The sequence below is a fragment of the Mastigoproctus giganteus genome, chromosome 10 (genome assembly GCF_048544385.1).
Source record: "Mastigoproctus giganteus isolate SK-2022 chromosome 10, ASM4854438v1, whole genome shotgun sequence".
In the NCBI taxonomy this organism is placed as follows: domain Eukaryota; kingdom Metazoa; phylum Arthropoda; class Arachnida; order Uropygi; family Thelyphonidae; genus Mastigoproctus; species Mastigoproctus giganteus.
Genome location: NC_143584.1, coordinates 50,951,755 through 51,080,866, shown reverse-complemented (window position 1 = coordinate 51,080,866; position 129,112 = coordinate 50,951,755). Strand labels below are relative to the sequence as shown.

General features: G+C 37.6%; 1 protein-coding gene across 1 annotated transcript; it reads right to left on the bottom strand.

The window, feature by feature from the left end:
- Window positions 1-29,904: 29,904 nt before the first annotated feature.
- LOC150079032 (U11/U12 small nuclear ribonucleoprotein 35 kDa protein-like) lies at window positions 29,905-120,006 on the bottom strand. Its single transcript, XM_090382686.1, has 5 exons — window positions 119,860-120,006; window positions 107,797-107,928; window positions 87,889-87,987; window positions 60,622-60,835; window positions 29,905-30,368 (listed from the first exon to the last, which is right to left on the bottom strand). The coding sequence occupies exons 2-5, from the start codon at window positions 107,908-107,910 to the stop codon at window positions 29,959-29,961; spliced, it is 837 nt and encodes a 278-aa protein (XP_090238812.1). The 5' UTR covers window positions 107,911-107,928; window positions 119,860-120,006; the 3' UTR covers window positions 29,905-29,958.
- Window positions 120,007-129,112: the final 9,106 nt, after the last annotated feature.

Genomic DNA, 129,112 nt, shown 5'->3' with positions numbered 1-129,112 from the left:
AGACCCTAGATAACAGCCTAGCAGGAACAGGTCACTCAGACACCTACAAGGAACTCCAGAAAGCCGTAATTCTGTACATCTCATATCAAGGAACTATCTGGCTATCCTGTAGGATAGTCAGACAGTTCCTTGACCAACGGTAATAACAACTATCCTGTACATCTAGTGTCGAATTTAATTTTAATAACAAATTGTACGGGTTTTATTCAAGTATGGAATGCTCATATTTGATTAAGGGGCATGGTTCCTTAAAAAGTAAGTTGCATCAATTTGGTTTAGTGGACGATCCTTACTGCGTTTGTGGAAGGTTGGAAACATGGGATCATGTCTTTTAAGAATGCAATTTGTATGAGGAATTTAGATTAGACTTATTTAATTTGGTACCTATTTTTATTAGGGGTTCTGAATTAATTTGGCTGTCTAATGAAAGGAATTTCAACGATTTTGCAGGTTGACATTTAATAAAGGAGGTGTATACCTGTTGTTACTAATATCGAGTAAACACCTCTCTCCTCTGGACTGATAGGCGTTCTGTCTGGAGTTGGGGGAAAACATTCTTTTTATTTTTTTTTTCAGGCTTCGTGGAATGACCATGAAACGGGATTGTTGCACACTCACTAGTAAGGAGCATTCTCCTAGTTGGTGCACGATCCCCCCCCTCCCTTTTTTTTTACTGGTTCCTGGGTATAGGTATATTTGGGTCTAACGGCTCCTGAGATTTCTCCCATCTCCGCGTATGTACACTGTATCGGACAAGCCAGGGATATAAAAGCATATGGGTCATGTGGTACGTAGAAAGTTGCCTTTGTTCATTCGGCCTGTTAGGGCCAAATGAACAAAGTTGCTGTACCAACATTTTTCCTTTGTAATGTTGGTACAGCAACCCCCAGTGCGCAATCTCCAAGTCCAGGGGAAGGCATCCTGCCAGGACCTGGAGCGCATGGGTGCTCACAGTGCAGCGAGCTCTTGTCGTTATGAGTAATATCGATCGTTGTGTCATCTCCAGTTTTTTCTTGTTGACAGCTGTACTAGTCTTTGTGTACCACGCCCCAGCTGCATAGGCTAGTGCTGGGATAAAGAATTCCTTATAGAGGACGCCAAGGGTCCTCTTCTTCAGGCCCCAGTCTTTCCTAGTGAATCTGGCCAGTAGGCTCGCATATCTTCTTATTTTTGTTCTCAGGTAACAGAGATATGGCGTGAAGCTAAGGTTTCTGTGAAGTATCACTCCGGGGTATTTTATTTCTGTTAGCAACTTTATGGTTTTCCCATTTATCTTAATCTGTGGAGGTCTTCTAGGGTCAAGAAATCCTTTGAAAAGTATTGAACTTGTTTTATCTGAGGAGATAGTAAGGAGGTTTGCGCTACCCATTTTTGTAGGTCGCTAGTGGCCCGGTTTGTTATAGTCTCCAGTTGTGCCCGGCTGTAAGTCTGCAGCATCACAACCAGGTCATCCGCATACGCCTGGGTTTTAACATTTGGAATATCCATGTTAAGGAACTCGTCAAGGACCAGGTTCCACAAGATCGGCCCCAGGACAGATCCCTGCAGGCAGCCCCTGTGGACCGGCCTAGAAACAGAGGCGTATGGAGTGGTAACAGTGATTCACCTGTTTTCAAGATAGGATTTGAGGCATCGATATGTCTCCTGTGATATGAGCCTTCCAGAGCCTGGTCAGAACAGCAGGCCACCAAAGAGAATCAAAGGCTTCTGCGAAGTCAATCGATATTAGGAGGAAGTATTTTGTGTTGCAGTTTTTAGCTGTTTCAATAATATTTTCCAGAGCCTCTACAGCCGAGCGCTCCTTCCTAAAGCCATATTGATTAAGCGAATTGAGGTTTGTTTCTTGGAAGTGGTTCTCGATTCTCTGGTAGAGAAGGCGCTCGAAGAGCTTGCTGAAGATTGACAGCAAGGCGATTGGCCTATATGACCCTGGCATTCCCTGTGGTTTCGTCGGATTTATTAAGATAGGTTTTATTCGTGCCGTTTTCCACGAAGCCCACCGAGCGACATCGGTTGAGGAGTTCCAATATTGTGTTCAGTATAGTTTCTACCGCCATCTTGAGCATCTCGGGCTCAATTTGATCTATATACCAGGGGTCTTTCTATTTTTCATCCTCGCTGCCGCTATGCTGAGCTCCATTGGTGAGAAGGGCGGTTCAACAGCTGTGGTTGTGTATGAGTTATTGTCCTCACATTGTTTTCTTTGTTCTTGGGTTTGAGGCTCGGTTGCAGGAAGTAAGATATGGTCCTGACCTCTCTCGGTTGCCGTTACGACTTCCCCTCTGGGGAATTGTTTGTGGTGACCCGATACAACACTCCCCAGGGGTCACAATTTTCTTCTGTATTTACTAGGTTTCCCCATGAGGCTTTCTTTCTTTTCTTTATTTTAGCTGTGTAGTCAATTTCTGACTTCATGGCACTGTTGACCTCTGTCTGTTGCCAGGATCTACGCGCCCTCTGAAATGCCTTGCGGGCACTATTTATCCTTTTCTGGAGATTTGTGAGCTCTGGCGTTCACCAACGAACGGTTTTGAGGAAAGGCATCTCCTTCTTGATGGCTATATCTGCCGCTTCTGTGATTAGTTTTGTTAGCTCTCGCTAATTCCGGTCTAGGTTGAATTCATTGGGGTGGAAGTTTTCTGCTTTTTCCGTCAGCTGCTTAAAATGTTTCTAAGCCGCCTTTGTTATGGCGTATCTTGGTAATAGAAGTCGTGTGACATGTTGCGTTTGAAGTGATCTGTGGAGTTTGTAAGTTAACACTCTGAGATCTGAAGTGGTCCAGTGTTGTTGTACCTCCCAAGGAGAGAGGTGCCTTGCTATGGAATGACCTGCAAGGGTTAGGTCGATATTCGCTTCCCACATAGTGCTCGAGAAGATGTGGAGCTGGTTTGGTCTGTTTAGGATGGATAGGTCGCTGCTTGATATGTACTACTCTAGGTGCTGGTCTTTGTTTGTTCCTCTCCGTTCCGGTGTCTTGCTGTACCAGGCAGGTGATCTGCAGTTTGCATCAAGGCCTAATATAAGTTTGCGTTTGGTAGTTGTTACTGGAAATTCTGAAGATATTGTATTGTAGGGAGTATGTGTTCTTCCGGTCGGCCGTAGATGGACACTACGTAAAATTCCCATAGGGACGATGTTATATGGGCGTAGACTGCCCAGGTCGTGCATAACACTGTTATCTTAGTTACAGTGAGATCAGGATTGCAAACAGCGATGGCAGCCCACTGAGTTTCACCATCTACTTGGACAATTTTAAACTGTAGTGGGTACCCTATAACTTGATATTTATGTGTGTAGGGCTCTTGTAGAAGAAGTAGGTCTAACTTGTCTTCTTTAGCTTTCTTAACTAGGTGTGCTGCGACCGCCTTGGAGCGTTACGCATTGTGTTTTGCTATCTTGACCTTTGACATGTTGTAGTAGTTGTTATTACTCTCCATAATTGATTCTCAATTGTTGCGCACCCTTTGCTTTAATGTAGACTGGGCATTTACTGTCACTGATGGAATGATCTGATGGTAGCTTCATGGCCCTACAGTTTACACAAACGGCGATTTCCGCTTTTTTTAGGGCAATTATTATGTTCATGCCCAGTGTTGGCACAATGGCCACAAGTGCGTCGCAGATGTGAGTCGTGGGGCCAAAGCCTCAACACCGGAAGCATTTGGGAACAGCCACATGCTCTCTGAAGCGGTGGCTGCCTCAGTTTACATAGATTCTGGACTGTTCGCTCAGGGTTCTCCAAGCGGCTGGAGACAGTTCAATGATCCAGTTAGCAAAATTTCCATTTCTGGACTTTGTTTATACTTGTTGGAAGCAGACGGCAGTTTTTGGTATAGATCTCCTGCATACGTTCTTCCGTGGTCACGTCTTTGTCGATGTCTAATATTAGTATGCTTGGTCCTTTTTCTTTAGGCGGTTCAGCTACGAGGCCTAAGGAGGATATTTTAGGATTTTGTAGTTGTGGGCAGCCCAGGAGCGAGATTTCTGGCGCCCATCAGTCTTGCACACTTACTGGTGGGTGTGGGATCTAGGTGAAATATGCACCGCCAGAGTTAGTACACGTAGGCTCGGCTCCTCGTGCCAGAAACGGGCAAAGGTAGTATTTGCCCAGTGAACTATTATCTGGTGGCAGAGTAGCCTGTTTCACTTTACAACCCATTACACACACATGTACACACATTTACATTAACAGGCCATATATGAGAACATGGTATTATGCCTACATGCTAAATTAGTGGAGATGGACGTATGTCCGGGTGCCACCCTTCGACAGTTAAATACATACATACATAAATGATTCCCCCGTTTTAAAAGAAAATCTAACTCTAAGCAAAATTTCCTTCAGTTTGAACCCTTAATTTAACCGGTGACGTTCCAAGTGCCGCCATTCATCAGACACATACTTTATACTCTTGAGTCATTTTATCTATGTGATCTTGATGGAGGTCATTGTAGTGTCTACCATGCAGTATCTTCTTGCCCATCTTTCTAACTTTGTTTGTTCCGTCTAGGGTCTCCTTGCTTTGGTTGAATAGAGTATGCTGCTTATCTATCTTCCTTATGACCTGGTAGAGTGGCGATTTTTCTGGAAGTAATCCTTCAGGTTCTCTATAGCTTTCTTCTCTGGCTCGATGAGGTCTATCAAGCCCCTTCCTCTTTCTTTCCGAGCTATGGTCAGTCTTTCCACGGCCATGTTCGGGTGGTGTTGGCGGCTCTTAGTCATCATTTCCTTGTCTATCTCATGATTTTCTCCAGCTCAGTGTTAGTTGTAGAGTTGTTATGTCGAGGAACTTTCTGAGTATCCTAGAAGTGTTCAGGATCGCAGCTTTACGGAGTTTCATGTAGGCGTTCTCTGCGGGGCCTATTGCCGCCAGGTTCTTAATGAGGTTCATTAGCACCATCCCGGCTGTTAATACGTTGATTGGGATGGTCATTGCTTGTTTAATAATTATTATTATTAAATAATTATTAATATTATTATTATTGTACGGTGTAATAATTTTTTCGAAATATAAACCCTTTCTTTTTAACGAAAATGTGATCTATTCAATCGCACTTTTATGTATGAAATAGCAACTCCTACTTCTTTTCCTTTTTCTTTTTGTCACCCCTCTCCAATACAGGGCGTCTTCATTATTACAGATCAAGATTGATTGATTTAGACTGGCGTATTATGGCCACAGATACCGATGCGCCTAATAAATCCCTAAACAAACAAACTGATTTAGACGTTGATAATACATACAAAAAAAAATAAATAATAATAATAATAAAAAATAATAATAGTAATAATAAAATAAATAAATAAATAAAATAATAATAGTAATAATAAAATAATAATAGTAATAATAAAATAAATAAATAAATAAAATAATAATAGTAATAATAAAATAATAATAGTAATAATAAAATAATAATAGTAATAATAAAATAAATAAATAAATAAAATAATAATAATAAATAAATAAAATACAAAAAAATTCCAAAGACCAAAGGATTCAAAGATGATCCCTGAAGAGAATTCCTCTCCGTTATCAGTTTCATTATCATCAGCCATTTTCAATCAACTGCAGGATGAAGGCCTCTCTAGCAACTTTCCAGTTCTTCTGTTTTGAGCACTGGCCAACCATTTACTACCCACAAACTCATGAATTTCATCTATCCATCTCCGCCTTTGTCTTCCAGCTTTTCTTCTAGCTCCTCTTGGGTACCATTCTGTTATTTTCTTAGTCCATCTGTCATCATGTCTTCGAGCTATGTGTCCTGTCCAAGACCATTTTAGTTCTTTAGTTTTGATAAGAATGTCCTTTACTTGAGTTTGCTGCCTAATCCATGTGTTTCTCTTCTTATCTAACAGTCTGATTCCCAATATAATTCGTTCCATTCTTCGCTTTGTAGTTCTCAGCTTCTCTTCCACTCTTTTGGTGAGTGCCCAAGTTTCACTTCCATAAGTCATGGTGGGGAGTATACATTGGTTCATTATTTTACGTTTCAGACAAACTGGGATATTGCTCTTCACTATGTGACTATATTTCCTGAATGCTATCCATCCAAAATTTATTCTTCTCTTGACTTCCAGCCACTTATCATTATTACAGCTAATAACTTGTCCCAGATAAGTATATGACTCCACCTTTTCAATTACTGCTCCTTCAATCATTATTTCCCTATCTGTGGCATACTTGTTCATCATTACTTTTGTTTTAGCCATATTCATCTTAAGTCCAAAATCCTTACTAACTGTGCATAACTGATTAAGATTTTCCTCTAATTCTTTGGGATCGTGGCTTATGACCACAATGTCATCTGCAAATCGTAAATGGTTTAGGTACTCTCCGTTCTCATTGATTCCTTTCTGCGACCAGTCTAATCTTCTGAAAACTTCCTCAAGAGCAGCACTAAACAGCTTCGGTGATATTGAGGGTCTTTATCGAACTCCTTTCTCGATTTTAAATTTCCTACTGTCTTTGTCTAGTCTAATAAAGGAGGTAGCACTCTCATATATTTTCTTCAAAATCATAATATATGGGGTATCTATGCCTTGTCTTTCCAGTGCCCGAAACATTGCCTTATGCTGTATGGAGTCAAATGGCTTTTCATAATCCACAAATGCCAGGCATAATGGTGTTTTATATTCATTTGCTTTCTCCATTAGCTGTGATATTACGTGAAGGTGATCCATAGTTGAGAATCCTGTCCTAAAGCCAGCTTGCTCTTTCGGTTTATTCTCATCAAGTATTCTTTCTAATCTGTTAGTAATGACCCTTGTGAACAACTTGTAGATGTGGGATAACAAGCTAATTGGTCTATAATTTCCAATTTCTGATTTATCTCCTTTCTTATGCAGCAAAACTATGATTGCATTATTCCACTGCTTAGGCGTCACACCTTTTCTAATGCACTTTGTGAAGAGCCTTGCTAGTTTTTGTGTTATGTCTCTTCCTCCCAATTTTAACAACTCTACAGTAACTTCATCTTCCCCTGGGGCTTTCTGATTCTTCATTTTCTTCAATGCATGTTCTACCTAATCAGGAAGAATATCGGGTGTGTCTTATGTGTTGCTACTTTGCAATCCATCTTCCCCACTGCTGGCATCATTCCCTCGCTCCTTGTATAATTCTCTATAATTCTTCTGCTATTTGAATTATGCCTTCTCTGCTGTTTATAAGTACACCATCGCTATTCTTCAGTTTCAGTATCATTTGTCTTTCTGTATTTCTGCTCATGGCTGCTGATTTAAATCCTTTGTTTTCCCCTTAATGCTTGTTCTACTTTTCTTGTGTTAAATCTTCTTATGTCCTCTCTGAGTCTCTTTCTAATGGCTTTGCATAACTCAGTATACTCAGTTTTCTCCCTGTCAGTGTTTTTCTTTCTCTTCATTTGTCGTCTTCGGTTCATGATGACAAGTGTTTCTTGACTATTTTTTTTTTCTTCTTTGGATTTCTTTTTCCCTATAGGTTCCTTGGGCTTTATCACTTTCAGAAAGTTGTAATATTCCTCGTCGATATCTTGGTTCTGAGCAGTCTGCAGAAGCTCAAACTTGTTCTTAAGTTCCAGTACATACTGCTTTTTCTCCTCTTCTGTTATCTCAAATACCTTTGTATTATTTACTCTAGTCAGTTTTTTCCTTTCCTTTCCTACATCTATATCACGTGTACATCTTACCATTCTGTGATCACTTCCAACATTTACCTTATTCAGGACGGTAACATCATTCACAATATATCTTCTGTTAGTGAGGATGAAGTCGATTTCATTAGTTGTTAATCCATTTGGACTCTTCCATGTCCACTTTCTGTTCACCCTTTTCTTGAAAAAAATGTTCATTACTGACAGTCCTTGAGATTCTGCAAATTCCACAAGTCTTTCACCTCTTTTATTTCTTTCACCAATTCCGAAATTTCCTATAGTTCCTCTTTCTGCGCTGTTTTGCCTTTTTCCAACCTTAGCATTGACGTCTCCCATAATAATAATGTAGTGGGTTTTCTGCTCATCTAGAAGACTCTCAATTTCGGTGTACATTTCTTCAACCTCTTCATCATCATGGCTCGATGTTGGTGCATAAATCATTATAACCTTTAGCTTGTACCTCTTAGAAATCTTGAGTATTAGTCTTGACACCCTTGGTGATGTACTTTTGAATTCCAAAATGTTGTTTTTAAAATCTTTATGGACCAGAAAGCCAACTCCACCTTCACTCCTTTCACTGTTTCCATTGGTGTACAGCAGATTTCCACTTGATAAACTAATGATTCCTTTCTTCTTCTTGTTTCAGCCAAACCGATGATATTCCAATTCACATTTTCTAATTCCTTTTCCAGCTCTAATATTCTGTCTTCACCGATGAGTGATCTTACATTATAATAGGCCAAGTTCAGTTTCCGTGCATGGCAGCCTGGTCGTACTCAGAGATTCTTAGCACCATCTGCTTCCACTCTGATCCTCTCGCTGCCGTAAGAGGGAGAGTGAAAGCTGCTGGGGACTGAGGGCCATTTGTTTTCTCGTGCTGTCATATGCTGGAGGGTTTGGTCTTTTCCTCTTCACGCTGACCAGGCGTCTTGAAGAGAACCACTCTACACGTTCGTTGTCACCTAAGTGACGTAACAGGGCTTACCATCGAGAAGGTGTGCATGAGTGGATTTTAGGGAGGCAGGCCAACCGGACTTCTAAATCTTCTGTAATAGAGAGATATTGGATCCATCAGTGTTTTAGGCTGAGTGTCTGATAACACACAGGATACCTGTTCCTCTCTAAGCCCCGTTATTAGTTTACTAAATGAAATATTACTATTTGCTTGTTATGTTAATCATAGCGAAAACGTGAAATACGTGTTTTATTTCAATTGTGATTAAAATCGCATTATCAAATCGTGGTATCGGCATACTATGTCTTAGGTACAGTTGTTATGTTTCATTTATGACATCACAAGCGAGAATTACGTGTTGCATATCACCCGTCGTGATTACAAAACGTTGAATGAATTTTAAGTTGTAAGAATGTCCTGAGGTAGTGAAGCGAAAACAATTACAGTACTTTAATGTATTATTAATTAATCAATTAGTAATTAATTGGTGATAAGTTAATCAGTTATTTACTTTTCGCTTTTATTACGAACTTTTAAAGAAAAACATTCAATTAATTGAAGATACTACTTGAATTTCTTTACTTTTTTCTTTATTACTTCTCTCAAAACATTCAAGTAATATGCGCCTGAAATGTAACTTACTGCTTACGTTGCCTAACTTGTTTAACGGAAGGGTACTTGTCCAATTTTCTGCTAATTTATTTCATGTGTGGAAATACTTTCCACTAGTGATGATTAATTATATATGGGACAGCATGGCCTGACATGTTTTCCATTCGAGATATACAGAAATAGACATTACACATAAGCAGAAAGGTGGAGGGGCCAGAGAACTAGTAGCAGCTAATCACATTTTCAGATGGAAACTGCAAATTCTGAAAACAGTCTGAGTTCTTGTGTTAGTTTTAACGAAAGTTTAGATCATGCAAAAACTAGTTAAGGATTAAGAATTATCCCTGTGAACAATTTTAATTGATTAAACTGCAACTTCAAAATATATAAATAGAAAAAATCTTTACTTTCCACCAAATGAGGGAATTAATAACAATTGATTCTGGCTATATGTCGGGAATATATGTAACCCTCGTATAACACGGTTCCTACAAAATCTCGTGTATAATTTGGTTCCTAAAAAATCTCGTGTAATGCGAAACCGTGTTATACGGGACTAAGAACCAGTAAAAAAAAAGGGGGGGGGGGCGTTACGTTCCAAAGCTAACAAAAATACACCTTTTTTTAAAATAACTAGGGGAAACTTAATTTTTATAGTAGTAATAACTTAATATTTTAAGTTTATTTTTCTAACTGTGTTAGAGCAAAACCGTGTTGTAGAAGTACCATATTATACTGGGGTTGCCTGTATTAGTATCTTATGAACATTCATTAAATATAATACTTCTTTCTCCAAAAAGTTTTAGTTGTGTAAGATTAATTATATTTTATGTTGAAAGATAGATTGGCCAATAGATTATTTCTTTGGGCATTCCGTAATGTTAATTTATTTGAATATAATGAAGGACTGTTGTTTTTAATTGTAGAACAGCACTCCTGTGATCTTTAAAGCTATAATGCTATAGATAACAGTAGGTATGATGGTGGTTAGAGGTGAAACTACAAATTCTGGGCTCCTCCAAGAGACAGTCGAGCTGCACCCCCTTCCCCCTCCTGTGCTTTACAACAACTATACCGATGAACCCTGTGGAGCATCTTTGGGATGCTATGGAAAGGCCCGTTCGCGCTTTGGATCCTCCACCCAGGAATGTGACGGAAACGTCACATTCCGTCAACTGATAACAAGGGTTCACTCAGAAAAGACTTTCTCCTTTCACATGAGCCGACTGTTCTTAATAAACCCAGCTCATCTTATACCTTCAGCTCTCGAAATTGCGAATCAAATATAGACATCACTGTTACTTATTACACTGTTTCTTCAAACATTAATGACTGGACAGTAAATACTAACATTTGCTCAAGTGACCATCGTGTGATTACCTTCTCTGTGACTTGCTCTATACGAACATATAATCCTCCACTACAGGACCTTAGAAGATTTTCTTTGCGGCGCATCATCATGGTTTGATGACTCAATCAACACTGACTTCCCACTTGAAACCATAAACTTCATCCATCAGTTTACAGCTTCTGAACTAGCTTCCTTTGTTAATAATGCTCTTAGTCACGCCTGTTATAAAGCAGCCAAAAAGAAAATTCAGTCCTCCATGGTGGAATTGGGAACTTATTTTGCTTCGTCAGCAAGGGCATCGGGCTAGGCGTACTTACCAACGATATCGCAGGAGCTGGCCACCTCTTAACGTTGAAAGTCTTAAAACAGAGTATCAGATTCTCAAAAGACAATATGTCAAGACCATCACCAGCTGTAAAATAAAATCTTGGCAGAACTTGGTTACTTCTAGTGGCAATCGGGACTCATGGGGACCTTGTTAATCGCCTTACCAGGAACAAATCCTATTCTCCTGCTGTTTATTGTTCGGTATCTGCAAACGGCACCGAAACTGTCACCTGGAAGGACAACAACACTATCAACAACCATCAACACTATCTTGGACAATCTGCTTCCTTCTGATTACTCAGAGGATGACTTGCCTACTCATCAACAAATAAGACAGCTCAATAACTCCTACACTACTACTTCTAAATTTCAGCCATTTACTCAGCTGGAGGTGGACACAGCTGTCCTAAAAATTAACAAAACTGGTTGTCCAGGCCTCGACCTTCACAAAGATATCTTTATCCAACAATTCCACAAGCTCCGTCCAACGGTTCTTCCAACTCTATTCAACAAATGATTGAATGAAAGCACTTTCCCAGTTTTCTGGAAGACAGCTCTTCTTAAACTAATTCCTAAACCTTTAAACAACCCGAGTGGCAAATCCTTTCGTCCTATGCTCTGTTATCGCATTTGGCCAAAACACTTGAAAGATTCAGTGCTATAAGGCTCTTATCTTTTCACTAACACCTCTCTTGTATCGGATGATCAATATGGTTTCCGAACTGGACGAGGCACTGAAGAAGCAGTAGTTGAATTCCTTTCTCGAGTTAACCCTGCAAACTCTAAAAATGTTCTTTCTATTTTTGTTGATTTCTCTGCGGCCTTTGATCTGTTATGGTGGTCTAGTTTGTTTGCTCGCGTACGCGCTGACCACTGTCCTCTTCATAACCTTCTAAGAAGTTACTTTGAAAATCGTAGTTTATATTATTTCTAACTGCGTCTCCCGCTCTGTCACTAGGGCTGCCCCGGGGCTCTGTTCTTGGACCACTCATCTGGAACATCGTTCTTGACGAATGGCTCCTTAAAACTATTCCTTCTACTTCCAAATTGGCTTACGCAGACGATCTCACCCTGCTGATCCAGGGCAATTTCCGTGCCTCTCTAGAAAGTACTGCCAATTTAGTCATGTCGGATCTCTCTCTCAATGGTCCACCATAAATAAATTATCCATATTGTCCACGAAAACTAAAATGATGCTGGTTAAGGGTTCGCTTACTATTTCACAGCCTCCTGTTGTAAAACTTCAAAACAAATCACTGTCCATGAACTAAAATTTCTTGGTCTGACGTAAACGTAAGTCTTTTAGTAAATGTAAATGTTTAGTAAACTTACGTTTATTAAACACTTGGATCATTTCTCAGAGAAGGTCAAAACACTTACGTTCTCACTTCTGCATAGTCTTGGGGTTTTAATTCTCGCTTTCTACGGTTATATTACAAAGTTGTGTTTCTACCAATTTCTTCCTATGGCACGGCTGCCTGGTTCTGGCATGTTAAGAAAGTTTCAGTCCAGACTAAACTTCATAGAATTCAACATAAAATGCTTTTAGCAATGCGCAGGGCCTGTAGGACTGTGTCTACTCCTGCCTTGCAGTTCCTTAACAGCTGTCTGTCCCTCAATCTCATTCCTCGGTACCGAGGCCTGTGCTTCTACATTAGGCACGCTGTCCCTGTGACATTCCTGGTTATTACTATCAATGTCACTGTGGATCCCAAGGCAGAGAAAACATGCTGTTGGAATATTCTGATGCAACATTGGCAAGACAGATGGCCCGCTACCTCTAAGGGTCTTGTTACTTTAAAGTTCATCCCTAACGTCACCTTTACCACGTTAGAGTCCACTCAGAAATTGTTTCACCCTGGTCTGTACACTCTTTACTTACTGTACTTACTTTATTTACTTTGCTTTCCACCTTGCTGAATCACCTCAGTTCTTGTGGCGCCCCAGAAGACTGGGAACATATTTTATACCAGTGCCATCAATACCTAGATCGACAGAACCTTCTTCTCTACACTAGTGTTACCGTCTTCGGAAATGAGTCGGACTTCCTGAGCACGAGAGAAAATTTCCGGTCACTGCAAGAATTTGCTCATATTTTGATTTCCAGAGATGCCTTCTCACTCAACTACGAAATACCTCCTAGCTTACTAGTGAAGACTCCTGCTGGCACTGGCCTTTGGCCACTGCCGGATTAGAGTTAGAGTTTCTTGTCCAACCAGAACACAAAAGTATACCATTTAGTTCGCCATGAGTTATTGGCTGGTGCAGATCCGTATTCAGGCTCTGGAGGCTGAATACGCCTCTTGACCTGACACCATTAGACTTTTCTTGTGGAGCTACCTAAAGAACATCGTCTACGCAGAAAAAATTCTGCGATCTGCACCATTTCAGAGAGAGTTTCACAGCTGCAATAATAACTGCCGAAATGATTGAGCGCATATGGACAGAGATCGACTACTGCTTGGATCTTTGCGGAGCAACGAACGGTGCTCATATTGAAACATACTAAGGTATGAAGTAAAACTTGAGATATTCCTGTAGATATTAACAAATAAATCAATTGATTGATGTAAGTATTTGCGTTGTTATTTTATCATGAAATCACGGACATCTTTTTTGATGATGCTGTATATAATTTCGAGTTAGATGAATGGATTCTCGCGGGAAGCGGACTGCAAGAACAGTTCCTTACCATTAAGGAAGAAACCGTAAATTATAATTTACGGTTTCTTCCTTCTTTTTTTTTTTTTTTTTTTTACATTTACGAAAATCCAACAATTATTACATAACATTAATAACGTTCTTATTATATGGTTATAACATTGTTAAATACTGAAGGAAGATACATAAAAACATCGTAAGAAAACAATGTTAAAACATCGAATATAATAAATATGGATATTTTCAAAAGTCAATGTGAAACTATATTTTATAACATACTAGTTTTAAACTCGGAAAATGTATAACATTTAGGCCGGAAGCACAATAACTTGAAAGAATGGGCCGCACAAAGTGTATGCCAATGGCTTTCAATCAGCGGGTCTCGGATTGAAAACCCCTGGCAAACACACCATTCAAAGTCGATGTGCGACGATATTATCACGAAATGGAGCGTAACAATACCAACACCACAGAAGCTTACTCCACAAGATCACTCTGAATGGTAGTGTGACTATCTCATCAGACATCTCTGCAAAACATCAAACAGATTAGGCCACTGGTTGCTTTATCCTGATTTTGAAATATATATGAACACATTATGTACTCCATGGTCTAAGTTTTAGTATTAATGATAAACAATGCACGAAAGTAAGTTTATAACAGCATCAGCAAAAAAAAAAAAAAAAAATTTCCTTACTACCTGTCCATAAGAAATGGGTAATTTGAATTTATTCAGATTACACAACTCGATAAAACTACTTAATAAATTCACACTAGCTAATTCTACACCAGCTGAAAGTTTGTTCCAATAGGCCCACTGGCTGGAAGCAAATTTCGACACATCTATCCTGCAACCATCCATTCTCAGTTTCAATTTATGCTCCCTCTTGTTTCTAGTCTGAGTAAGGAAAGATTCTGATCAGCACTGAGCTTTCTCAATCTGTTCGCGGCTCTTGAACACCTCAATCAGATCTCACAGGTGATATGATTGAGATTATTCAGACGCTGGAATTTGCAATCATGGTAGGGCACCCTTTCCAAAGGATCCACGTGCTTCTTCAGAATTGTATGCCGTATTCAAGATGCTTCCTAACCATTGCATTGTACAACTGATAATTATCTCCTTATCCCCTCTGTTACAGTATAACACTGACAAAACCCCATAAGTTGTTCTGGCATTCTTGTATAACACTGACAAAACCCCATAAGTTGTTCTGGCAGCCTCTCTGCATTTCTCAGAGAACTTCATATCTGCCTGCACAATCCTTCTTTTTCATTTTCCACTAATTAAGAGGTCTTAACAAATGCACACAGGCAGGACATTTGTGTTGGGTACAAGTCAGAGGCGTAACAGTCCATACAAAAATATAGCTAGAAGTTTTTCTATAACTGAGGGTGAAGTTTTTAGTATTTTGCCCTGGGCACAAAAATACATAGTAAGTGGAATACTAGTGGTGCAATAACATCATACCATCAGATCTTTAAAATTATGGAGTGGGGAGTCGCTGATCAAAACCTGATTTAGGTAGTCTAGGGCCCGTGCATTTAATACGCAAAAACAACATAATCGAAGTATGTATTAATAACGAAATATTGCTTCTACTGACTTCAAACGGTTCGTTAAAACAAGCAATGATACAAAATTAGAAATTAAAATAAATGCGTAGAGTTCCACAAGTATCTGCCAACAACTCAAGTTCTCATGGCTTGAGTTTTGTTTAACTTCAGAAAACGCTCCATATTCAATATTCAGAAATACGCTCCAATTCTTCCTGTTTCAATATCTACGTCGATTAGCTCGGTAAACTTTAACGCTGCTGGTGACCGTTACAAGCACAATTTATTGGGTCATACCGACGATGGTAAAAAAAATGGTTAATCTATATTAAAAATGACATCGTTCATCCTCTTAAGCTTTCTAATTGTGCATGGCGCACACTGAATTATTCTTTACTGCTTTTATTTAAATAACAGTACAACTGAAATCACTTCGGCATATTGACTGTACGAGTTCCGCGAAACCCACGTGAAGGCGGATCTTAAACTAGTATTCCATATGCTTTCATTACAAGCTCTGCGCCTTTCCTTCTAAAGGGTGTGTCATTTCTAGACAGGATCGGTACATCGCACCGAAAACAGATACAGTAGACTCTCGATTTTCCGCGACAGACGGTTAAAAAAAAAAAAAAAAAAAAAAAATTCACGGATAATCGATTTCTCGTTTAATCCAAAAATATGGCAAGTCCTCGACATACGTAAGAGATACGTTCCAGAACCTCTACGTAAGTCGAGTTTTACATAAGTCAGGAATGAATAATAAAATATTGCTACTATATCCCTGATGTCAAAATTACAAAACCCACATATTCTCAGAAGAATGAAGAAAAAATAGTTATATATTTTTAATTAGTTCAATTAAAAACTATCTGGATAAAGCAGTGAAGTAGCCAGTGGCAGATAAGAAAACAAAAAAGGAATCAAAAACGCATGTTATTCTACTGTAAATACTATAAAACTTGGTTATTATAATTGACTGCATTGGTGCCCATCGCTTCACCGCTTCTGATATTCTGTCTTTCTCCTTTATGATTTCCTTTTCTTGATAGATTTACTAGTACCGTTGTCACTTATTCTCTTAGTTGGCACCATGATAACGGCCAAAATTAAATTTTCTGAAAAGAACTTCAGAGGGGTTAAGGCAAAACCCGCTATTAATCACCCCACGCGAGCTCACATTTTACTGGAGCACATTTCTGGAAGTCACTACCATAAAACAATTTTCACTTTCCGGGTTACAGTACTGGGCTTTTCTGTTAGTGCAATTCATTATAAACGGGTAGTAAACTTGATATTATTGCATTTGCGATACTACGGATAGCTGGAATTGTGGGTTTTTACGTTATGATGAAATGTGTGTCCCCTTCATTGAAATCTTGAGTCATATAAAAAAAAAAAAAAAAAAAATACAAATAACGTAACGTAAGTCGGGGGCTTACTGTATCAAAAAATGATCAGCAACCTAAGTAAAAAGTATGGCGATGGATAAAAAACTTACCACGCACTACTCGCGTGCCCAATGCGATGCTTCCCTTTATTTTTTACGATGTCGATTTTAAATTTAATAGCTTCTCTTTATTTTTTACAATGTCGCGTATGGTTTGGTCACCAACATTATAATGGTTCTTTAGAGATTTAATGTTTTCACACGTTTAAATAATTTCAAGTTTTTGTTTATGGAAGCATAACTTGCGTTTGCCCATCATTTTCGTGAAACAAAAAAAAAAAAAATTCCGATATCCCTGACATAAATTAATTAATGAAACAAAATTTGTCCTTTTGCGGTGCGACGGAACACAACAATCGACGCGACGCACTAAAACAAGCTAAACATTTGTCTTCTTTTTTTTTTGAGCGGCGGATGTGAAGACAGCGGGGGATTGCAAGATAATAGGTACACTAATCTCCCAATGACGACTTATAACGTCGCTTCTTGTCGCTTATTTACGACTCGCAAAACATCTGCTTATACCTATTCTAGTTACCACTTGAATTTTTTGATTTCTGGTTGATTTTTTATTTATTTTTAATTTGGAATCTTGAAGTGTCCCGGTTAATCCGATCCCGGTGTCGAGAGTCTGCTGCACAATATAATACAGATTTCTGTTAGCTCACTAAATCGGCTTTTTCTTGCAATCCAATAACGGTATTTGCAAGGTGTCAGCTTACCTCTCATACACTACACTTCGCATTCGAATGATGTGAGTTTTTTTTTTTTTTTTGTCAAATGCACCTTCCTATCCCATTGGCTGGCTTGTTTCCCCAATTTTCGGTTTTGATTGACCTATTATACTACTTCGACCTTCCATTGAGGTGTTTAAACCGCATAACTACAGAAGTGCCCGCCCAACTCAGTTCGAAAATGTGTTGTCAGCACTGGTGCAGAATAGTTTTGTCACTATAATGGTGTTGCTAATGGAAAATACATTGGAGAATGCTTGTTCTGATAAAGCGATTTTAAAGTAACATCGCCGTAGTCTAGTGGTCAGGCGCGCGAGTGTATAAGTACACGTGCCTTGAATGACCGGTGCTCAAGCCCGTGCCTGATGAATACGGTGCTGTTTCTTGTAATCTGTCTATCTTGTGAACTCCTCTGACCGTTTCGTCGTCCCGGAGTATAAACAGAAAATTTATTTTTATTTTATTTTATCATGTGACCGACACTAGCGCTGCCAGCGCTCATTCAGGTGCTCCTATCGCCTGACTGGTGAACTCTTCCACAAAAGCGCCTAGCTGCCTACTTCAAGATTCATCTCGTGTTTCTTTTCTTCAAATAATAAGATGCATCGACGATCAATTAAGTGGGAATTCTTTCTGTCTTATTAGGAGTAGGAAAAGTCTGTTAAAATATCTTAAATGCTCAGTTTTTATACAAAAATATATAAATAAATGCGATGACATAACATGAAGTTCAGAGAGAAGCTTGTGAGGGAGGTTAGGGTTCACTAATTTCTTTTTTTCTGCTACCTTTATTTTAGTTTTCAGAACAGTACACGTATTTCAATGCATCCATTAATCAAGTTTTTTGAAAGATCTTTCTGGTAGCGGTAAGATACGTTTCTCTACGGGGTATTTGATCAACAACGGATAACAATAAAATAATAAAGTTCAGTTATACACAGGTATCATATGCGACCAAAAAGTTGTATAACATATGCTAGATTTAATTATCTAAGAAATTAATAAAAAAAGTTTCGGTACTGCCACAGCAGGCAGAGAAGTTGATAAATTCACAGCAGATATACTGACGCAAACAGTCAACTTGAATAATCAGCAATTTTTGTAGCGGCGCACAGGCTGGTTTTTGCAATGTGTGTCCTCCCCTGTAAGTGCACATAACCTAAGGATCACAACCAGCACCATAAAACATTTTAGCCTACACTGATCGATTGTCAAAAAATAAGCGATAATTTAATTCATTGTAGAATATTACTCAATTATCTTCAGTATTTTAAAAATTACAGCTGAAATTGAGGTTTTCTTCATGAAAAGCCTTCATATTTAAGAATCTTAAAATCTCCGAGTAGCTTGGAAACTGAAAATAACTGAGCGCTGAGAAATATGCTAGAAATGCTGTCGCGCCGAGAGTAATCTTATCTGGTAGTCTTCAGTTCCTTATATGTGATGAGGCTCCAGAAGCCGTAACTACGACAACAAGGAACACGAAACGCAGAGCAACAATTCAAAGGCCTTCGTCATGTGCCTCGACTTGCGCAGATTGATGAGCAAGCACGTGAACCGCAGACACAAGAAGAACGGAAACTGCTTATTTCGTTGTAAACTCCTTGTATTGAGATTTTCGTCTGCAAGGGTTATATTTTCAAAAACACGATATCAGCTCATCTAAAAAAGTATATTTAGCACAAAAATAGTTTGCGAATGGCCACCTGAATGGAATAAGTACTGTACTGCACAATTGAATGCACAGGAAAAAATTGTGTATTTGGTGCTCTCTCGTTTTTTTTTTCTGATACAGTATATTATTTTCTCTTAAAATTGCAATTTGTTTTTGTATGAAACTCATTTAAAAGAATAAGCCATTTAAAACAATAAGCACAAATTTTAATGAAAATTTAAGATCAGCATCATATACATCGTTATATGTATTGGTATTGACTCAGGGGCACAACAAAGGGGTTTTGATCACCAAGATTATGCAGATTATTTATATTTGATCACCAGATTATGTGAAGGAGTTTGCGGTTTCTCCTCCCAATAATTTTTGCACATTAAAAATTTACTATCAACTTTCGAGTAATACGAGAAAAAAAAAATTGAAAAGTGGGAGAAAAAAAGAAGGGTGATGTAAAAGAGAGAAAGGGAGTCAGAAAATGTCAGAGAAACGGGTAACAACAACAAAAAAAAAAAAAAAACCGTTCTTCACAGTACCAAGTGAGAAAATGACATAAAAGCGGTAACAAAAAAAAAAAAAAAAACCTCATTCTTCACAGTACCAATTATATTAATGTACCTGGGGGGGGGGGGGGATTAAAAATTCCACAGGAAAATAATTATTGCTTTGACACCTATAATCAAAGTTCTTTGTATTTTAAAACTTTTATTTCGTTTTATTTATAATGTAGTTTTTATCATACATAACTTTTTTTTAATATAACAACATTTAATGATGCATTACAGCATCCATTTCCATGAGTCCGATGAACTGTTTTACAGGCGTCAAAATGACTTAGTCAGCTCTCTATATATAACTGTACAAAGCTCTTACTCCTCCATCCCTTTCTCCCATTTCAAGTAGTATCTGACGGTATGTTTCTCCCACGTATGTATTTCACGCGACTTCTCATTTCTCTTTCAATGCTGTTTATAGCAATATCTAAATAACGAAAATAAAACTGAAGCTACAGAATTCACGTTTTCTTGCTAACAACAGCGGCGAACTGCCAGTCCTGTAATATTTAGAAACAGATGGAATACTAGCTCCCTGACTTTGGCATCATAAGCTGCTGTCGGGCCCGATTTAGCCACGTAGGACGTGACTGTTCCGGATGCATCGACACTAGGAGGATGATACGTTCATGAGATCCGCTAGTCTGCCGATGCCGTCATTCATCCTACGATTTTCTTGTCAGGAAGATAAATCTCTCTTTGCAGATGACTCGACCTAAACAGGATACCTATGGTAGGGGGGGGACTCTTAACAGGGTTTTCAACCAGTGAAGGTGACTTACTAAAATGGGCACTATTCTTTATGTATCATTACGCATGTGAAATGGATGCTCTTGATGTTAACGATCCTCTGAAAACATAAGGCATTCATAAATTAGGAATATTTTAAAAATAATTAAATAAAACTCATAAAATATTAGTTATTACGGAGTGAATTATATTTAACACCTAAATAAATTTTCCAGGGGTTCACATCTGGTAAGTATGGGCATGGCATAACCAGGGTCCTTGAAAACATACGGCATTCACAAATTAGGAATATTTTAAAAAATAATTAAATAAAACTCATAAAATATTAGTTATTACAGAATAAATTATATTTAGCACCTAAATAAATTTTCCAGGGGCTCACATCTGGTGAGTATGGGCTTGGCACATCCAGGGTCCTGAGCTGTATATCATCATTCTTCTCTTTCTTGGTGATTCCCTTCTACTTCTGACCCTCAGGGTAACTTGGGAATTTTTTTTTTTGGCTGGTGCAGCATAACCCTCAGGCTTCCTTGCAATATGTAGCTAATAATAATAAAATAATAATAAACAAAGTTGTTTTTAAGGGTGAGCTGGTAGTCATAAGGGACCAGGGAAATGTTTAAGAACTAACGATAGCAGATTTTAGAGATTATCAAATCATGTGAGAATGCTTTAGTGCTGTTTGCAATATATTTGTTATCTTTATTGTCGGTTCTTTTATTTTCTGCAGCTGTTATTCCAAAATTAACAATAATCCAAAACGTTGGATTGACTTCATAAGCATCACAAGCATAAACATTTGCAATGTTTATGCTTGCATTAAGTGACCCACTTAACTCATACTGTGTATATCATGTGATATGCATTTTAATAGAGTTTTGGCTACTATCATATAGGAAATAGTACTAAATTTAGAGACAAATATAGCAAAAGTATGTACAACCTGCATGTTTTAACAGGAGAAGGCTCTTCTTGTGTAATGTGGTAGAACCCTATAAACACTCTGTTCTCAACTGAAATGTAAGTTGTAATAAAATAAGGTGAAAGGACATTCAATGAATTACTGTATCTACCTACTTATGAAGGAAATGAGATAGAGGCAAAAATCTGCTTTTATTTTTCAGTGTAACTTCCCTGAACTTCAATACACTTGTTTCATTTTGTTGGCAATGAGGAAATACCAGACAAATAAAATTCTTTGTCCTGTCCATCAAAGAAGGTAGAAACAAAGTGTAAAGTGTGTTAGTTGTCTGACATCAGGGGTTCCCCCCATTTCCCCGTTGTGTACTCCGTGTAGCACAGAACTCTGTGAAGGCCAGAGATTTAGAAAGAGTGTGTGGGGAGTGGACGGATGGGTAGTGTTGTGTACCGTTCTTCTTAGCAGTCGGGCCCCTGTTGGAACCCACCGTTACCGCACTTGACCCCGGGGAGGCAGGTCAGGTTTTTTGTACTCTGGAAGGCCCTGCCACCTAGTTTCCAAAGATTTCAGTGGCAAGGGCCTATGTAAAAAAAAAAAATAAAAAATAAAATAAAAATAAAAAATAAAATAAATAATAAATAAAATAAATAAAAATAAATAAAAAAGGGGGTTAACACTAGAATATAAAAGGCCAAGAGTAATGTAAGCATGGTTTAAATTTGGACGTTATTAATTTATAAGTTGTGTGGGGTATACACTGCGAGATAGACAGAGTAGGGAGGAGCTGAAGACTGGGGGGAAAAGGTATGGAGACGATAGAGAAGGCGACCCCAGAAAGTCAGGCCCAGGCCTCACCAGGCGGAAGAAGGAGGTACCAGGGGGAAGGAGACAGAAACCAATCTTCCCCCCCCACACCGGCTGGAGAGGAGAGTAAAAGAAAACCAGGCTAGAGTGCTCGGTTTGATCGCCAATGTGGCTTGTGGCAGAAAAGCTGCTGGTGTCTCCAGTGGGATCAGGTACTGGTTGATCTTGCCTGGAGATTCAGTTGCAGCTATCAGCTCGATACAACTTGGATGAAGGAAGTGAATTTCAGTTCAACTGAACTTCGATGAGGTCGGCAGTTGATGCTACTGGAGAAGGGTGCCCAGAATCTGCCTCAAGTTATTGCTCTTGGTGGTTTAGGCTCCTTAATGTTTTTCGTCTGTTGAAGACATCCTGTGCAAAAGTGGTGAAGTATTTATAATTGTCATGGTTATGAAATTAGTAATCTTTGTGATCAGAATATATCTCAAGTCTTCATAGTCAGGACAGCCTATATGGTGCCAAGATTTGTCACATCTAATTATTTCAGGTGATCCACGCTGCCACTGTGGCAGCGTGGATCACCTGTGATGCCCAGAGACGTTAATTTTTCTTGTATCGACCCGTGGCCTGTGAGGAGGTACATTATGTACAGGCCAGGGGAAAACCAGCTTTGGGCTTTTGGGAACATGAATGTTACTTCAGGGATGAATTTCTTTGTAATTGCTCCCTTAGTGGATGTCGTCCATCTGTCCTGCTAGGCTTGCTGCAGGTGAGCGAGAAGGTGCCTTTTCTCTTTCTTGCGATTAATTGCTGGGTTAGTGGTGAATCCAATGGTGGTAGTGGAGATTCCTTTGGACATATGATACATGTCACATCTAATTATTTCAAGATCTAGAGGGAGGACTCCAGCGAGGACTTGGAGAGCAGAAGTGCTCACCGTGCAGCAGGCTCTTGTGATGGTAAGTAGTATTGCTCTTTGAATGGCAGATAATTTCTTCTGATTTGTGACAATAGTTGCCCGATGATACCAGACCCCTGCAGCATATGAGATGGCTGGAATAAAGACTGCTTTGTAAAACAGGGCTAGGGTACATCGGTAGACCCCAGTCCCTGCGGGTGACCCTTGCCACCAATGCTGTGTAATTTCTTATTTTCTTTTGGATATAATGTAGATGTGGGAAGGACAGTTTCGAGTCCAGGATTACACCAAGGTACTTAAACTGGGTGCAGTGCTTGATGGTTGTGGCATTGATCATAATCTGTGGTGGTCTGGTTGAGCTTAGGTTCCCTTTCAGGAGAATGCTGGAGGTTTTCTCAGCCGAGATTGTCAAGTTGTGCTGAGTAGCCCACTCCTGGAAGAGCCAGAGTGCTTGGTTAGCAGAAATTTCAAGCTGGGCTCTTGAGCTGGCAGGCACAGAAAGGATCAAATCGTCTGCATAGGCTTGTGACTTAACATGCCCAAGATCTTGATTTAGGAACTCATCCAAGACCATGTTCCAGAAAGTTGGTCCTAGGACCGAGCCCTGTGGGCACAGCAGACTTCAGTTCATTATCATCAGCAAAGCAATGTCCACATGTTTTTCTTGAGGTGTCAAAACAGGAAATAGTCACTGGAGGCCAGATCTGGACTGTAACATGGATGGATAAGTTCTGTAAAGTCATAGTCTCTCTCTCTCTCTAAGCAGCAGCAACAACAACATGTGACCTGCACGTTGTTGTGAAGAAGCAGCACACCTGTGGAAAGTTTTCCATGGTGTTTTTCCTTTATGACATCCCTTAGGTTGTACAGTAGAAATGCGTATGACCCTGCAGTGACTGTCTGCTTGTATTCCAAGTTGTGAATGTACAAAATTCCCTCAACATCTCAAAAATTGGTAGCCACAACCTTTTCAGCTGAAGATTGTGTCCAGAATTTTTTGCATGGGGGGAAAACCGTTGTGCTTCCATTGCATTGTAGGAACATGATAAATCATGAATCATTGACACATGGCTATGGGAAGTACCTTAGATAGCTAATTTATTGAAGGTATACATTGTAGAAACATGATAAATCATGAATCATCGACATATCACTATGGGAAGTACCTTAGATAGCTAATTTATTGAAGGTCCCCTCGTAAATAAAACAGGTTAAAAGACAGATTTCCTTTGCTTATGCTATTCATACACAAATGGTGTTCTTTTGATATGTTATTGCTACTGCAGATCCTCACCAAACAAAATTGCTTAGACTACTAGCTGCAAGGAAGAAGTTAACTCAGGTACTCAGTTTCCCAGACATGTTTCCATGGCCGATAAGAGGAATGACAACAATTTATATAATCAGATACCAGAGAAATTATATAACACTGAAGTATCACAGAATTGAATTGAGAATATATTCAAATATAATTAAGCCCTTTGGAAAGCTTAATATGATGCAACCTGAAAATGTGCATGAGTTCATTATATAGGATGTACTCCTTCCAATCTTGCTTACATCTGAATAGAAATCTCAGTTGACACAACATGTGATCCTATGAAAAATTCTCATTCAACTTAATGAAATCAAGTCCAGAAGTGGGAGAAAACCAACCAAATGATCAGATCTGGAGTGTGCTCAAAAATCATAAATGACACTAATTAGTTGTGGTTCTTAAGGCCAAAGTCAAATATTGGGGAAAACCAATGCTTTAGGATAGCAAAGGTATGTACATTTTGTACAACCTTTGCTGTCCTAAAGCAAAGGTCCTAAACCTGCTGTGGATAAAAGCAGCAGCAAAGTTGCTGCTGCTTTTATCCACAGCAGCAACTTGCCCTTAATGCCACAGTATGCTCCAATTGTACACCAGTATCAAAACTTTCCTGATATCCAAGTACATATTAACATTATTTTTTGCATTCAGTTCCTTTGTGACCACATCATAGTATCCAAAAAAACTGATCAGACAAGATCTCCCCTTACAAACCCATGCTGTGTCTGAAATATAATTGCAGCTTTGTCTAGATGATCCTACATTACTTCTTTAACCAGTGATTCCATTATATTTACTGGAAGAGAAGTTAAACTAGCAGGTATGTATTACTTTTGTTACCCTTTGTGAACTGGGGATACATTTTCAAATCTCCAGCCCACGGGGACCTCCCCTGAATCCAAGGATGCTCTCATAATTATGGCTAAGTATTTGCTTACTTTCTTTGCTGCCTCCTTTAATATAACTGGATCGATCCCATCCACCCCCGGTGCTTTTCTTATGTCTAACTTCAACAATTTCAATTCCACTTTCCTCTCAGTTATTACAAAATCATTTAGCTTCCTGTTAGAGTTTGATAAACTTCCCTTCTCTCATGTGTGAATGTGGATGCAAAATACTCATTCAATTTGTCAGCAACCTGAGCAGGATCATCAATGGTCAACCCATGAATATCAGGTGGACCAACTTGATTTATTCCCTTCTTTCTAGTATTAAGTAAAGTCTTTGCATCCTTTGTTAAAGATTTCTCATAATCTGTCTTCGCTTGGCTAACCTCCTTTGTAACTCAATTAGACTAGTTTATACCTACCACAGGTTTCTGTGTCGCACAATAATTTATATGCATCCCATGCATTTTTATTTTCTTCCACAAGTCTCATCAGTTCATCTGACATCCATTTAGGCCTATACCTTGAACGAGTATTTCTCAGTTGGTATGAAAACCTGAGTGGCTTCTATAATTAATTCCTTGAACACTTCCCATTTAGAATTTCCATAGGTTCCTATAGATATGAGTTGCGACAGAAGTTCCTATAGATTACAGAATGGTGGTATGCAAATATGACTCTTATTCACAAACGGAGATCAAAGGGAACATAGAGACCCGCACACTTCACGTCTGTTATACGTAACATAATGTAGTCAGTGGTTAACACGTTGACTTATTTGGGTGAATGGGTCTCCGACGCCAATCTGAGTTAGACATGTTAAATTATTCAAAACCCAAATTATAATATAAATTCATCACCAAAACTCCTTGTTTATTTTATTGTTGTAAAAAAAAAAGCTTCTCGAATTACCTCGTAGATGGTGTAATAGAAAATTCCTCGCAGGTGCCAACTATGAATTAGCTCGAGACGTATTGTTACCTGTAGATTTTGCCATATATGAGTCAGCGCTGTGCGTAAATCCGTAGTAGTGATATAGACTGTACTGTGTATGTACGTTGTATTTAGTAATTTATTGCATGTTTCTAAAAAAAAAAAAAAAAAAAAAACATGGATAAGAAGAGACCACTAACTGAAGATGAGCTTGAGCTGTATGCTAATATGAGTGACTCAAAATTTGAAGAGATTTTTGATGAGCTGTATGGTTCTGGTTCCGACAGTGAAAATTATGAACCTTCTAATGATTTAAGTGAGGATAGTGAAGATGAAGCCAGCTCTCAGTGTGAAGATAATCCTAATTCTCCGCAGGCAAGTATGTCAAATAAAGATAACAATTTGTGGAATGAAATAGCACAAGATCCTCCACAATTTATTTTTGAATAGAACGTTGGTTTGAAAATGGACACAACAGAACTTAGTATACAAAAATTGGTAGAGCTATATTTTCCGAAGAATTCCTTACATTATTAGTGGAACAAACTAATTTATACACTAGGCAAGAAACTCTTATTTGGAGTTATACGAGTTAACTCTTATTTGGCAGTCAATGTGTTAAAGAAGTATGCAAGATCATCTTAACCCATACACAGTTGAAAGAAAACTTCAAATTTCTGTGTGTGAAAATTTGAAAAAAAAGCAGCAGTAAATAATTCACAAATTGTTAATTTTTTTATACCACTTATATTTGCAATCTTTTCTAAACACAACAGTGAAAAATCCATGTTCTATATATATAAAACATTTTTTAAAATTAAAACACCCTTTAGACCTGTTGATGAACAAATGCAATTTTAAAAATGCCACCCTTCAACTTACGGTCTGATTAGACCAGAGCATGTAAATAACAGAAGCAGTCAGTGAATGAAACATGAACCTTGCACAAACAGTTTGATTCCAGATGTTGCACCAGTGTCACAAAGACAGAGGGCATTACTGATTGGAGGAAAGTGCACAGCAGTAAAACAAATTTACTATCAATAACTCTACATGACAATCAACACATGTGCATATAATTAAGTTTATCGTAATCATGAATTTTCCCCTAATTGTATGATGATTAACAGACATTTTTGGTATTTTCTGAAGGGAATTCAGAAAAAAATATTTTCAACAACAGGCATTAAGTGTTTCCTCTGTGTGGACAGAGTAGATGAAGCATAAATTACTGAAATATTGTCAGGAGTGAAACAACCTCACATGACTAAGTCAGGGTTCACACCATAGAATTATATGAAAATCGTAGCATGGATTTGTAAAGGGGAGGGGGGGGGGGAGATCTGTTTGAGTAATCTGATTAGCTACTATGCTGCAGTAATAAAGGAACCGGATGCAAATAATAATTTTCACATCATATATTTAGATTTCAGTAAAGCTTTTGACTTTTCCACACAAAACACTGCTGTACATTTTGGAGCTGTTTGTTTGTTTGGGGATTTATTAAGTACATTGGCAATTATGGCCATGGTGCGGCACATTTTGGAGCAGAGTAGCATTAGTGACAAGTTGGTGCTATATGAGATAAATAAAGGGATGGTTTAAGTGGCAGAAGACAGAGGGTAGTTATAAATGGGCACTGCTCTTCTTGGACTAATATTATTAGTCGAGTCCCACATTGTTCAGTGCTGGGTCCCTTACTGTTTGAAGTATTTATTTATGATATTGATGAAGGCACATCAAGCTTGTTGTCTAAGTTTGCAGGATGTTTAATGAGAGGTGGTTTGCCACTTTTCAGCCTGATGAGCTGAAGTGGCTAACCACCTTGAGGTTTAACACTGGTTTTACTGCTACCCACATACTATATGTGGGCAGCAGTAAAACCAGAATAACATACCAATTAGATGGTATCACCTTGATCATATTCACGAAAGAAACCCAGGGGTAATTTTACAGTCTATGTGAAGTTGTCCGAGAAAAGCAGAAAGGCTGCTTGAACAACTCATTGGATTCTGTCAATGATGTACAGCCACTTTGCTAATAGGTATAAGAGGTGATTATCCCAATGTATAAAGAAATGGTTATGCAACATCTTGAGTATTGCATATTGGTCTGGAAGCCTCAATATAAGAAAGATGTGGATCTCCTGGAAAAGGTGCAGAGAAGAGCAATCAGATTAGTCAAGCACTCAAAGGGGTACTCCTACTACAAAAGATTCTGGTCTACAAATTGCAGCGATTGGAATCAAACATGGAGACCTGATTGAAGAACTTAAAGCTCTAAATAGATCCAGCAAAATTAACGATGATGGTATTCTAAATCTTTCTCAGACAATGCACATGGTTGGGGGACATACATTTAAAATGTAATTCATTAAAAATTTAAACAGTTGACTGTTTGAACAAACTTGGAAGTGGGAAGCTTGAATAAATTTAAGGAAGATTAGACATTAGAGAGGATGGACAGATGAGATGGGCAGTGTTTTTTTTTTTTTTTTTTGGCTGATGCTGATAAGCATACTTCCTTGCACCATTTGCCAGTAGTATCACTACTATTACTAATAATAATCTCACAATTTTTTTAGACATGAAATCATATTACGAGAGGCAGGGTAACGTTCTTTATTTCTATTGGATTTCATTTATTTTAGATGGGTCTTTATGTTATTAAAGAGTAACAGAGGGGTTTGCCTTTCAGCTGCAAAAAATTTACTCCAATAGTATGCAAAACTTGTTAAACACTGGGTGAAATGTATTTATGCGGGTGGACTTGCATGGTATTACTTTACAACCCCATCCATATAGTGTCACCTCTGGTTAGTGACAGATTTTCATCATTTTGAACATTTTAAAACTAGTGCTTCCATATATTCAGTGCTATCTCTAGCTATATAAAGCACATCTAGCCATCTTTCAAATTTTAAAAATTTTAATTTTTTAAAATTAAATTTTGGGCTTTTAAAAAAGAGGTTCTGTTCACAATCTACAGATTGTAAACATGTTCCAAAATCAATGAGTGACTAAGATTTATAATTAATAGGTGAACTGATATTATTCTTGCTGTATTTTTTCCAGCATAAAATTTTGCGAGAAGCAAAATTTTAAGTGGTTATGTGGCTTGAAGCAGCATTACTACACATGTACGTTCACAAAGAACATTAAATGTAAAACAAAATAAAGCATAGCTGAAAAGTCATTTTTCAAATGCAAATTAACTGACAAATACAATGTAGTGCCACTAAACTAAATTTTTTGTCTGTGGTTGAACTAATGTTACTTTACACTGGTACCATTCAGTATTTTTTTGTTGGGTCCATGTGAAATAGTGCAGTGAATACAGAATGCTCCCCAATAAAATGAAAGACTGAGTATGTCCAATTCAGAAAGTTAGTGCAAAAAAGCAGCTATCTGAGATGAACTTAACAGCTGTATAGAATGACTACGAACTGTGTGTGTCTGACAACTATAATGATACCAGAACAACTTCGGTCCATGTTGTTTTGCACTGACACTACAGTTGGGTGTGGCATTAGTGCTTGTGTTCACAGTGCAGGGTGTCCTCTCAATGAAGTGAAAACTTATTCAGGGTATTACCTACAATAATTAAGATCCAAGAAAAACTGAAAAGCTATCCATATCATTATATGATATTTAAGGTGGGGGAGAGTTATTTCAAGAATCCACGCCAATTCAATTTAGGAACTGAATTTTGGAACAAACAGTAGTATACTATACATATGTAGTATATTTTCACCAACACATTATTCTCAAAAGAAGACCAAATGAAACAAAAAAGGAAATTTATTATTTCATTTAATCTAAAACTTTGTTGCCTCCCAAATCATACTGTCTATAACATTACTATTATACAAAATAAAATTAATATTGTAAAAGAATATTAAGTTCTGTCATTAACTTAAATAGGTAAAAATATTATCTATGTTCAGAACCATAATCTTTATATCTATCATCATCACAACTTCGATCCTTTTCTTTAGATCTCTTATAACTTTTATGTTTCTTATGTGATCTACTGCGTTCTTTACTACGTTCTTCTTTTCTATGACTGCTTCTCTCTCTCTCTTCTTTTCTGTTCCTCTTATGGCTTCTTCCTCGTTCCCTGCTCCTATCTCTTTTCCAGTATTTATCACTTTCTTGGCTGTGACTTCTGTGTCTATGTTCTCTTGGCCTGTAACTGTCCCGTTTATAATTTTTTTCTGTGATAAATCCTTGATCTTCTTTCTGCTCTGCCTTAAAAGGTATAACAATTGGCTTTTTGAAAGGACGGTCACGACCACCAAATCTCAGCTGCCCAGATTCTTTCTTACCACTAAATCCACCTCCTATAACAGCAAGAAAAACAATTATTAGATGAAAAAAAAGTTGCAGAATACTTTTGCTATCTATTTACTTTAAAGCAACTTCACAGTGCAAGATATGGAGAATCTACTTTTTCACGCACGCACACACACACAACTTCAATTAAAAGGCAACAGCATCTGTCTCACTTATTTTAGGTTTAGCCTATTAGCCATTTGGAATGGAATTTTTTAATTTGGCATTAAAACTACACTATGCATTACTGCTGTGATTTTACAATTTATAAATTAATTTTGTCAAGTGGGAAAGTTTTTCTGTCTTTGATTTAGTCTGAAACAAACAAAAATCAATTTTATTTGAATCAAAAAAAAGTGATGATAATTTATAAGACTGAACCAAAGACAATGAACATTCCCATTGAGAAAAAAAGAATTTATCAAACAAATATTTAATTAAGAAATCATAAAATCTAAATGGTAATACAGATAGGCCCCAATTTACATTGGGGTTATGTTCCACCTCCTCAGGGTCATTAGCTGAAGCAGATTAAATCAAGGAAGAATTATAATGTATTTAGTATTAGTAGAGGCATATGATGCAAGAAAGTAAGCTTATATGGCATCAGCCAAAAAAACAAAGCACCTTCCCATTTCACCCACCCAGTCACTCCAAATGTTTGTCTAGTTCAGCATTAAATTTATTTAAGCTATCAACTTCCACAACAACAGATGGAAGTCTGTTCCACCAATCAACTATCCGTTGGCTAAATGCAAACTTCTGCACATCTATTCTACAACTGTCTTTCCTCAATTCAAATCTATTCCGCTTCACATTCTTAATCTGAGCAAGTGGAAGTATCCTGTCAGCATTGAGCCCGCTCAAACCATTCAAGGCCTTATACACCCCGATCAGGTCATCTCGCAGGTGCCTAGTCTCCAGCTGCTGCAACTTGTAGAACTTAAGCCTTTCTTCGTAAGCGCACTCCTTTGTTCCTCTCACTCATCTTGTTGCCCTTCTCTGTACTCGTTCTAGCAACTCTACATCCTTCCTAAAATGAGGCCTCCGGACCTGTATATGGTACTCAAGGTGTGGCCTGACTGTTGCCTTATACAAAGGGATAATCACCTCCTTGTCTCTGCTAGCAAAATCTCTATATACAAAATTCCAAAATTTCATTGACAAAACTCCATGACCTTAGCAGCCCATCTGCACTACTCAGAGAACTTCATATCTCACTGCACAATCACCCCCAGGACTTTTTCATTCTAGACCCCCCCGCCTCAGTGTAGTACCACACAGTTGGTACGTTTCTCTTGGGTTACTGCTACACATATGCAGTACTCTGCATTCGTCAATGTTAAACTTCAGTTACCACTTCTCAGCCCATCTGCCTAACTTTTCTAGATCCTGTTGCAATAGCATACTGTCTTTACTGTCATTAACAATGCAGATGATACAACCTTTGTATCATCTGCAAACTTGGACATTAAGCCTGATATACCTTCATTGATAAATACACAAAACAACAATGGGCCCAGCACCAAAACCATGGGGACTCCGCTAATAACATTAGTCCAAGTGTCCATTTATTACCACTCTCTCCCATCTCCCACTCAACCATCGATTTATCCATTGCAGTAACTTGCCCTTAATGCCATACCGCTCCAATTTGTACAGCAGGCTTTCGTGCACAACAGCATCAAAAGCTTTTCTGAAATCCAAGTATATGATATCAAAATTATTTTTTGCATACAGTTCCTTTGTGACCACATCGTAGTATCTAATCAAATTAGTCAGACAAGACTTCCCCTTAACAAACCGATGCTTTGTCAAACTATTACTGTTGTCTAGTCTAGGTAATCCTGTATCAAATCTTTAACCAGTGACTCATCATTTTCTCCGGAACAGAAGTTAAACTAACAGGTCTATAATTATTTGTGTTACCCTTTGAACTCCCTTTGTGAATTGGAGATACATTTGCACATCTCCAGTCCATGGGGACCTTCAATGACTCCAAGGATGCTCTCATAATTATGGCTAAGGGTTTACTTACTTCCCTTGCTGCCTCCTTCATTATAACTGAATAGATTCCATCTGCCCCAGATGCCTTTTTTATGCAATTTCTCCTCCACTTTGCTCTCAGTTATTACAAAATCACTTAGCTCCCTGTTAGTTAGATAAACTTCTGGTGATTTCCTCCTTGAATAACTCGTCATGTGTGAATGCAGATGCAAAACACTCATTTAGTTTATCAGCTACTTGAGTAGGATTATCAATAGTCGAACCATCTATGTTAAGTGGACCAATCTGATTCATCCCCTTCCTTCTAGAGTTTACATAAATAAAGAACTCTTTGCTGTTTTTCTTTGCATCCTTTGCCAAAGATTTCTCACAATCTGCCTTCGCCTGCCTAACCTCCTTTGTGACTTGATTACTGACTCGCTTATATTATCTGCCACAGGCTTCTGTGTCGCCTGATAATTTATATGCATCCCATGCATTTTTCTTCTCTCAACCAAAAAAAAAAAACCTTCCCAATTCACCTATCCATTCATTTCAAATGCTTGTCTAGTTCTGCCTTGAATTTATTTAAGGTTATTTGTTGAATTTATTTAAATGAAATAAGTTCCTTCACTATGAAAATTGAACCATAAGAATCAATATAAGTGATTTTTATATTAAAAATGTGGTTATTTTATAATTATGAGATATAAATAATATTTATAGATAAAATAATTTAACTCAGTACTTTTTCCTGTAGAGCCATTTTCGGTGTTACTACCTGTAGTAACACCACTGTCTGCCACCCTCCTCCTTATTTTGATGTTCTTTGACAGTGGTGTATTGGGGTGGCATTAATGGAATGGGTCTGATGGAGGATCAACTGGTTCTGCAGGTTCTTTAGCCTTAGAAAAGAACTGTAGCAATGATGTCTGCTAAGTCTTTCTCTCTTCTAACATATTGTAGTACAGCTTCAATATGTTAGTAACAGCTCTTTGGATGGAAGAGCTAAGTTCCCAGTCTGAGTCATTATCACATACAGGGTTCAGTCACATTATTATGACCACCTACTAGTATCCAGAATATGCACCTTTCGCAGCATGCACCACAGCCAGCAGCCGTGGCAGGGACTCGATAAGTCCGCGGAATATTGCTAGGGGTATCTGCATGGTCACAGATACCTGCAACGCACCCCAGAGTTCCTGTAGGTTCCTTGGTGGAGGATCCATCTGTCTGATGTGTTGATTGAGGTGGTCCCATAGATTTTTAATTGGGTTAAGATCCAGGGCATTCGGTGGCCAAGGGTACTCCCTCGGCCACTCAAGCTATTCATGAACAATTCTGGTGACACGGGTGCATTGTCTTGCTGATAGATATCATTGCCCCCCAGGGAACACGGTCAACACGTACAGGTGTACCTGATCGGTGATGGTCAGGTACACCTGTACATGACTTAGATCCGTCGATACCTCTGGAGGTATCGGCGGATCCAAGTCATGGCACGAAAACATTCCCCAGACCATAACACCCCCCCCCCACCAGCCTGCCTTTTGCCAACAATCATGTCTGGGTGTCTGTTGGCATAAGCTTCAACACAAGAAGTACAATAGCGGCTTATGGGGGAAACCCTGGGATCCGCCACAACAACACATGAATATCCCTGTCTGTTCTCAGAGGTTTCACGCCTAATATGCCACTGTCCATCCACTCGGTGGAGCAGAAACCATGACTCATCGGAGAAGGCCATCCATTGCCACTCAGGTCTAGTGTCAGTATTGCTGTGCAAACTGACGGCTGGTTGTTTGCGATGAACGGTGGTCAGCATGGGTGCTGTCACCAAGCGTCTGCTCTGGAGCCCAATGCACAACAGGGTTCGCTGCACTGTCATGTTGGAGATGTTTCTGGTGGCCCCACCGTTCATTTGGATGGCCAGTTGAGCAACAGTAGAGCACTAATTGGCTGAAATGGTTTATCAGTCCTGATAAACCATTTCAGCCAATGTTCACCTCTGGGATCAATGGTGCATGGGGCTCCACAATTGGCACATCCGGTTGTGAAAACTGTCCCATTCGTCCAGTCTTGCTACACTTTCACCACTGCAGTACACGAGCATTTCACAAAGTCTGCTGTTTCGGAAATGCTGGCACCCCTGGCCTGATAGGTCGTGTGCTTTGCCCATGATAGAGACTGTTAGTGTGTTCACGGATGCTGAACATCAAGCCTTATATACTTGCAGTGTGTGAACTAGACATGTGCGCTGTATGATTCGCTTGGCATCTGTGGTCTGCATTGGGAGATGGTCATAATATTGTGACTGGACTCTGTAGTTTCACAGCCTATTTGTATTTGTGCCAAAGCTGATTGAAGTGTCTTTGTGGTGAGGGGCCTAACTGGCACAATCTCCTGCTCTTCCCATTCCTCCTCAGAATCCTGCTTAGCCAGTTGTGCAGCCAGCTCCTCTAATCCCTCCTTTGAAAGAGGCTCACCATGGCTTTTCAGCAACTTGCTGACATCATCAATGTCAAGGCCAACATCCTCAGCTATCTTCAGCGACTGATGAAACTGGCTCAAGCTCAAGAAAGTAAGACACTGTCAGGCCAAAATTTGCTCCAAATGCCATTAATGCATGGTTGAGACACTTATTCCAGGATGCAGCAATGTTACTTATGGCCTTAAGGATGTTGCAGGACCTCCAGTAGTCCCTCACAGTCACTGAGTTAGATGCCTGCACTGCTTCGACAATCCCTTTGAAGGTCGTACATAAATAGTACACCTTGAAGGTCGCAATAATGCCCTGATTCATTGGTGGCAGTGAGGTGGTGTTGAGTGGCAAATAAACGACCTTCACATTCAGAACGTCATTAGGGATATCTTTAAGGTTGGCTAAGTGTCCTGGAGCATTGTCCAAGACTAAAACAATGTTTTTGGGCAAGTTGTTTGCTGCACAAAATTGTGCTATCTTTGGACAAAAGTATAGTGTACTTTTTTTTTTTTTTTTACCATTCACTATAAAGCATATAGTGAATGGTAAAACTATAACCCACGCCTTCTTATTTGTGCCAGAAAACAGGAAGGCTTTAATATTTGTGATAGAAAAAAAACTTCTGTTTATCAATGTTATTTTAACAATGAATACACGCAACTGTATTCAGCAGCCATGAACTAGGGTCCACTCAAATGCATGTGATGTGTACTAGTGCAGTGGGTCTTAAACTGTGGGTCTTGAGCCCTCCGGGGTAGTGAAAAAGAAATTAATTTACGTGAGTAAATTAAATATTTAATACAGAACCACTGAAATTATTATACACTACAATCTTTCATTCTATATTTGTTTATTGCAGAAAAAAAGCAGGTTGGTTGGAGTGATATTGGTGCCAAAAGTGTCGATGTAATGAAGATAGGAGTTCCGAGTATTAGTATCGTGAATAAAAAAAGTTTAAGAACCTGTGTACTAGTGCTTGATCCTCTTGGCTACATCAGACAAACATGACCAGTAGGTCAGAGAAGTTTATAATTGCAGTAGAGCACTGAAAATCAAAATGTCAATAATCTGACATTTTGATTTTCAGTGTTACATTAACTGCCAGTTATTGTGATCACATTTTCAAATTTAATTCTATTAAATGGCAATTCAAGTGAAAATCGGAGAAATATTATCCACAGGCTATAAAAATGAAGACAAAGAACAAGTATACACTTTTATTATTTTGCCAATTAACAAAATTAAATGATACATGAAAATCGGAAGAATATTATCCACAGGTTAGCAAAATAAAAATAAATTTACTCTTACTTACATGGTTTAATTAATATTCATACAGTACTAACTAAACATCCAACGCTTTTTAATCTTACTATTGTGGATTATTGCAGACACAGAGCAAAATGGAGACAGAATAAATAATGACAAGTTTAATATTAATTGGAAAACACACATATATTAAATTAGATACATACAAAAGCTTTCGGTTAATTTGTTAACCTTCATTAGTCAAACTGACAGTTAAGAGTGTGGAACATGAGGGCGTGTACTGTCATGTATATGAACTGTGTGATGTGATGGTTAATTGTTGGATGTTAAAGCCTGTGGCTGTGATGCATGTGAACGCTGCCAACGTTTGTCATTCATCAAAATGGTTACTTCAATGATATGGTGGACAGGACATCCACTGCTTCTGTTGACTGAGGTATTAGAGAATATGATGTTCAACGACTCCAATCAGGCGTGTCACCGGTAGTGGCGGGACCTATCTACAATCACGACATTGCAGAGTGGGTCAATGTTGTGGTGGGTTGACCAGACGTGTTCAGCAATAGCCGAGTGTTCTATGTCTGCTAAGTAGATGGCTCGTTCATGTTCCAAAAGACGTTTTCCGGGCCATCTTCCCAGTTTTCCCAATGTAGCAGCTAGTGCAGTCACGGCAAGAGATGCGATAGACTAGACCACTTTGTAGTAAGGTGGGAACCGGTGTTTTCACTTTAGAGATGAGGGATCATAATGCTTTAAATGCGTACAACTCCCTGCCTGGGAGTTGTACGCATTTTATCCCATGTGATTTTAGGACCCTAGAAACCTGTTGCGATAGGTTTGGGTAGTATGGGATAAAGGCGCTTGTGGTTGAGTCATTACTTTAAATGTTCCTATTGGTCCCTACGTGGTCATGTGTCTATAGCCACACCTTGCAAGATCTGCCTTGACTTTAGCAATTTCGGTGTGCCTCTCATTTACAGAACTAGAGAGGGTCTAGGCACGGTTATTAGCAAGGTTTGTGCAGTGGCAAGAAGATGGCTGCGTGTGTGTGCTGACCAGAAGTTGGTAAATTGGCCAGCGCACATTGGTTTACGATAGACAGTTGTTTTCAAGTGCCTGCCCTCGCACCGGACAAGGGTGCGAGGGCAGGCACTCGCACCGGACAAGGGTGTCTAAGTATGATATGGAATTGTCCGATTCTAGCTCAGTCACCTGAATTTCTGGGGATAACCACAAAGACATCATCCATATAGCGACACCAAAAGGTAATGGGATCTGGTACATTTGTAAATGCACAACCCTCTAATTCTTCTATTGCGATATTTGCTGTGACTGAACTAACTGAGGAACCTGTTTTTAAATGGAGTTGTTAAACATAATTGCACCACCTGTTAAGCACAGTCTGAAAGCGGTGGAGATATTGTCTGATGTTAGTTCGGTTCTGCTGGAATGGTTAAGGGTTGGTAAACAGAAGTGTCCTGCAGGAGCAGCAGGGCTTTCGTCTCGTAATCTGTGCGATTCAATATGACTTGTTCGACGTCCTTTATCTGCCAGTAGGATGACGATGGATGAGTCTTGTTTCAGTGCTTTAAAGGCAGAAATTTGCTTGCGGTTGAGATCGGAAGAAGCAGGGCAAGCATGATGCAAAATTGCTGCAGTTTTTAGGCGAATTGTGTTAGCCACTTCTTCAGGGAAACGTATTAAACAAGTTTCTACGACTAAAGCAATATCAGTGATTGGTGAGTTTCTTGGGAGAACAGCAAATTTCATATCCAGAGTCAACAGATCTACTTGTTCTGTAGATAACTGTTTGTTGCTTAAGTTCAATACAAATTGTGTGCAATTTGTGGAAGCTGTACTATGCCGACGACAAGATTTGCAGAACTCGCCAATTAAAAGAGCAAACTTACGTTTTTGGCGTGTACAGTAGCGTTTAGATTCTCTGACGGCTTGGGAGAACAAGGTATGGATTATATCGGTGCAAACAGGATCAGGAACTAAACTTTTAAGTTCAACTAGCAGGACTGCTTTACTCGTTGAAGCATTTTGTAAGTCTCAATGAATGCAGCCAATCCAAATGTTGAAAGTCTTGTAGCTGAAGTTTTGATAAGCACGTCGCATACATTTGTTAGGAAATGGACGTTTGTAGAGAAATCCTTTCTGGATAACATTGTTTGATTTGCACCTGTGGGCAAATCTAAGATGTCATCTACCACGGGCTCTAAAAATGATGTTCTTTTGCAGTTTTATGACTATGTCGTATGTTTGTTGGCCAAGAACAGTTTGAATATGATTAAAGAGGCCTGTGCACTCTGCATTCATTATTGCTATTGTGGATTATTGCGGACACAAAGCAAAATAGAGACAGAATAAATAATGACAAGTTTAATATTAATTGCAAAGCACACATATATTAAATTAGATACATACAAAAGCTTTCAATTAGGTTTGTTAACCCTCATCAGTCAAACTGACAGTTAAGAGTGCAATACACGAGGGCATGTGTCACCAGTCATGTATATGAACTTTGTGATGTGATGGTTAATTGTTGGATGTTGAAACCTGTGGCTGTGACGCATATGAACGTTGCCAATGTTTGTCATTCATCAAAATGGTTGCTTCAATGGTTGTTTCAAGGGTGGACACCTTGGAACTCTTCGATAACGACCGAACTAACACCAGACAATATCGCCATTGCCCACAGACTGTGCTTAACAGGTGGTGCAATTATGTTCAACAACTCCATTTACCAACAGGTCCCCCAGTTAGTTCAGTCACAGCAAATATCGTGATGGAAGAATTAGAGGGTCGTGCATTTCCGAATGTACCAGATCCCATTACCTTTTGGCGTCGCTACATAGATGATATGTTTGTGGTTATCCCCAGAAATTTGGATGACCGACTCTTAGACCGTCTCAATTCTCTGTCATCTTTCATAAAATTCAACATCAAGATAGAATCGGACAATTCCATATCATACTTTCACACCCTTGTCAGGCGTGAGGGCACGTGCTTGAAGACAACTGTCTATCGTAAACCAATGTGTGCTGGTCAATTTAGCAACTTCCGGTCAGCACACGTGCAGCCATCTTCTTGCCATTGCACGAACCGTGCTAACCCATGCCTGGATCCACTGTAGTTCTGTAGATGAGAAGCGCACTGGGATTGCTAAAGTCAAGGTGGATCATTCAAGGTGTGGCTATCCCACCAGTACCCTTGACAGATGTGACCTACAGACACATGACCACATAAACATATATTTTTTTTTATGTAAACCCCAAACACAAGAGGTATTAGAACCTATAGTACTTAGTACTGTGCTTGGGTTGGAGGTTGAGAAGACGAAAGAAGATATTTGTTGATATTCGACTTGAACTTCTGTAGACTAATTTTCAGGAAATACGTATGAAGGAAGGTTCTTCCAGAAACCGGCAAGTGAATGAATAAACGAGGAAGATGAAAAGTTGGTTCTGTGAGTTTGAAGTTGGACAGTAAATAGATGTTGGCTGGTGGCCGCACGTGTTCGGACTGTTTTGAAAGAGAGAGCGGGAATTATAGAAGCCAATTCAGAAGAACAGTGCCCATGGAAATATCTGTAGAAGAGGCATGCAGCAGAAACAGCACGTCTATGAGAGAGCGAGTGGAGACTGTTAGAGATGAATCATGAATTAACCTAACTGCCCTCTTCTGAATGGAATCAAGAAGCCTGAGAGAGGTTTTGGGAGCACCAACCCCAGATGTGGGAACAATATTCTATGGCAGGGTGGATTTGTGATTTGTAAATAGTGAACAGCTGTTTGGAAGAAAAGTAACACCGAGAGCGAGAGAAAACCAAGTTTTTTAGATGCAGAGGAAGCAATATTTGTAATGTGCTTGTGCCAAGAGAGATTAGAAGTCAGGGTAATCCCCAAAAGAGATATTATTTTGCCTAGAAATTGGAGTGTCACCAAAGATAAGCATAGGAGCAGAAGAATCCTTTTTGCAAGATATAAGACAAGACTGAGTTTTAGAAGGATTGAAATCAACTAAGTTGTCTTTGTCCCACTGGAGAATTACCTGACGATCCGCATTTAAGGAATTGGTAGCAGATTTTCGAGAAGTTGAAGCTGATTGAGCAGGGCAAGGTTTCTCAAAATGGAAAGTGGAATGTAATGTGTTATCATCGGCAAAACTACGGATAGGATTTCCAGTCAATGGAAGAAGGTCATTAATGTACAAGAGGAAAAAAGTGGGGGAAAGAACTGAATCTTGGGGGACACTGACATTAGTGGAGAAATTAGAAGAAAGAGAGCCAACTACTATCAACCTCAGTGAGCGATCAGAGAGAAAACTGGATAACCAATTACAGTTGGCAAACCATAAGATGGAAGTTTGTTTAGAAGACCATTATGCCAAACACGATCAAAAGCCTTTGAGATGTCAAGAGCAACTACTTGTGTTTCACCGAGCCTTTCCATTGAGTTGGTCCACAAATGGGTAACATAAGCCAAAATATCACCAGTGGATTGACACTGATGGAATCCGTACTGGCGATCGTTGATCAGACAGAAGGTTTCTAGGTAGGTTAAGAGTTGGCAGTTAATTGATTTCTCCATTACTTTAGAAAGAGTAGAAGTATTGCAATGGGACGATAACTGGATGGGAGGGATTTGTCACCCTTTTTAGGAACTGGCTGGATATGAGCAAAGGATCCAAGGTAATGACTCAACTGCGAGCACCTTTATCCCATACTACCCAAACTTATCAACATGTTTCTAGGATCCTAAAATCACATGGGATAAAATGCATACAACTCCCAGGCAGAAAGTTATGATCCCTCCTCCCTAAAGTGAAAATATCGGTTCCCACCTTACTACAAAGTGGTCTAGTCTACTGCATCTCTTGCTGTGACCGGACTAGCTGCTACATTGGGGAAATTGAGAGACAGATCGGAAAATGTCTTTTGGAACATGAAAGAGTAATTTGCTTAGCGGACATAGAACACTCGACTATTGCTGAACATGTCTGGTCAACCCACCACATCACTGACCCACACTGCGATGTTGTGATCATAGATAGGTCCCACCACTACCGTCGATGTGCCTGGTTGGAGTCGTTGAACATCACATGCTCTAATACCGCAGTCAACAGGAGCAGAGGATGTTCTGTTCACCCTATCATCAAAACAACCATTTTGATGAATGACAAACGTTGGCAACGTTCACATGCATCACAGCCACAGGCTTCAACATCCAACAATTAACCATCACGTCACACAGTTCATATACATGACTGGCAGTACACACCCTCATGTTCCACACTCTTAACTGTCAGTTTTATGATGGTTAACAAACTAACCGAAAGCTTTTGTATTTATCTAATTTAATATATGTGTGTGTTTTCCAATTAATATTAAACCCATCATTATTTTTCTGTCTCCATTTTGCTCTGTGTCCGCAATAATCTACAACAGTAATAATGAATTCAGAGGACACAGGCCTCTTTAATCTGTTATTCAACACACTTTGTAATCTGATATGGTTTACTGATGATCTTATTCTGAATATCAAAAAAGTATCTTGAATGAGAAGGCAAAATGGGCAAGGTCTTTTTTATCCTAGACAATGCACCATCACATCCATCAATGGAAACATTAAACAAAATAGACTCAAGGTAATGTTTCTTCCACCAAATGTTACCGTACTCTTCCAACTGACAGACCAGGGAGTGATCGAAAAGTTGAAGAGAATCTACAAAACAAGTCTTGCATTGTTTACTTTTAATAGAAAGCAACGGAAAAAGCATCGTAGCTTTTTTGAAAAAGTTCAGTTTCAAGGACAGCTGCTACATGTAGCTGACGTGTGGGAATCACTCACTGCACAGAACTGAATAAAGTATTGCTTGGAAAAGCCTGTAGCCTATTGCAGATGAAACCGTAGATGAGCAGAATCGAACTGAAGGAGATGAGGGACAAATACTGAATGAGATGATCAGCTTGTTTCAGTTAATCCCTGTGTTTGAAGATTGCGATGAAGGGGATGCAAGGGTGTGGCTGGAAAATGATACTGATGCTGCATGGTTTTTGCTGTTTTAAATGTAAATGAAATTGTGTATGTAAAAAAAAAACTGGAGTCCCTGAAAATGGTACAGACAAAGATGACGATGAAGAAAATGATATCAACACTGGGCTTATGCATGCTGAGGCATTCGCCGTGCTAGAGACAACGATGGCTTGGTACAAGCAACAAACTGAATGCTGTCCATTTCAACTACTCTTGCTGAAAAGAGTGAGAGATCTGGCAGCAAAGAAATGAAGTTCGAAAATAGTGCAGCAAAAAATAAGTAATTATCTTCATTAAAGCCTATACATATGTATTATTGTAGCTGAAAGTTCCATTTGTTTTGTGATCTATGAATAAAATTATGCAAGTACAACTTAGTGATTTTATTTCTAGACTTACTAAAACCATTTTTTTTTAGTCTCTAGAATAGTGTTTTTGATAAGTTCGAAAATCCAAACTACCCCTGATCCCAATTAGTTCGGATTATCGACGTTCTACTGTAGTTATTTTGACAATGAATAGAATCATTAACTATGTGGCAATCATGCAGGCTTGATTGTTTGTTTGTTATTTTGGTTTTTAGCAGCATTAGCAACTAAGGCCATATTGCTCCGGGAATATGTGGTGGTCATTCCCTGACCTTTCCGCATCCTCTGTATTTGGTGGTGACGGGCTCGAACCCCGGTCTAATCAAGAAGCGTGTGCTACGTACTGCTGCTCCTTCCCACCTGGCTATGGAGGCACCATGCAGGCTTGAACAGTCACTCCAATGTGCATACATTAGTGTATTCTCACACAGAAAGGAACTCACCTATGCATTCTAGGAACTCAAGTGAAAGAGTTAAATCTGAAATTCCTACAAAATTTTACAAACCTACCACTCATCAAACCACACAGGTAAGCCTTTTATCCTATTAGCATATCAATATAAATGCTTACATAATTTGGTATAACCCCCAAAAAACACAACAGTAACACAAGGCTATAATGGACACATTCCTATAATTTACACAATATGCAAGTGATTTTATTTCTCCAAGTTTCTTTCACTTTAATAGAGCAGGTATGCATGTTACTAGTACTATAAATTTGACAACCTATTCACTTTGGTGTAAGACATATATTGATATGTCTAAAGCAGCATAGCCAAATGGGATGATATATATATTTTTAACTATTGTTATTTCAAACACCTTGTACCTATTTTCATATTTTCTTCATATAATTCTTATTTATGCATTTATATTTATTTTTTATTTATTCATATTTTTTGTACATCTTTCATATATTTTCGAACAACTTGCAGTTTTAAGTCTGTAAATGGCAAGTGGCTCCATACTGTTAACACTCATGTTATGAAAAGTGTTTAATTCAGATGTAGCACCATGACGACTGACCTGCAGCAATAATATTGTAACATGGAAAGAAAACAGAATGTGAGAATTGCAGAAATTACAGAACTATATCTGCTGCAGTATTTTTAACAATTTATACTGATTTGCTTGGAGTCCCGGTAAATAATATTGATAAGCTTTATGTTGATATACTTTTTATCTTTAATTTATCAATCAAAGGAATAAGTCATTTCCAATATCCTGGATGGGACTCAGGTTCTTTATGATGTGCAATAATTTTAGAGCACTCCTGATACTACAGTACAATGTTTTAATTTTCATCATGTGTTCAAATATCAACTGCAATTAAAACTAAAGAAAAAGCCCTGTAATAGAAGGGTGGCTGTGGTTATGCTGCAATCAAAGAATCATTTAATTGAAGAAATGTGGACATCTAAAAAGCAAGTTCTCTTAAGATCCTTTTCTATATTAAATATATCTTTATTGCAATCAGTGAAAATGCGCAACATAAAAGTGTAAATTTACAGTACTTAGCATATTTTATATAAAGTTTGGCAAATAAATGTTTGTACTAGAAAAGATAAATCTTTTCATGTACGGTTGATCCCTCATGATGTGAAGCAACCATTACATTATAAGTTAGCCCTGTGTTGCATTACAAATAAACATAATTTTCTGAAAAGAGAAATACACTGCTATTTATTTATAGCGTATATCAAACAGCAAAGAGTGCAAATAATGGCTAATCTGATAACATCTAACTGTAAAGGACTTAGTCTGTAAAATGTGCAGTATACAAATGTAAAATGAATCATCAATGTGGTGAGTGTTTAGACAGAGGTATCATAAACAATATTTGTGATTAATATCAACACTGAAGAAATGATCTCAGGAAACTTCTGGATGAAAAATGCAACTGCAGATATCAGCATAAGGGCAGGAGAATTATAAACAAGATCAAAAAATGCTGGGCTATTTTATTTAATTGTAAATGCAATACAGCAAAGGAAAAACTGATATGTACAGTTCCTAAAACAAAAGTTTTACCCTAGATTGACTTTTGTTATCTAAGCTATAAAAACTCATGGGTTGCCTGAGTATTCCAGTATAAAAATTAATTACACTCTACCAAAAAATGGTTCTGCCTTTGAGATCTACTTTAAAACTGCATCAATGGTAAGCAACGTCTTCTCAGATGGGGACTACTCAAATTTAAAAATAACAGCAACTGGAATGCTAATATTTATTATCAAAAACAAGAAAAAATATAAATAATTACAAAAAGTCTATTCAGTGCATACAAACATTACAAATCGGTTCTGTCAATGTAACTTGGGCGCCATGATTAGTAATAATTGTCAGAATTTATAATCAGCAATGACACGTAACTCGCCATCCTGACACAAGCAAGGAATGACTGCACACTCTTGTAGAGTGTGCTTATATAGCTGAAGGTAACAGCTGATGCAATATTACATCATCACCTACGCATGTCAATCTTATCTAATGCAATCTGTAATATTGCATCAGCTGTTACCTTCAGCTATATAAGCACACTCTACAAGAGTGTGCAGTCATTCCTTGCTTGTGTCAGGATGGCGAGTTACGTGTAACAAAGAGTGCTATTGTTGCTCTACGCGAGGAAGGATGTTCTTCCCGTCATATTGCTTATAGAGTGTCTTGCAACCAGTCAACAGTGAGTAGATTTCTTTCCAAACACAAGAATACTGGTTCTGCTGATAGGAAAAAAGGAACCGGGCACAAACAAGTCTTTATGCCAAAACAGGACTGTGTTTTGAAGAGCTTATGCCTTAAAAACTGTAAAGCTTCTTCATCTCAGTTGAAAAGAGAATGGGAAGAACATACAGGAGTGGTAGCAAGTGCAGTAACAGTCAGAAGATGCCTCTTCAAAAATGGACTTGTAGCCCGTTGTCCGAAGAAGCCCCTCCTCACACAAAAAATGAAAAAGGCCCGATTAATTTGGTGTAAGGAGCATGTCAAATGGACCCCCGAGCAGTGGAAGTCAGTTATTTTCTCGGATGAGAAGAAATTCAACCTGCATGCCTCTGATGGGAGACAAACGATTCGCCGTAGACGAAGTGAAGAATATCAGACTGTATGGTGTCTTCAGTGAAATTCCCTACCAGCCAAATGATATGGGGGTGTATTTCGTATCCCGGAGTAGGTCACCTGCAGTTTATAAAAGGTTCAGTAAATGCCAATGGATAGCTGGCTATATTGGAAGGCAAACTGCTGCCAACCATTAGAGACCAGTTCAACCTGCCAAGTAACTGCATCTTTCAAGACGACTCTGTAACTGTGGTTCCAAACATAGTTCAGGTTTGGAACCATACACTATCGGCTGATTATCTTCAGAAACTGATCTTGTCAATGCCTAGATGGTGTGCTGCTGTCATCTAGGAGGTGGTTCAACTAAATATTAGTTTGCACCTGGTGAACTTTTCATTTCCATTTAAAATGATAAACTGAAAGGTCATTCTCTGACCTTTCCGAATCCTCCGTATTTGGTGGGCACAGGCTTGAACCCCGGTCTAATCAAGAAGCGTGTGCTACGCACTGCTGCTCCTGCCCACCTGGCTACGGAGGCACCCTGCTAGGGGAAAAAGTAGATGTTGCAGAGAAGATATCTTTTAAGGGCACAAAACATGATATTGTTGAACATGCCGGCACTATGTTGGGAAAAAAAAAGTTGCATGTTTTAGAGTTAATTTGAAAGTGTCTGCAATTCTAACCAGACACTATAGGAGAGAGTACATGTTGACAGCCTTGTCAATCAACTTGGCCCTGAAGAGACTGTGCAAGGCTCATGGGATAGAATTTTTCACAGCATGGTCTATGCTTGTTAACAAGAGAGAGAGAGAGAGAGAGAGAGAGAGAGAGAGAGAGAGAGAGAGAGAGAGAGAGAGAGTGTTTTTTACAGAGATGCACTTAAATAGAAGGAGTACAAGAATATTTGCTGATGCTATTGAATCAGTATTATTAGGTGAGTCAGAAAACTGCTGCCTGTGGGGAAGTACGCAGACTAATATATTAACTAGAGCCGCAGGCATTGATGAAAGTGATTTTTGTACTACTTCTACTGGAACATGCAGCAGCCTGGAAAGCAAGGTGTCTGGGATTTCATGCTATGCTATGTGTCATCGTGTAACAAGTAAATACATGGGTTGCGTTAAGGTAACTAAGAGGAAGAAAAGATGTATGTATACTTTCATGTACACTAATGCTAGGAGCAGAGTAAATAAATCTGATGAATTTGTAATACTCTACTGATAACTCCTCAAATGCAGATGTGGGTGTCACTCACACATAAGGGATGCAGAATTTGAATATGGGGAGTACAATGCCTATCATGTATAGAAAGGATATGTACATATGTGAACTTGTTTCAGCGGCACCTGCAATGTTTGTTCATAGTTAAGAAGCATATTAAACCTAAGGTTTGATATCGGGATTTTCACTTTCAGATAATAACTGGAACTTATGGGATGGTCACTCACACACTAGCAATATTTTTGTGGATTTACTGGATGACCATTTTCTACAGCAGTATATCAGCATATTAAAAGACCCAAAACTCTTGATCTGGGTATCAGCAGCTACCCAGATCAAGAATTTTGGGTCTTTTATCTGCAGATTCTTGGTGAAGAATCTGCAGATAAAAGACCCAATGGGTGGCAGTGACCATAGTGTACTGATGTGGAATTTACTTAAAGATGTAACCAGTGTCAAGGGTAAGTAAGGATTTTTGCTTTCATAAATGTGACTATAGTGGTCTCACACAGTTTTTAAATTCTCTGCAGTGGGACCAACTGATGATGTTACCAACAGCAAATTATATATGGGAATAATTCAGGGAAGTAATAGTAAAAGTTAGCAGGCTTTTCATACCAACAATGAAATACAGTTGGATGCTTAGACCTAAATGGAGGTCAGATGAACTGATGAGACTTGTGACAGAGAAGAAATATGCATGGGATGGATATAAATTATCAGGTGATATAGAAGCCTATGGTAGATATAAATTAGTCTGTAATGAAGTCACAAATGAGACAAGCTAAGGTACGTTACAAAAAGTCTCTTGCATAGAATGCCAAGAAAAGTAGCGGACTCCTTTACTTACATTAACAGTAGAAGAAAGGGGATGAATCATATTAGTCAAAGTGATGTTGATTGTTTAACTGTTAATGATCTTGCTCAGGTTGCTGAGAAACTAAATAGGTATTTTGTATCTATATTCACACAAAGAATTCTTTAGGGAAGAAGATGGCAGAAGTTTATCAAACTCTAACAGGGAGCTAAATGATTTCATGATAACTGAGAGGAAAGTGGAAGAGAAATTGTTGACGCTAAACATAAAATGGCACATGGGGTGGATGGAATCTATCCAATTATAGTAGACTGTCGAAACAACGGCACCACAAATAAAGGAACATTTGAGCTAATGGCACATTGAGATTGGATGTTTCCATATAGCGTAAATGTCTTGAAGTGCTGAAAAAAGAAAACAGCAAGTCACGCGATTATTATATTAGTTTTTTATATAATTCACCATTTTGAAAGTGAATTCTATACTGATATCACAGATTATACAGCTGTTTTACATTTATTTTAAATTAAAAACCCCTCACTATGGCTTTACAAGCCATAGTGAGGGGTTTTTAATAAACCACATACAGAGAAGGCAATAAACCTCATACAGAGAAGAAACACATTAATTAGTGACAAACTTGATACAATAATAGAAAATAGAACGGGCATAAGCAGGAGTGTATTAATGGCAGAAGATAATGGATTGTCAACATGTTTGTTTTTTATGTGCAGTTAATAAAATTGCATCCTTAATCTCTCTACTTCTCATTTAGCCTTATTATTTCTGCATTAAATATATTAAAAATAAAACTTTCTAGATGACGGCAAAATCAAAATAACAGCACCTTGAATCCCCGAGGCTGCTGTTATTCTGAAAGTCTACTGTATATTAAGGGAGGCATCAAAGGAGGTAAGCAAACCCTTAGCCATAATTAAAGGATCTTTAGATTCAGAGGGAGGTCTCTGTGGACTGGAGATGTGGAATGTATTACCAATTCACAAAGGGGTGTCATCAAAAGATGACATCAGTAATTACAGACCTGTTAGCTTAACTTCTCTTCCATGGAAAATATTATTTTTTAACCAGGTACTGGTTAAAGAAATAATGCAGGATTATCTGGACAGGAATACAATTATAGTACAGTAATAGCATGGATTTCTTAAGGACTGGTCTTGTCTAACAATCTGATTGGTTACTGGAATGCAGTGACCAAGGAACTGGATGCAAAAAATAATTTTGATATCATATACTTAGATTTCAGGAAAGATTTTGATACTGTTGCACATAAAAGACTTCTGTACAAACTGGAGCAGTGTGGAATATGGGCACGTTACTGCTACTGATAAAGAGATAGTTGAGTGGGAGATGCCAAAGTTATTATTAATGGGCACTACTCTTTGCAGACAAATGTTATTAGTGGAGTTCCCCAGGGTTCAATGCTGGGACCACTATAGTTTTCTATATTTATTAATGATATCAATGAAGGTATATCAGACTTAATGTGTAAGTTTTCAGATGATACAACCCTTTTTACAGGGTGACTAAGGACAATAATCAATGTAAGCTACTGCAATAAAATCTAGAAATATTATGCAGATTGGATGAGAAATGGCAGTGGAAGTTTAACACTGATAAATGCAAGGTACTGTAGATGAGAAGCAATAATCCCAAATTAACATGCCCATTGCATAGTACTACACTCAGGGTAGTGGAAAATGAAAAGACAGCGTAATTTCGCAGTCAGATGTGAAGTTTACTGAGCAATGCAGACAGGCAGCCAGGACAAATCATGGGGTTTTATCAATATTACACATGAACTTTTATAATAGGGTTAAGGAGGTGATTATCTCATTGTACGAAACAATGTTTAGGCCACATTTTGAGTATTGAATACAGGTCTGGGGGCTTCATTTTAAAAAATATGCAGATTTGCTGAAATGGGTGCAGAGAAGGGCAATGAGACTAGACTGAGAGGAATGAAAGGTTGGTTGTACCAAGAAAGGCTTCAATTCTGCAAATTGCAGCATCAGAAGACTAGGAACTGGCAAGAAGATCTGATTGATTTGTTTATGGCTTTTTATTATTATTTAGCCATATGGTGCAAGGAAGCGTAAGGCTTATGCTGCACCAGCCAAAAAAAAAAAAAAAAAAATTTCTAAGTTACCCTGAGAGAGAGAGACAGAGGAGTAGAAGGAAGTCATCAAGGAGAAGAATTATGATAATATCCAGCTCAGGACCCTGGGTGTGCTAAGCCCATACTCACTAGATGTGAGCCCCTGTGGTTTTTGAATGGATCGAGCAAGCTGAATACTGACGAAGGTCAATCCCTTTCTTGTTTATACTCTGGCACGACCACCAGGTCAGTGGAGTTAACAATAAATCAACAATACAACCAATTTTTTTTTTTTTTTTTTTTTTGAACATCACATTTTGAGTAGTGATTTTTTTTTATAGCTTGACTGATAGGGTTAAATATATTAATTTATTATCTATTTATTTATTCCTAACTTATACACACGTATATTATACATTAATAAAACTATAAAAGTAACTATAATATACACCGATGAGCCAAAACATTATGACCACCTACCTAATATGATGTTGGTTCTCCATATGCAGCCAAAACATCTCGTACCTGGCGAGGCATGGATTCTACAAGATTTCTAAATGTGTCTTGTGGTATCTGGTACCAACACGTAACTAGCAGATCCTAACTCCTGTAAGGTCCGTGGTTTAAATGCCACAGATTGGAGTTGCTGTTCCAATACAAGCTACAGATGCTCGATGGGATTGATTTCTGGGAAAATTGGAGGCCAGGATAATACCGGAAGTCTTCTTCATGTTCCATGAACCAGTCTCGAACAATCCAGGTGGTGTGGCATGGTGCATTATCCTGTTAAAAGATGGCACCGCCAGAGGGAAAGACCATTGCCAAGGAAGGGTGTACCTGGTCAGCAATGATGTTTAGGTAGGTGGTAGATGTCAGTGTTCAGCACATGGATGACTGGACCCAGGGTTTCCACGTTTCCTGTTGCACACATACCTGACTGTCCACATGGTGCAACAGGAAACGTGATTCATCGGACCAGACAATCTTCTTCCAATCAATCAAGATCCAGTTTTGATCTTTGCGTGCCTATTGTAGGCACTGTCGCTGGTGAACCGTGGTTAGCATGGGCACTTTGAGCGGCCTGCGGCTATGCAGCCCAATTTTCAGCAGGGTTCGATGTACTGTGTTGTGACACATTACTCCCATCACCAGCATTCCAATTATCGGCGAATTGTGCCACAGTTGCCCATCTGTCACAACGTACCATCCAGGAGAGCCTTCACTCACCTCGAGCATCGATGAGCCGTGGTCACCCAACACCTTGCCAGCGGTTTGTGGGTTTCTCTCTTCAGACCACTTTTGGTAGGTACTAACCACAGCAGACCGTGAGCACCCCACCAGCCGTGCTGTTTCAGATATGCTCTGACACAGTCGTCTGGCCATTATAATTTGGTCTTTGTCAAGCTCATTTAAGTCTGCTGCCTTTCCCATCTGAAGAACATGAGTAACACTGATTAATGAAGCTCAGTATCAGGTGTTTTTTATACTGTATCCTGACCCATGCAATAGTTTACCTGCTGTTGCTTCGATTTGCATAAAGACTTGCTGGCCATAATGTTTTGACTCATTGGTGTAATCATATATTAAAAAAAGAAAATGCAACCTACCCCAAACATACATAAAATTAATGCTGCCTTGTGCATACTAGTGAGTAGACATGCCTGGTTCAGATAATTTTTTTTCTTAATGTAAAAGGAATGTTCAACTGGAACATTCCCTTGTACATTTTTTCACTGCTTTTATTCACTTTACAAAACAAGACTACATGCTGTAGGCAGATAATGCATTATTACTAAACTGTTTAAATTATTCAGTCTCTGGTTTAAAGAAACATTCAGTTTTGGCACTCTTGTTCGCCACATAAACAAACCAAATTTTACTTAATTACAAAGACTTTTCTTTTTTCTACAACAATCTTGATAAACCAAATGAATTTTGGGATAAAAGGTGCTGGACTAGTAACAAACTAATCAAGTCAGTCTGATATTGCTATAAAACTTATAAGGTATGATATATAGTGGGAAATGTAAAGTCAGGTATTTTCTATGCTCTTTGATACTACTGACAGCAAGTGTGAACATAAAGATGGCTTTTCTACTGCTCAGGTTTTCATTATTTAAGGTATTAAAAACTTTTGTTTTTCCTATAACTTTGAAAAGGAAATGAGAAATAGTCTCTACCAATTAGTAAGTCAGAGAAAAACATTAAATCTTAACAAATGGTATCTACCTGGTGATACTGAAAGAAGTAGCAAAGGAATGCGCCAAATCTTCAGGGATATGAGGTTGTCATCAGATTCCCGTGGATTGGAAAAGTGCTATGTCTCATCAGCACCCAGGATGGAGGGCTAAAGATCAGAATGAGTAACTATTGGCTTGTTTAACTTTATGGCAGGGATGGTCATAGAGTCAATGTTCAAAAGTAAGCTACAAGATTATCTTGAGAAGTATAATATCCTAAATGGATCACAACACAGATTTGTCCTTGTTTGAAACAAGGACAAATCTGTGTTGATCAAACAAGGAAAACCTTGTTTGATCAACTTGATAAATTAATATCAGGATGTGGTCATAAGGGAGATGGATACAAGAAACTGATATTATACACTTGAACTTCAGCAAAGCATTTGACACAGTTCCATATGGAAGGCTGCTGTACAAGCTGGAGTCTACTGGGGTTGTGGGCAAGATCCTGAGGGAGGATTGAGGGATGGCAGAAAGCTGGTCTTTATTCAGAGTGGGCCAGAGTTATAATCAGGGTCCCAAGATTGAGTTAGGGCCACTCTTGTTTCTGACCTTCTTGAGTGACATAAATGAGAATAAAGGTTAGTATGTTGAAATTTGCTGATGATATAAAGGTTAGAAGAGCAAATCAGGTGGAACTTATCCAGATTGATTTGGACAGGCTTCATCGAGAAATGGAAGTTATGTTTAATGAAAAAATCAAGGTTATACATTTGGGAAACAGTAACCTGAACAGTAATTTATATACTAGGTGTTATAGAGCTGAAGGGTGTAAATGAGGAAAAAGAATTGAGTTTTTATACATGAAGGTTAGCATGCAGTGTAAGCCAGGTGGCCAGGAAGGTGCACAGTGCTTGTATTAATATCAATTAATTACTGTCAGTGTCAATGATTTTCTGTATCTTTGCATCTAGGGAAAAGGAAGTTATACAAGTCAATGGTGAAACTGCATTTGAGAAAAGACACTGAGCTTTTTAAGATTGCAAAGACGAGAGACTTGTCTGGTGTGAACATCAAAGGAGTGAGTAGACATTTTTTTCTTAATTACACTGCTCAAATGTAATCTCTCTATGAGGAGAGATTACAAAAGGGCATGTTACAGAGCTTGGAAACAAGATACCATTGAGGGAAATTGACTGATGCGTATAAGGCACTGAGAGAGGGGAAGCAAACTAAATGGTAGTGGAATTTTCACACTGAAATGGGACACAAAAACTAGGTTTGATTTGGTTTTGATGGCACATGGGCGACAACGGCCACGATGCAACAAGTCCAATATTTAAATAAGACACAGACAAAAACTAGGGAGCACACATATAAGCTATTGGGAATCTGATGGACTAGACATCAGGAAGTTTACGTTTAGTTTGGTGTGCTTTGAGCAGTGGAATAAACTGCCTTTGAGGCAGAGTGCTTTTTTAATTTTTTTCTGGCTGATGCAGCAAAGGCCCAGCCTCCTTCCATCATACACCTATACTAATAGTAAATATAATGATTTAATCGGAAAACAACTAGTGTGTTTATAACATATTATATACCTATACTAATAATAATATATTGATTTAATATATATATATATTGATGAAGTAAATATATTGATTTAATCAGAAAACAACTAGTGTGTTCATAACATGTATACCTTCTCATCTTACTATATCCTATTTTTTATTGATTCAAAGCTTCACAAGAATATTCATACACCAGTTCAGGCATATGAGAGGGAAAAATATGCATTTGCAACATTTTTGGCTGAACATGTGGATTTTATTAACCTGTAACTTGTCACTGGAAAAATTTAAATTCCCCTATGCATGAAATATTTGCAAAATCAGCAGAAAATAATTCAAATGCTACTTATATTTTCAATCTCTTCTGAAGACAACTGTGAAAAATCCATGTTCTATATTAAAAAATATATTTTTAATTTCTGAAAATTAAAACTCCTTTTGGAACTGTCAGCAACAAGGAGCCCTCACTGCATGAAACACACATATCAACAGGTTGATTCCAGACATGCATCAATGTCAAAGAAGCCAGAGAGCATTATCGATTAGAGGAAATGCATGAAGTAAAAGGGTATATCAATATCCCAAAATGATATAAGTCAATCAACGCATGCATATAATTAGGTTCAACTTAATCATGAATTTTTTCAATAGTATGATGATTAACAGACATTTCTGGAATTTTTTGTAGAGAATTTAAAGCAAGCATTTTCAAAAACAGCTATTAGGAATTTCAGCTGTGTAGACAAAGCACAAAGTGCTGAAACATTGTCAGGGTTGAACTGAACCTGCATGACTGATTCTGTTAACACTGGTGGCAATTTGATTTTGACACGGACGAGGCTGATCACTGCAGATTGAACTGACAAGTTGGCAACCACTGTAATGAACTTCAGATGGTTGGTATATATACCGGCTGACCATAATTCTTTAAGGACTAAACGGTACGAGGAATAATGGAACGACGAACGACCTGATGCTTTGAACCAAATTCCAAGTTTTCTCAGCATCCTTATGTTTCTGGCTAGGTAGATGTTGGTTAATGTCACTCCTACCTCAATGAGCAACAGAAAAATAAACATTACAATGTTGACAAACCACTTTTGTTTTATCATTATACCAATTGTCCAGTTTAATAAATTCGAATTATTTTTGAAGGTCTTCGTTAAATGTGCAATTTCTTCTTTTTGACATTTTAAATTTTGAGGCTTAAAACTTTTAAAATTATAAAATAAAAACTTTCAAGTGTATATATGCAACAACCAAAAAAGCACACACAGAACAAATGCTGACCACAGACTACTGATCAACTACTGACACACAACATATTGTTGAACGAATGTTACGGACCTATGACAAAAATAGTCGGTGGATGTTTGTTTGTTTGTTTGTTATTTGGATTTTAGGAGCATTAGCAACTAAGGCCATATTGCTCCGGGATATATGGTGATCATTCTGTGACCTTTCCACATCCTCCATATTTGGTGGTGATGGGCTCGAACTCCGGTCTAATCAAGAAGCGTGTGCTACGCACTGCTGCTCCTTCCCACCTGGCTACAGAGGCCCTATGATGACAGATGGAATTCTCAGCATTCGATCGATGCACCTCCACCTGTGGTTACATGAATGACTACCACCTACGATGTCAGCCATCCTACAATATAATATGATTATAGGTTATGTTGTACCAATATTTAAGCATTGTTTAAAGTTTTTTTTTTAAAAATGGGACAAAAATGATATTTTTACTAAAATGACAGGACGACTGAGACATAGCAAAAAAATTGGCACTGTCCCGTTGAACACAGGACATATGGTCGGCATAGGGTTTCTGGGCTACTATTTATGTCTATTCTTGTTTTTCGTTTGTTTGTTTATTTGGGTTATTTTTATGTTAATTTTCGCTCTACAGTTTTTGCCATACTACTGGCTTATGTCTTATTTTATTTAATTTAAAATATTGGATGTATTTCAGCTTCATATGGAGGAATTGCCTGACGCTGCCTCTAATGAATGCTTAATTAATTATTTATTTTCATTTTATTATAATTAACTTATTTTAATATAATTCAGTGATAGTATATATTACGGCTTCATATGGAGGAATTGCAAGTTGCTGCCTCTAATGAATGCTTAACTATTTATTCATTTTATTATAATTTAACTTTCGTCAACATTTAATATAATTCAATAGTAATGGGTCGATATGCTAATTTAGCAACTCCTGTGTCGCCATCTATTTTCCTTTTTTCTTCTATATAAGCTGATTCAGTTTACAGTATGTCAGTGGTGTGGCTCTGCTCTAGAGTGCTGTCTGTTCTATAGTTTATTTTTCGCTGCATAAGGATCACCGCTGTGCAAATCCTCTGCACTGGTGGATCGATCGGAGGAGGGAGGGTGAATTGGTACTTCGATCTTTTCACCATGGCGACGATTTGTATAGCTATTGAAATGCAGCGATTCCATGACCATTATTGGCCTCGTGGTCCTCTGTCGATATGGGGCATGATGGTCAGTCTATTTTATTTTAATTTATTTTGATTTTGTTATCATTTGGTAGTTCCTTTAACCCTCTTTTGGTGATATTTCACGTCTTTTGGAACTGGTACCTCTTGGGGCAGGTACCGCTAAATTAATAAGTAATTGGCATTATCCTAAATTTTGTATAGTTTTTGTTAATTGGATTTAAAGTTTGAAATTATACAAGGGTTTCTGGGCTACTATTTATGTCTATTCTTGTTTTTCGTTTGTTTGTTTATTTGGGTTATTTTTATGTTAATTTTCGCTCTACAGTTTTTGCCATACTACTGCCTTATGTTTTATTTTATTTAATTTAAAATATTGGATATATATATATATATATATATATATATATATATATATATATATATATATATATATATATATATACTATCATTGAATTATATTAAATATTAACATAAATTAAATTATAATAAAGTAAATAAATAAATAAATAATTAGGCATTCATTAGAGGCAGCAACATGCAATTCCTCCATATGAAGCTGAAATACATCCAATATTATAAATTAAATAAAAAAAAACATAAGCCAGTAGTATGGCAAAAACTGTAGAGCGAAAATTAACATAAAAATAACCCAAATAAACAAACGAACGAAAAAAAAGAATAGACATAATAGTAGCCCGATAACCCTTGTATAATTTCGACTTTTAAATTCGATTAATAAAAACTATACAAATTTTAAGATAATGCCAATTATATAATAATTTAGTGGTACCCCCCCCCCCGAGAGGTACCAGTTCCGAAAGATGTGAAATATCACAAAAAGAGGGTTAAAGGAACTGCCAAACGATAACAAAATCAAAATAAATTAAAATAAATATAGACTGACCATCATGCCCCATATCGACATAGGACCACAAGGCCAATAATGGTCATGGAATCGCTGCATTTCAATTGCTATACAAATCGTCGCCACGGTGAAAAGATCGAAGTACCAATTCACCCTCCCTCCTCCGATCGATCCATCAGTGCAGAGGATTTGCGCGGCGGCGGTGGTCCTTATGCAGCGAAAAATAAACTATAGAACAGACAGCACTCTAGAGCAGAGATACACCACTGACATACTGTAAACTGAATCAGCTTATATAGAAGAAAAAAGGAAAATAAATGGCAACACAGGAGTTGCTAAATTAGCATATCGACCCATTACTATTGAATTATATTAAATGTTGACGAAAATTAAATTATAATAAAATTAATAAATAATCAACCATGGTGACGATTTGTATAGCGATTGAAATGCAGCGATTCCATGACCATTATTGGCCTTGTGGTCCTCTGTCGATATGGGGCATGATGGTCAGTCTATATTTTAATTTATTTTGATTTTGTTATCGTTTGGTAGTTCCTTTAACCCTCTTTTGGTGATATTTCACGTCTTTCGGAATCGGGGGGGGGGGGGGGTACCACTAAATTATTATATAATTGGCATTATCTTAAAATTTGTATAGTTTTTATTAATCGGATTTAAAAGTCGAAATTATACAAGGGTTATCGGGCTACTATTATGTCTATTCTTTTTATGTTAATTTTTGCTCTATAGTTTTTGCCATACTACTGGCTTATGTTTTATTTTATTTAATTTATAATATTGGATGTATTTCAGCTTCATATGGAGGAATTGCATGTTGCTGCCTCTAATGAACACCTAATTATTTATTTATTTATTCATTCACTTTATTATAATTTAATTTATGTTAATATTTAATATTAACATAAATATTTAATTAACATAAATATTAATATTTAATATTAATATTTCGGCTTCATCTGGAGGAATTGCAAGTTGCTGCCTCTAATGAATGTTTGATTATTTATTCATTTTATGATAATTTAATTTTCGTCAACGTTTAATATAATTCAATAGTAATGGGTCGATATGCTAATTTAGCAACTCCTGTGTCGCCATCTATTTTCCTTTTTTCTTCTATATAGGCTGATTCAGTTTACAGTATGTCAGTGGTGTGGCTCTGCTCTAGAGTGCTGTCTGTTCTATAGTTTATTTTTCGCTGCATAAGGACCACCGCCGCGCAAATCCTCTGCACTGGTGGATCGATCGGAGGAGGGAGGGTGAATTGGTACTTCGCTCTTTTCACCATGGCGACGATTTGTATAGCTATTGAAATGCAGCGATTCCATGACCATTATTGGCCTCGTGGTCCTCTGTCGATATGGGGCATGATGGTCAGTCTATATTTATTTTAATTTATTTTGTTTTCGTTTGGTAGTTCCTTTAACCCTCTTTTGGTGATATTTCACGTCTTTCGGAACTGGTACCTCTCGGGGGGGTACCGCTAAATTATTATATAATTGGCATTATCTTAAAATTTGTGTAGTTTTTATTAATCGGATTTAAAAGTCGAAATTATACAAGGGTTATCGGGCTACTATTATGTCTATTCTTTTTTTTCGTTTGTTTATTTTGGTTATTTTTATGTTAATTTTCGCTCTACAGTTTTTGCCATACTACTGGCTTATGTTTTATTTTATTTAATTTATAATATTGGATATATATATATATATATATATTATATGAGGTAAAAGTTAGGCAAAAGTAATAAAAATAAATAAATATGGCTATGTAGCTATCATTAGAGGCAGCAAATGCACATCCTCCACATGATGCCTAATTATATCTGATAATTAAATAAATATGATATTTAAAATAAAAACATCAGCCAGTAGTACGGCAATAATGCAGAGCGAAACGAAACGCAAAATAATATAAAATAAACAAACAGGGAAGGGAAAATAGAGGTAATAGGTAGTCGATAATCCCCTGTAAAATTTAGTCATTAAACCCAATTAATAAAAAATGTAAATTTAAAATAATGCCAATTATAAATAATTTAGCGGTACCCCCCTCGAAGGTACCAGTTCCAAAAAATCGACTACCTATTACCTCTATTTTCCCTTCCCTGTTTGTTTATTTTATATTATTTTGCGTTTCGTTTCGCTCTGCATTATTGCCGTACTACTGGCTGATGTTTTTATTTTAAATATCATATTTATTTAATTATCAGATATAATTAGGCATCATAATGGGGAGGATGTGCATTTGCTGCCTCTAATGATAGCTACATAGCCATATTTATTTATTTTTATTACTTTTGCCTAACTTTTACCTCATATAATATAAATTAGTGGTAGTAGTGGGTTGATATGCTAAATAAGCAGCGCCTGTGCCGCCATCTATTCTTTTCCTTTCTATTATATAAGCTGGTTAAGCTTGCATTATGTCAGTGGTGTGGCTCTGATCTAGAGTGTTCTCTGTTCTATAGTTTATTTTTCGCTGCATAAGGACCACCGCCATGGAAACCCTCTGCATTCGTTGATCTATCGGAGAATGAAAGGGTGGTTTGGTTCTTCGATATTTCTGCCTTTGCGATGATTTGTATGACGATTGAAATGCAGCGATTCCATGACCATTATTGGCCTCGTGGTCCTCTGTCGATATGGGGCATGATGGTCAGTCTATCATTTTGATATTTTAGTTTTTTGGTAGTTTCTTTAACCCTTTTTTGGTGATATTTCACGTTTTTTGGAACTGGTACCTTCGAGGGGGGTACCGTTAAATTATTTATAATTGGCATTATTTTAAATTTACATTTTTTATTAATTGGGTTTAATGACTAAATTTTACAGGGGATTATCGACTACCTATTACCTCTATTTTCCCTTTCCTGTTTGTTTATTTTATATTATTTTGCGTTTCGTTTCGCTCTGCATTATTGTCGTACTACTGGCTGATGTTTTTATTTTAAATATCATATTTATTTAATTATCAGATATAATTAGGCATCATGTGGAGGATGTGCATTTGCTGCCTCTAATGATAGCTACATAGCCATATTTATTTATTTTTATTACTTTTGCCTAACTTTTACCTCATATAATATAAATTAGTGGTAGTAGTGGGTTGATATGCTAAATAAGCAGCGCCTGTGCCGCCATCTATTCTTTTCCTTTCTATTATATAAGCTGGTTAAGCTTGCATTATGTCAGTGGTGTGGCTCTGATCTAGAGTGTTCTCTGTTCTATAGTTTATTTTTCGCTGCATAAGGACCACCGCCATGCAAACCCTCTGCATTCATTGATCTATCGGAGAATGGAAGGGTGGTTTGGTTCTTCGATATTTCTGCCTTTGCGATGATTTGTATGACGATTGAAATGCAGCGATTCCATGACCATTATTGGCCTCGTGGTCCTCTGTCGATATGGGGCATGATGGTCAGTCTATCATTTTGATATTTTAGTTTTTTGGTAGTTTCTTTAACCCTTTTTTGGTGATATTTCACGTTTTTTGGAACTGGTACCTTCGAGGGGGGTACCGCTAAATTATTTATAATTGGCATTATTTTAAATTTACATTTTTTATTAATTGGGTTTAATGACTAAATTTTACAGGGGATTATCGACTACCTATTACCTCTATTTTCCCTTCCCTGTTTGTTTATTTTATATTATTTTGCGTTTCGTTTTGCTCTGCATTATTGCCGTACTACTGGCTGATGTTTTTATTTTAAATATCATATTTATTTAATTATCAGATATATATATATATATATATATGTGTATAAGCACCAATACCAACAAACAACATAGACACTCACCTAATCTTCTGGGAATCCAACCAGGAAGTGTTCTTTCGCATTCAAAATCCACAAATATTTCATTTCCATCCAGAATCATCTTATAAGCATCTCTATGTGCTTTTGTAGTGCTATATTTGTCAAAGAATTCTACAAAAGCATAACTCTTTGAAAAGCCTGTCACTATATCTCTTACCAATTTTAGTCTCTTGATTTCTCCAAACCTAGAAAATACCTGCAAATAGGGAGAAATGGGATAATGATATATAAAAGAATGATAAATTATTTAATCATAAAATATATACATGTATATAACAGAAGGGAAATAATCCAATCTCTCTCTCTGACATCGTAAATGCTTTAAATGAGAATACAATTCTGCATGAAAATTCAAAAGTAAATTAATAACTACTTTCCAAATGAAGAAATTACATAGCAGGAATCTAAAAATAAAGCGTGCGTGCATGTGTGTGTGTGTGTGTGCACGCGCAGAGTGAGAAGGGACAGAATAAAAGGGTTAAACTTTAAACAATCCAAGGACTCACATAGCACTAAAATCATTTGAGGGTAGGAAAGGTAGAGAAGACAATATTTTCCAAACTCAAGCAACACCAGAGACTCGAAGATTGGAATGTATAGGGATTTCTTCACTTCTATCTAGAGTAGAATCCTGTGTGGGTCCACTGCATTAGACCTGCACCAGACCCACTTTGGCAGTGACTGGAATTACACAGCAAACGCAATCTGCATTGTTTGTACCCTCAACCACAAAAAAAAAAAAAAAAAAAAAAAAAAGTATTAATTAACTTTAAAATAAAAGAAATTAATCGATAATATTAATACAGTAAGTGAGTGCCAGTTATAGTGATCACATTTACAAATTGAACTTTGATTCTAATAAGCAAAAATCAACAAATATTATCCAGAGGCTATAAAAATAAAGATATAAAACACAAATTTACACTTTATTAGCAAAGCTTTATTAAATGATACATGAAAATCAGAAGAATATTATCCACAGGCTAGCAAAATAAAAATAAATTTATACTTGAGTACATAGCTTAATTAATATACATATTAAACATAACATTTCATAATATGATTATAATTTAAAATAGTCACTTATTTTAGATTGCTTTACATTATCACTACAAAGTCTATTGATAGATTTTTCAATATTGTTATAACAGTACATTCATGATCACTTGCACCAGTTTCTTCCAACACTCTGCTCAGGACGGCTATAGCTTCATGAGTTTGCTGTTTTGTAACTGGAATTCATTCAGGTTCATCTTCAATTTCTTCCTCCTGGGTGAAATTAACAGACTGGACAATTTCTTAATCTGTCAAAGCTGTATTAACTTGTAGATCACCATCTATGTCTACCCAATCGTTAAACTCCTGTTCCCCATGTCTTCAGGCTTTTCGTATCGTGACTTAGTTGACCACTGAATAATTAATGCACATTTTTTGAAATAGTTGCTAATACAGGTTTCAGAAAATTTATTCCAGGCACTCATTGTCATATGAAGTGCATCTCGAACAGTTATCTGCTTTGCAATATCGGATGATTCTTCACCTCATATCCAATCTATAAAAGGTCTTAAAGGTTTTTATTATTCCTTGGTCGAGAGATTGAATCAGTGATGTGGTATTCGAAGGTAGAGAAACTAATTTAAATGTTTCTGAAAGTCAACTTTGGATGAGCTGGGCAGTTGTCCAAAACCAATGAAATTTTTTTGTTTTTCTTATCCAATTGCAAATCCCGTTTATGAAGATAATCTTCAAATAAAGATGCTGTCATCCAAGTGTTGGCATTATTGGCATATTCAACAGGCAGCTGTTTTACTCCTTTAAAACATCTAGCCGATTTACTCTTGCCTACAACTAACGACTTTGTCTTGATTGTTCCCGCCACGTTGCATGTTAAAAGAACTGTAATCCTTTCCTTGATCTTCTTTTCTACAGATGCAGTGGAATTTTTTAAAAATCATGCAATGGTCTGGGGTAGCCCTGCAGTTAATCCTGTTTCATCTGTATTAAAAATGTCTTCAGTATTATACATGCTTAACACAATTTGCCAAGAGGTTTTCAACTAGGTGTCAGCTGCAGAACCATTGGAATCCTGTTTTTCTCCATGAAATTTTTTGTAAACAATATCATACCTTACCTTCCATCTTGTCAGCCATCTGTTGCCTTGAACTCTTCATGTAGTTTTTCAGCAAAATCATTAGCTTTTTTGAAGAATGCTAAAATTGATTGGTACAATAAATGAGCTGGACTGTTTGAACCAAACAAACAGAGCTTCATCTACTGTTTAGCATTCCCCTTCACACTTCCTTTTTCAGGTTTCACTAATCACATTAGTGTTTAATGTATGATGTGATTTTAATAATTCTGATAAAGATGACTGAGGCACTCCTAATTTTACTGCCACTTCCGTTTGAGACATTGCTAAGTTTAATTTATCATACGTTTCTATAATTCATAACATTTTTTGCACTCAGATTCACTCTCTTTCTGTTCACTGATATATTTTTTTTTTGGTAGTAAAATTCAAAACAGTAAAAAAGATAAGCGTCAATCAATAACAAAGGATATGGCATACAAATTGGGACTAGCATGACATACGCAAGCGAGACGAAGTTTAGATAGAGAAATGAAGAGCAGATTTCAGTGAAGGGGAAACACATTTCACCATAATAATGTGAAAATGCAGAATTCCAGCTATAGGTATTATTGCAAATGCAATAAGATCTAGTTTACTATCTATTTATGGCACGTTACCGGAAACTGCAAATTGTTTTTATTGTTTTATGGTTGTGACCTCTTTAAATGTGACCTCGAGAAATGTGCTTTAGAAAAATATCACAGTGGGTTCACAATTGATTCTTATAACCGAAGATGTGATTCTAATAAACGATGAAAATGTATTGCATTTTAACGATTTTAATCAGTTCTTTGAAATTTGATTCCATAAAGTGGGTGATCTAATAACAAGTGATCACTATAATGTATTGTATATAATACATAAAACTATATAAATCAACAAAGTATATACCTATGATTTCAAAAACCTATTTACCAGCATTTCACACAATAATTTTAAAAAAGTACTAATATACTATTATGAAGTATTTCGGAAAATTTTAGATTGCAATAAACAATACTAGCTAGATCTGATTTCATTATATGTGCTTAACAATTACATTCTAATGGGCAACAGCATCTACGTGCAAAGTAGAGGTGTGGCAATGGGGGCAAGCTGTTCGTGTTCCATCGCCAACCACTACCTGCACTAGCATGAAAATAAAATGAGACGGTATTAAATTCTTCAGATATATTGATGATGTTTTGGTTACACTAGCTAACACAATTTTTACCTTCAAGAACTTAAATGCTGTTTTTAACCAATTTTTATGTGTAGATTTCAAAAATCACCATGATAGTTTCACATTACATCACAGTTATTAAATATAGAGGGGAGCTATGTTTTATCAAAATATGCCATTTTTGCATAATCTAGTTAGTAATACATGTCATTCTGATTTATTTTAACAGATATAACAGATTGCTAAAATTCGCTTAATCTTAGCAATCTATTCTGGCCTCGGTTTTCTTATAATAAACATAATCGGACTTCTACCTATGGTTCTTAGGTTCAAATTCTGATGCAACAATTTACAATTTGAAGAGAGCACACTTAGCATTTTTGGTGCCGATTTTTGTAGGCTATGCCAAGGTTTTCCAAGTATTAATCGATTGTGACATATTCTCAGGGTTGTAAATCTATCCTCCAAACATAAACAACCTGCTCGAGAGTAGGAGGCTGCAGCCCTCTTACCAATTCACAAGATGTCGACTATCATCCAGTAATTCAGATAGTGACATACATTTAATCAAACAATGAGTTGAATGATTTGGTTCGAGACTTAAATTTTTTCGAAAGAACAAGCTGAATTGTTAGGTTCTAGGTCACAGCACTGGAATATACTCGCAGCAGGAATAAAGATTTCAGTGTTTTGAAAAAGACACTATTTGCTTAACAAGTACAGGTCACTGCTGAAAAAAAGCCGTGAAATAGGGTTGAATTTGAAAGTGTCTGCAATTCTGCCCAGACACGATAGGAGGGAGTATATGATGAGAGCCTTGTCAATCAATTCGGCCCTGGAAAGATTGTGCAAGGCTCAAGGGGTAGAATTTTTTTCAGCCTGGACTGTATTTGTTAACAGGAGGGATTGCTTCTACAGGGATGGGATACACTTAAATAGAAAGGGTGCAAGAATATTTGCTGATGCTATCGAGGCAGTGTTAGGTGGGTTGGAAAACTGCTAGCTTGGGGGGATACAAAGACAAATAGATTAACAGTAGCCACTGGCAGAGGTGAAAGAGATTCTTGCACTGCTTCTATTGCAATGAGCAGAAGCCTGAAAAACAAGATTCAGGATATTTCAGAGACTGCTGGGAGTCATTGCGGTACAAGTAAACACATGGGTTGTGTTAGGGTAGCTAAGAATAGAAATAGGTGCATGTATACTTGCTTGTACACCAATGCTAGGAGTTTAGTAAATAAATTTGATGAATTTGAGGTATTGCTCAAAACATCAAAGGCAGATATTGTTGGGATATCAGAGACTTGGTGTCACACAGATATAAGGAATGCAGAACTGGAATTTGGGGAGTACAACGTCTACAGAAAAGATAGACTGGATAGGAAGGGAGGAGGGGTTATGCTATTAGTTAAGAAATACATAAAATCCAAGGAAGTGAAGCCAGTGGACATCACTGGACAGTGCAGTGTTGAGTCAGTTTGGTGTGACATAAGCATTGGGAGATCAAAATTGAGAGTAGGAGTGTGCTATAGGCCTAATGACTCTGATGAGTATAATAAGAAACTGTACAGGGAAATAGAGTGGGCCAGTAAATCAGAGAGTCTAATAATGGGAGATTTTAATTTCGCAGATATTGACTGGAATTTGTGGGCTGGTCACTCACACACTAGCAAGGCTTTTGTGGATTTATTGGATGATTGTTTTCTACATCAGCATGTTCGGGAGGCAACTAGAGGGAGGAATACTCTTGATTTGATTATCAGCAGTGATTCTTCATGCATTAAGAATCTGCAGATAAATGAACCACTAGGTGGCAGTGATCACAGTGTGCTGAAGTGGGATTCACTCAAAGAGGTAACTACCATTAGGGGTAAAGGGAAGGGTTATTGCTTTCGTAAAGGCGACTACGATGGACTGAGACAGTATTTCAATTCTATACAGTGGGACCAACTGATGATGTTACCAACAGTAAATGCAAAATGGGAAGCATTCAAAGAACTTATCTTGGAAGCTACTAGACTTTACATACCAACTAAGAAATATTGTTCACGGTTTAGGCCTAAATGGATGTCAGATGAACTGATGAGGCATATGGCAGAGAAGAAACATGCATGGGATACATACAAATTAACACATGACACAGAAGCCTATGATAGATACAAGTTGATCTGTAACCAAGTTACAAAGGAGGTTAGGCAGGCGAAGGCAGATTACGAGAAATCTTTGGCAAGGGATGCAAAGAAAAACAGCAAAGAGTTCTTTACTTATGTAAACTCTAGAAGGAAGGGGATGAATCAGATTGGTCCACTTGATATCGATGGGTCAACTGTTGATGATCCTGCTCAGGTAGCTAACAAACTAAATGAATATTTTGCATCGACATTCACACATGAGGAGTTATTTATCGAGGGGAATGCCAGAGGTGTATTCAACTCTAGCAGTAAGCTAGAGAATCTTGTAATAACTGAGAGTAAAGTGGAGGAGAAATTGTTGAAGATAAACACAAGAAAGGCACCTGGGGTGGATGGGATCTATCCAGTTATATTAAAGGAGGCAGCAAAGGAAGTAAGCAAACCCTTAGCCATAATTATGAGAGCTTCCTTGGACTCAGGGGAGGTACCCATAGACGGGAGATGTGCAAATGTGACCCCAATTCACAAAGGAGGATCAAAAGCTGACACAAGCAATTATAGACCTGTGAGTTTAACTTCTGTTCCAGGAAAATTAATGGAGGCACTAGTTAAAGAAGCACTGCAGGATCATTTAGACAAGACTTCAGTTATAGCTCGGACACAGCATGGTTTTGTTAAGGGGAAGTCTTGCCTGACCAATTTGATTGGATACTATGATGCAGTCACAAAGGAACTGGATGCAGGGAATAACTTTGATATTATATACTTGGATCTTAGAAAGGCTTTTGATACTGTTGCACATGGAAGACTGCTGCACAAATTGGAGCAGTGTAACATTGGAGGCAAATTGCTGCTGTGGGTAAAGGGGTGGCTGAGGGGGAGAAGACAGAGAGTGGTAATCAATGGACACTGCTCGTCGTGGACTAATGTTATTAGTGGAGTCCCTCAGGGCTCAGTGTTGGGTCCATTATTGTTTTCTGTATTCATAAATGATATTGATGATGGTATATCAAGCTTAATGTCGAAGTCTGCAGACGATACAAAGGTAGGCAGGGTTGTCAAGGACACTACTGACACTATGCTGCTGCAACAGGATCTGGAAAGGTTGAGCAGATGGGCTGAGAGGTGGCAAATGAAGTTTAACATTGACAAATGTAAAGTACTACACATGGGAAACAGCAACCCCAGAGCAACGTATCAACTCTGTGGTATTACACTGACAGTGGTAGAGAATGAAAGGGACCTGGGGGTGGTTGTGCAGGCAGATGTGAAGTTCTCTGAGCAGTGCAGACGGGCTGCAAGAGTAGCTCATGGTGTATTGTCAATGATATATAGGAATTTTTCTAGCAGGGATAAGGAGGTGATTATTCCCTTGTATAAGGCAATGGTCAGGCCACACCTAGAGTACTGTATACAGGCCTGGAGGCCTCATTTCAAGAAGGATGTAGAGCTGCTGGAACGAGTACAGAGAAGGGCAACAAGATTAGTGAATGGAACAAAGGGGTGCTCTTACGAAGAAAGGCTTAAGATTTGCAAATTACAGTGTCTGGAGACTAGGCACCAGCGAGGTGATCTGATAGAGGTGTATAAAGCATTGAATGGTTTGAGCATGCTCAATGCTGATGGGATTCTTCCTCTCGCTAAGAATAATCACCTGAGAGGGCATAAATTCAAATTGAGGAAAGACAGATGTAGGATAGACGTGCGGAAATTTGCCTTTAGCCGGCGAGTGGTTGGTTGGTGGAACAGACTTCCATCCCTTGTCGTGGAAGTTGATAGCCTAAATAAGTTTAAGGCTCAGCTGGACAGGTATTTTGAACGAACAGAGGGGTGAAGTGGGAGTGGTTTTTTTTTTTTTGGCTGATGCTGCATAAGCTTGCTTTCTTGCATCAAATGCCTCTACTAATGCTAATGCTAAAAAGACATGAAGAGTTTTTGAAATATTTTGCGGCGGAGGACAGTATGTGTTACAAAGACATTATTGGACTTCTGAAAGAACATAAGTTAGATGAATAAGTTAATAAGTGGATAAGTTAGATGAATGGCATTTATTCACAGATGCCTCAAAATTTAAGTTTAAAAGCAGTTTTGCTTCATAATGGCAATGAATTTCCATTAGTTCCTGTGTTAGCATTAGCATTTGTAGAGGCATTTGATGCAAGAAAGCAAGCTTATGCAGCATCAGCCAAAAAAAAAAAAAAAAAAAAAAAACAGGATTATGGTTGGAACATATGCAGTGATCTTAAAGTTATTGGTTTGCTTGTTGGTTTGCAGGGGGTTTCACAATATATATTGTTGCTTTTTGTGTTTGTGGGGCAGCCTTGCAACAGAAGAACATATTATGTTGTGCAACATTGGGATAAGTGGGATGAGTTCATAACAGGACAATGTAATGTAAAATATATTCCTTTAGTGCAATCAAACAAGGTTCTTTTTCCACCCCTGCACATCAAACTTGGATTGATGAAAAATTTTGTGAAGTGACTAGGTAAAGTAGATAACGGATTTGCATACTTGAGAAGTATGTTTCCTAATTTAACATATGCCAAACTTAAGGAAGAAATTTTCGCAGGACCCCAAATAAGGAAACTACTGAAAGATGATGTGTTTGAAACCCAGTTAAAGGAGGTTGAATTGGCAACTTCGTGATCATTTAAGGTGGTAGTACATGGTTTGTTGGGTAATATGAAAGAAGAAAACTATGAAATGTTGGTGTCTAATTTACGCGAGTGCTACAAAAACATGGGCTGTTGAATGTCATTGAAAATTCATTTTTTTCATTTCCATCTCAAATTTTTCCCCAAAAATCTGGGAGATGTGAGTGATGAACAAGGGGAGTGGTTTCATCAAGATATTTCCACGATGAAAAAGCGGTACCGAGGTTGCTGGAATCCAGTAATGATGGGGGATTACTGCTTACTTGCTCTGGTGAAAGCAAGTCAGCAGGAATACAAGAGAAAATCCCTTAGTTTAAGGGATTGTGTTATTTTCGGTCATTTTTAAGGACAATTACAGGTATACTGATTATATATTATTGAAATATAAATATTTCGTTATGATTTATGATATTTTTTCTGAAGTTAAATGAATTATAGAGAATGCATAATAATTTTTACCCTTGTATTACAAACTTGAATTATACATATCCCTTTATTTTAAAATTAAAGGTTGGTACATCTTTTGATGTAGACGTGATAGACTTTTTATGGTGATTTTCGGAATCAGCGCGTTTATTTCCTCCAGAATCACATATTTTCATTGCATTTCATTATTCATTTCATTTCATTATTAAATTCAATAATATAGCATTGGAAACATATCCCGCAGAACTGACCATTAAACACATCAATCCAAACAGACATCTCCAAGATCAATAATGACATCGTAATTAAAGGAAATAAAATCTACACTATGACAAATGAGACCACTTCAGATTTCAAACGATTAAACTTACTAACTGGAAGACAAATTTAGCTAAATGGATATGTGGCAATGCAATTAGAAATCAAATAGAATAATACACATCTGTAAGGCCCTGGTGCATTAATAAAATTAAAATGCCAGTTTAATTAAGAATAATATGCCTGTTAAATTCATGAAATTCCATATGAATACAGCTGTTCAAGCCAATTTAATTGAACATCACCCTGACATTAAATTGGGTAACAGAATGCCTTTAGTCCCCTTTTATTCCCCCAGGTTTATTGCACTCAGACAAGGCTTGTTGACTGACTGCACTGCAACCCAGATGTCCAAATTTTAAGCCCTAAATCAATTTAAACCACTATTCACTTTAGAAAATAATAATTCTCTGGCTGACCCTGTCTGGATTAATCCCCTTACTACTCCCCATTTTTTACCTTCTATCCCCCTACATCATCATCATCATCATCCATTTTCAATCCATTGCAGGATGAAGGCCTCTCTAGCAACTTTCCAGTTTCTTCTGTTTTGTGCAATGGCCATCCATTTATTACCCACAAACTCATGAATTTCATGTGTCCATCTCCATTGTTGCCTTCTAGGTTTGCAAGGGAGGCACAGGAAATGTTTAATTTATCAATTAAACTTTATTATACGTATATATGTACAAGAAAATCATGTTATATATGGGGTCAGCAGGTGCTCGCTTATACAAGCACCTGCTGACCCCATCCAGCCACCCACGGTAGGTCTTGGAATGTATCCCCCGTGGATACAGGGGTCTTACCGTGTGTGTATGTGTGTGTGTGTGTGTGTGTGTGTGTGTGTGTGTGTGTGTGTGTGTATATGAAAATTCACAAAAAAAAAAAAAAAAAAGTGCTGATGGATACTATTAATATGGTCTGAGGAAAAAATCCTGGATGAATGGACATTTAAAATCATACAGCCAATTCCCAAGAAGGGTGATAAACAGCTTTACTCTAACTATAGAGGTATTACATTGCTGAGTATTACTTACAAGGTTTTTTTTTTTTTTTTGGGAGCTATCTATAACAGACTGGCAGCATATTCAGAGAAAATCATTGTAGAATAACAGTATAGTTTCAGACCCAATCGCTCAACAACTGACCAGATTTTCATCTTCAGGTAGATACAGGAAAAAGCATTTGAGTACAATATACACTTATTTAATCTATATGTAGATTTCAAACAAACTATTGATTGCCTCAACAGGAAATGATAAACGATCTCCTTCTCTTGGGCATACCTGCAGAGATTGTTAGTCTCATAAGAGCAACCCTGGCTGGCTCTAAAGCAGTGGTGAGAACTGACGAGTTGTGGACTCCCTTTGACATTAGCATTGGTGTTAGACAAGCCAATGCACTCTCTACTGTAATATTTAACTTGGTTTTAGAGGCAGCTGTCAGAAAATTAGAAGTTACTGGACACACAGGCACAAAGACAGTGCAGGTCTGTGCATATGCTGATGATGGAAACAGTGGAGGAAAGAGTGGCCAGGCTGGATAGTGAAACACAAAGAAGAGGACTTGGGTAAATGAAGCAAAGACAAAATATATGGAAGTCCAGAGAATGGCAGATAACATGGAAAATTTAAGAACAAGCAGCTTCTCATTTGAGCACGTTCAGAATTTTACCCAACTAGGTTTGCAGATAAACCAGTCCAACCATATTACAATAAAACTAAGTCCCATATCCTGAGTGGAAACAGATGTTTCTATTCACATGAAACACTAATGAAGTCCAGAGTACTGAACAGACATTTAAAATTAAGAATAAACAAAAGACTCATTAGACCAGTTGTGAAGCTTGGACATTAACAAATAAAGATGAGCGGTCGTCGAGTGTAGAATTTTATGAAAAGTTTTTGGGCTGGTACAAGATGTTGATGGATCATGGAGGATCAGAATGAACCAAGAACTTGACCATCTTATTCAGGGTGTGGACATCAGATTTGTGAAGAGCCAGAGACTTGTCTGGTTGGGACATGTTATGAGAATGGATGAAAGCAGAAAAACTAAGAGTACAATGAAATGGAAACCTACCAGGAGGAGGAGGGCGAGAGGAAGATCACGGAAAAGATGAATGGATGACGTACAAGAGGACTTAAAGATCATGAAAATAAGAATTTTGACTGCTGGGAGATCTTATTGGTGGAACATCATTGAGAAGGCTAAGATCCACCCTGGGTTATAATTCCAGAAGAAGAAGATATATATCTCTCTATTCATTAAAAAAAAGTTTTTCTCCTAGTGATATTTATTCGAGCTAATGGGTGAAGAGGGTGGGGAAATTAATTCACTACAAATGCACAGGTAAACAAATACATAGGTCATTTCCTGATTACATTTCGATCAGTGCATTATAATGTTATTATAATATAAATAATAACATACAATACAAAACTACACAAATATTAAAAAAATATTAAACTATTTACAATCATACCTCTGTGCTGGTGAATGTTACATGGAAGGAACACAAATGGTCAGAATCAGACACTTGCTGTTGACAATGTTGAGCGCACGCATGCCAACGTTTGTCGCATTGAAAGAAACTGCTTCCATGATGTTCACCAACCTCTTTCATGAGGTTAGTGAATGTTATGGCATCATCTGATGTTCCATTGTAATATTAGCTGATGAAGGGACCTGATATTATTATTATTAATAGCCATATGGTGCAAGGAAGCCCGAGGCTTATGCTGCACCAGGCAAAAAAAAAAAAATCCTAAGTTACCCTGAGAGAGAGAGAGAGAGAGAGAGAGAGAGAGAGAGAGAGAGAGTCAAAAGTAGAAAGACATCACCAAGAAAGAGAAGAATGATGATATCCAGCTCAGGACCCTGGGTGTTGTTGTTGTTATTGGGTTTTTTTTTTAGGAGCATTAGCAACTAAGGCCATATTGCTCTGGGGACATGCAGTGGTCATTCCCTGACCTTTCCACATTCTCAAGTATTTGACGGTCACGGGCTCTAACACCGGTCTAATCAAGAAGCATGTGCTACGCACTGCTGCTCCTGCCCACCTGGCTACGGAGGCGTCACCCTGGGTGTACCAAGCCCATACTCAGCAGATGTGAGCCCTCGGGATTATTGTTTGTATATTTGTAAATAGTTTAGTCCTGCTCTTTCGGATGCAAAAATATTCCTGATGCATTATGGAACCCAAAGCAAAAGGCCTTTTCCTAAGTGACCTATGTAAACACAGGTAAATAATTACAAGTGATATTTATTTGACCTTGAGAATGCTACTTGGGGCTATTTATGTATAACTCTCCTCGCATCAATGAATTTATCTCTACTGCCTACATCCCCTATTATCTGGGCGTATTGGAATGTCTTGTTAGGATTTTGCATCTCTATCATATACGATGTGTGCAACTTCCAGGGAGGAAATTACAGTCTATTTCTAAGGTGAAAAAACCTGTTCCTCCTTTCCTACGGAGTGGTTCCGTATACTGCATTACATGTCTGGATTGTGGGGGGGGGGTATTACGTAGGTGAGTCTGGTAGAAGATTGAAAGACCGGGTTGCTGAGCATGAGGTGGCTCTGCAAACTGCTAATTTTGAACGCTCTGCAGTTGCTGAGCATTATTGGGTTGAGCAGCACAATCTTGATTCCCAATGGGATATTGAAATTGTCGACTATTCACATGATTACCATCAGTGTTCATGGCTTGCAGTACTGCACATAGCTACCAATAATAGTACTACATGCGCTCGCGGTCATCACGTGTACGTAATTCTGTTCTACCGATACCATACTGCCGATGCCATACCATACCATACATACCTACCGATACTGCCTCTGTGATGGGGTTAACTTGGCAACCACTGTTCCTGTTCAAAGAGGCATCCGAGCATTTTATATTTAACAATTCCAACCAGGTGTGCTTTAGGTAATGGTGGGACCTGTCCACAACCACGACATCGCGGTGTGGGTCGATGTCGTGGCGGGTTGTCCAGACATGCTCGGCGATAGCTGAGTGTTCTACATCTGCCAAACGGATCGGCCTTTTATGTTCCGAGAGACGTTTCTCGAGTCGACGTCCAGTCTCTCCAAAGTAGCAGCTGGTGCAGTCACGGCAAGAGATGCGATAGACCAAACCGCTCTGTAGAAGAGTGGGGATGGGTGTTTTTACGTTGGAGATAAGAGAACGCAGTTTCTTGCCTGGGAGTTGGATGCATTTTATCCCATATGATTTTAGAATTCTACCGATCTGTTGTGACAGGTTGGGGTAGTATGGGATAAATGCCCTCGTGGATGACGCATCACTGTTGGCGTTGCTGTTGGTCGTCACGTTGTCGCGTGCCTGTAGATCACACCTGTCAAGGACGTCGATGTGATAGCCACACTTCATAAGGTCTACTTTGACTCTGGTGATCTCTTTGCGTCTCTCATCTGCGGAGCTGGAGTGTGTCCAGGCGCGAGTTAGCAAGGTTCGGGCAGTGGAGAGGAGGTGGCCCAGCGTATGTGCTGGCCGGAAGTTGGTAAATTGACCAGCATACATAGGTTTGCGATAAACTGTCGTCTTCAAGCATGTGTCTTCGCGCCGGACAAGTGTATCTAGGTATGGTATAGAGTTGTTCGACTCCAGCTCAATCGTAAACTTTATGAAGGGCGATAGTGAGTTGAGGTGGCCAATTTACCAACTTCTGGTCAGCACACACGCGGGGCCACCTCCTCTCCACTGCCCGAACCTTGCTAACTCGCGCCTGGACACACTCCAGCTCCGCAGATGAGAGACGCAAAGAGATCACCAGAGTCAAAGTAGACCTTACGAAGTGTGGCTATCCCATCGACGTCCTTGACAGGTGTGATCTACAGACACGTGACGTGATGACCAACAGCAACGCCAACAGTGACGAGTCATCCACGAGGGCATTTATCCCATACTACCCCAACCTGTCACAACAGATCGGTAGAATCCTAAAATCATATGGGATAAAATGCATCCAACTCCCAGGCAAGAAACTGCGTTCTCTTATCTCCAACGTAAAAACACCCGTCCCCACTCTTCTACAGAGCGGTTTGGTCTATTGCATCTCTTGCTGTGACTGCACCAGCTGCTACTTTGGAGAGACTGGACGTCGACTCGAGAAACGTCTCTCGGAACATAAAAGGGCGATCCGTTTGGCAGATGTAGAACACTCAGCTATCGCCGAGCATGTCTGGACAACCCGCCACGACATCGACCCACACCGCGATGTCGTGGTTGTGGACAGGTCCCACCATTACCTAAAGCGCACCTGGTTGGAATCGTTAAATATAAAATGCTCGGATGCCTCTTTGAACAGGAACAGTGGTTGCCAAGTTAACCCCATCACAGAGGCAGTAATTCTATCCATAGACAAACGCTGGCCACGTCACCACCATATGTCACAGCCACAAACATCAACAAACAATTAACCATGCGCCTCATGCACCATCCTGGCAGTGCACATCTCTATTCCAACTGCCATTCATGTATTCAATCTGAAGAAGGCTGCCTCCCAGCCGAAAGCTTATTAATTGTAATTCTAGTTTAGTTTGTTCTGAGAAACAAAATAAAAAATTTTCGTAATGAATCCAGAGCACGTAGGCCTTTTTTACTATACATTTTCTTAATTATATAATCAATATTTTTCTTAAACGTGTGCTCTATTACTTTAAATCTTCATATACCTCATATCTTTACATCCTTGGACTTGGCACATCATGGCCTAAGTCAGTGGTCTCCAAAGTTGGGCACACAAGATAATCTGCAATAAATGAATTTTATTATGAAAACTGTAGTTTTTCGAAACGTAATTGAAAATAAAAAATATAAATAAATGTTTTTTTAATACTTTAATATGTGGCTTTGTTTGACTGGTATTTGTATTGTTATTTTTGATGCAAGGGCTACTAGGGCCATATTGCGATGGCTTTGATCATGCACATTCAAGTAGATGCATTTTGTACTTGAACTCCAATTTAATTTTGTTTTATATTTTTTTTATTTGTGATCTTTTAAAATGATATGTGATTTTATAAATGTGATTTTAGATATAATGCCTTCCATGTAAATCATTTATAAATAAAAAAAAATATTAAACATATATTAATTTTTTATTCTGGGGTATGTGCTAATCCTTTTAAGTAAAATAAGGGTGCACGACCAAAAAAGTTTAGAGACCACTGGCCTAAGTCATCCATGCGCCATAAAAATTCATATCAAATATATATATATCTTGTAAAAATTATTTTAATAAACATTGAAAAAATGAAATTGTAGATTTTTGTATTCACGACAATAAGCTACTTAAATTATATAATTTTGAATTTACCACGATGAATGCAACCTGAAGCTAATGTCCTTCCAATCTGCAGTTTTATGGAAACTTTTAATGATGTTCTTTCAGTTTTGTGCTGAAAGATTTCATTTTTAGTGTCAATTCAGTTTCTAATTCTGAAACACTAAGAGCAAATTTCATAATCAGAAGCAATATAATATAAAAACATAATAGCAACAATAATGCCGAAATTCCTCCCCGAAATGTTATCACCATGTTGCGGTGAGGCTTGAGTATCCTGATGACCCAGAGAAATAAAAACTCATAAAGCGCAAAGAGGAAAACCGGATGGACAAAGGGATGCGACTCGGACTGGAAAAACGAAGCAAAAAGGAATAACAGGCATTTTAAATATTGTAACATGGAACATAGGAGGAGGATTAGGATATAAAGAAGTCGAACTACCTAAACATTTAAAACAGAAGAAAGCAAATACAGTAATACCCCAAAGTGCCGCGATAGATGGGTCCGACGAAAATCGCTTAAGTCGAATTCGTGTAAGTCGGGGTACCACTTTGCATATAAATACATATAAATTTTGTTTAATTGGAACCAAGAACTAACAAAAACACTAATTTAGAAGAAAAATATTTAATAAAATTGCAGTTATTTATATATATTAATACAAAATATGAATTAAAAAAATAAATGAGTTACGTAAAAAAGTTATTTTGATGTCGATGGCTTCATAAAATCTAACAAATTCGTCTGACAACACAGCGCCTTCTTTTTTTCAAGCAGAATTTCTTCGTAGCAAGCTAATAATTTTTTTATTCCTTGCTTTGTAGCTATAATGCGTTCTTCAATTGAGCTGAGACCTTCTGTCAAGCTTGCAATTGTCATGTGCTTTATGTGCTTTTCTGGTGGAACTGGGTCTGAAGTGTCGGATACTTCAGTGATGTTTTGCTCACTCATCTCTATGAGCTCATTCATTGTCAGCTCCTGACTATGTGAATCCAACAGCTCATTGACATCATCACCATTGATTTCCAAATCTAATTGCCTGGCAAGATTAACAACTTCTCCTATCACATGAGCGACATGATCAGTTTCTGGCGTTGTTTTCGTCTCGGTTTTGAAAAAAAAAAAAAATGGACAAAGTTACTTCCAGACACCATTCAATGTTTTTTAGTGAATTTCATCCCAAGATTCTTCAATGATTCTTACGGCATCTAAAAGATTGAATTGTTTCCGAAAGTCTTTAACAGATATCTCACTATTTTGTCTCATAGCTTCATTCAGACGTGCAAACGAACGCCTCTTGTAGTAAGCCTTGAATGTTTTGATGATTCCCTGGTCCATCGGTTGAAGCAAGCTGGTTGTGTTTGGAGGCAAAAAGACACAACTTTCACACGTGGGTCGAAATTAATTAGGGTGGCAGGAGGGTGACCCAGTGCACTGTCAATAAGCAGCATCACTTTAAATGGAATCTGTTTAGACTTGCAATAACGTTTGACTTCGGGTATGAAATGGTGACCAAACCAGTCCTCAAAAACGAAAGCTGTCACCCAAGCTTTATGATTTGACTTCCAAATCACTGGTAAGCTAATTTTAGATATACAGGTGACCCCTGCTTAACGCTGATCATTAGTTCTGGAAAAACAGAGCGCTAAGTGAATCCGCGCTAAGTGAGTGCACTTTCCCATAAGGTAACATATGTATTTATGAGCTGCGGTCGGTGCCATAGTATATTTCCTAATCAATAATAAACAGTAATGAAAAGATGCACAAATGTCGGTCAAAATATTTAATATTCAAATATTTGCATATATAAAATATTCTGCATTACATATGTATAATTATGTGGTAACTACTTGCATATCAAAAGTAAACTTAAAATTCCAATTAAAATAATGAATTTAATTGATTCAATTTAATGGATGAATTTAATCATGATAAATGTGTGGATTTTGAGTTGAACTTTGGCCCTCTTCCAAATAAACTAAAAGGGGTATTAATTTTAAATGGCCCGCAGCATTACCACCCAACAATAAAGTCAACTGATCCTTCGCCACTTTGAAACTTGGCATGTTTTTTGTTCTTTCAATATGAAACTTCTTTTAGGCATTTGTTTCCACAAAAGTCCTGCTTCATCTATGTTAAAAACTTGTTGAGAAGTATAACACATAAAACCCCTCTTCAATAATTTTAACAAGTTCTTTTTTGAAAGTTTCGGCTCCTTGATCTGCACTAGGCTTCTCCCTGGATTTTAAATCTATTCTACCAGCCCTTACCATATTTAAATGGTTCTACATTTTTTTTTTTTTTTTTAAGGCGAGTTTTCTTCAGATCATCATATTGGCTAATCTCTTTCTTTCTCTCTCTCTCTCTCTCTCTCTCTCTCTTTTTTTTTTTTTTTTTTTTTTAATATTTAACTTAACTGAATTCTGCATGGAATATTATTTTCAATAAAATTAAAGTCTTTCCATTTCAATCCTAATAGCCGGCCTAGTCCTAGTTGCTTGCAGTGGAACAGCTATCTTTCCCGCTGCTAAAATTAATTCTTTATAATTGTTCTTACAGTTAAAGTTGCAAGTCCTAAATTATGTCACACATTCGCTTGTCGTTGACCGGAATCGATTCACTTCAAAACATCTAATTTAATTTTCAAATTCAGTCTTTTTCTTACATTTATAGTCTTCGTACTGCGCCCAGACGTTGTTGCTTTTTCATTCCTATCAGTTATTATTTTTTAGCTCTTCGAAAATGTAACCGCGTTGGTTGAATTAATTATGATACAATGTTCAAGTAAACTTTCCGTTATGCATTATGTCTAATACCGTACTGAGTGATGACTAGACTTCGGATAAATGCATATAACGCAAATATTACAAGCAATATATTTTGTTCATTTTTTAAAATGTTGATCTCGGAACTACGTAACAAGTCACTGTACTGCAATTAAATTAGCGTGCGAGAAAATTTCACTGAGCGTGGGAAAATTTCTCAAGTCGGCGTGGGAAACGTTTTAATGCTGCTTTGCTATTCATTTTCAAGCTATCGACTCCATCAAATGAAACGATTTCTTTAAATATGCCAAAAATTCAATCTGTAAAAGAGCGTTATAGTGATCTGTGACAGCGTTATAGTCAGATATGGGTTATAATATAAGAACAGCGTTATAGCGAATCCGCGTAAAGCGAACTGCGTTATAACGGGGGCCTGCTGTACACCAAACAAAAAAATCAAGAACCGCGAACTCCGAGTTCGCGTAAGTTGGGGTAGCGTAAGTCAAGGTATTACTGTATAGCAGTAATAACAGAAACAAAGAAACAATTAAAAGGTATGAAAGATTATGATTCTTATACAATGATATACAGTGCAGAAGATCAAAAGAAAAGAGCTAGTGGAGGGGTAGCAATATTAATAGATCGGAAATGGAAAACCAAAATACAGAGCTACACGTTTATAAATAATAAAATAATAAGAGTACAATTTAAATTAAACAGAGGTTATTTATGTATAATTGGAATTTATGCTCCAAAAGATGGAAAAGAGGAAGAAACAGATAAATTTTATTTAGAGTTACAAAAAGTACTAGATAAGAATATAAATACGACCATGTAGTTATTTTGGGAGATTATAATGCTCGGGTAGGGAATAAGCCAATAAAAAATATTATAGGATGTTATGGAGAAAATAAAGTAAATGGAAATGGATATAAATTAAGAGATTTTGCAATTTAAATACATTTTTTTAGAAAACGTGATATACATAAATATACATGGTCTGAAAGAGGTACACAATCAATAATAGACTATGTAATAGTAAATCAAAAATTAGCAATTCAATGTCGAGATACTAGGGTGGTTAGAGGATATGATATTAATTCAGATCATTTTTTAGTGGCTTCAAAAATAGAGTTATGGGCTAAATGGAAGAAGAGAAAAGCTATTAAACAGGGGAAGGAGGAGTTGGGTTATAAAGTATATCTACTTCAAGGAGAAAGTATACAAAATATATGAAAGTATATGAAAAAAAAAAAACCCAAGATGCAACGTTTTCCAGTTTTGGCGGGAAAACAGTCACACACACACAAAGAAAGGTACTCTTATATGCAAGAATATTATTATTATTATTATTAGCAGCCATATGGTGCAAGGAAGCCTGAGGCTTATGCTGCACCAGTCAAAAAAATTCCCAAGTCACCCTCGGAGAGAGAGAGAGAGAGAGAGAGAGAGAGAGAGAGAGAGAGAGAGAGAGAGAGAGAGAGAAGTAGAAAGGAATCACCAAGAAAGAGAAGAATGATGATATCCAGCTCAGGACCCTGGGTGTGCCAAGCCCATACTCACCAGATATGAGCCCCTGGGGTAAATATGTTTAATCCAAGTGAAATTTACATTTCCCCTCCAAGGTAGAAAGTAATGAGATCTTCCACAAGCTGCCTGTAGTTGCTGGCTTTAACATTTCCTAGAAAACCAGTTGAAACATTTCAAAAAGCTTTCCACGCTGATTTCTCACTATCAACTAAGGATGCATTCAAACTGTTCGTCTTTGAAAATTTGCGTTATTTGTGGATCAATGAAAATACCTGCATTAATCTTCTCTGTACTAAGGTCATTGAAAGTCTTAGGAATTTCTCTTGCAAGTATGTGAATGCAGGACAGTTCACTTCCAAAGCCTTCATGAAATTTTTCATGAGCCCCAGTTTGATGAGGAGTAGTGGAAGGAAAACTTTATTTGGATCTACCAAAGGTTCAAATGCTATGTTCTTCATTCCAGTTGTTTGTTAATGATTTTTGTTGAGGCCAACTCCTCTTCTCATAGTGCATATTCTTGGCATGGCTATCCCGCTCAAAGAAAAAGCAACAATACTTAGTGTAACCCTTTTGTAGTCCTAATAAAATGGCGATTACCTTTAAATCACTACATATCTGCCAATCATACTTCTGATAGTGTACACCTAAGAGGATGTTCTCCATGTTTGCATGTTTCTTTTTTATGGACGGCATACACAAGAGGTATTGAAGGCAGCATATTTCCATTGTGTAATAACACAGCCTTAAGGCTAACCTTAGAAGCATCTATAAACAGTCACCTTTCTTTGGGAATGTGCCTTATGTTCATTGCTGCTATTAGACCATCAACATTCTTACAAACAGTAAATTCATCTTCTGTTTGATAGAATTCATCATAATCTTTATTTTGAATATGAAATGTCAATTTCACAGAATGATCTAGAACAGTGGTCGCCAAAGTGGTTGATATCAATCCCCAGGTGTCGATATAACATTGTTAGGGGGTCGATAGAAAAATATAAGACATCATTGTACGGGTACTATTTAATTTGGTTAACTTGGATTACCTCCATCCTGAATGACAACGCAATTAAGAGTGAATCGTGGGAACAGTGACATGAATAGGACCTGTAAGATGGAGCACAGTCATGAAAATAGTTACGGAGGCCAATCAAGTAGGCCAAAATGACGTATTTACCAATAAACGGATGTCGGTGGTTCCCGCCTGGCCAGTGTGGCAGGAGCAATATTACAACACATACAAGGTTGCTTATTAACTTATACTTAAACACATATTCGATCCCAGTCTCATTTTTACGCATCGACATACAAGTGATCGTTAATGTTCTAAAATTCATCAATATACATATTATAATTCAGTCGTTATTTATTCACGAACTAAACTTCTCTATGTTGAAGAGTTGAGCGGGGCTGGTAGTTTTGTACATCCTATAGAAATACATTGTGGTTACCCCAGTAACCACAATGGCAGCTTCAGATTCTAAAAAGAAATGCAGACAATATTCGTTAGAATATTTGAAACTTGGGTTTATTGCTTCATTAACAAACGAAACAAGGCCTATGTGTCTTCTTTGTGAAAAAACTTTTAGTAATGATGCAACGAAACCAGCAAAAATAAAAGATCATCTTCAAAGACTCCATCCCGATAAAAAAGATAAAGATCTTGACTTTTTTAAGGAACTGAAAGAGAAATATACACATCGACCAACTATAACATCATTTATGAAAGTACCTGCCGAAGCTGACAATAAACAAGGATTAACAGCCTCCTACAATATTTCTTTTAATATAGCAAAAAAAGGAAAACCATATACAATTGCAGAGGACACCGTTATACCCGAAATCAAAGAAGTAATTGAAACCATAATGAAAAAAGATTCTGACCCTGTTTTAAAATGCTTACCATTGAGTGCGAATACCATGAAAAGGCATATTGGTGAAATGGCTGAAGATGTAGAAAAATCTGTAGTATCAGAACTCAAAAATAGTAAGTTCTCTATCCAACTTGATGAATCTGCATTCGATAGTTCTTTTATTCTATGGCTTATGTAAGATATTATAGTAAAACCAAACATCAAATTATTGACGAATTTTTATTTGCAAAATATCTTGAAAGTGATGAAACGGGGTTAACAATTTTTCAGCGATTGGAGAAATATTTAAATAAGTATGATATTCAATTTACTAATATATCAGCAGTAGCCACAGATGGTGCACCTGCAATGGTGGGCCGTTATTGAGATTTCGCTGCCTTTCTGAAAGAAACAGTTCAAAGTGTAGGTACTATTCGCTGTATGTTGCACCGAAACCATTTGGTGTCAAAAACTCTCAGTGACGAACTGCATAATACTCTAAGAGTGTGTATTAAATCTATTAATCATATTAGAGCTCATCCTCTTAACTCGCGATTGTTTGCCAAACTTTGTGAAAAAAAAATGATGAAGTATCAAACCAATTACTCTTGCATACTGAAGCAAGATGGTTGTCTAGAGGTGCAAGTCTACAAAGATTTGCTGAGTTGTTCAACTCAAGCCTAGAGTTTCTTACGGATGTTAATTTGTTTTTGAGTGATGAACTGAAGAGAAATAAGAATCATATTTTCTACTTGGTGAACTTATTTTCAAAATTTAATGACGTACAGACCCGACTACAAGGTAAAGATGTCACGATTATTCAAGCTTGGACGATTATTTTAGGCTTCCAAGCTAAATTAGCCTTATTTAAATCATCATTGTTACGAAAAGATTTTCAGTACTTTTCGAATCTACGACAATTGGAAGTAAAAGATGAAGACTTAGAAATATACACAAAACATCATCAAAATTTGAGCGATGGTTTTAAATTGCGGTTTGCAGATTTTGAAAATATGCACATTCCAGATTGAATTATCACGCCATTTTCTGTAGATATTGATGAACTTATTAAACAAGATGAACTTATTGAATTGTCAGTTGATCTTGAAGCTAAGATGCTTTTTAAAAATAGGACTTGAAGTTACTTTTGGACGAATATAAATGTTGTAGAAAAATATCCAAAACTTTCTGAAGTGGTACCCCCTTTTTGCTTGCATTTCCAAGCTCGTACATGGTTGAAGCTGGCATCAACCATGTACGAATTAACATGGCTGAAAAGCCATGTTAATTCCATTTTAACAAAACAAAGAAATAAGCTAGATGTAGAATTCTGTGGCGATTTAAGGCTGAAACTTGCTAATTTTGAACCCGACACTGCTAATCTTGTCAAGAGTCATGAAGTACACCCTTTACATTGACAACGTGAGTAAATTGTATACTAAGTTAATAAAAGTCTTATTTTCATATATATATAAGGAAGATTGTATTATTGTTATTTTGTTATCTAAATTAAATTTTATATTTTATATATTATTTATCCCTCCTATCAAATATGTAATGTTAAGAAGGATGTCAAAAACAAAAACGTATCCCTCTGACGTTAAGCCAATATAATAATATATACTATATTATACATACAATAAACACTGTAACTAAAAAATAAACAATCTAAAAACTCACATAAGCGTCTTTTTTGCTTGTCCTATTATAATTACGTAGTAAGTAAAATAGAGGGGGTTGATAAAAAGTCAAGAAACTCTTGAAGGGGTCGACGGTCAAAGAAGTTTGGTGACCCCTGATCTAGAAGATTCCACAGTTGCAGCTTTGAGGCAAAAAGCTCTGCCTTATTCTTTGGCAGTTCAAGATCCCTGATAGGCCATTAAGTTCACTTTCTGTGATCTTATGTGGTTCAGAAAGGATAAAAGGTTTGGACAAAATGGTGGATCCTGTGATGTAGACAGCCGTGTACTTCGTGTATATCAAATTGATGTTCATCAGTGTCTTCATCTTAGTCAGTGTACACACACACTTTACAAGGAATTAGATAAATACATAGATAAAACAGAATAGAACAGAATCTTTAACTGCATTGCATATACAATTAATCGCATCATGGCACAGCATGGTGATGTCAGGGATTTACAAACAGATATACAGCAATACCTTGCAGTGTGGCTTCAATCAGTACAGGATTCACTATAGTGTGGTTTATAATCTACGACCGTGATTGATAATGGGGTCATATATGACTGACATTTTTCTAAAATTTTCTATAATGATCTCCACAAATTTTCACCACTCCCTTATTCTAGATCTTTCTGCAAGCTTATACAATGTGAATGCACATATGTACTATATATAAGTATATTGGCATCACTTACTTCCAAAGGTAGTAAGTGAATGCCAATATACTAAGTTCAGCTTCTTCTTAAGCATGGGTGTATCCTTTTTGCGATTTTTTTTCTCAGTGATCGCTTTATTATGAGTGAAAAAAGAAAGTGGGATAATAACAAGCCAAAGCAACGTAAATGGTTGAAATTAGAAGAGAAACTTGAAATTATCAAATGCCATAAAAAAGGTGATTAGTTTGCCAAACTCGTACAAGACAAAGGAATAAGTGAATCATCTATAAGAAAAATTGTAAAAAATAAAGAATCAATACAAAGATTATGGAATAACTACCAACTCTTTTGCCTCAAACACAAACAATCGTAAAGAAAAGGAGCTCTCTAATGATAAATATGGAACACCTGCTACGATATGGATAGAAGATTGCAATCAGAAGTGAATCCTGTTAAGTCAAATGGAAATTCAAATGAAAGCTATAAGTATTTTCAATGCACTTAAAAAAAATTAAGAAGGGGCAACTGATGAAGCATTTTTGGCAAGTCGTGGTTGGGTCTTTTGTTTTAAAAAACTCTTGGGGATTCATGTCCATATTGTAAGCAAAAGTGCAAGTGCAGACAAAGATGCTGTTGAAAAATTTCCTAAAGAATTTATAGAAATTATTAAAAAAGGTGGGTACAAAGATAACTAAAATTTTAATGTTGATGAAACGGGTTTGTTTTGGAAAACAATTCCATCTAGAACTTTCCTATCAGAAAATGAAAAAAACTCAACCAGGTTACAAGGCATTGAAAGATCGTCTGACACTTTTTCTGGGTGGAAATGCATCTGGCGATTTTAAATTAAAACCCGTGCTTGTGTATCGTGCAGAAAACCCAAGCACTTAGCAGTTATGCAAAGAAGGCTCTCCCAGTTGTTTGGCGTTCAAATAAAAAAGCTTGGATAATGAAAACCTTGTTTGAAGAGTGGTTTAAAATTTACTTTTGTCCTGCAGTCGAACATAACTGCAAAGAAAACAACATGGATTTTAAAGCTTTGTTGTTATTGGAAAATGCACCAGGGCATCCAACTCGACTTTGTGACTTGAATGAAAATTTCAAAATTCATTTTCTTCCACCCAACATAACATCTCTACTGCAACCAATGGATCAAGGTGTCATTGCGACATTTAAAGCATATTATTTGAGACGAACGTTTTCTCAAGCAATAAAGGCTATCACCAGAGAAGCTGCAAAATCTTTGGCTGAATTCTGGAAAAATTCAATATCAAAAATGCTATCGAAAACATAAACGAAGCATGGCTCGAAGTTAACGAGAGTAACATGAAAGCAGTGTGGAAGCATGTTTTGCCTCATTGCACAAGCGATTCCTGGAGCTTTGAGTCCGAAATTCAGGATGTTTCTGAAGACTTCATCAAAATTGGACACAATCTTGGATTCGAGTCTTTGGAAATGGTTAATGTTAGAGAGTGCATTGACGCATATTCTCAAGCTCTTGATAATAATACTCTCCTTAATTTAGACCAAGAATGGGCATATGAGGAAGCAGAAGGAAGTCCAGAGTGTAACGGAGCTAGTAAAGTGCGAGAAAAAGAATTTCCCTTACAAGAACTTTAAAAAATGTTTAGGGCAGTGGAAACTGCTTCAGACTTAATTATGAATCATGACCAATAGCATTAAGGCCCGACGAGAGTTAGAAAATGCCATTCAATGTTACTGAGAACTCCACAAAGAAAAGAAAAGAAAAGAAGAAAAACAAAGGGGTGCAACTTAGAATTAGTTTAATCATAAATATATGTGTCTATGTATGTATTTGTATGTAAATATCAGAGGCTTTTGCTGAAAGTGTAGGGTTACAAATACAGCAATACCTCGCACAGTGCAGTTAACGCATTGGAAAAAACTACTGCACTGACAGAATCAGCACTAAACGGGGAATAGTTTCAATGGAGGAAAAATAATGATACATGGGTATCATATCATAATGGTATCATAAGGATTTTTTTATAGTAGAAATAATTATGCATGATTAGGTAGAAAAATAATAAATACAAATAGTAATGAGGTAGTCTAAGAAAGAAATTAATTGATAAAGTTTATTTTAAAAAAGGAAAACGACAACAATTTTATTTTGTAAAAATTAAAGCTCGAAAATTTTACTGATTAAAGAAAAATCTATCTAATCTAATGGATCGAAACCATGTAACATCCTTTCCCAATTATATTATTTTAAAATGCTACAAATGATTTCATTAATAAAGGTTTTGCCTTGAGATAACATTTAAAAGTTTGAATTTTGGAAAATATAAAGGTTGTAAAAGGGATGGCCATAGTTCAATGGTTAGCACAAGCGGCCAGAAGTAAAGAGATTTTAGGTTCAAGCTGTACGCTTCCAGCAACAAAAAATGCATGGCCTATTGTGACTGTCGCACTAAAAATCCTGATGTAATTAATAATTGAAATATGTATGCAGTCACAATTAATTTACAGTAAACATTTTTGGTCTTCGCTTGTCTAGAGAATAAATGGAAATTTATTTATTTCCAGATGAGAGCAGAACCAGATGTTTAATATATACAAGAGCTCATGGCTATTTTATTAATTGTATGCATGTGTGAATTTTGAACATAAAATGTTTCCTCTTAAATTTACTGTCTTTTTTTTTACACTTACTGGATTATCAGTTATATCTTTAGTTTTGTCACTTTGGTTTCTGGAAAGTCTAAAAAAGTAGTGGGGTTACTACCAAATGCATAATGAAATTTAATAATTACTGGGAGATGCCATCTATATTACAGATAACTGGCACGTATATAAAATTTCTATGCCTTCGGTTGTTGCAGTTTAGCACTGACAGTTAATGTGGGATTTATTAAGTCTATGCTAAGTGCGAGACAGAAAACCAGTGCAATGTTTGATGTCTTTTACTCATTGGCGAAACAGATTTACAACTGTGTCTGAATATCAGTTTTGAGAGCTTCAGCAAAGAGTAAGGAAATTTTCCGAATTTATTCACAATTTACAAGTTGGTAATTACTAAAAAACCGAACTTCTTACATAGGTTGGAGTTTCCGGTAAGGTAATTTTTTTTTTTTAAGTTCTTACATCCATTCCCATGGCTATTCAAGAATATGCTTATGATCTGTATGCATATCAGAGGCAAATGAACTGCAGTCGAATTTTCTAGTAATTTTAAGAAATGCTGAGGTACAGCTAGAATTCACTGAATTACAGAAATGATGAAATCAAAATTTCTTAACCTACTGCTTTTTACATTTAACAAATTCTTTCTTATAAACATTTGCAGAACAAGTTACCAAAAAGGCCTGCCAAACTTAGCCACTGTGATATAATGAAACAGTGCTAAATATCCTATTAGGAATGTTACCTAACTGCAAGTTTTAAATGTACTTTTAAGTATTTAAAATTCTTTTGTAATTCTACAAGAAAACAGGCCTACGTTTGAACTCCTCACCCCAGATTTTAACAGTATTATTTGCACCCTGTCCATAATGTTATTTCCTGATGTGGCTTTCTTTGTTAATTAATACATTATGAAGGATAAGAAAATTTGTTACAGCTCAAAAAAAAACAGAATACCTAAAAATTTACCTCATGTAATCTCTCTTCTGTTGTCTTTACATTCAATCGACCAACAAATAGAGTCAGCTTTGGTTCACCCATAACAAACCTGTTAGGTATATAAATGGCCTGCAGAGAATACAAGAAATTGAGTTTGTTTTTAAACCCACAAATTGATAACTTTTAACTTCACTAGCACAATTAACATTCAATACTTCCCTCTCCTTTTTTAATAACATCCTCTCTCACTCAGTTTCAAAATAATATAGTATATTACAATTAAAGTAACCTATGATTAAGATATCTGAATGGAGATCCATTAAAAAAAAAAAAAAAAAAGTCCTCTCTTAAACATAGTCAAGCTGCATCACCGTATATTGATTTCTCATGCTGTTGTAATTTGCTGGTTTTTAGTGCTCCAAGTATGATCTGTATAATTATGTTTTTCAAAGTTATAGAATTTACTTATAACTAAAAATCTCCTGTCTACAAGACTAATTTCTCATAATATGTGTAGCCACTGATTATAAAAAATTTTAATCTTCTATTACAATTTTTCCATAATACACAGAATATAACAAAAAAAAAAAAAAAAAAAAAAAACCCTCACACTTTCCAAGCATCTGGCAGTAACACTTTTCCAGTGACAAGCAGTCATGGTTAAGCATTGTGACTAATATCTGTAATAGCCAAGTGTGACTCCTTCTACTGAAATCTCAAAGGGTTATTCCCTCTCCTGGGAATAACAATCTCTCTCCCGGACTTTTTTATGCAGCATATCACTCACAAGAAATTTGCTACAATTTCCAAACTTCTCGCTGGAAAGCTATATGTGGCAATGGTAGTAAACAATTTTAAGCACATGGCCCAATATGAAGCTCTCTAATAGCCAAGCTTCCCACTTTGCTCTTCACTCAATGTACTAAGTAGTTTTAGGAGATTCTTCTCAACAAACATACTAGAAGCATTTAGCACTCTGAGGATTGATCCTGAAAGACACTACGAACATCCCAATATCAAAGAATTCTGGCTAATTTTTAAAATTTTTGTCTTACTGATCGAAATTATGATTTCTTGAAATGTCTGTTCCTCTTCCCACAATTGTAAAAGAATAATGTATGAATCGATTTCTGAATATTTCAAAGAATAATAAATAAGTATATCATGCCTAAGATTAGTTGTATTTGTAAAGTGGTCTGCCAGAGCCAGCAAGTACTATAACTTATACAAATCAAAGCCTATTCATAGAGGCATAACTAGGCATAATCTGTATTAAATTATTTAATCATTTAATTAATTAATCATAATATTAATTACATTATTAGTATTAATATTACAAGAAGCCAGTCTTCTACTGCATCAGCCAAAAAAAAAAAATTGCAATCCTTGTTTACCTTCACCCCGGGGGCTCACATCTGGTGGCTTGGCACACCCAGGGTCCTGAGCTGGATATCATCATTCTTCTCTTTCTTGGTGATTTCCTTCTACTTTTGTTTGTCTGTCTGTCTGTCTCTCTTTCTCTCTCTCAGGGTAACTTGGGAACTTTTTTTTTTCCTGGTGCAGCATAAGCCTCAGGCTTCCTTGCACCATATGGCTATTAATAATAATAATGGCCTTTGAATTTCTCTATGCTATCAGCCTCAAATACCCATGGAGGCAACTTAATCAAATGACTGAAAACTTGTCATCTAAAGAAAAACATGCTACAGTCTAGCTTATAATCCTGCCCCCTTAGTTTGAATTTGTGCCTCCCAGTTCAAGTATCATTAATATGTGAAAGTTTGGCTTCATTCATTTTATTATCTCCAATCACAGCTTTATAACCTTTTCAGTCACATCTCCTCTGAAGTTCTATTATCAAATTTTGGAGCCTAAAGTCTCACCCGCTATGGGCAGCCAATTTGCTAGTCTCACAAGACATTTACTCATTTTTACGTGAAGCTAGTCTCTCTCTATGAGATTGCATCTGGATGTTCCAAATGCAGCCTCACAATTATCTTCTATAGTGGGATTATAATCTACACCTCTTTACAAGCAATCATTTCATATGTAATTGACAGGAACATAGGTCAGTGCTCTTTGCCACCTCTCTGCTCTGCACAGAGAACTTTGTCTGCCTGGATCATAATCCCAAAATTCCTTTCTTCTTCTGCCATTTTTAATTCAACTCCACTAAGCATATATGCTATTTTGGTGTTTTATTTTCTAAGTGTAAAACCTTGCACTCTGCAGGATTAAGATGCAATTATCAGTTTTCTCATCCTCCCTGGAGGAGTACTGCACGATGCCGGTCACTAACTACTTTCCCAATCTTTGCATAATCTAAAGTGGTTTTGACATTACACTCTGTATTCACTGTTGCGATCAATGCAAAATATCAGTTCTGGGTTATCAATAATTTTTCCCCCCTCATTAAGTAAGGGTCAAATAGAGTTTTGATCCTCATCGCCATCTCTTAGCTGGTGATTTTTCTGAGTCAGCCTTTGCCAGCCCAAACATTTCTGGAATACAATTACAGATCAACTTATAATCACTATAGAGAGCTTTTCATTGCTTTGTGACCACGTCATGCTACTTTCTTTTTTTTTTGATCTAGTAAATCAGCTAGCATCTTATTCATCCATTTCAGCTTACTCCTCATTCTACATTTTTTCTAATGGAATATATGCATGTGACTTCCATGACAATGGCTTTAAATTTTTAAATTCTCCTCCTGTATTCTGTAACAGCTTAGTTGACATGGTGCATCACTGTCTGCCACTTTTTTGGAGAAGTCTGGGTTTGATTCCCATTGAACTCAGCAGTGGAGGAATTTCTCAAGTCCTCATCAATTAAAGCTTTACTTATGTCAGATGAAAGGAGTAGAGTTTCCACCATGGGTTATTCGAAATTTTACAGTCTACACTACACACAACTTGTCCTGTATAAAAACACAAAGAAAAATACAATATGGGTATCAGCAATAAGCTTGAGGGCCATTAAAACAATAATTTCTCTGAAAACAATATTTTCTGAAACAAAACAATTTTGAGTTTTGTTTGTCCTCTTGGGCAGCTTACATGGCACAATGCACTGCCATCTAAAACTCATTTGGAAAGGTCTGGGTTCAATTCCTGTTGAAGACTTTAGGAATGTCTAGAGGTTTCTTCAATGGAGGATGCAGTATTTAACTGGATCCCCCCCCCCCCAAGAATTATTTGTGATTTTTCAGTCCACACAACGTGCAAAATGGATATGAGTGATAAGATGTGGTGCCTCTAAAATAATAATTTGCATTTTACTTATTTGTGTTCTGTATATGCACACTGTTCTCTGAGCTGATATAAATCACGAAGCATCTTAAACTGTCATAACCCTCTTTACTGAAATTGGGACCCTCGTCCTTAATTTTAAATACCTTATTCAGCCATCATCCACCTGCACTATCAAAGCCTATGATACTATCTGAATCAAGAGTGATGATGTCCAGAATATTCTTGAATATACTGATATATATAAAAGTCAACTAGTTTATAACAAAAAATGGTCCCCATACTGAGTTTTTTCTGCAATTGCTCCAATTAATAAGGGACAGATCAAAATCTGCTGTTACAAGGCAACCTTCTTAATTAAATTGAGATATAAAATAATAAAATTATTTTAGAAAAGTTTCTAGCTTTTATACTAATTGATTTAGATAATAGCAACTGTAGTGATTTTTTAAAATTAATTAATAAAATTCTAAATTCAGTTATTCTGGGGCTTCTCTTTAATTCCATTTGTACCTATAATTGGTGCAATGGCCTTGGGCACATTCATCATACCCTATGCATATGATGTATGCATACAACATAATTAGTATTACTTGCGACAAATGATGTAAGCAAACAGAATCAACCAAAAAATAAATAAACACACCAGCAACATCATCTATACATCCCTGTCTAATAAAATTACTCTCTGGTTCAAAGCAGTTTTCACAACACCTATCCAGCAAACATCCTTTTTCAATTTAAATTTATGTCCCCTTTAGTGTAGTGTACTGGTCAAGAAAGAGCAAGGAAGCCATATTAGCAATCAGTTTATTCAATCTTTTTAAACACTTCAGTCACATCTCCACACAGCTGCCTAGTTTCTAGGCATTTTAAATTGGTAAAACCGAAGTCATTCTTGGTAAGGGTACCCATTGCTGTCAACTAATCTTGTTGCTCTTCGCTGTACCAGTTACAAATCTTTCTTAAAATGAAGCCTGCAAACTATATGCAGTACTCAAGATGAAGCCTAACCATTGCTTATATAATGAGATAAATTACCTTGCCCCAGCTTGACTTAAAATTGGCAAAACCTACCATCTGTCTACACTGCTTGGAAAACTTCATATCTGACTGCACAATTAGCCTCCCCAAGTCTGTTTCACTTTCCACTACCTTGAGTGGACGTGTATATGTAAGGGTGGCACCTAGAACGTCAGTTCAGCTCCGCCTCGTATCGCTGCGAAGAACAAAATCAACTGTAAAGGGATAGAAATGTGTTGGTGTAGGTTTGTGTGTATTGTGTGTGTGTTCTGTTCTGGCCTCTTTGCTACCAGAAGCATCAGTCATCTACCTGGACAAATGATAATCTTCTCAGTGGGTACTCGTCCACACCATGGGAAGGTGGGCCAGTCCTAGCAAAACATGTACTGTCTCAAGAGAGACTCTGACCCACCTAGTGTTGCAAGAAGGTGGGCCAGATTCCTCTGGGGTCCCATTCCAGAGAGAGGAGGAAAAAGAAAGAAGAGGATAAAAAGGAAAAAAGAAAGGGGAAAAAAAAATAATAATAAGTTTAAATTAGGCTGCATTGCAGTAGGAACTCAGGGCAGAGCACATGAAGAAAAAAATTTAAAAAAATAAAATAAAAAACTTAATAAAGAATAAAAATAAATAAAAATAATAATAATAAAAACTTAAAAAAATAATAAAATAAGTAAATAAATTGGCTGCTCTAGAGTGGGAACCAATATAGAGCATGTGAAGAGCAAATTAAATAAATTAAAAAATAAAATAAAATCATAATTTAATAAAATAAAAAATAAAATAAATAAATAAACTAGCTGCACTAGAGTGGGAACTCCAGGCAGAGCGAGCAAAAAAAAAAAAAAAAAAGAAGAAAGAAGGTGACAGCCTGCAAATATGGATCCCTTAAGTCACTGAAGAGATATTGTTAGGTGCAGTTCAGTTACAACAATGTAGCTCTGCTTCCTGCGCTCAAAGACTTGGGATACATAGGATTGGAATGCCTTCAGATTGTCAGGTGTTTGGAGTAGAGGCCCTGATTGATGTTCAGAGATACCTGGCAGCCTTCTTACGTCATTGTGCAACCTGCATTCGAAAAGATGTTTCCAGTTTTCTGACCTGCCGCAGAAACAGCGATCTGTTAGTAGCAAATCCGTGTTCGGTAACCAAGTAGGAGGATTCCAAGATGAGGGAAAGCCGAGTCTTCACCGTTTTCGAAGTTGTGAAAGTGACAGCAGGAGGGAATTTTTTGGTAACGGAGCTTGTATATGAGGTATTCCATCTAGACTGCCAAATGTTGACGAGTTCGTTATAACAGCGAGCTCTTTCTGCTTTGGGGTCAGCATTGAGATTTAGTTCTATGTCATGTATCTTTGTTGGTATTTTCTTTTTAATTCTGAAGCTTTAATTCTGTCATGTGGCAAAGTTCCAGCATTCACCTGGATGGCAGCTGTAAACACTGGCATAAACTGTGCGTGACCAGGAGCATAGCACGATGAATGAAGTTGACCTTGTCTTTCATTTTTACTCGCTAACCCAGTGAAACCACACTCCTGTTGTGTAGGTCACAATGGGGATGAAAATGGCTTTATAAAACAATGAGTGTTTTGTTGGAGAGTCTCATGATGGCAGCTGAAAATCATTTCGTTTTGACCCCTAGGTATTGTAGATGCAGAAGGAAGTTCAGCTTATGGTAAATGATGAGGCAAAAGGACTTGAGCCTGCATCACAATTGGAAGCTGTTTCCCGGAGATCTTGATTTGCGGTGGGTGGTGCAGGTCAAGCTTTGATTTAAAAAAGCGTCATTTTTGTTTTGCTGGTACTGATTTGAAGCTTGTTAAGAACCATTGAGGAGTAGAGATCTGCTAGACAAGATTTGCTTTGTTTTCAAGGTTAGAGCATGATTTCCCAGAAATAACTACTGTCAGGTCATCTGCAAATGCCATAATTTTGCATCCTTCAAAGGATTTAGAAAGCCAGCTGTGCAGTACCACACAGTTGATATGTTAATCTGGGATGACTGCTACCCATATGAAGTAATTTGCATCTGTTGATGTTAAACCTCAACCACCACTTCTCAGCATGCCTGCTATTTTTATAGGACTTGTTGCAGCAGTATGTCTTAATTCCCATCATTAACTAACCTTTTTATCATTAGCAAACTTTGACATTAAATTTGATATAATACAGCAAGGATACCTAACAGCAAGAATAGGTGCACGTACACTTATATGAACACCAATGGTAGAAGCATAGTAAATAAAGGATGAATTTGAAGTGCTGGTCAAGTCATCAAATGCAGCCATCATGGGGATATCAGAGCATGATATCACTCAGATATGAGATGCAGAATTTGAATATGGGGAATATAACGTATACAGAAAGGACAGATAGCAGTAGTACAGGCATGTGATGCAAGAAAGCAAGCTTATGTACCCAAAAAAAAAAAAAAAAGAAAAAAAAAAAAACCTATTTCACACATCCATTCCGTTTAAAAGTTTGTCCAATTACTCGAATTTTATTTAAGCTATCAACTTCTACGACAGATGGAAGTTTGTTCCAGCAATCAACTACCCGTTGGCTAAAGGCAAATTTCTGCACATCTATTCTACAACTGTCTTTCCTCAATTTGAATGAATTTATGCCCCCTCAGGTTCATAATCTGAGCAAGAGGAAAAATTAACCCAGGGGCTCACATCTGGTGAGTATGGGCTTGGCACACCCAGGGTACTGAGATGAACCCTGGGTGTGCCAAAGGTCCATCTCATGTGATTCCCTTCTACTTCTGATATTTGTTCTCTCTCTGTCTCTTTCAGGGTAATCTAGAATTTTTTTTTTTTTTTTGGCTGGTGCAGCATAAGCCTCAGGCTTCCTTGCACCATATGCTGCTGCTGCTGCTGCTGCTGCTAATAATAATTGAATCAGCACATAATACCTCATTACTTCGACAGCAATGGTGCAACACTGGAGGCCATCCACACAGCCGTGTATTGTGCTGCTGTAGCAGCCACGAGGATTAATGGAAGAGAAGCGAGAGACCAGCAGAAGAACCGAAAACAGAATGAACTTGTCTCCATTGTCAGCAAACTTCATATTTGACTGCACAATTACCCCCAGGTCTTTTTCACTTTCCATTCCCTGAGAGTAGTGCAACAGAGTTGTTATATTTCTCTGAGCTAGAGGAAGAATCCCATCGGCATTCAGCTTGCTCAACCCATTCAAGGCTTTATACACCTCAATCAGATCACCTAGCAGGTGCCTACTGTCTAGGTGCTGCAATTTGCAGAACTTAAGCCTTTCGCCTTTCTTGGTAAGAGCACCCCTTTGTTCCCCTCACCAATCTTATTGCCCTTCTTTGTACTCGTTCTAGCAACTCTACATCCTTCCTAAAATGAGGCCTCCAGACCTGTACACAGTACTCTAGGTGTGGCCTAATCATTGCCTTGTATAATGGGATAATCACCTCCCAGTCCCTACTAGCAAAATTCCTATATATCATTGACAAGACTCCATGACCTGCCCTGGCAGCCCATCCGCACTGCTCAGCAAACTTCATATTTGACTGCACAATTACCCCCAGGTCTTTTTCACTTTCAACTTCCCTGAGAGTAGTGCAACAGAGTTGTTATGTTTCTCTTCGGTTATCACTATCCATATGCAGTACTTTACATTTGTCAATGTTAAACTTCAGTTGCCACTTCTCAGCCCATTTTCCCAACTTATCTAGATCCAGTTGGAGTAGCATACTATCTTTACTGTCGTTAACAACACTGCCAACCTTTGTATCATCTGCAAACTTGGACATTAAACCTGATATACCTTCATCAATATCATCGATAAATATACAAAACAACAATGGGCCCAACATCGAACCCTGGGGAACTCCACTAACAACAATTGTCCACGAAGAGCAGTGTCCATTGCTCTGACATCTCCCACTCAACCATCCCTTTATCCATTGTAGCAACTTACCCTTAATGCCATACATCTCCATTTTGTACAGCAGTCTTCCATGTGCAACAGTATCAAAAGCTTTCCTGAAATCCAAGTATATGATATCAAAATTATTTTTGGCATTCAGTTTCTTTGTGACTACATCATAGTATCCAATCAAATTGGTCAGACAAGACCACCCTTTAACAAACCCATGCTGTGTCTTAACTATTACTGCAGTCTTGTCTAGATGATCCTGCAATGCTTCTCTAACCAGTGATTCCATTATTTTCCCTGTAACACAAGTTAAACTAACTGGTCTGTAGTTACTTGTGTCACCTTTGTGAATTGGTGATACATTTGCACACCTTCAGTCCATGGGGACCTCCTCTGAGTCCAAGGAAGCTCTCATAAGTTGATAAGTTACTCTGGGGTTATTGCTACCCATGTGCAGTACCTTGCATTTGTCAATGATAAACTTCAACTGCCATTTCTTAGCCCAACAACCCAATTTTCCTAGAATTTGTTGCAGTAGCTTACCCTGATGATGGTTGTTGTTAACCACCCTGCCAACCTTTGTTTTATCTACAGGATTGGACATCAAGCCTGCTATAGCTTCATCAATATCACTGATAAATACTAAAAACAAAAATGGACTCGGTAATGAGCCCCAGGGAACTCCACTAATAACTTTAATCTTCAAAGAGCAGTGCCTACTGATAACCACTCTGTCTTCTTCCACTTAACCATCCCTTTATCCACATCAGTAACTTGGCCTTAATGCCACATTACTCCAGTTTGTTCAGCAGTCTTAAGTCCAACAGTATCAAAAGCCTTCCTGAAATCTAGGAAAAGTCAGTCCTCGTATAACACGTGTTTACACTACACGAATTCGATCATACACGATTTATAAATAGGGGAACGATATCTTATATAACACAAACCGAATTCGCTTATGCACGATTCGCCTTTGTGTTTACAAGAAATGGCAGTGAACGCAGAATCGCCCCAACCAAACGCAACACGATAGGAATGAAGAGAAGATTCTGAAAATGTATTTATGTGTTTTATATCAGTGAAGGGGAAACACATTTCACCATAATAATGTAAAAACCAACACAATTCCAGCTATCGGTATAATCGCAAATGCAAATAGATTGAGTTTACTACCAGTTTATAACAGATTCCACTAGCAGAAACGCAACTGGAAATTGTTTTTATTGTTTTATGGTAGTTTTTTTTTTTTTTTTTTGATTTGGTAGTTGTTGACGCATCGGCTTCTGTGGCCATATTGCACCTCACAAGGTTTTTGCAGTACTTTGATCCAAGCCCGAGGCGGGAATCGAACCCGCGACCTTTTATGGTAGTAACCCCTAGATATGCGCTTTAGTAAAATGTGAAGTGTTAATAGTGTATCTCTGCCTTTACGGTGTTGTTTATTCAGTTGCTACACGCGTGCAGCTTTGTTTATGTGTATCAAGCGTGCCTCCTTGTTTGGTAATTATGCTTTATTCCCTAAAAATGAGTAAAATACTTAAAAGGTGTGAAAAGGAAGCGTCCTGGTGAAGACACTGCAGATTCAGAGAGAAAAAGAAAAGCAATATCAATAAACAGAGTCGGACTGGATCAAAAATTCTTACCCGGGAAAATTTTGTAGTAGGCTCATACTAGCGTTTATGGCCAAAATTCCTCCGGACCACCGGGGTTTCCCCGGTAAGGCTTATGGCCAGTCTGCCTCTGTCGATAGAGAAAAAATATGAAATTGTGAAACGCTTTGAGTGAAATGAAAGACCATGTGGAATTGCACTTGCTACAGACCTAAATGAGGCAACCCCGAGAATTACAAAGAATGCAGAGAAAATAAAAACAACTTTTATAGCAGGAACAACTCAAAGTGTAATTTAAATTCATTAGATTAAGACACAAAGAACTGGAAGAGATGGAACCGCTGTCATCTGTTTGGATAGAAAATCAAACAAAAAAAAAAGTTTGCTTACAATAGAAGCAAGAGCACTAGCAATATTTTATTACGTAATAGTTGTAATAAAATACGTAAGTATTTTATTACGATTATTTATTGTGTTTTGTAATGTTTTGGTTACAAATGTGTGTTCAATAATGGGTGGCCGGCACCTAACCCTATTTTTCCCATAGGGCCTGTTGTTTATATTGCACGATTTTGCATTGCACGAGGGTTTCTAGAAACACAACTATCGCGCTATACGAGGACTGACTGTATATGATGTTAAAATTACTTTTTGCATCTAGTTCCTTGGTCATCATACTAACCTATCAGGTGTCAAATCAAGTCAAAAAGATGATTCTCTATTTTAAATAAATCAGGCGAGAGCTGGCAGCTATTTGAGTATGTGGCATAAGTGGAAATTTGCAGAAATCTTTATTTAATTCTGCTGAAAAAAGAATTCACAAACAAAAATGTGAAAATGAAACTAATAGTCACTTCCATTTTCCAATGCAGAAAACACTTAGGGGCAAGAAATTTCAAAAATTATGCATGCACAGTTTTTTTTCTCTTAGAATTCCATTTGGTGTATAGACTCCAATACATTCATCCATAATTCTTAATTCAAAATATTTTAACATCAAAAGATTGAGAAGTTTCATATAACTGAAAAAGCAAAATAATTATTATTCATTCACTTCACAAAGTTCAACACAAAAATTATTACAAAAAAGGTTGCAAGGAACAACTCTTTTGAGAGATCACAACTGTTTTCAGATTATGATTTTCTCCACCAAAAACCCTAACATGGTCCCCCAAGGTTGAGACAATATAATATTTTAGAGTTGGAGAGGGTAACAGTGAGTTACTTTAACTAGAACAGGCAATTTTTCGACATACAATCAAAATATCAAAGTGGAACCTGTCAGGTCTCCCACATCTGCAATACACAAAAAGTGCTAAACTGATCACATGGTACCTACCTCATACTTTCACATAATAACTCTGTGAAAACCACAGAATACTGCCTTAAAAACAACCTGCATAAAGCTAGCTCTCCATTTAGGAAGGTACAGAAGTTTGTCCTTAAACATGAACTAACAAAAAATGCAGAAGTCTTTTTCTACAAGGGACCCAACAGGTCTTGCGCAACCAGTCATGTTATGCACTTAAACATAGAGTGAAGCATATGCGACACTGTAAAAAATAAAGGGAAGCATCGCATTGGACACAAGAGTAGTGCGTGGTAAGTTTTTTATCTATTGCCATACTTTTTACGTAGGTTGCTGAACATTTTTCGATACAGTAAGACTTACGTAGCTGCAGAACTTATGTTACGTTAAACAGAATACATTACGTTAGGCAGAATACGAGAAGTGGTGAAGGGATCAAGCACCAATGAAGTCAACTAAAATAATCAAGGCTATGAAATACATATCAGTTTTTACAGTACAATAACATGTGTTTTTTCTTCTTTTTATTATGTATACATAATAAAACTTCACCACTCTGGCTACTTCACCGCTGTCTCCAGAAAATTTAATTAAACTAATCAAAATTATATAACTATATTTCTTCATTATTCTGAGGAGATTATGTGGTTTTTGTAATTTTGGCATATCGGGGATAAGTAACAATATTATATTAGTCATTCCCCAGTTCGTAAAACTCGACTTACGTAAGACGTCCTGTAATGTATCTCTTATGTATGTTGAGGACTTACTGTATTTTTGGATTAACCAGGAAAACGATTATCTGGGAATTTTTTTTTATCATCTATCCCGGAAAGTCGAGAGTCTACTGTATAGTAAAAGATGGGAAATAAGTGGGAATGAATAAATTTTCTAACATTTTTAAACAATTTATTAATACATACATATTAAGAAATTACTACTTACACGCTGCCAAGAATTGATCAGTACACTTTTAAAAATCACATCATTAAATATTTGGCTTTTTTTTTGTTGTACACTGGATTCTACTGTACACCATTCATAAAAATGTTCGCATTTGTTTAAACTTTAAACACAGATATATTTTGTTACATTTTCTTCCCACTGAAGGCCTCGATGCAAAGTTTAAAATGCTGCCAACGTTTCTTGTTTGGAATGTTTAATATTGCTCTCATTTTCATCCAACTCATTGTCAATATTGTCACTAGTTCTTCAAATACACTCCAAAATGTTGGAGTCACTTGGATATTCAACTACTATGACATCATTATAAACTCCTAAAAATTCCTGAAGAACAATTTCTCCAATGATCAAACCTTGCTTGGAACTCTTCCCAAGATTGCTCAATGTCTTCTAACAGGTCATCCCTCTCATCTGTGTTAATTAGCGTTTTAGCAAAACCTGCTTTTGCAAAACAATTCTTAATCGTTGTTTCTATCACATCTTGACTCCACACTTTTGCCAACTCTGATATGCACATCCACAAATCTATAACAGAATCTATAGGCTGGCTGGTGTCAAGTGCTTTTTTTTTTTGGGACAGTACACAACAGTACGGCGTACCGGCACCTTTATTAACAGTGATGTGTGACATTTGGATGCAAGTGCACTTCGAAATTTGTAATATTCCGTAAATTTTTTTCACATGTTTACCTACTATTCAAATAAGCTTAAAATTATTTAACTAAATTTGCATTTTTCACTGTCTATTGTTAAGATATTTTCTACATAAAACTGTATAACCATTTTTATAATTCTAAATTACACAGCTGGACCTTGTTTAACGAAGTCCTGTTATAGCAAATTATTTTGAATTCCCCTTGGAAGTAACATTTAAAATACTTTCCGTTGAGCGAAGAAAATTTTCATACAGCGAAAGGATTAGGAGAGAATTAACTTGGTATGCACTGTTTGCATTTCTAGCCTTCACACATTTTAGGTAATTAGTGCTGCTAAGCAAATTAAGAGAGCTAAAGAGATTACCATTCTACAACTTAGTGGTACCAGGTAAAACATATCCGACCACCTGTCCCACATGGAGATTGGTTTGGTTTGGATTTTATTGGCGCATTAGCAACTAAGGCTATAATGCGGCAAGACCCCCCCCCCCCACATATGGAGAAGTTGTGTTGGTCAACAGTGAGCAGATCAAGAGTATTCCCAACGGGCTCTGGTCCACCTTCTACTGCAGTGGTGTCCAAACTTTTCCCGTACAGGAGCCATATTCAAAAAAATTCAAAGTTAGATTTCTTTAGTGTGTTACATTTTCCATATGTATGTAAAAGTAAAATTAAAAATATTCGAAAATTTTATTAAGTACAATACATAATTATATTTACTGAACAAAATTTAAAATGCTGTTTTAGTTCACTTTCCGGGTGGGCCGTAGGTTGGACACCGCTGTGAATCAACTGTAAGCGCCCCATTCGAGAATTAGGAGAGAGTGATTTTCTTTCACTCCAACAAATAATCATCTGTTGTTTCGCGGAAGTGCGTTATTCACACTTTTCCCCTATCTCTGTTCACATGGTCACAGTACCTGAATATTCGAATGATACTGACATTTTGGACACTTTCAAAAAAAAAAAAAAGTTCAAATTTAAGAACTAGTGATGATACTGATGACGAGAGAAGGAAAACAAGGACAACAAAGGTATTAAAACCTTCTAAACATGAATTGTTGGCATTTGGTGAAAATGAAGTTAGAAAATTGTCAATTAGATTACAGTTAAATGAAGGAGATACAATTCATGGATTTTGGGAATACCTAATTGAAAAGATGGTTTCAGAAGAATTGAAGCATTTGACGGATGCACTGAGTACAATACCAATTTCATCGAGTGAATCTGAACGAGGATTTTCACAAATTAATCTGATCGCCAGCCCAACTAGAGCTTCGTCGATGACAAAAACAGTTTCTTAAAATTGTAGGCCCACCACCGACCCGCTTCGATCCAGCAAAATATGTCGATTCGTGGCTGCTTCGGAAACATCATTCAGCAAGAGACACACAAAGAGGAAGAAAAGAAGTCGGCATAGGGTGTCGGATAACAACTTAATAAAAATTTGGAATAGTCTACAAAAACTTTATTATGAAATTATTTTTAATTATGTTATTTATTTTTACTTATAATTTTTTACTTATTTCACTCACGTTTTACTTATTTTTTTTATATACTTGAATAATAAATTTATGCTTAATAAACTGTGTTAATATACTAAATTTGTTGTTCTTATTCCAAAAACATTGCTACTAAAGTAACAATATCAGGAAAGAAAATTTTTAGAGAACTTTTCATATCCTTTTCATTTTAAAGCATGAGTACTGGCACCTAGTTTTTTAGAAAAAAAAAAAAGCACTGCTGGTTTCTATTCTCAGTATAATTTTTTTCAGTATGTGCCTTCGGTAGTTCATTTTCAAATTCTTGATAATGCCTTGGTCCACTGGCTGCAGTTAACATGAATTATTCAGAAGGAAGAAAACAAGCTTCACACTTGTAAGTTTCAAAATTATGGAGTGAAGGTAGGCAGGGCAGTTGTCGACAATCAACGCGATTTTTCTGTTTTCTTTTGTCCTCTTTCTATCGAAATTTAAAATCCACTGCTCAAAAATTTCACTTTGTCATTCAAGATTTTTTGTTGTGGTCCAACTCTAACAACAACTTTACTCCTTTGAAACATTGGGGTTGTTTACTTTTGCCTATTACCAAAAGTTTCAGTTTTTCATTACCAACCATATTTGCAACCAAGAGTGTAATTCTCTCCTTACTATTTTTACCACTAAACATTTATCACCTTTAAAAGTCAGTGTCTTGTTCGGCAAACATTTAAAAAATAGACGTTTCATCAACATTGAATATGTCTTTGGACTCATAGGCCTCCATAATTTTTTTTTCAAAACTGTTTCTTTCCAATGGGTATAGTCTTAGCATTAGCATTAGTAGAGGCATTTGATGCAAGAAAGCAAGCTTATGCAGCATCAGCCAAAAAAAAAAAAAAAAACCACTTCCACTTCACCCCTCTGTTCGTTCAAAATACCTGTCCAGCTGAGCCTTAAACTTATTTAGGCTATCAACCTCCACCACAAGGGATGGAAGTCTGTTCCACCAACCAACCACCCGCTGGCTAAAGACAAATTTCCGCACGTCTATCCTACATCTGTCTTTCCTCAATTTGAATTTATGCCCTCTCAGGTGATTATTCTGAGCTAGAGGAAGAATCCCATCAGCACTGAGCATGCTTAAACCATTCAAGGCTTTATACACCTCTATCAGATCACCTCGCTGGTGCCTAGTCTCCAGACACTGTAATTTGCAAAACTTAAGCCTTTCTTCGTAAGAGCACCCCTTTGTTCCATTCACTAATCTTGTTGCCCTTCTCTGTACTCGTTCCAGCAGCTCTACATCCTTCTTGAAATGAGGCCTCCAGACCTGTATACAGTACTCTAGGTGTGGCCTGACCATCGCCTTATACAATGGAATAATCACCTCCTTATCCCTGCTGGAAAAATTCCTGTATATCATTGACAATACTCCATGAGCTACTCTTGCAGCCCGTCTGCACTGCTCAGAGAACTTCATATCTGCCTGCACAACCACCCCCAAGTCCCTTTCATTCTCTACCACTGTCAGTGTTGTACCACAGAGTTGATACGTTGCTCTGGGGTTGCTGTTTCCCATGTGTAGTACTTTACATTTGTCAATGTTAAACTTCATTTGCCACCTCTCAGCCCATCTGCTCAACCTTTCCAGATCCTGTTGCAGCAGCATAGTGTCAGTAGTGTCCTTGACAACCCTGCCAACCTTTGTATCGTCTGCAAACTTGGACATTAATCCCGATATACCATCATCAATATCATTTATAAATACAGAAAACAATAATGGACCCAACACTGAGCCCTGAGGGGCTCCACTAATAACATCAGTCCACGATGAGCAGTGTCCATTGATTACCACTCTCTGTCTTCTCCCCCTCAACCACCCCTTTATCCATAGCAGCAATTTGCCACCAATGTCACACTGCTCCAATTTGTGTAGCAGTCTTCCATGTGCAACAGTATCAAAAGCCTTTCTAAGATCCAAGTATATAATATCAAAGTTATTCCCTGCATCCAGTTCTTTTGTGACTGCATCATAGTATCCAATCAAGTTGGTCAGGCAAGACTTCCCCTTAACAAAACCATGCTGTGTCTGAGCTATAACTGAAGTCTTGTCTAAATGATCCTGCAGTGCGTCTTTAACCAGTGCCTCCATTAATTTTCCTGGAACAGAAGTTAAGCTCACAGGTCTATAATTACTTGTGTCAGCCTTTGATCCTCCTTTGTGAATTGGGGTCACATTTGCATATTTCCAGTCTATGGGTACCTCCCCTGGTTGTTCTTTGATTGCAACTCCACTTTCATCAGGAATAACTTTTTAAAATAAGCCATGATGCTCTTTAAATTTATTCAGCCAACCAGAACTGGCTTGGAATGTTTTGTGCCCCAGAAAAGATGCATACGCCATAGCCTTTTCTTTTATTAATAGCCCTGATATTGGCATGTTTTGGTCTCAAATCAACTTCATCCACTAAAAACTGCTTCATCTACATCTTCCCAAAGGCATAATCTCACAAGCTTCCGATTGGATGGCATTTCTTCAAACAGTTTTTCAGTTTCAACTTCAGTTTTTCAGGTTAACACACTACTGGCAGGAATACTAAATTTTAAAGCAATTTCGTTTTATTTTTTTTTTTAATACCCCGATCTACACTATTAAGCACTTCCACTTTTTAACACTACACTCAAGGATTTCCTCTTAGACACTGTAAAGTTACTTGCACAGCAGTAAAAACAAAGCTGAAATTAGGGACCACTTGTAGCTACCATGTAAACAACAGAGATAAGTGAAATTTAGTGAAAGTGTGGATGACCCATTTCTTCGAAATAACAGATGAATTTCCGAGATAAAGGAAAAATTACTTTCTCCTAATTCCCTAATAGTATACTTATGGTAGAAAATAGGTTGATCAGAGCCAATGCCAACGTCAGGAATATGCTTGTTTTGTTGTTGTTGTTGTTTATTTGGTTTTTAGGAGCATTAGCAACTAAGACCATATTGCTCCGGCTTGTTTTGTTATTTGGTTTTTAGGAGCATTAGCAACTAAGGCCATATTGCTTCGGGAAATGCGGTGGTCATTCCCTGTATTTGGTGGTGACGGGCTCGAACCCCAGTCTAATCAAGAAGTGTGTGCTACGCACTGCTGCTCCTTCCCACCTAGCTACGGAGGCACCTCAGGAATATGCCTCAATCTTTGCCAATGGCTGTGGACAGCTGACAAGCAGGACTTCTTGGCATAATAGTGTATAAGATGTATAGATTTTACTTCTTTTTAGCCATTTCTAACCCTCTGCTGGGCAAAGGCCTCTCCCAAAAACCTTCCATCTTTTTCTATCCCACACCGTGGTTGGCTAGTTTCCTCCTGCAGGGTTTTACAGACACCATTAAATTGTAAAACATTTTAGCTCTTAATTTGTGGAATTAAAGCCTTTAGCTATTAAAAGCTAAAGGGATAACTGCTTAATCGTTTTAGTTTTTAATTCGTGCTTTCTATAGCATCAGCTTTATTACCTAAAGGCCAGAGGTGCGAACAATGCGTACCAAGATCTCTCAAAATCAGTTCGTTATATGGAAATTTTCTTCATTATAGGGAAACTATTTTCAATGTATTGACCAAGGAGAAATCAAATAAGTTCGCTACATAGAAAATTTTGCTATATGGAAGTTTGTTAAAAAGAAGTCTGACTGTATATATACAGTCTGAATAATTCGTCTTAACTGTAGCCAATGGACCAAGGCATTATCAAGAATTTGAACATGCACTACCGAAGGCGCATACTGAAAAAAATTATACTGAGAATAGAAACCAACCAACCTATAGATTATATTACAGATTTGTGGATGTACATATCAGAATTGGCAAAAGTGTGGAGTCAAGATGTGACGGAAACAACGATTAAGAATTGTTTCTCAAAAGCAGGTTTTTCTAAAATGCTAATTAACAGAAATGAGAGGAACGAACTACTAGAAGACAGTGAAAAATTTTGGAAAGAGTTCCAAGCGAGGTTTGATCAGTGGAGAAATTGTTCTTGAGGAATTTTTAGGAGTTGATAATGATGTCATAGTAGCTGAATATCCGAGTGATTACAACATTTTGGAAAGTATTTAAAGAAATAGTGACAATATCGACGATGAGTTGGATGAAAATGAGGGCAATATTAAACATTCCAAACAAGAAACGTTGGCAGCATTTGAAACTTTGCATTGAGGTCTTCAGTGGGAAGAAAATGAAAGAGAAAATATATCTGAGTGTTTAAAAAGTTCACCATTCATAAAAATGCGAACATTTTTATGAATGGTGTACAGTAGAATCCCATGTAGAACAAAAAATAACCAAATATTTTACAACATAATTATTAAAAGTGTACTAATAAATTGTGGGCATCATGTAAGTAGTCATTTCTTAATGTGTATGTATTAATAAATCGTTTTAAATGTTAGAAAAGGTCATATTTCTTTATAACAAAATTTCTGTATAAGGAATTTTTTCAAGGGAACGATTTTGTTATATAAAGGTCCGACTGTATTTTATTTTTGTGAAAAAAAATGAGAGGAAAACTATATTAAGGTTGGTGAACATGAGAAGTGGTGAAAAAAGATGGAGTAAATCTAGAGAGGTAATAACTATTCATCATGAATTTCTAATTAATAAGGGATTAATTTAGGAGTTGATAATGATGTCATAGTAGCTGAATATCCAAGTGATTCCAACATTTTGGAAAGTATTTAAAGAAATAGTAACAATATCGACGATGCAAAGGACATAAATTTTCATAATTTGAAAAATTATGTCCTTTGCATTTCTGAATTTCAAATTAATGATATTTTAATGAACAACTTATAAATAAATGTTTTTCACCATATCTGTGTAATCCCCTATAATGTAGCAAATTTCTGGCTAGTCTAAGGTCATCAAGAGGAATGGTGGTACTATAAATTTTCTTTAAAAAAAAACTGATTTTAGAAATATATGTTTTATTTCAAAAGATAAAAACACACTCTCTATATATATTTTAAAATTGAATAGTTTATTTATTGTTATCCACAGGTGAAAAAGAGGACTTTCTATACAAAGTCACATTCAATTTATTAAATAAAATTGCACCTGTATTTTTAATCAGTGTTTTGGATCCAAAACACTGATTTCAATTTCAATCAATTTCAAATTTTCATTCTGTTTTCAAGACAAATTGCCTCTACAGTATAGCAACTCATTTTCAAATTGCTATGCAATCATCAGCATTAGCCATATGGTGCAATGAAGCCCGAGGCTTTTGCCGAATGAGCCAAAAAAAAATTTGAGTTACCCTGTGAGAGAGAGAGAGAGAGAGAGAGAGAGAGAGAGAGAGAGAGAGAGAGAGAGAGAGAGAGAGAGAGAGAGAGAGAGAGAGAGAGAGAGAGAGAGAGAGAGAGAATGATGATATCTAGTTCAGGACCCTGAGTGTGCCAACCCCGTACTCACCAGATGTGAGCCCCTGGGGTTACTATTAGAGGCAACTGGACGTAGAACTGAACTATTACACATATCCAGGAAAGTATACAAATTTTTCCTGGATCTATGCAATATCATCATTACCTACTATTTGCATATTCAAGGTAACTTTTTAATATTAATGTTTTGTTCTTTATTTATCATTGTTTTGCCTATGGATAACTATTGCTGAAGGTTGACCCCAAAATATATGAAGCACTTTAAACACCAACTTATGTTTATCATTACTGCTAGATATTAAACTTACCTGTAAGGCTCGAACAATACCATGATCATGTGGTTCTGTATCTGTACCATCTATGCTTCCAGCTTTTAGTGGATCATATACTCTTGCAACTGGTGCCCAATGTTCAGAAGTCATTTTACTAAAATCCTGAAACTAATTAATTAAAATTAACAAATTAAAATGCTAACTGAAAAATTAAAAATATACAAAACAAGTACTGTGGAAAATAGACTATATAAATGTACACATGCATGAGGGCTGCTTCAAAAGTAAAATCCAATTTTTTTTTACCTGCTCATGTGATGTTGTATAAGTACGACGTAATGTTTAAAAAAAGTTGCAGACCAAAGCTTTTCTAGGTAGCGCCCTTTCATTCCCTTTGTCAATCTGGTTGCCCTTCTCTTGCTCCAACAGATCTGCATCCTTCCTAAAGTGAGGCCTCCAAACATGTATACAATAATCACCTCTTTATCCCTACTAGCAGTTTCCGTATATCATTAGCAAAACTACATGAGCTGTCCTGGAAGCACATCTGCACTGATCAGAGAACTTCATATCTGACTGCACAATTACCACCAAGTCATTTTCAACTACCCTGAGGACAGTGCCATACAGTTGATAAGTTTGTCTGAGATTACTACTACCCATATGCATTTGTCAATGTTAAACTTCAACTGACATTTTTCAGCATGTTGGCCCAAATTTTCTAAATCTTGTTGCAGTAGCATACCATCATTACTATAATAACCACCCTGCCAACCTTTGTATCACCTGCAAACTTTGTCATTAAGCTTGGTATACTTTCATCAATATCATTAAAAAATATCGAAAACAACAATGGGTCAGCACTGAACCCTGGGGAACTCCACTGATAACATTAATGCACAAAAAGTAGTGCACATTGATAACCATTCTTTGTCTTCTTCCACTTAACCATCCCTTTATATACAAAGGGTACTAGGAAAGTTTTGCAATACAGCTTTGTTTATTTAATTTTTTCAAAGTAATTTCCTCTACATTCAATACACCTCTCCATCCTCCGAAACCAATCTTTAAACCAGTTCTGCCAAGTTTCACTAGGGAGTAAAGCACACTCGTTGTCCCAAGCGCGTAGAAGGTCCTCATCACTGGAAAACCGCCTCCCTTTTAGCTTCATTTTCACATGCGGGAACAGTGCAAAGTCGCAGGGAGCAAGGTCTCGCCTGTAGGGAGGGTGCTCGAGAAGTTTCAGTCCTGTCGTGGTCAGATATTCGGTGCAGGCTTTGGCGCGGTGAGCTGGAGCATTTTCGTGATGGAGGTACCAGGTGTCCATTCTTGACTTTGGCCGCAGGTTCTTCATAGATCCAATGACTTTAGGCAGGCATTGTTCAGTATACCACTTAGCTGTGACTGTCTTCTGCGTGTCCAAAACGACACGTTCCACAATTCCACTCGATTTGAAAAATACAGCTATCATTTTCTTCTTTACAGATCAGGATTTTCTGACAATTACGGGTGTGTTGTCATCATCAAAGACCCAAACTTTGTTTTGAGCCTTGGTCGGCAGATCGTAATAGTACAGCCAAGTCTCGTCACCCGTCACGATGTTGTTCACATACCGAGATTGTCCCTTATTAAACTTTTTTAACATCCCCCGGCACCAAGTCACACGTCGTGTCATCTGCTCTTCAGTCAGTTGATGCGGCACCCAGAGAGAACAAAGTTTCTTCACGTGCAAATGATCTTGCAGAATCAAACGAATTGCTGGTGCATTTAGGCCCAAAGTATCCTCTATCTGTTGGTAGGTCACTCGCCTGTTTTCGCCAAGCATTTTCCTCACAGCAGTAACGTTTTCCTCCGTAACTGACGTTCGTGGCCTTCCCGGCCTCTCAGAATCCTCCAGAGTGAAATTTCCCCTTTGGAATTCTCTATACCACCTGAATATCGTTGTACGATGTGGACAATCATCATCTAGTGCAAGAGTCATTTCTTCTAAGCACTGGTCTATGGTTAAACTACGCACAAAATTATACCGCAAAACTGTCCTTATCTCATTTCGTGACCACGATGCCATCGCAAGCACTTTACACTCTCACTACTAATGAATAACTGAGCCCATCGACTTGGCGCGGCGGCTACTATGCACGTATGAACATGTCTCAACATGCAGCAACAAGCAGCTTCCTGTGATTCATTGTTGCGTCATATTGCAAAACTTTCCTAGTACCCTTTGTATAGCAGTAACATGCCCTTAATGCTGTGTTGCTCCAGTTTATACAGCAGTCTTTTACATGCAACAGTATCAAAAGTCTTCCTGAAATCCAAGTATATGATATCAAAATTATTTTTTGCATCCAGTTCCTTGGTCACTATATCGTAGTAACCTATCAGATTGGTTAGACAAGACCACCCCTAAACAAATCCATGCTGTGACTGCAGTATAATTGCATTCCTATCCGGATGATCCTGCTTTACTTCCTTAACCAGTGATTCCATTATTTTTCCTGGAAAGATGTTATGCCAAGTCTGTAATTACTCATGTCACCTTTTCATCCCCCTTCATTAATTGGGGATACATTCGCACATCTCCGGTCCATACAGACCTCCCCTATATCCAAGGATGCTCTCATCATGGCTAAGAGTTTGTACACTTCTTTTGCTGCATTCCTTAATATGACTGGATAGATCCCATCAACTCAAGGTGTTTTTTTTATGTTCAGCTTCAACAATTTCTCTGCATGTGAAAGACCCACTGGTCTTTTACATTCCACAACTGTTTCTTTTTGCATTTTGATATCAAGAAACATTTCTGAACAATGCACTTGGACAAGTAGCACAACTCGGGGAAGATTACATTCTACAGTGAAAAAAAAACATGCATCACAGAACAATCTTTGTGTTCATCTTCATAATCTGCATGTTTATTTGCATCTTCAAAAGATGCAAATAACCATGCAGCATGTATGATAACATTGCCAAGAAATACAATATCTATTTTTACATTCCTTTCTATACACTAAATTTGTCTTTATGCTTATTTGTTTGCAAATGTCTGATTATGGTCATATTTCCCACCATTTGAAATTGAAAAATCACATCTACATTAAGTACACAAAGTACCTTTTTCATATTTGCACTACACCAATGAAATGACGGCACATAACACAGAATAACACTATGGTGGCACATTTCTATTTTATAAGATTACCACAGCTCATTTGATAGCCAATTCCTTAACAAAAAAAAAAAAAAAAAAAATTCAATTTTAAGGTAGTTTTATCATTCTTTAAAAAAAAAAAAAAAAAAAAAAGATCAAGAAAAATTGAGTACTGTATCTGCAAAAAGACAAACTCTTTGTCATCAACTATATTATGATGGTGAGACAGAGAAGGTCAAGTTGAGTAGCAAATCTAGAGTTGGCAACAACATATGAAATATTACAAAAATAAGTAAAATTAATTTAGGTGGAAATTTATATAAATAACAGCATGGGATCCAGTACAGTTACCACACGTCTTTGACATTCATTAAAACATCACAGGTTTCTGTTTATAAACTTTTGTAATTGCCAGTATAATCATTTTCTAATGATAGTTCTCATTTCTGTGATGGTGATGGAACATCTCTTTGATTGGCTCCATGAAACTTTTCTGTAAGCTCTTCAATCATTTGCAAAATAAACTTCCTTCAAGAAATTTCTTTATTTGTAGTTCTGCAATAAAGAATCCACACCTTTAAAGTAGCTAGATCAAATAGATTATACACACAACCTAATGACCATCTTCTAAGACTTGTTGCATGGAATATTTTCTTATCATTTGTTCAAACATACCCCCAGTATATTTTGTTCAATTATAAAATTTTATAACAATGGGTTGCTTTTTAAGCACATTCTATATATATATATATATGTATGTATGTATGTGTGTGTGTCTGTGTGTGCGCGCGCATAAGCACCTATTGTCCATCCACCTCTCTACCTGTCCATTCGCATGTAACAACACAGACTCCCACATTTTGGTGAAATTTTATACAGTCCATTCCGGTTATTTGGGACACATCAGGACTAGTGCATTTTGGCCCGATTAAGAGGCTGCCCCAATTATTCGAAGTTTCACGTAAATAGTTAAAAATACAATGTGCCCCCCACTTTACAATTGGTTCACAGTACAATCAAATCAAATTATGATGCAGTCACCATAGTAAAGTACCGTTCACTATACGATGTGCAGTGCTATATATATATATATATGTATATATATAGCTATATATATATATATATATATATAGCACTTATGCCAGTCATTGTGATCACGTTTGTGAATTGAATTTTAATCCTATAAAACAGCGATTCTAATTAGCGAAAATAGGAGGAATATTATCCACAGGCTATAAAAGCAAAGATATATTAAGCACAAATTTATTACCTTACCAATTAAAAAACTAAATGATACGTGATAATCGGAATAATTAATACGTACTATAATATGTACCTACTAACTAGTCGACATTTCTGTTCACTGACATTTGTGGGTGGGAGTTAAAATTTAAAACAGTAAAAAGATAAGCAATCAATAACAAAGAACACGGCACACACAAATTGCAAGTAACACAATACGTGCAAGTGAGAACGGAGTAACGAGTTACAAAGCTTTAAAAGTAGGAATAAAGAGAAGATCTGAAAATTAATTTTTTTATGTGACTGAAGATTTCGTGGAAGTGTAAACACATTTCACCATAATAACCCACAGAATTCCAGCTGTCGGTGTTATCGCAAATTCAGTATGATCGATTGTTATTTTTGTTATTTGGTTTTTAGGAGCATTAGCAACTAGGGCCATATTGCTCCGGGATATGCGGTGGTCATTCCCTGACCTTTCCGCATCCTCCGTATTTGGTGGTGACGGGCTCGAACCCCGGTCTAATCAAGAAGCGTGTGCTACGCACTGCTGCTCCTTCCCACCTGGCTACGGAGGCGCCTCAGTATGATCGAGTTTACTGTCCGTTTATGATAGATTTCGCTAACAGAAAAGCCCAATAAACAGGTGACTGCTAATGGTTTTTATGGTTGTGACCTCCAGAATTTCGACCAAACCACGTGGTACCGTCGGAGACAATCGAAGGGTAATCTCCAGTGCTGCGGTCTCCTACCCCAATTAAACGGCATGCTGTCCCAATTAAGCGAAGTAAACCCTGGCTATTTTCTCGATTGGTTTCTGTTTTTTAAGATTTAAATAAACGGCTGCCCCGATTAACCGGTGGCCCAAATAACCGGAATCCACTGTATTTAGTTCTTTTAAAAGGATTTGTTGAGCCACCCCAAATTTCATTAAAATCAGACAGATAAAAATTCAGCAATTATTTCTTCTTTTCTTAGGTAATCTGGATATATCTTAAGTAATCACAGTAAAAAAAAAAAAAGAAGGTAAGCAACAGCCATTATAAATCCACTGCAGGATGGAAGCCTCCTCAATGAATCATGTTGAGGGAAATGGACTATAATCTGCCAAGCTGGCCCAGTGCAGATTGACAGCATTTAGCAGTCAGGGGCTTGAACCCAGGTCTATTCAAAGAGCATGTACTACTGCACTCCTGCTCCTGACACTCGGCTACGGAGGCCCTTAGTAATCACAGTAAGCTACTGCAAAAAGATCTAGGCAAATTAGGCAGATGGGCTGAGAAGTGGCAATTAAAGTATAATATTGACAACTGCAACATACTTTATATGAGGGGCAATAATCTCAGGTTAATGTACCAGCTATGTGGTACCACACTCAGGGAAGCAGTGAACAATGAAAAAGACCTTTTTCTTGTTATTTTTTTTTTTTTTTAGGAGCATTAGCAACAAAGGTCATATTGCTCCGGGGATATGCGGTGGTCATTTCCTGACCTTTCCGCATCCTCCGTATTTGGTGTTCACGGGCTCGAACCCAGGTCTGATCAAGAAGCGTGTGCTACGCACTGCTGCTCCTGCCCACCTGGCTACGGAGGCACCGAAAAAGACCTGTGGGTAATCGTGCAGTCAGATATGAAGTTCTCTGACAATGCAGACAGGCTGCCAGGACAGCTCGTGGGTTTTTTTAATGATATATATATACATACTGCATACAGTTCTGGAGGCCTCATTTTAGGAAGGATATAGATTTTCTGGAAAGGGTGCAGAGAATGTCAGTGAGATTGGTGAGGGGGAACAAAAGGGGTGGTCATACCAAAAAAATCTTCAGTTCTGCAAATCCTCTTGCTCAGACTACACACAAGGTGGCATAAATTCAAATTGAGGAAGGAATGGTTGCAGGTCAGATGTGTGGAAATTTGCCTTCAGCCAGGGGGTGGTTCATTGTTGGAATAAACTCCCATCTGGCATTGTAGAGATGGGTGGTTTGAATAAATTCAACAAAGAACTAGATAAACTTTTTAGAGGGGATGGACATTTTTTTTGGCTGATGCTGTACAGTATAAAATTGCTTTCTTGCATCATTTGCTACTACTATTACTACTAATAATCACAATAAAGTTTGTATGAAAAAAAGAAATTCACAGATTAAATGTGGTTTTAATGCAGCATTGTTAGTTTTAGACAGACCATGCATACTTTGTATGTATTGTTATGTAAGACTTGTGAACGTTGTGTTGCTTGTGAAGAGATATAGATAGATAGATGCGAAGAGATATAGATAAAGTATATGGGAGAAGAGTAATATATATTATGCAGCTGCAATTAAACTGAATGGAAAAGTTTGGAGAATGTAAAACTATATAGTTTTATTATATGTTCTATAACGTTATAATCTTTTCACTTCTATTAATCACAGAAAAAGAAAAAATTCAATCAATTTAAGAAAAATCGGACAGCTATTGTCACATCTGTGGAAGATCATTAGGTGTTCTTCTATTTCACGTGTTATAGGGGAGATGAGGATCAGCTCCGGGGAGGATGGCAATCAAAGGAGTGCAAGTGATGAGAAGCTACTGCCCTGGCTAAATTGAGTGCCATGAATGAGACTGCTCGAGCTGTTGCCCAAATGCACAGTAAGAGCTGGAAGCTGATGTTGCAAATGTCTATTTATATCTTTGCCAAATAAGGAATCCAACGTGGTTTTATAGCCACTTTTCTGATGTGACTGAGAGCAGCTTTGTATTAAAAAATTCATTGTACAGTACAACTTTTTGGAATTGGAGGAATCAGTGGAAAGGACTTGAATATTGGTAAGATCAAAGTGTAACACCCGGCAATGCAGTGTGCTCTGTAAGAAAGAAATGTAACTCAGTGTAGTATGGTAACCATGCAGTTCCACATATTTTCTGATAAGGCAATGCAACTGACTGTGTAAACAGTCATTATGGTGGCACTAATGGCATTCTTGCTAAGATTAGGGACAAACAGAATGCAAATATACTTCCTTGTTTTCTGGGAGGGGAACCTGTGAAGATGACCTTGCATATGGTACTGAAGACGGTTTTACTAGACAGGCATGGTGAATAGTCATTTTTCCGTAGGGTGGCTTTGATATAATTGAGTGTTACTTCAAAGACATCTCCTGAGCAAGTTCTGAGGGCCCTAGGGATGAGGCCTATAATGAAGAGATAACAGATGAGCAGGTACGTACCTGTGTTGCAGTATAGGTTTTTTTGGTTATTTGGTTTTTTTTTTTAGGAGCATTAGCAACTAAGGCCATATTGCTCCGGGGATATGCGGTGGTCATCCCTGACCTTTCCGCATCCTCCGTATTTGGTGGTGACGGGTTCGAACCTCGGTCTAATCAAGAAGCGTGTGCTACGCACTGCTGCTCCTTCCCACCTGGCTACGGAGGCGCCTGCAGTATAGGTAGTTTCATCTGTTTCATTCATCTGTTATAACCTTCAGCAGCAGCGATGGTATCTCTTAGCCATCCCTGCTCTCAACGGTTAATCAATTCTTCCTTATAGGTTCACCAAAGTGGCAATAAAAATTAAGAGAATCAACTCTAGACAACCCACGTGAACCAATTTTTCAGTATCTTTGTTTTTTCCAATATCCTTGTGCAAGCAACAAACAATTGAGTCGGTGATCAACTGAGGAAACCAGGTGAAATGAACCTGGTACTTTTAAACTGATTTAGCTTCATTAGTATATATATATTTTTTGCTAGTTGGGCCTGGCTGACACTGAACTTTGCTACCGCAGAGAGCTAGAGACCAGCCTCCACATACATTAACTTGTCCAATTTATTTAGACCTCAGAGCCTAGATGGAGAGAGGGATACTTGCTCCTTCCAAACATGTCTTAGAAGCTTTCTTTTCTGATTTTCGTGTATGTATGTCAAATGTTTTCCAGAGAATAGCATCTCTAATAAGAGAGCATGACCTACCTCCTCATGGTGGGGACAGTAACTTATGGACGGGGTATGATGGCCCATCCCCACCACAAGGCTAAATGGTCATTATTATAAACCTCTTTTATTTTGTTGTTTAAATTGGCCTGTGGATCTCTGTTTTGTCTTCTTATTAACCAACAGATGTTGAGAGGCAGTAAGCAGATGAGAACCTGTTGCTGATGAGCAAAAGCCTAGGTAGCAATGGAGCTACATCATTTAAATGACAAATGGCAGCTCTTGCTGGCATCTCACAGACACCATGTGGAAATAGGAATTTCTTAGAAGAAATATAGGGGCATCTTTGGTCACCTAGCATCTGTTAAATGCCACATAAAAAATTGTCTTGTAATTCATAGATATAATTATTAGCCATATGGTGCAAGGAAGTCTGAGGCTTTTGCTGCATCAGCCAAAAAAAAATTTCTGAGTTACCCCGAGGGAGGGAGGGAGGGAGAGAGAGAGAGAGAGAGAGAAAACAAGAGTCAGAAGTAGAAGGAAATCACCAAGAAAGAGAAGAATGATGATATCCAGCTCAGTACCCTGGGTATCACAAGCTAATACTCACCTTTTTCTCTTTGAAATAAGAAAATATCACTTCAGCATAAACCACAATGTTGCTCCAGCATAAACTCACAACACAACCCACTTCTGGGACTCATATTCAGTGCTGTAGTCATAAAATTAGCAGAAGGTATACTCTGTGAATGTTACGTATGCAGAGTACAAAGCTTAAAAAAAAAAAAAGGAACAAAGAGAAGATTCTGAAAATTTATTTATTTTTTATACGATTGAAGAATTCAGTAAAGGGGAAACACATTTCACCATAATAACGCAAAAAACCACACAATTCCATCTATCGGTATTTTAGCAAACGTAATAACATCGAGTTTACTGCCCATTTATAATTGCTCGCAGTAAACAGAAAAGCCCAATAAATCAGAAAGTGCAAATTGTTTTTATTGTTTTGTAGTAGTGACCTCCAGAAATGTGCTTTAGAAAAATATCAAAAAGGCGTTCAAAATTGGTTCTTATAACAGAACATATGATAATGATGATTTGAATTGGTAACTAATACAATCTGCACTATTAAAACAACCTTTTAGAGAGTTATATAGCGAAAATTTCAACTTCTGAGGTCGTGGAACGAATTACCAAAAGTAATGTGTTATTGGGTTCACATTACATTATTTTCACAATACGATGGTGTCTCTGGAACATATTAATATCGTAAAGCTGGTACCCTGTATTGTATAGTTATGCGCGTGGTTTGAAATGCGGTATTTATGAATGTTTATCTTTTATTTTTTTGCAATTAATGTTCATATTTTTGATTTTGTTGATACTTGATACCCTGAAAAAAAAAACTCGTAAACACAGGAACTCGTAAAGCGAGAACTGCCTGTATATGCCTCACTGGTAACCATCCTTGCTCTCAAGGGATAGTGACCCATCTTGATTCGCCACCAAATTTGTCGAACATCAATCCAATTGAATGCCTGTGAGATGTTTTGGAATGGAATAGGAAGTGAGGTGTATGGACATGCAACTGTCCCCTATTCTGACAATGTGGAAAACTTTACAGGCAGCGTGGCTGCAGATCCCTATGGATGTCTTCAGACATACATCTAGTGGAGTCAATGCTTAGGTGAATAGTGGCTATTATTTGTGTGAATGGCAGCCCAACACATTAGGTAGGTGGTCATAATTCAGTAATCACTGAGTGTATGTATTACATAATAATTATAAAACATTACAATATTAATCATATTCCCATAGAACCTCAAAAAAGAAAATATTCAAGGATTATACTTTTCAAAATATTTGTTTATAAACGTTCCACAACAGAATATCTTCAAATTACCCCAGGGAACCACATATGGTGAGTATGGGCTTGGCACACCCAGGGTCCTGAGCTGGATATCATCATTCTCTCTTTTGGTGATTCCCTCCTACTTCTCTCTCTCAGGGTACTCAAATTCTTTTTTGGCTGGTGCAGCATAAGCCTCAGGCTTCTTTGTACCATATGGCTAATAATAATAATAATAAATGGTATGGGATGATTTGATTTTATGGTACCATTCTAAATACTTAGATAAACACAAATTAGATGCACATACATCATTCAGTGGTTAAGCTTTTGTAAATCTTTACCATCCTAAGCACGGGCAGTAAAGATTTATAAACAATATTTCGCAATGTAGCATTTCAACAAAAATTAAAGTTTTCTGTTTGATTTACAAATACTGTTTCTGCATTTTTACAGTAATAAAGTGAAATGTAGTTTTGGAGAGTAGTGAATACTAAACACTTCAACCTGCATAGAGGGAAATCTTTAATTTCTACAGGGAATAACATAATTCTCAAACATTTTTGTATCACTTTGAGTGACTGAATTGCTGTCCCTATTACAATATGTGAAGATGAAGTGCAATATGGACAGCAATTCATTCTCTGAATAAGCATTATAGGAAGTACCAAGAAACAGAAAATTATCTGTACAACTTGAAGAAATTAAAGACAGATCCCCCCCCTCTCTCTCCCTCTACTCAGCTTAATGCCACTTGAAGAACTTAGTTATTATTTTCAATAATTTTTTTTTTTTTGGTTGATGCTGTATAAGCTTGTTTTCTTGCATTATTTGCCACTACTAATACTAACGTGACATCACTGCACAAATACTGAAGTGTTACTAAAAGTAATCAGGGCAGACTACTTGAAAAAAAAAACCCTGGATAAATTAGGATGATGGGCTGAAACTGAAATTTAACATTGATAAATGTAAGGGAGTGCATTTGGTCAGCAATAATCCAGAATAACATAACACCTGGGAAGAACAACAATCACGTTATTACAGAAAAAGAAAGAAACCCACAGATAATTGCAGTCTAAAATGAAATTTTAGGCCTCCAGTGCACACTGGCTGCTAAAACAGCTGATGGGTTTCTGTCAATGATATTCATTAATTCTGGTAGTGGGGACAAGGTTGTGATTATCATGTTGTATGATAGGGTCCCATCTTGAGTACTGCATGCAGATTTGGGAATATCATTTTAATAAGACTGTAGCTCTCTTAGAACAGGTGCAGATACAAGATTACAGGGGCACAAAAGAGTACGCTTAGCAAGATTTGAGTTCTGTAAATTGTGGCATGTGGAAACTAAGTACTTGCAAGAAGAGTTGATTGAAGTGCTTAAAGCTTTAATGGATTGAGAAAAATTCATGCTGATGACATTCTTATAATTTTTTAATGGCAAACACAAGGGGGCAATTTAAATTGGAAAAGACTGATTATTGGAATGGATGTGCATAAGATTTTCTTTCAACTAGAAGGTATTTGATTACTGGAACAAATTTCCATTTGTTGTGGAAGTCGATAAATTTAAAGAACTGGACAATATCTATTAGAAAGGATGAGCAATTGAAATGGGTAGGGTTTCTCTTATTTTCTCCTGTGCTACGCTCGCTGGTACCAATTTGACAGTACTAAGTGGTTACATTACAAATTATTCCGAACTTCATATCCCATCACTTTAAACATTACTTCTTCCGTTGCCGCCTAAACGGGAAAAAAACAACAAAACATTAATTTTATCACTACATATGTGGTAATAATCACACAAAATCTGCATATGAGTCGCATGGCAGTACACTAAAATAAGTTGTCACCCATTTAACCGAAACTGAATTGAATAAGGTTTCAAGAGAAAGAAAACTTGCTGACATAGAAAAAGATAATAATAATAATCCTTACCAATTTCAAAGCGAACTAAACAAACACACATATCATCACGCATATATAACAATCAAACACGAAGATGCGCATATATTATAAACAACACTGGGTTTACAATTGAATCGAAACAACATTAGACAAAACGTGCAACAGCCCTGCCCTCTGTTTATCAATTTTCTGAAACAAAATGGGCACTGCAAGTTATTATGTGGGTACTATTTCTTGATTTTAATTTATAGTTACAAAATTATGTTTTAAAGACAGGGAGCTAATAGAATCAACAAACGTCCTCGTTACGTCCATGTCAATAAGGAAATGGATTCGTCAAAAATCATTGCATTAAACTGACAATCTAAACCAACACAAAGATGAATAAAATGCATATTCACCTTCAATATGTACAAGACAATTAAAAATTTGCACAACCCAAATATCAATAATCAAAATTTATTAGTCATATAGTCGGAAAACTGCTAGTTGGGGGGGATACAAGGACTAATAGATTAACAGTAGCCACTGGCAGAGGTGGAAGTGATTCTTGCACTGCTTCTATTCAAATGAGCAGAAGTCTGAAAAACAAGATGCAGGATATTTCAGAGACTGCTGGTAGTCATTGCGTTACAAGTAAACACATGGGTTGTGTTAGGGTAGCTAAGAATAGAAACAGGTGCATGTATACCTGCGTGTACACCAATGCTAGGAGTTTGGTAAATAAATTTGATGAATTTGAGGTATTGCTCAAAACATCAAAGGCAGATATTGTTGGGATATCAGAGACGTGGTGTCACACAGATATAAGTAATGCGGAACTGGAATTTGGGGAATACAATGTATATAGAAAGGATAGACAGGACAGGAGGGGAGGAGGGGTTATGCTATTAATTAAGAAACACATAAAGTCAAAGGAAGTGAAGCCAGTTGACATCGATGGACAGGGCAGTGTCGAGTCAGTTTGGTGTGACATAAGCATAGGGAAATCAAAATTGAGAGTAGGAGTGTGCTATAGACCTAATGACTCTGATGAGTATAATAATATATTGTACAGGGAAATAGAGTGGGCCAGTAAATCAGAGAGTCTTATAATGGGGGATTTTAATTTCCCAGATATTGACTGGAATTTGTGGGTTGGTCACTCGCACACTAGCAAGGCTTTTGTGGATTTATTGGATGATTGTTTTCTACATCAGCATGTTCGTGAGGCAACAAGAGGGAGCAATACTCTTGATCTGATTATCAGTAGTGATTCTTCATGCATTAAGAACCTGCAGATAAATGAACCACTAGGTGGCAGTGATCACAGTGTGTTGAAGTGCGATTTACTCAAGGAGTTAACTACCATCAGAGGTAAAGGGAAGGGTTTTTGTTTTCGTAAAGGTGACTATGATGGTCTGAGACAGTATTTAAATTCTATACAGTGGGACCAACTGATGATGTTACCAACAGCAAACTCAAAATGGGAAGCATTCAAGGAACTAATCTTGGTGGCTACCAGGCTTTACATACCAACTAAGAAATATTGTTCAAGGTTTAGGCCTAAATGGTTGTCAGATGGACTAATGAGACATGTGGCAGAGAAGAAAAATGCATGGGATACATACAAATTAATAGGTGACATGGAAGCCTATGATAGATATAAGTTGGTCTGTAACCAAGTCACAAAGGAGATTAGGCAGGCAAAGGCAGACTACGAAAAATCCTTGGCAAAGGATGCAAAGAAAAACAGAAAGGAGTTCTTTACATACTTGAACTCGAGAAGGAAAGGGATGAATCAGATTGGTCCACTGGATATTGATGGTTCAACAGTTGAGGATCCTGCTCAGGTGGCTAACAATCTAAACGAGTATTTTGCATCTACATTCACGCATGAGGAGTTATTCAGGAAGGAGAATGATGTAGGTAAAGTAAACATTGGCAGTGAGCTGGATGATTTTGTAATAACTGAGAGGAAAGTGGAGGAGAGATTGTTGAGGATAAACATAAAAAAGGCACCTGGGGTGGATGGGATCTATCCAGTTATATTAAAGGAGGCAGCAAAGGAAGTATGCAAACCCCTAGCCATAATTATGAGAGCTTCTTTGGACTCAGGGGAGGTACCCATAGACTGGAGATGTGCGAATGTAACCCCAATTCACAAAGGAGGATCAAAGGCTGACACAAGTAATTATAGACCTGTTAGTTTAACTTCTGTTCCAGGTAAATTAATGGAGGCACTGGTTAAAGAAGCACTGCAGGATCATCTAGACAAGAATTCAGTTATAGCTCAGACGCAGCATGGTTTTGTTAAGGGCAGGTCTTGCCTGACCAATTTGATTGGATACTATGATGTAGTCACAAAAGAACTGGATGCAGAGAATAACTTTGATATTATATATTTGGATCTTAGAAAGGCTTTTGATACTGTTGCACTTGGAAGACTGCTGCACAAATTGGAGCAGTGTGGCATTGGAGGCAAATTGCTGCTATGGATAAGGGGATGGTTGAGTGGCAGAAGACAGAGAGTGGTAATCAATGGACACTGCTCAACGTGGACTAATGTTATTAGTGGAGTTCCTCAAGGTTCAGTGTTGGGTCCATTGTTGTTTTCGGTGTTTATGAATGATATTGATGATGGGATATCAAGTTTAATGTCTAAGTTTGCAGATGATACAAAGGTTGGCAGGGTCGTTAAGGACACTACTGACGCTATGCTGCTGCAACAGGATCTGGAAAGGTTGAACAGATGGGCTGAGAGGTGGCAAATGAAGTTTAACATTGACAAATGTAAAGTACTACATATGGGTAACAGTAACCCCAGAGCAATGTATCAACTCTGCGGTACTACACTGACAGTGGTGGAGAATGAAAAGGACCTGGGGGTAATTGTGCAGGCAGATATGAAGTTCTCTGAGCAGTGCAGACGAGCTGCAAGAGTAGCTCATGGTGTCTTGTCAATGATATACAGGAATTTTTCTAGCAGGGATAAGGAGGTGATTATTCCCTTGTATAAGGCAATGGTTAGGCCACATCTTGAGTACTGTATACAGGTCTGGAGGCCTCATTTCAAGAAGGATGTAGAGCTGCTGGAACGGGTACAGAGAAGGGCAACAAGATTAGTAAATGGAACAAAGGGTTGCTCTTACGAAGAAAGGCTTAAGTTTTGCAAATTACAGAGTCTGGAGACTAGGCACCGGCGAGGTGATCTGATAGAGGTGTATAAGGCTTTGAATGGTTTGAGCATGCTCAATGCCAATGGGATTCTTCATCTTTCTCAGAATAATCACCTCAGAGGGCATAAATTCAAATTGAGGAAGGACGGATGTCGGATAGATGTGCGGAAATTTGCCTTTGGCCAGCGGGTGTTGGTTGGTGGAACCGACTTCCATCACTTGTTGTTGAAGTTGATAGCCTAAACAAATTTAAAGCTCAACTGGACAGGTATTTCGAACGAACGGAGGGGTGAAATGGGAGAGGGTTTTTTTTTTTTTTTTTTTGGCTGATGCTGAATAAGCTTGCTTTCTTGCATCATATGCCTCTACTAATGCTAATGCTAATATGATGCAATGAAGCCTGAGGCTTTTGCTGCACCAGCCAAAAAAAAAAATCTCAGTTACCCAGAGAGAGAGAGAACAAGAATTAGAAGGGAATCACCAAGAAAGAGAAGAATAATAATGATGATGCCCAGCTCTCGACCCTGGATCTGCCAAGCCCATATTTGTTTTACTACCTAATTATGCACTTGTGTAGTTATACTAATTACAATGATAATAAGTACGCAATTCTAAAAAAGAAACTACTGAGAGGGATATTATTCTGTAAATTCAATTTTGACGTTTACGTACGATTTTAAACAAAAAGAGGAAAATGTTATTAATATTTAAAATTTTCTTTTTCTCCTATACTGGATTTTTTCCGTCCAGTGACGGATACTGGTACCAATAGCATCGGTTATTATTATTATATTATTACTCCTTGATTGGGGGTTACACCTCAGGATGGGTATTGCTAGCATGTACGCAGGGTGGTTGTTGCTTATCTGGTATTACTGTTGCTCGAGGAACTCTCTGACTATTCTCCAGGTCTTCAGGATTATGACTCTCTGGAGTTCCTTGTAAGTGTTTGCTAGGAGACCTATTGCTGCTAGGCTGTAATGTAGGGTCTTTGGCAGCATACCGGTGGTTGACCATCCCGACCGGTTAACGATTGGGATGGTCGTTACTTGTTGCATAACCCACATCTCTTTGATTACCTGTCTTAGGTTCTTGTAGTTCTTGGATTTTTCGTTGTGGGTTTTCTCGAAGTTGCCAGTGTTGGGCACCGCTATATCAGTCAAATAGGTAGCATTTAACTTCTTGACGATAAGGTTTATGTCAGGCCTGTTGTGCGGGATTGTGTGTCTTTAGTACTTCGTGGGGTTCGTACTTGTATTAATGCACACTTTCCTTGATCAACTGGTATTTTTTACTAGCTTCTAATGTATTATCTTGGCTATCTGGTCGTGTCTATGAGTGTACTCAGTCTGGATGATCACCTTGCATCCTGCGGTGATGTGTTGGATCATTTCTGAGGCCAGGAGTTATCGTCGACATGTGTCATCGGACACTTCGGGCTCCTTGGCAATGTATTTTCTATAGTTTCTGGTGTTGATTACCTGGTCTTAGATGGCGAGCATGATTCCTTCAGTCTCAGGGAAGAATGTCCCACTCGAGAGCCATGCATTGGAAGGAATTTTATCTATGTGATCTTGATGGAGATCATTGTAGTGTCTGCCATGGAGTATCTTCTCCGTACATCTTTCTAGCTTCGTTTGTGCCTCCTGGTTGGGAGAGAACTGCTCGCTTCCGTTGAGTGGAGTGCTGCTGTGTGTTTCTAGAAGTAATTGTTCAGGTTAGCAATCGCTATTTTCTGTTTTGTATTGAAATTGAAATTTAATCGAAATCATTACTCAGACCAGGGCAGCAAAGCAAAAGGCTCAAGCTAATGGAAGTGCTGTGACTCAGGAGAGAACTCGGGGGGGGGGGGTCTGTTGTCCTCTGAATCAGAGCCATTGAAATGTATGCCTTGTTTGATATTTGTGGGCAATCAGACACGGGACATGATATTGCCAAGGGGAATATCTTTGTGGATGCGCAATGTAAGGAGTGTGAGAAAATCAGGCGCCAACTCGATGTTGTTAGGGGTTCTTATGAGAGTTTGAAGGATAGGGTGAATACCCTCGAATGATTTAAATTGAGGGGAGCCCATCAAGCTCTCAGCTGCCCAAATCAACGCCAGAACTTGCACTTGAAAAATACGCAACACAGTTGAAACCCCCAAGGCAGAATCCGCTGGTCCCAAAGGAACTAGTTGTTGTCGGTGACTCCGTTGTCAGGGAAATGGGGAACATATTGTGCCAAAAGGATTGCCTACGTGGTAGCACAGTGGTATCATCACCTTCGTTCCCACACCGGGTTGAAAAGGACCGAGTTCGAATCTCGTCGATGACACTAGGAAATTTAATGGGCTTTTTTCACTGCATGGCTGAGTTAGTCGGTCTCAGGCGTAGATAGCAAGGTTTTTCCCCAGAAACTGGGGTTTTTCGTCCAGCAAACAGACAAATCGACCATAGAACACACGCAATTAACAGACAAGACACAGCACAGCAGATGAATTTCATTATTCGGGTGGCCCAAATATAATAATGCAAAAAAGCATAGGTGGGATAGGATCAGGGTATGTCTGCCAGGGGCAAAGGTTGATAGCATTGTAAAGCAGATATCATCTTTTAAGGGCATGAAAAGGTGATATTGTTGTACACGTTGGCACTACTGATATTAAGAGTAGGAGACTGGCGGAATTACTTAACGCATACAGGTCAACGTAGATAAAAAGCCACGAGTTAGGGTTGAAATCGAAAGTGTCTGCAATTCTGCACAGACACGATAGGAGGGAGAATATGATGAGAGCCTTGTCGATCAATTCGGCCCTGGAAAGATTGTGCAAGGTTCAAGGGCTAGAATTTTTCTCAGCCTGGTCTGTGTTTGTTAAGAGGAGAGACTGCTTCTACAATGATGGGAAGATGCACTTAAATAGACAGGGTGCGAGAATATTTTCTAATGCTTTCGAGGCAGTGTTAGGTGGGTTGGAAAACTGTTAGCTTTGGGGAGATAAATGGACTAATAGATTAACAGAAGCCGCTGAAGAGGTGAAAGTGATTCATGCACTTTTTCTATTGGAATGGCAGCAGCCTGGAAAACAAGGTGCAGATGATTTCAGAGATACTGGGAGTCACTGTGTCACAGACATTCTCTCAGATATGTCAGACAAGTTGTACTTGCTATCTGGGAGTCTAAAACGCTAATGGACCTGATATTCGGGTGACACTCATGTCAAGTGCACCCAATTTCGGCGAAGTCCGGACGGTCTGTGACAGCCAAATGCTCTGCTTGCACCTTCACGATGGTGGGACTCTTAGTAATCCTGGGTATAACCTCCATGCACAAGTACATGGTGAGTGACCACCCAGGTGTGAACTAACACACCTGGGTGGTTGGTTCACACCTAGCGAGGTGTGGCGCCCACACCACATGGAGGAACGCCGCCCCTCTATGTTACCAGGCAGTACTAGGTGGTAGATGACTCTCATCAACCGGTGAAATACTACCACTTTGCTTATTGGAGGCTTGAAGTGGTGGAACCCATGTTTAGTCTCTAGAGCTAAGTTCCAGTCAACCCTTCCCTATCTCTTCCATCATGCAGTATGATTGATGACTTTTGAGGTTATGATGAACGTCGTGGCGAGATCCAATATTCCTTACATTTCGAGGGTACAGCACTAAAACGGTGTTCGCAGGCCGGCCGCTAGTTAGTACACCGGACCGAACCTATTGGTAACTCTCTAGGAGTCTTCTGGATCAGCTAGTGTATAATCATGCTACCTCTACTCTGCCAGATAATGACTGGAGAGAGTCCGAGTAGTGTGTATGCGGGGAGCATGGTCGAGGCCACGTTATGTCAAGGATCTGAGTATATTCTTACCACGTGTACGCCATATCCAAAAATTTCATTATTTCATACAGCATGTCCCACCTACTTTTTCTTACTATTGAATACACCATGAATTGTCAAACTAATAGAGCAAGCGTATCTGCGAAAAGATCTAAACCTCCCAAGCACTTCCTAATTCATTTCACAAATATACGTGGTCTCAATTCTAATCTCAACGATGTCTATTTCCACTGGCAGTCTGCCAAACCCCATGTACGTTTTCTGACAGAATTTCAGTTATTGGTTGATTCAACTACTGCTCATCTCAGATGCCCAAATTATTCACTGTATGATTCCTTTCGCCTCAAAGGTGGTACTTGTGCATATGTCCATTCTGATATTCCCTGTCAGAGACTTGGCAATTTGGAATCTTCTCTGGCTTAAAATCTCTCTACCTCATTGTGTCAAATTCATCTGTTGTCTCTACCGTTCTCCCAACTCCACTAATCACTTGGAGCTCTTTGACTTCCTTTCTTTGCAACTTCACTTTCTCCAGTCCAACTTTCCTAACATTGAGGTAATTTTCCTTGTGATTTTAATGTTCACAACTTCCGTCACATCGACCCAGCAGGTCGAGATGCTGAGGCTTTTGCAATTACTAATGACCTAGCACAGATTGTTCATTTACCTACAAGAATTCAGGACAATTCTATTCATACAGCCAATACGCTCGATCTTTTTCTCACAAACAACCCTTCTAAGTACACGGTTGAAGTGAGAGGTCCTTTAGGCACTTCAGATTACAACTTGGTGATTTTCTCTTCTCCAATGGAACCTTTATCTCATGGCTATTCCCAGCCTCGTGTTGTCTGGCATTACAAGAATGCAAAATGGGATGACTTGCGATACTTCTTTTCTTCTTTCCCTTGGTCGGATTACTGTTTCAAAACTTCTGATGTCAACGTTTGTTCAGATCGTGTCAGTGAAATTATTCTTGCAGGAATGGAATCCTTCATCCCACACTCCACTTTAAAATCTCGTCCTTTATCTAAACCTTGGTTTTCCAATAAATGTGCTAAGGCTGTTCAAGAGAAGAATGTTGCATATCGTAATTGGCTTGTTTCTAATTCTTCAGTTTCATTTTCTGCCTACACCAAAGCTCGCAACAATTGTAAAGCAGTTATTAATCAGTCCGAACTAGAGTTTGAACAGGCTAAGAGTAGAAAACTTGCTTCTTGCCTTAATGGTAGGCGAGCATTCTGGTCTCTTGCCAAAGCTATTGGCCGCAACTTTTGCCCATCTCTGCTCCCACCTCTGTCCAAACCAGATGGTTCCGTTGTCACTTCAGCAAATCTGCGCTGGTAGCACAGTCGTATCGTCACCGTCCTCCCTACACCGGGTGGAAAAGGCCTGGGTTCGAATCCCGTCGATGACGCGAGGAACTTTAATGGGCTTTCTTCACTCCGTGGCTGAGTTAGTCGGTCTCAGGCGTAGATAGCAAGGTTTTCTCCCCAGTAACTGGGTTTTTTTCGTACAGCAAAACAGGCAAATCGACCATAGAACACGCAATTTACAGACACAAATACGGGTTAATGTATTTAATTAAGGGCAACCCTAAAATAATTTTTTTTTTTCACTTCAGCCTGCTACCATTCCATTTTTCTTCCAGCTCGTGTATTAATGATCTTGGTAAAATACCTCCCACCATTCCCAACACGCTCCATTCAATGCCTCCTGTGGTCTTCCGTCAAAAGGATATCAGAATGATTTTAATGAATCTTGATGCTAAGAAAGCTCCAGGTCCTGATGATATTTCACCACTTGTTCTCAAAACCTGTGCTCCTGAACTTACTAATATTCTTTGCCGCCTTTTTTCACTTTCTTATTCCAAAGGTGTTTTTCCTTCTGCTTGGAAATTTGCTCATATCCAGCCAGTTCCCAAAAAGGGTGACAAATCACTCCCATCCAATTATCGTCCCAATGCAATTACTTCTACTGTTTCTAAAGTAATGGAGAAATCAATTAACCGCCAACTCTTAAACTACCTATAAACCTTCCATCTGATCAATGATCGCCAGTATGGATTCCGTCAGTGTCGATCCACTGGTGATATTCTGGCTTATGTTACCCATTTATGGATTAATTCAATGGAAATGTTTGGTGAAACACAGGTAGTTGCTCTTAACAACTCAAAGGCTTTTGATCGTGTTTGGCATAAAGGTCTTCTAAACAAGCTTCCATCTTATGGATTGGCAACTGTTTTTAGTAATTGGTTATCCAGTTTTCTCTCTGATCACTCACTGAGGGTGATGGTAGATGGCTTTCTGTC

Bases quoted from the DNA above. Each gene is read 5' to 3' on its own strand.
- LOC150079032 (XM_090382686.1), bottom strand. From the start codon at position 107,910: ATGACTTCTGAACATTGGGCACCAGTTGCAAGAGTATATGATCCACTA. The intron at 87,988-107,796 runs GTAAGTTTAATA...TATTCTCTGCAG, and splicing joins GTATTGTTCGAGCCTTACAG to GCCATTTATATACCTAACAG. The intron at 30,369-60,621 runs GTGAGTGTCTAT...TTGCTGTTATAG, and splicing joins TTGGATTCCCAGAAGATTAG to GAGGTGGATTTAGTGGTAAG.